At 38.7% G+C, this 144,179-nt stretch overlaps 1 protein-coding gene across 2 annotated transcripts; it reads left to right on the top strand.

Annotated features, from left to right (window-relative positions):
- Positions 1-73,695: 73,695 nt before the first annotated feature.
- Positions 73,696-140,485, top strand: LOC149210179 (uncharacterized). Of its 2 annotated transcripts, none has more exons than XM_089396655.1 (6): positions 73,696-74,206; positions 105,038-105,217; positions 139,452-139,533; positions 139,627-139,734; positions 139,825-139,983; positions 140,127-140,485. In XM_089396655.1, exons 1-6 carry the CDS (start codon positions 73,955-73,957, stop codon positions 140,321-140,323), a joined length of 978 nt encoding a protein of 325 aa, XP_089252781.1. In that variant the 5' UTR covers positions 73,696-73,954; the 3' UTR covers positions 140,324-140,485. The 2 variants fall into 2 exon arrangements, with proteins under 2 accessions (XP_089252781.1, XP_089252780.1); XM_089396654.1 differs by lacking the exon at positions 73,696-74,206 and adding an exon at positions 96,362-97,031.
- Positions 140,486-144,179: the final 3,694 nt, after the last annotated feature.

The following is a 144,179-nucleotide window of genomic DNA, read 5'->3' as shown; positions in this document are numbered from 1 at the left end:
GAAAAAAAAAAAAAAAAAAAAAGAAAACAAAACAAAAAAACAAAAACAAAAACAAGCCACTTGCATTATATGAGATGTTGGTTATGAATCCCTGTCAAATTTACTTTTACAAATTTTGGGACCAACGTTGAGAATCGAGAATGGATGCATAATGTACATAAATGCTCTTTTTGGTTTAATGATAATTTGTATATAGTCAATTTATGTAAATTACAGTGGGAAAAGGCATTAAAGATAATTTTATCTTCCAGACAATTCTGGACAGATGTAAAAGGCCAAGGAGGCCCAAAGAGTGAGTTTTTGAGCTCTAAATTCCTCACAAGTCAGAGAAAAATGGTTGGAGATAAATACCATAAGTTTGAATATGGTTGGAATTACTGTGGGAGAGAAATACGGTAATTTACAAACAACACCAGTGGGAGAGAAAGATTGATGGAACCCTCCAATAAAATACAAAACGATGTCGAGGGAATAGGCAAGACGCTACCAAGAGGAATCTTGTATTAGACCAATTGTGGTTGTTGTTATTGAATTGTCCTGGATGTGAAAATGGCTCAATCTGGCTATAGAAACCAATTCCCATTGGTTGGGAGAAGCATTATCTTTCCCATTGTGGTTTTCATAGCATAAAAAGATAACTAATTGAATAAATAATGTGCTAAAAAAATGTCAGAGGGAACCAAAAAAGGTTACTATGCCAACTACACAAGAATTTGTGTTTACATGGATGTCTCAAGTGCCCTACTAGAGGCAATCAAGTTAGTCTTCAGAGATTAGGCTTGATTCCAAAATATTGACTATGAGCATATACCATTTAGATGCAGAAAGTGTCATGAACAAAGACACTTATTTATATAATTCCCCCAGAACAAGCCTCAACAAAGCAATACTCAAGCTCAAAATAAATCAGATGAACAAGGTTTCACCGAAGTGGGACCTAAAAACAAGCACAATAGGAAGGCTCAAGGGAAACAAGGTCAATATCAAGTAGCCAGCAAAAAAAAATATGAATCCCTACAGGAAGACCAAAAAAAACCATTCTTAGATGGTAAGAATGAGGAAGAAAATAAAGGGAGAATCCAAAATTCAACAAATCAGACACAAATGGAGGATCATTCTGAGCATTTTCAAGCAGATGAAGACCACATACCAAAAGACACCAAAATGGAACTAGCAATGACAGAAACCTCCCCTGAAGACAACACAATAAAGAAATCCCTTGAAGGAGTTGATATCATCTCCATAGCAGAAGAATAGAAAAAAAATGGCTTGGCAGCTTGATTAGAATCTGGATTAGGGTCAAAAATTTGCTCAAAAATCAAAGTGCTCAGAATTGCTCAAAACTTGAAAGATCGTGTTCATCTTAGTGATACGATCCCAATGCAACTTGTTTCAATCAAAACGGAGCTTGTATGAGAAAGATAAAGATTTTTGCCTGTTTTGTCAAATGGGCAAAATTTTGGGTATAGGATGACTGGGATGCTGACTAGGCATCCGTACAACCCATTCAGTAAAAAAGGATATTCTGAGGAATATTCTAAGGAATATTCCTTGGAATATTCCCACAAGTGGATCAATCAGGTTGTAACAAATGTCGACATGTAATTGGTCAAAGGCATTTAGGTGGACGAGGCTGACACATGGCAAGCCTAGAGGCTGCCATGTGCCCTCTCAAAGGTCGGGTAAAATGTTTTGGCAGACTGGGGAATCAAACTCACAACCTCGCCCACAAAAGCCCCATGCCTTACCACTAGGCCGCAACCACAAGACTTAACCATAAACATTTTCATTTCTATTTAAATGTTAACCGCTAAAAGTTTGGAGGTAAGGGGCTAGCCAGACGGGACCAATGTAGAAATTTTGAATAATTTAACACATATTCATAGAGATTATCCTGATCATACAATTATAAGTGGAACATGTATAATACATAATCTCCTCTACGTTGATCATCAATTTACAGAAGTAGAAACATTCACAGGCACACATAGAAGCATCAATCAAACTCATTAACACAGTATGTATCCTGGGGAAAGCATATCGCTAAAAACCCCACACTATCTGTATATTATATTGATTGAATCATGTAACAATACACAGCATAATACTTTTCACAAGTATCTCCGCCTGTTACACACAATACAGCTTAGATCTGATCTCCAAATATATTCCACTGCTCAATACCTGCTCAAGAACTGATGAGAATGGCTCACCAAACTCGTATTTCACCTCAAAATAATCACTCACACTTTGTTGGACGTGAGCAAAGGCTACAATACTAGGAAAATACGTGAGCAAACTCAATGGCATACTCAATCCCTTGATTGTGCAAGATCTGGTGCACAACTATAGTCACAACTGATAGCAATCTGATTCTCTACCACTTTTCCCTGTTGAACTGAACATGCACTGACATGCAACTAAGTTAACTGATGTATTCTATAGTTACATTATGAGTTAATAACTTGCGAATTAATTAATAACTAATTCACCCAACTCATCTCTAGTCTATTGATCAGTTAGACTAAATACAACTAGTTTAACAAAGCTAAACTGAACACAACTCCATCAACTGTACCTCCAGTCCACTAAACTCAACTCACTTGAGTTTTAACTGAAGTCATGCATGCAACAACTCAATTGACTCATAAGAAAAGCGTATTTCCTTCTGACAGCTGCATGTGCCACCTCTGTAGCTCAAACTGAAGTGCTCCAAGAGAATAAGATCAAGTTTATAGTCCAAATATTATTATGAGACAATAATATTTGACTTTTCTATTTTTGACAACCAGTCTAAAAATAGACTTTGATCACTCACACTGTGATCACTCACACTTTGATCAAAAATAGAAGTCCATCTATTTTTCCCAACTTGACCAATCATCCATAAACAGCAACCTGCAATCCATAGACATGATCCATATGTCTAAAAATAGACATAGTCTAAAAATAGACTTGCACCAAAAATAGCCTGCGAGCCCACTTAATGAAGGCGACTCTTTTCACTAAGCTCCATCATCTTGTTGCAATCTCAACAAGCATTTCTTGTTGCACACTTTTCAACACTCCCTCTCAACAAGAAAGGCTTCCTCTCAAACCCGATCCTGTAACTCTGGAATGTTCTCCATGCAACACATCTGGCTGGTCCACTTTCTCTGTCATCAAAGTCTCTGACTGCTATTGCCTCTGTCAACTGAAACTCTGCATCTCTGTGCTCTTCAGTATCTGACTGCTCTAGCCTCTGTCACTTTGATCTCTGACTGCATCCGTGCTGCTGCTGGTTCTATCTCCCAGCATTGCATCCGCACTGCACCTCCCAACTGACCTCCCTGTTGGGATAGAAACACCCTCTGATGCTGAAGCTCTACCTGCTGCTGACAAGTGCTCCCTCTCTGACATCTGCGCTACTGCAACATCTCCATGCATCTCGCACCATTGCACACCTCTCTGTTCCACCTAGCACTGTGCAAAACACTTGTGCCTCTCGCATTGCTACAGCCTGCTAGCTATGCGCTGTCCTGGGATTCCCTGCACTATCGCTCTCTCTGTCGCTCCATTCGCATCTGTCTCTACCCAATCTGTCAGTTCCTGCTACTACACATCTGGGGCTCCCGTAGCAAGGTCTCATCCAAGAGGTTGGGTACCTCAAGGATCCTGCCCCTCCTCCTTGGGACAATCAATCCACATCACCCCACCTCCTACCTGGAGGTATGGCTGCATGCGATCCCTCAGCCCACCTGGCTCGAAGTTTCCCCCTACAGGAGGTCTCTGGATGAGTAGATGTCTCTACTCGATCTCCTCTCAGCTTCCCCTGTTGTGGCTCCTCCACAACCTCCTGAAGCTGCTGCACCAATCGTGGCTCCTCCACAATCGTCTGAGACTTCTTCAACTCAGCATGTTGAGAGGTAATATACGCTCCCTCTCAACCACCAATTCTCCGTCATGACAACGAAAGCATCTCACCTCCGACTTGTCAACCTTCTTCCCACCACTGGAAGAACAAGATTCGAAAAGAGAAACCTTCTCCTTCCCCTTCTTCGCCTTACTCGCTAAGGCACAGTTCTCCTCATCCTACATGGATGAAGAACCGTCTCTGGGGCTCCGTCTAATCTCCTCCTGCATCAAATCCGACCATAGTCGTTCCCAATTTGGCAGTTTCTCCCTTCCATTCACCGAGTCCTGGTAGTTATGCCAATTCTTAGGAAGGTCAAGGAGTGCTAGACTCACCATCCTCATCCGACAGTCACCCCCACACTTCCCAGCTCATCCTGGCATTGGGTGAACTTCGTGAGATACTGGGGCATACTATCTCCATTCTCACACTTAATGTTTCTAAGTTTTATCTCTTGCTTTGGAATTAAATTCGAATTCCACCAGCACAAAACTCAACCGCTTCCGATCTAGAATTCATGAGAACAAAGTATTTCTTGTACAGAGATCGACTGTATGGGCATTCACCGGATATCTCACCTTCCAAAAGAAGGATGAATCCAGAGGCTACCTAGCCCGATTATAGACTCTGCCTGAAGAAATAGAATGTAAACACTTCCTGAATAGTAGATCTGATGATCAATCCTCGCTTGATATCCTGTAAAAATCTCTTCTACAAATCAAGCAGCTCTGATACCATGTAAAAATTTTGAATAATTTAACACATATTCACAGAGATTATCCTGATCATACAATTATAAGCGGAACATGTATAATACATAATCTCCTCTACGTTGATCATCAATTTACAGAAGTAGAAACATTCACACGCACACATAGAAGCATCAATCAAACTCATTAACATAGTATGTATCCCGAGGAAAGCATATCGCTAAAAACCCCACACTATCTGTATATTATATTGATTGAATCATGTAACAATACACAGCATAATACTTCTCACAAGTATCTCCACCTGTTACACACAATACAACTCAGATCTGATCTCCAAATCTATTCCACTGCTCAATACTTGCTCAAGAACTGATGAGAATGGCTCACCAAACTCGTATTTCACCTCAAAATAATCACTCACACTTTGTTGGACGTGAGCAAAGGCTACAATACTAGGCAAATACGTGAGCAAACTCATTGGCATACTCAATCCCTTGATTGTGCAAGATCTGGTGCACAACTATAGTCACAACTGATAGCAATCTGATTCTCTACCACCTGTCCCTGTTGAACTGAACATGAACTAACATGCAACTGAGTTAACTGATGTATTCTATAGTTGCATTATGAGTTAATAACTTGCGAATTAATTAATAACTAATTCACCCAACTCATCTCTAGTCTATTGATCAGTTAGACTAAATACAACTAGTTTAACAAAGCTAAACTGAACACAACTCCATCAACTGTACCTCCAGTCCACTAAACTCAACTCACTTGAGTTCTAACTGAAGTCATGCATGCAACAACTCAACTGACTCATAAGAAAAGCGTATTTCCTTATGACAACTGCATGTGCCACCTCTGTAGCTCAAACTGAAGTGCTCCAAGAGAATAAGATCAAGTTTATAGTCCAAATATTATTATGAGACAATAATATTTGACTTTTCTATTTTTGACAGCCAGTCTAAAAATAGACTTTGATCACTCACACCGTGATCACTCACACTTTGATCAAAAATAGAAGTCCATCTATTTTTCCCAACTTGACCAATCATCCATAAACAACAACCTGCAATCCATAGACATGATCCATATGTCTAAAAATAGACATAGTCTAAAAATAGACTTGCGCCAAAAATAGCCTGCGGGCCCACTTAGTGAAGGCGACTCTTTTCACTAAGCTCCATCATCTTGTTGCAATCTCAACAAGCATTTCTTGTTGCATACTTTTCAACAACCAACCCCAGTTCCATGGTCACCATACAACCAACGTTGAACCCGGAGGGTGCTAGCAGAAGTTGGCGGCGATTTTGGCAAGTCCGAAAAATCTGACACTGCTCCAAATTTGGTGGTGTTAACTCAAGTTTCTCCAGATTTGGTGGAGTTTTCCCAGGGAAAACTGAAGAGACTATAACTTTTTCATCATTAAACCAATTTTGGCTCAGAAATAGTCATTCCTAGATGATTTGGATGCTATGAACACAATGGAGCAAGTTGCAGAGGCATAAAGTCACTTATGTATGTGATTTTGCTACGTTTAATTTTAAGGAAGCCTAGGGCCACCAAGAGAGGAGGTCAAGCCTAGATCAGTTGAAGTCCAATTGCAGAGCTTCGACAATCATTTTTGGGGTTTTTGGGTCTTATGAATCCAATGGAGCAAGTTGAAAATCCATTGGAGCATTGAAGGTGCATGTAATCATAGAATTGACCATTAATCCAAAGAGGGCCTAGCGATTGAAGCAGGTCCAAGGACATGTAGCCCAGGAGGGATGAACTCCTTTATCAACTTTGTGTTATGAGTTGTCGTGTTTTACTTCTCTATAATTTAATTGATGTATATGAGTTTTAAACAGTTAATTAACCTCATAAATTTATCTTAAAAGACACTCAAACTTGACACATAATTCCTCACATTTTGGTTAATTTGAGACGAATCTCCTAAACGCATTTTCTTAATACTAATGAGGGAGCTTGCATAAAATTAACAATTTTGCCCAACATTCAGATCAAGTTGGTATTAGAACACTTTTTAGCTCATTTTAACCCTGAGATGGTTTTCCAAGGTTAGCTATAAATTTAGCTATTGGTTTTGTATTTGTGCAAGGAGAATTTAACTGTGTGCAAGTTTATGTGTGTAAGCTGAAGAAGGGAGATGCTTCTTTGTTGAGAAACTTTTTGAAGCTTTGTGAAGCTTTTTTATGCATTACAAGTGTGATGGCAGCATCAACAAGTGATGTTTCTAATCCATGTTCCCTAGCAAGACTCTTTGATTTAGAGATGTTGCAAGAGATTATCATCATGAGAGATATGGTGCAAGAGATGAATGAAGATAGGAATGAGAACACTATACTTCGAGAGGATTTGATGACCATGAAGGAGGAGAAGCAAGAACTTCTTGAAAATATGCATGAGATGGAGATTCAACTCCATGATACCAAAGAAACCCTAGCCAAGTATGTGCATGAAAATGAGGTATGCAATTCAAGTTTATCTTCAATTTCCTCTCAAAATGCATGTTTTGGTGCTTTTGAAAGACACACTAGAGGAATAGGGTCCAAATTATTGATGAAGATGGGTTATGAAGGTAAAGGGTTAGGAAAACATGCACAAGGCATAGTTGAGCCAAATGTTATTGAGGAAAGGCCTAGGTATTTGGGTCTTGGTTGTAGACAACATGATGGATAATGCTCCAAAGCCAAGGAGGCACGTGAAGGTGTTCCAAGAAAGACTTCATTACAAGTTCATTACCTCAAGCTTGTAAAGTTTGTGTTTAATCAGAAAGAAACCATCAAGTGTTGGATTGGGTCAGTAACAAAAGGAGAACATTGGTTGAAGTGCCAAGCCATTTGCAAGGCAAGTCATGTCAGTGAACCCAAGTGGTTGTCATCGAGATTTTTCCAAGTAGAATCAATTGATAGAGCTTGGGAAGGAGAAGTGTATTCATCTCTCATCAGATAACCAGTTTTTGTGGGTCCAAAAGCCTGTCAGTGGGAAGGAGTGATCGGAATCTGAATTAGGGGCAAAATTTTGCTCAAAAATCAAAGTGCTCAGAATCACTCAAAACGTGAAAGAACGCGTCCATCTCAGTGATACGATCTAAATGCAATTCATTTCACTCAAAATGGAGCTCTTATGAGAAAGATAGAGACTTTTGTCCGTTTTGTCAAACAGGCAAAATTTTGGGTACAGGCTGATTGGGAAGCTGACTAGGCATCTGTACAGCACAGTCAACAAAAAGAATATTATACAAGGAATATTCCTAGAATATTCCCATAGGTGGCTCAATCAAGTTGTGACAAATGTCGGTGGTCAAAGGCATTTAGGTGGACCAATGAGAGGTTGACACATGGCAAGCCTAGAGGTCATCACGTGCCCTCTCAAAGGTCAGGTAATTTTTTTTGGCAAACTAAGGAATCAAACTCGCAACCATGCCGACACAAGCCCTATGCCTTATCGCTAGGCCACGACCACAAGACTTAACCATAAACATTTTCATTTCTATTTAAATGTTAACCGCTGAAAGTTTGGAGTTAAGGGGCCAGCCCCAATTCCATGGGCACCATATGACCAATGATAAACAAAGAGGTTGCTAGAGGCAATTGGTGGCGGTTTTGGCAGGTCCGACAAATCCGGCGCTACTCCAAATTTGGCGGATTTAATTGGAGTTTCTCCAGATTTGGTGGAGTTTTCCTAGGGAAAACTGAAGAAAACATAACTTCTTCATTATTCGACCAATTTTGGCTTAGAAAGAGTCATTCCTAGATGATTGGATGATATGAACACAATGGAATAGGTTGCAGAGGCAGAAATGCACTTTTGTACATTATTTTTCTACGTTGTAGTTTCAGGAAGCCTAGGACCACCAGGAGAGGAGGTCAAGCTTAGATCAACTGAGTTCAATTGCATAGCTTGGATAGTCATTTTTGGGGCTTTTGGGTTCTTGAATCTAATGGAGCAGGTTTCAAAGCCATTAGAGGGCTACATGTGCATGTAATCAGATAATTGACCATTAATCCAAAGAGGGCCTAGCCATTGAAGCAGGTCCAAGGACATGTAGCCCAGGAGGGGTGAACTCTTTTATCAACCTTGTGTTATGAGTTGATGTGTTTTACTTCTCTACAATTTACTTGTTGTATATGATTTTTAAACAGCTAATTAACCTCATAAATTTCTCATAAAAGACACTCAAAGTTGACCCATAATTCCTCACATTTTGGTTAATTTGAGACGATCCTAAACACATTCTTTTAATACTGATGAGGGAGCTTGCACAGCATTAAAAAATTTTCCCAACATTCAGATCATAGCTATACCAACAGAGCACGTACAAAGAATAGAAGGATCATACCTTTTACAAGAAGAACTAAAATAAGGCATGTTCCATAAATTCCCAGATGACCCAACACACAAAGGAACAGTGGCAAACATGACAGTCGAGAAGCAAAACCCCAAAGGACCTAGCATAAGAGGAAGAAAAACCATAGGTCAACTCCTCTAGAAACTTGGAGCAATACTTATCAATGAGAGTAAGGTAAAATATCTCACTCTAACCCCACATCTTTATCAATGAATTGTATCTCATGGAATATAAGATGCCTAAATGGTCTAGGAAAAAAAATAATCTTAAAAAATAGACTCATTACAGATAAACTTGACATTGTTCTCATTCAAGAGACTAAGATTTCAATGGATACCCAAAAGAATTTCTTCAAAAACTATAGCTTGTTATCGATAAATCTAGTGTCCATTTAGAGCTACTAGTCCCACTAAGACGGGTAGCTATCTTAGAAACAAACAAACTAAAGTTAATTTCGTTTTCCTTTATGAGAAATAGATGGGAGAGAAGCAGAGAGTACCAACCTCAGTCTTTCGCTTGGGTCCTTGCTTGTTTCCTCTCCCCTCTGATAGATATTTGCCGCTTCTTCCTTGCTTACCCCGCTTCAAAGAGTACCTGTAAAGTCAAAGTAGCATAATACCTTCAAAGCAAAGAGATCTACAATCATAAACAATATAGGACCAGATATATATTGACCACACAAATACATATATCATCAAACATACAAGAATGTGGAGGAAAACTTAAATAGCTTTATTGATAGAAAGAGTAGAAGAGAGGATTACAACCCATTGATCTAACCCATCGTCATCCTCCCAGCATGAAGGCCCTTCTTCACCTCATGAAAAGCTTAGATCACCTAACACTATGATGTTCCACCAAGAAACCAACAGCACTTCCTTACAAAATACAAGATTCCAGCCTCTGGATCTCTGGGATGAGGGATCCATATATAGATGTTTGTAGAGGGGTCATTCAGCTTCTGGGATTTTGATTAGTGTCCTCTCTCTGATAGTTCTTAGTTCCACTTGGAGATTCATGATCTCTTACTCATCCCTGGGCGAATTCAGAGAGGCAAGTGTCACAGGAGAAGTTTATGGAAGATTCCATGATCATCCACCTTGCAAACTGTCTCTGCCATTTGTCTACTCTCGCCCATCGCACCCTACAGAAGGGCTTTTCAGTATGCATCGCACTTTTTGCATGTGGCAGGTGAGATGCATCGCACCCTTAGCACTAAGCAGTCTGTATGGTCCAGTTTTGACCAGTTCTGAGCAGTTTTCCATGGAGAACTTCTGGGAGATGATGTAATCAGCTGACCTTGTTTCTTTAGGGTGTGAAACAACACTTTTAGGGACTCAGAAGCCCTTGTTTTATGGACATATATGATTGGGGTTGCAGTGCTCAAATATGTCTATAACAGTTTCCCCCTAAAGCATGAGGTCAAAAATATTTTGATGTCGGGTGAAATGCTTTATCATGAGGATCCGAGGTTTTTCGAACTGGAAGGCGACCTGTAATAAGATAAAATACAATACATTATCTTCATAATATTTTCATGATCTAGCTGAGGCAGGCATTCCCATGCTCAGCTTTATAAATTCATTTTCATGTACATAGGACAGACAACCGTCTGTGTGGCAGACTGATGATTCTGATAGAGCCATCATCCTTTGATTTGGATGATCATCTGTGCAGTAATGATGTACATTTGATGTCTTTATTTTCCTGAATATATCGCAGCCCGGATGGATGAAACTAGATCCAGGGTCTTCAAACTCATTCAATCTTCGCCCGAAGTACAAGTCGATCCATGTGAAAGGATGTTCTGGAGTCGAACATGGAAAGACATCACCTGATTACCAACCAATGATGTAAGTTGTTAACAGGCGCTATAGGAATCACCGATAATGATGATGACCCTCAAGGTACGATAATACAATTCACATGGTGTGAAAAAGGGACTTGGCGTCAAACACCACACAAAATATTTCGGTCGAAGGCCATTGATGTAAACCTGTCGCCAGAAGTGAGAAACTTGCCATTGAGGCATGCAAGCTTCAAAGTACTGAAAGGGTTATTCCTAGATCGACTTCTTGGATAATGAGCTATCATCGACAAGAAGTGACCCGTCATAGGAGGGCCTTAATAAATCCCACATCTACGACACGGAACGGAGCGAAGGATCTTGTGGAGGTGAAAACAATCTGATGATACAAGTTTCAGGGTGGTGGTCATGAAAGAATGAAGCGTGAAGGTATTGCAGCGGATGAGACACAAGCTGGGTTGGTGAATTCTCTGAGCGACTTCTCTTGAAAATATCGGCGACACTGAAGTGGATTGATAGCATTAACCCCAAGAACGGATGGTACGATGGACCAATGGTAATATGACCGACGAACGGAATAACCCAACCCGACTCAATCATGGCGATGGAGTGAAAGTGTCATGTTCAAGAGCAACTTGCTACCAATAATGTTTCTTCAAGTTTTCTTCCCAATTTTTCCCCAGTCATTGCTGACCAGTACCTCTTTATTTTTATCAAGCTTGAGGAGGATAACATATGCTTGTTCTATAATTTTCCCTTCGGGCAAACCCGTCACTATGTTTTAACGAGCCTAGCAACAACGAAACTCGTTTTTGCCTGTATGGACAAGTTTGTCGCTATTGGTTTTAACGAGTTTAATGACAACGATAACTCGGTCCTTTTTCAATTTTAGAGAGTCTAAAAAGGGACGGAAAGGAAACTCCAGTAATCCTTTTTCGTCATATAATCCCTTAAGTCTGAAAAAGTATAAAACAATACGAAAGGGATGAATTTTTGATAGTTTTAACGAGCCGAACAAGACAAGCGCTCGATATTTTTGTGTAATGATCCCTCAAGTCCAAAAAGATTAAAATCTAGAGGAGCGATAGCATTTCCGATCGTTTTAACGAGTTGGAGAGGCCAATTGCTCGCGGCAATCTTTTTATATTTTACGAGTTAGATGGAAAGAGCTTAAAGGAGACTCGTTTTTTTAGGAACGAGTGATATTTTCGGGTAGCGGCTGGTTCCATGGAACTTTCCAATCATGGGAGTGTCGAGAGGATGGCTAACAGAATCACTCATCGCAGTTGTTCCTCAAAAGGGTAAACAATCAAATGGAGGCGTATGATCAGCTAAAACAGAGTGGAGGTGATGATAAGAACACGACCAAGGCTCAAAAGTTGATGATAATGCATTCACAATGGTTATTTACCGGAGATTGGTTCATTTTTTAATGAGCTTAAACTCTGGTGGAACATATGCTCATTCTTAGGTTTAATTTTTAACGAGCTTGAACTTTGAGTAAAACTGTTCGTGATAATGGTCATTTATATTCGATTTACCATTAACGCTATGTTCCTTTGACGGTCGTACTACCTGTTCAATTGCTCCATCAAACTGATTAGAAATGAAAATACATGCTTGAAAAATGAGTTGAAACACTAATACCCTACTCGAATTATGTGAAAAGTAATTTAAAAGTGGTTTTTACTCCTCATTTTACCATTTCATTTGAATTTGGGATTGTTGGAGCTTTGGAGGTGTTTTCTCCCTTGATTTTCACCAGCTGATTCTGAGAGATTCTGTGGATGATTCGCGGCACCGTCTGGATCAGGTAGGACCTAAACCTGAGCTCTTCAATTGCATTCTTTCCTTTTTGAATTCTGAGCATGTTTCCCTGCCTTTATGAGCCCCTGGGGTTTGAACAATTCGTTCTGCCCCCATCGCACCCTTTTTACATTGAAAGGTGCTATGCATACTGGGCTGGCCATCGGCCAGTCAGTATGCATCTCACCCAGTACACAGTTGGGGTGCGATGGGCGCAAGGAGGAAAACTTTTGCACTGTTTTTCATGGAATTTTTGCCTGTTTTTTTCCAAATCAGGATCCTGACTCTTCTCTTGTTTGTTTTCCAGAGATTCATCGGAGCAAAATGGTTGTTACATGGCGAGAACACGAGCATGAAGAAGAGGACATGGTTGCCTTACATGATCCGAGTACGGTAACTGCATTGCGGAACTATGGCTTGCTCAAGTTCTTCCGCATCTCTAGCACGAGGCAACAAATCAACTTGTTGCAATATTTCCTCAATGCATGGGATCCTACCAACCAAGTGTTCCATATCAGAGGCAAATCCATCCCCTTGATTGTTGTGGACATCTACTTTTTGACCAGTTTATCGAGGTGTGGTGCCCCTCTCTCACTATCAGGTTCCGCCCGTGGGGGGGAATCCGTGAGGGATTATATTCGCCAATACTGTAGAGAAGGATCTCAACCGAGCAGGGATGGCAAGATCAATATCCGAGATGTCATTGACTGGTCTTTGAGGACTATTCTATTTACCTTTTCTAGACTGGCTAGTACTGCGACTCTTCATTTGGCCAATAGGTCCTATATGCAATATGCCTTGGAATGCCTGGAACCAAAGGTGTTCAACTGGTGTGATGCAGTACTTCCAGTTATAAAAGAAAAACTTACGAAGGTGAAAAATGGAAGATCCAAGAACTTTGGCTATGGTTCTATTTTGACTGCTTTCGCCTTGGAGAAGATCCCACTGATGCAGCCACAGTACATTTCACTTGGTTTGCCACCACCGACTAAGCCACGGATGCAAAGATGGGTTGACCTTATGGCCCGACATGCTGGTCAGTCGCAGGTTTCTTTCTTTGATGCCTTCTTCAAGTGGTTCAACCATCAGGAGATGGTTTATGCCGAGTGTCTGTATGCTAGTATGGATTTCCGGGGTGACCCGAATTTGGTGTTGCCGACTGGCGAGCAGTGGGTTGTTATAGGTAAAATCTCTAACCATATCCCTGTTTATTTCTTTTATAATGTTCTTGTGCTTTCTTTTATCAAGACTAATCAAAACTCACGTGCTCATGCAGATATCGAACCAGTGCGACTAGCAGTGCGCCTGAGAGCACTAGTTGTCGTTCTAGCAGGAGAGGTTGTAGGAAGGGTTGTCCTTCACGACCTGGATGTGGCCGAGACTCTCGCAGTTCTGCAGGATCAGATCGAGGGTCTCACCCTTGGTATCCTAGATGTGAGGACTGACAAGCTGCCTCTTAGATTACAGCAACATACTACTGGCGTGACGAGTCGATGGACAAGGCTTTTGCGCATGATTGCACAGGTGATGACTTGTTATCACCAACATCATTAGACTAGGGTGCCCCCTAGCATTTTGAGTTTTTGGGTAATTTGACCAATTTTGTCTTGGACACGGAACACTATGTATACACCATAAACATTTATATATATATTTTTTATTTTCAGAGCTTTATTTTGGTTAAGTTATATGATCCTGATGCAAATATTAATGAAATGCTTCTCTTTATAAATGTCGCAAATGTCTATGTAACACATAATTTGCCAATGAATCTGTTAATGTGTTTAATTTTCTAGAAATATGTTGATATTGGATAGAATCGAACTGTCTTTCCAAAATCTTGACCCTTAGGAACATGCGATAGATCGCTAAATTCCACACGGAATAGATGTCGGTGAGCTGTAGAATGATGAGTTGTGAGTCTAGCTTGACAATAAGTCGACGTATGCCATGCACGATGGCATCAAAGAGGAGCTATATCAACACGTTGTATTCAGCGATGTTGTTCATTAATCGACCAATACATACCCCTCTGAAACTCACTAACACGTCGCTTGGATCAAATACGGCCCAGGCTGTAGAAGATAGGTTCTGCGAACTACGACTCACTCCGTCGGCATATCCAACAAATGATTCCAATAAGTTCAACATCTGCAACAAATGAAAAGGTGGATTACCTAACCAAAACGATTACTCTTAGCAAAAACAAAAATGTAACAAAATCATATGAATAAGTTACTACACTGAGTCAAGCATAGTAACGCTTAAGGTACAACCCATTTCGGGGTTACGACAGTGGAATCCCATCATAATCCACTAACTTGTAGGCTCCTTTTGCTAATACACTCTTAGCAATATAGAGGCCCATCCATAAAGACTGGAACTTACCTACTCCCAACTTGTCGGACTGCTAGTCGTAAAGTAAGACCAGGTCACCTTCCGAGAAGACACGGGGTTTAACATTCTTGTCAAACTGCGCCTTGACTTGTTTCTTATGTGCTTCGTTAGCCAAGGTGGCATCACGACGGGTTTCATCCAGTTGGATTAATTCCAAGAAACGAGCCTCCTCTTCTGAAGTTATGGGGAGAAGGTCGACTGCGAGCTTGAGGGATGAGATTTCGCACTGAACTGGTAAGATTGCTTCCAGGCCATACACTAGCTGAAAGGGCGTAAACCCAATCGCATTTCTTACCGATGTCTGGTATGCCCACAAGGCTAAGTACAGGATTAGGTGCCAACTCCGTTTATGGACTCCAATCATCCTTTGCAGCATGCGCTTCAGGACTTTGTTGATCGCCTCAACTTGCCCATTAGCTTGAGGATAATACGGAGTAGAGCTGTCGTGGGACAGTCCTAATTTGGCAACTAACACAACCATCATGTGATTGCGGAAATGCGATCCATGATCTGTGACTATAGCTTGTGGAACGCCGAATCTGGAGACTACATGATTGAAAAAGAAAAGAGCAGTCGTTTCGCCGATGTTGTTTAATGTAAGCATTGCCTCGACCCATTTCGTAAAATAGTCCACTGCGACTATGATATACCCATGCCCCCCGGTCGAGGTGGGGTTACATGTCATGAAATCTATGCCCCATTTGGTGAATGGCCCAACAGCAACTACTGGCTGCAGAGGTGCGGAAGGTATTCTGGTTTTGCGATCGAAGATTTGACAAGCATGGCAACTTCTGACTGCAGTTATGCAATCTTTGAACATTGTTGGCCAAAAGTATCCTGCCCGTAAAATATTTTGCGCCATAGTGTAACCAGATTGATGCCCCCCACATGCACCTGAATGACAATCATTCAGGACTTTTTCGGCCTCCTCATGGGTGAGGCACCTCCGCAAAACTATATCGATACCACAACGGTAAAGCGTATCACCGATGATCATGTAGTCTTTTGCTCGGTATCGAGTACGTCGTTGCTCTGAGTGGGAGGTATTATACCTATATGTTTGGGTCTGTAGATAGATGATTATATCTCCATACCACAGATCACTTGAAGATATTAGAAACAAAGATTCATCCACAATTGTTTCTTTGGATGTTGAATCATTGGACGATGATGGGAAGTCACATAGTAACTCCGCGAAAACCAGTGCTTTCTTTGATTTGGATTTTACGAATTCCAGATCAAATGCTTGCAAAATTGCTATCCATTTGGAATATTTTCCCCCCAGTAACTGTCGCGACAAGATATAAGTCATGGGGTTACAATTTGACAAAATGGTAGTTTTTTGAAAGAGGACATTGTGTCGAAATCTCTGTATCGCTTGAACAGCTGCGAGAGCTAGCTTTTCAACATAGGAGTACTTGCTTTTTGTATCATTTAAGTTTCGGCTTAAATAATAGATAGGATTTTCAATTCCATTGTCTTCTTGAACTAAAACCATTACTATGGTCGTATCTATTGCAGCCAGATACAGGTTAAAGTCTTTTTGATAACTAGGAGCATACATTAATGATGTTTTTTTTAGGGATTCCTTTAGAGAATTAAAGGAAGCTTGCGTGACCTGATCCCAGATGAAGGGTACTTCCTTTTTCAACAGACGCTTATAACCTTTAGCAAGTTCGACGTAATTTGGAATGAACCTCCTCAGAAAGTTTGCTTTCCCTTGGAGTTTCTGAATCTGAAGCAAATTTGAAGGTGGAGGCAAATCAATGATTGCCTGAACCTTACATGGGTCGAGACGAATCCCATCCTTTGAGACTATAGAGCCAAGTAAACGACCGGAACCGACACAAAACACACATTTGTGTGGATTGAGTCGTATCTTGTAGTGTCGGCAACGTAGGAATATCGCTCTCAAGTGCTGCGGATGATCGGTCCGCTTTCGCGAATGAGCCAGAAGATCATTGAGATATGGTTGAACGATGTTCTTGATGTCATGGAAGGCATAATTCATTGCCCTCTGAAAAGTTTCCCCTGCGTTCTTTAAACCAAAAGGTAGCTTGTGGTATGCGAATGTGCCCCACGGACAAATAAATGCAGTCTTTGACTGGTCCTCTGCGTGGATATTTATTTGATTATACCCAGAAAATACATCCATAAATGAGAAGATTTCACATCCGGCGCATTCATCAATTATCTGGTCGATAAAGGGTGTAGGGTAGTTGTCTTTTGGACAAGCTTGATTTACATCCCTATAATTGACGCACACTCTAATCATTCCTTGTTTTTTCATTATAGGAACAATATTTGATACCCAATCGGTTAGAGGAACCAGGTAAATGAAACCAAGATGGAGAAGTTTTTCAACTTCTACCTTGATGGCAGCGGCTTTCTTGGGGTGCACCTGCCAAAGCCGTTGTGGTTTGACATTTGGATACATATTAATTTCGTGTTCAACTATGCTCGAGTCAATGCTTGGAATTTCATCATACGACCATGCAAAGACATCTCTGAACTCGCGAAAGAGAGCATAATATACTTCTAGTTCTGAAGAAGAACAAGATTTTCCAACATGAATATTCTCTACAACATCTGGTTTGGTCGAGATATTTATGGCGATAGTCTCTTCAATATTGGACAGGTTTCACTCAGAATCCACCGTATTTATAGTATTTGATAGGAAATCAAAAACTGAGGGATGATTAAGGTCGCTGGAATAATCTTCTTTACAATCTGGAAGATGGGAACGATGGTGGTAATCTTCCCATGGTGCCCCGTCAATCATCATTGACTGAACAATTCCTTCATCTGTAGAATGTACTTGTGACCAAGGATCTGAAGGGGTACCATATTCCTTAGACCTATCTATCCAAACGCTCGATGAGCGTTGATTTGGGTTTGCCTCCCATGCCAAAAACATTGATTGCTACAATATTTTTATTGGGCTTGGAGGCAATACCTGTTGATGATCCATGCTAATATCATGTTCAGACATCTTTTGAATAGAAGATATCATATTGCAGGTTCCCACCATGGCCACTTCCGCCAGATTGTTTGGAGGCGGTAGGGCAAAAGTACCCATCAATGTAGGGTCTTTTAGTAGGCCTACTCCGATATTTTGAAGCGACTGAGGGCTTCCGTGGATCATCAAAATGCTTCCCGTAACTTGTGAACTGTTGGGGAGAAATGTTTGTTGGTCAACGATTGTAATCCCTCCTTGGAAGGGAAATGCAATCTTTCTAAAGTATGTCGACACAACAACAGCCATAGCATATATCTAGGGCCTTCCCAGTAGGATGTTGTAATCAAGGTTTCCGTCGATAACTTCAACATCAATTTCTACTATCTTGCCCCCCAGTTCGACTTGCAAGTTACTTAAAATCCCGTATGGAGTGTATGTTCATCCATAAAATGCTTTTAACGTCATTGACGATCGCGACAAGGGTGGAGAGCCTAAAGTTTTCCAGCAACTCATTGACATAATACATGTAGATGCCCCCTCATCAATAATTGTTCGATGAACAGTTTTGTTGAGGGATTTCACTTGAATAAGGAAAGCGAGTTGAGCTGGTAACTGAGGGTCATATCCTTTATGATTAAAGGCCACAAGATTGGAATCTGTTGGGTCAATCCCACCTATTGCTGATAATAAAGCTTGCTTTTGGGGGGGAAATTTTGCAGTACCTCAAGTGTCGACATAACGGACGGTGATTGTGCCATGTCCTCTACTATATTATAATGTTGTGCTACTCTGGCACGAGGATTAAATGTTGATTTGTGTACTACTCCCTTTGGAGGTTTTATCGTTAGCTCAGGAATGATGGGTGGCGCAACTTCGGTTGAAGTTGTTGTCGAACTACTAGGTTGATCATTAGCCTTGTTGTTCGACAGTTGTGGATTCCCGTAATCTTTATTCCTTGTCGATATCAAAGCATCATTTTGCTATTTCGAAATGGACAGCATAAGCACTTGGGACGGGGAAGCATTGTCACTAGCAACCAGATTGGTTCCTGGATTTGGAAACGGATCAGTCAATACCGCCGAGGTTTTTGAATTCTTCAAGAATTTTCTAAGCTCAGCTTTATGTGGACAATATTTCGTCCAATGATCCTCATCACATATAAAGTATGGATGACTTGGTTTCCTTTCTCCAGAAGGGTTTGCAGAAGACTTTTCAGGAGACGACTCCTCCTGTTTCTTCATCTTCCCTTTCTTTTTCTTCTTGCCTCCTGGTTGCTTCGGTTCTTTGCCTTTTTCAGTCGACACAGCATTAACCTTCGAGGCGAGAAGTTCCTCATTCGCATTTTGACTAGAAACCATAAGGGCTTTCTTCGATGTAGCCTTTACGATTTTCGTGCTAGTCGTACTATCACGCTATCGCCGGCATGAGAGTCTTTGTTTGATTTAGGAGGAGGAGGAACAAAAAATTCTGGTCCAGGAGCATCTGGGATTTTTTCGTAGAGCGTGCCAAACTGAGTATAGATCAAGTCTAGATATTGCGCATGAGCAATGACTTGCTCTTCAGCGACGACCCCTCCCTTTGCCACATCTTTTGTAATAGAAGGCAACAATGACTTAATAATCCATTCAGCTAGCAGCTGATCAGGAACATATGTTTTTACCATTCTTCGACAACGTCGCCACTCATGAATATGATCAGATATGTGAGTGGCCATCGTTTGCTTGAAATTGGTAAGAAGATGTGTTCCTGTTTCATACCTTATTGATAACTGAAAATGGGTTAAAAAGGTTGTGGCAAGGGCGCTGAAGTTATCGAATGAAGCTCTAGGCAATTCGATGTACCATTTTGCTGTCGGACCAGTTAACGTTCGCTGAAAAAGGCGAAGCCTAATCGAATCATCATTGAGAGTGTTGGATAAACACCACAAATGAAAGGTCATCACATGATTCGACGGGTCTTCACACAGATTTCCATTAAATTTAGGAATATCTGATGGAATTTTATGAGGAATCGCTGGCCACCAAGGGGCATAAGCAATTGGATCGTTTGTTAGCCTATTTAGATCTGGTAACTCTAAAGTTGCCACGAAAGGCAACTGTTGATTCAGGTTCGGCGAAGTGTACCTAGGATAAGATGGGATCTCCTGAGCAGTGGGTCTTTGCATTCCAGCATAATGTATTTGATGCTGATAACTTTGGTAAGGCTAATGGGCATAACCAATATGATATGATTGATGTTGACCGTTTTGAATATACGGTTGCCCATTACCCACAAAGCTTTGCTGCTTAGGTCCTTGATAAGCCTGTTGGAATTGCGGTTGTTGATATTGTACCAGCCATGGTTGTGAAGTTGCCTAATACTGGCTATTTGACCAAGATGAGGGGTAATAGTACCCACTTGAGCCTGGGTCACTCCAGTTAAGGAGCCACTAGTCGGTGATTGTGGTTGCGTCGTAGAGACAAGAGGCTGTTGTATTACGACCTGAGAAACTTGAGGTTGGCATATAACAGGCAATGCTTGTACTTGCGACACCGTCACAATAGCTGGTGGAGTGGGGATATTTGACACAGGTAGACTTTGTTGCATTGAATATACAACTCTTGGTTGTTGAGGCAGCATCGACACCCAACCGCTTGATGTAATTCCAGCATAACCCGAATTTTTTTGTGAACTCTCGTACGGTTGTTCTCCCGGAGGAAAAAATGAAAGGGCATACTGCCCCCCATATGGCGGCAATCCAGTGCTCAAAGGAATGATTTGCCTTTGGGGACCGGACTGCCCAAATTGATACTGTTGCGAAGGATCAATTCGCTGAGACTCAACATAAGAGATTCCAAATATTAATTCGGACTAACAAACAAGAACAGACCATATTGTCGAAACAGTCCCTAGATGGACTCCATCTAGCAATTGAGAGCTAGTTGGGACATATGGTACACCAGCGAACATCGTTGGAGTAGCAACAGGAGGCTCTGCTGCTGCTGTGTCAGATGACACAGTCCTGGATGTCGACGGTTGTTCAGACATATCTAGTCTATCCAAGATATTTCGTAGCAATTCTACAGGAACTTGCGATGAAGGGAGACTAACTTATGATGAAGAAGGATATAGGGTGATCCTAGCTCCAAAATGCGATGGAGTACAAGATGGAGGATCCTCCATAGTCTCTTCTATAGCAATCAATCCAGGTGGAAGAGGTAGACCGTCAGGTCCGTAAAATATTTCTAGTACCGAAGAAGTTATATACTCTGCGGCGATAGATGTGGGAGGGATAACACCTTCCGAATCAGCTGTAGATGGAGCCAGTTTAGGAATAGAAGTGTTTACCGTTACACTAGGATCAGTTCTAATGTCCTCTTGTGGCTGCGGAACTTCTTCTGTAAAGGCAGGGATACCAGAAATGGTTGGAGTAACCGAAGTCCCTGAGGATGTTGGAACACAAGTTCCAAGCAAATCAGGGGACTTTGATCTAGTTAAATGAGTTTGCTTTGTCCGGAATAGTTTCGTTTCCGAAGTCAAAGATTGTTGACTCGTAAGTCTCCGCGGACGACGGGGTTTCGATTGACTTTCTTCCACAATTGGGGATTACTCGATCAACTCAAAATAAAGGGGAAAAACTGATTCCGAATTAAATGAATTTTAGACGCTTTGACACAACTTGCTTTTTCAATTTTTAATAGTTGAGAAAAAGCTAAAGATGACTCTAGTCGCCTTTGATTTTTAATGAGCCTGAAGTGACAAGTGCTCAGATGGACCTTTTCCTTTAAGGAGTCTGAAAAGGAACGAAAGAGAGTACTCTGGAAATCTAAACAGAGGGATTACCAAACCAATCGCAAAACTGCAGAATACTTTTTATGGTACAGCAGTCAATCTTCCCGAATGTTGTGTTCAGTGCATTGCTATCGATAGGGCATCAGACATGGCTTCCTAAGGATAAAGGATATAGCATATTGTGGTCTCCCAATATATACTCGACAGTACGTGGGAGCACAAGTCCGTACTGGCACTTGTCGTCTCAAAGAGGAGGAATCACCCAACCTACGATGAAAGCGATAGTTACCAGGCTTTACAACGTCGAAATACGTCTCTGGCCTAGACTTCTAAATGTTGTGCGTTACGTTCCAAAGCGTTTTTATGTTCATTGAATTTATTTTACAGTTGGTCTTTCTTAAGAAGTTTGCCTTTAAGGTTCACCACGTGATGTAGATATACAACTCCTAAAATTCAATCTAAGATGATAAAAAGTTGTTTAATCTTCTTTTGGCAATGAAAATCCTAGCTACTAAGGAAAGAGAAGCAAGATTCTTTCAACATAGAGCAGAGAGCACACACTAGATGCATTGTCCTAAATCAAAATCAACAAGCAGTCTAAATCCAAATGCACATGCATGTATTTGTTTTCTACTTTCTTAATGTGTGAATGACAAAAAGAATGCTAAGTAAAAATTTGAATTATCTTTTCAAAGCGACAGTACTAACAATTTTCTCTTCAAAAGACAAAAGGAAGGCAATGACGAAACTTTGCGATTTTGAATTGAAAAATGCTTTCGACACTTGAAAAACTATTAATTCAAAACAAATACAAGAGTAACATTATAATTGACCATCAAGAATAGTAGGATTCTTTTCTTTGACTAAAAATGACACTTGCGACACTTCCAAATCAAAAGACGACAGTTCGATTAAGCAACTTCTTTGTAAAAGAGAATTGTAAATAGTGAACAGTACATAAAAACATTCACAATTCTTTGTACAATGGAGGCAGAATAATGCAAAGGAAGGGAGTTTCCACAGTGGTATACTGATCACAGACAGCAAAACTCCTAAATAAAGCTTAAGAGAGTGAAGAAAAAACCAAAATCTGGAGGCAAAATTAGTCTTATCTGATCATCGCACCTGTAACACAGGGAAACAGGGATGCATCTCACCTACTGCACATGGGATGTGCGATGCATCCATATTGCCTAGAGGAGAAGGTGTGATGATCTAGGGACGAGACTTCAACTTGGTTTTTTATCACAGTTTGCAGCTTAGTTCAGGGATTTAGGCCGAGCTAATGATAGTCAGTAAATACGAATCATAGGGGCTAATCTAATGAGGTTACTTGAGCCACCACCAGGGCAATTAGGATGTTTGCAAATCAATTGTTCAGTTTATAAACAAAACCCGTAGATGGACTGAAGCAGCATTGATCTACTTTGCACTTGCATAGAAAATGCAGTTCGAAGGCTAGCTGGCTTAACTTCAGGCTTTTTCTGTAGTTTATAAAGTAAACAAATATAGACAAGCAAATAAGCTATTCACTCCCCAGTGGAGTCACCATTTTGTTATCGGTAAATCTAGTGTCCATTCGAAGCTGCTAGTCCCACTAAGACGAGTAGCTATCTTAGAACAAACTAAAGTTACTTTCATTTTCCTTTATGAGAAATAGATGGGAGAGAAGCAGAGAGTACCAACCTCAGTCTTTCGCTTGGCTCCTTGCTTGTTTCCTCTCCCCTCTGACAGATCTTTGTCGCTTCTTCCTTGCTTACCCCGCTTCAAAGAGTACCTGTAAAGTCAAAGCAACATAATACCTTCAAAGCAAAGAGATCTACAATCATAAACAATATAAGACCAGATATATATTGATCACACAAATGCATATATCATCAAACATACAAGAATGTGGAGGAAAACTTAACTAGCTTTATTGATAGAAAGAGTAGAAGAGAGGATTACAACCCATTGATCTCACCCAGTGTCATCCTCCTAGCATGAAAGCCCTTCTTCACCTCATGAAAAGCTTAGATCACCCAACACTATGATGTTCCACCAAGAAACCAACAACACTTCCTTAGAAAATACAAGATTCCAGCCTCTGGATCTCTGGGATGAGGGATCCATATATAGATGTTTGCAAGGGTGTGAGTCAGCTTCTGGGATTTTGATTAGTGTCCTCTCTCTGAGTATACTTGAAGATGGTTTCATTTTTTCACAAGCTTGAAACGAAAACATACTATGCTTCGGTTTGGTTTCATTTTTACACAAGCTTGAAACAAAGGTAAACTATGCTTGAGATAAGTTTGCATGCCCCCATCATAATGACTGAATTCGAGGTACATGCCCCCCAAGACTCATTTTATTCACCTAAGTAGACTACTAGTTACTACAGGTGGATGGAATGAAGGTTTACATACGAGATCAAGTGAAAGACTCAACTCAAATTTTACGAGATCAAGTGAAAGACTCGAATCGGATTTTTACGAGATCTAATCAAAGACTCGAATTGGAAGGGATTTGTTTCATTTTTTAACAATCTTGACACAGGAAAAGAACCATGTTCATGACACCTTGTTTCATTGTTTAACGATCCTAACACAAGTAAAGGAATTATGCTCCATAACACCTATTTCATTTTATAACGAGGTTGACATAGGACAAGAACTATCCTCATATCCCTTGATCATGGACTATAAGATACCATGGCTTCCATGAGGTTCTCATAAGATAGGAGAACAACACTCTAGAAAGGATACATGTCCGGGGATCCAAATGAAAAATCAGGCTCCAATGCCCCTAGTAACATGATGTATTACATCACCTACTAGATCATGAGTAGATGTGGGCATGGAATAGGTTGCCACATAATTAACCCATGGCGGGGATGATACCACTTTCACATAAGAACCATTTAGGGATGATGGTTGATTGGGAGTTGATTCAGGGCCAATGAATGTAAGCTAATCAATTATCATAATGATTCCTTCATATGGGAAACACATCACTCAAAAGAGGGAAGAGACAAGAGCTCCCATGACATAAACATAGTCACGACCACGGAGTAGATTAAAATCCATAGGGCCTTGGAAAACCATCACATCTATATAGACAGACTTTCCTCCAAAAGTAATAGGTAACTTAGGAAGGATCCCTAACAGTTGACTGGTTCCTCTATTAAAAGCTAACAGATTATGGGTAACGCGGACAAGGTGAGGAGAACCTAAAGCTTGCCAAGCAATTTAGGACAAGATGCTAACAAATGCGCCCTCGTCTATGACTGTGCTAGGTACAGCCATATGGTAAGATTGTACTCTAATTTGAAAAGCCACATAAGATGGAAGGTGATATCCTGCTAGTCGACTCCAATCAAAAGAAAAGACTAAACTACTCGAAGGGGGTGTCATAGGAATGGGAGAGCTTCCCCCTTGCTCTATGGGAATAGGAGAATTTATCTCATGCACCTTGAGAATGGAAGGATTTCCCTCCCATTTGAAACTGAAGAAACCAGAAGAACTTGAGCAGTATGAGGTTCACTCTCCACTGGAAAGGTATGGTTAACTGAAGGAGGAGTCAAGTCTACCATTTTCTCAACCAATGGTTGGTCAAGAATGGACTCACGAGACTCACTTTCAGAGAGATCAGGGTTGACCAAAGATGAATTTTGATCAATCACTGAATCAACTAGTGAAGGATCGTGGGAAAGCTTTCAATACCTGTCCAGAAGACGAGGTTGAGAAGCTATACGGTTTTCCAACTCTTTGGAAGCTTCATCCATAAGAGGACAAAGGTGAATGGGATGATTACCTTCACACAACGTACATGGAAATTTGGCTTTTCCCTTTTTCCCATGGGCTTTACTTTCACTAGTTGAAGGTTTATCACCACCAAGATCTCCAGAGGCTTATGAAAAAGGTTGATGTGAATCTGTGGACCACACTTCTAAGAACTTGGGAATGCCAGAACAATTTTAAAGAAGGTGGTCACCCTTACATAATATGCAAGGGAATTTTAATTTCCGAGGCTAGTTGGAAGATTTGTCTACATCATTTGGATCCATAGCAATGGTTGCTTGGTTACTGATCAAGTGCTCAAAAAATAGCTAAAAATTCAAATTTGTAAGATTGGTGTGGAACGTGGACGACCGCGTAGTGCTCGCCATCCTGAATCCAACGCAACTTGTTTCACACGAAGCAGATTCCGTATGCTCCCAAAAACGAGTTCTATTCATTTTCCGAAACAAGCAAATTTTTGCAAAAAATTGATAGCCCAGTCAGCAGTCCGTACTACTAACGTGGCGCTGACTGAGCAGGGTATGTGGAAGTTTGACTTGGTCAATGGGTTTTCTCCGACAAATGGAATTGTGCCAAGTGTCACATTCTCATTGGATCATTTTCAACGGTTTTGATTGGTTGGAGTGATGACCAACAGCAGGCTAACACGTGGCCCAGCCGAAGGCCGCCACACGCCAGCCCAAGAGGCCACCAAAATTTTGGTTCATAGTCCGGGCAGAGGCAACAGGGATCGAACCCGTGACCTCCCAACACAACACCAAATTCGTTACCAATATGTCATGTACATGTTTCTTAGCTATATAGAACTTCACGTTTTATTTAAATGTCATATGCACGTTGTTTGAGGGTAGGACAAGCCCACGGGACCAACCCTTTGTTATATTATCACATACAACCACAGTTTAAGAGGAGCAGGTGACCCGGTCGGCGAGGGTGGCAGTTGGCCTTAGCCCTGAGCATGGGACTCCCCACGTGTTTGTAATTTTCGAGAAAAAAAAGGCGTTAGAGGACATTTAAGTGTCTGAAAAATTCGTCCAATTTTCAACGAAATTGTAGGATGTTGACGGATTTTAGGGAATTTGCGGTGCGAATAGCAGAAGTTTGGGAAAGGCCATAACTTCTTTAGTTTTTTACCAAATCAGGAGCAAAAAGAGGCTACACAAGCATTTTTGGGCATTCTGGAGCCACTGGAACAAGTTTCAGAGCATTATGAGCATTGTAAATTGATGTATTCACACTTTTGAGCATAATAGAGAGGGCCAAGCCACTGGAAGCTAGACCAAGGAGACGTGGCCCAAGAGGGGTGAACTCCTTCATCATGTGTTGTTGTGATATTGTTTATGGTGATGTTTATGTCTATGATATGTTGTTGTTTAGTCATTTGTTTATGTTAATTTGCACACATAAAAACACTCAAAACTCGTGTTTTAAACTTGCAACCAATCTCATGAATCCTCAAGCAAATTGAATATAATTTGAAAACGAATTTTAGCACAGTAAAACTAATTTTCTTAATCGGATCAAGTTTTGGTATCAGAGCTCTTGGTTTTATTTGTGCAAGAAGGATTTAACTGTTTGCAAGTGAATGTCATGCTTACAAGGTTAAAACTCAAGAGAGGAGAAGGGAAGCTGGTTGAAAGTGCTAAAGTTGGTTAAAGGGGAAGGAGGGAAAGGTTGCCACAATATTCATTGCGAGTTCTTCCTCAAGTTGCAGTTGAGACTCCAGTGAGTATGTCTCGAAGGAGATCATACAATGACAGGGGATTAGAAGGTCTTCAGGAAGGATTTCTTTGATATGATAGAGATGGTGATGGTCCTCTATGAAGAGAGAATACCAAACTGCAGGGTGAAATCTCCAAACCTCCCAAAGGAGAAGGTTCTTCAGGAGGAGGAGGTAATGGAAATGGAGGTAAAACTCCACCCTCTCCACCATCTTCTTCATCTTATTTTTCACGAGCATCTTCACACTCTTCCACTAATGCAACCCTTACTCATACTCATCAACATACCTCAAAAGGAACTAGTAAATCACCCTTGTTAAAACCTGATGTTAAATTTGAACTGCCCGTGTATAATGGTGAAGTGAATGCAAAGAAGCTTGATAATTGGATTCGTCAGTTGGAGGTCTATTGCAGAATTCAAAACCTTCAAGAAGATGACATAAAGATTCAATTAGCTTCCTTGAGGATGGAGGGTGCAGCATTAGTATGGTGGGAATAAAAGACACGAGAAGAGATAATAATAAAAAACATGGTAAGATCTCAATTTCTTGGTTTGGTTTCATTACTGCAACTAAAATACATTTCTACCCTCTAGCTTATATGTAGAAATCCATCATGAATTGGCAGAACTTTAGACAACTTAAAGGTCAAAATGTGCAAGATTACACCCAAGAATTCAGAAAAAGGTTTGTAATGTTAGGTGAAGATTTGCAATCACAAGACACTTTGTTGAAGTATATAGGGGGATTACACAGTTACTTTAGGCATACTATCCTAATGTTTAATTCCAATAATTTAGATGAGGTGTGTGTGCAAGCCACTCATCTTGGGGCAAGATGGAAAAACACTCCATAAGAGGGTAGTAAAAACCCATTTAAGGGTAAAGAAAAAGAAAAGGGTTTCAAAGGAAAGAAAAATGCATCCATTAAAACGGAAGGAGAGAAAACAATATGTAAACATTGTTCCAAAGAGGGTCACAATGAAGCTAATTGTTGGAAGCTTCATCCTGAGATGAGGCCTAAGAAATTCAACAACAAAGGAAAAGAAAAGACAGTTGCCATCATTCAAGAGGATTTGGGATCCGATTCGGGTGATGAAACTAAAATTACAACCATGGGTATAAAAGGAAAATAATCCATTGCTAGCACTAGTATATCAAATTGTCACACTAGCACTCCAAATGAAGAAACAAGGATTGAATTATTTCATGTGAGGGTAATCTCAAAACATACAAAAATTGACACACTATTTGATAGTGGATCTCAAGCCAACTTGATATCTAATGACTTAGTCAAGAAACTTAATCTTGAAACCATTTTACATCCCAAACCATATCCATTGGGTTGTATATGCAAGGACACAAATTTACAGGTTACAAGAAAATGTATTCTTCAGTTTGCAATCACAACAAACTTCATTGACAGAGTTGAATTAGATGTTGTACTACTTGATATATTAGATATTTTTGAATAGTCCTTACCTCTATGATAGAAAAGAAATATTCTATTGTCATGGAAACAAGTAGTGAGAGCTCATCGCAAGAAACTAAATCTTTCATTAGTTAATGGAGGGCAAATGAAAAGGCTAGTGAATTCAAGCAAGAATTTAGTGCTTCTTATGATCAAACCCAATGTTGATGTTGATTATGAAGCGTTTGATGATTGTAATTCAAAATTGAAAACTAATTTGGTTGATGTAGATAACCATGATGATGAGGTGTTTCAGAAAGCAAAGGGATTACCTCCCAAGAGGAGAATCCAAAATGAAATACCATTGCAGCAAAAGTGTCTTCTTTATAACATTGACATGCATCGGATGTCAAGAAGGGAAAGTGCAGAAATAACAAAGCAAATCCAACGATTGTTGAACAAAAGGATCATCCAACCATCTCCTTCACCATGTGGTGCACCTATTTTTTTGGCACCCAAGAAGAATGGTAATCAATTCATTGAATGGGAGTCAAGGATTGGATATCATCAAAGTACAGTTGTTGAAGGAGACATATGGAAGATGACATTCAAAACCAAGCAAGGTTTGTTTAAATTGATTGTTATGCTTTTAGGTCTTTTCCATGCTCCTACTACTTGCATGCATGTGATGAATGATGTATTGAAGCCATTTCTAGACATGATAGTCTACCTGGATGACATTTTCATTTTCAGAAAATTTCATTATGAAAATGTCATATGTGAGAAAAAAATACTTGATGTCATATGTCAAGAACATTTGTCATTGAAGATATCAAAGTGTGAGTTGAATAAAACTTCTTTGATGTACTTGGGCCATAATATTGGAGAAGGTGAGATGAAGTTAGACCTCTCCAAGGTTGATGCCATTATGGTTTGGTCAACGCTTAAGATAGTCATTTGGATAAGAGGTTTTTTTGGAGAAGCCCAATGTTGGAGGAAAAATTTTGTTAAATTTTCTTCTATTGTAGCTCATTTTCATTCTTTGGAAGTTGTGCAAAAAGTCTTCCAGTGGGGAGGCAAATAACAAGAGGCATTTGATGCTTTGAAACAAAAGATCAGTTCATCCTTTATACTTTCTCTTCTATACTTGAAAAAGTCATTTGAGTTTTAGGTTGATGTATGCGACTATGCCATGGGCGCAATATTTATGAAATATGGTAAGCCCATTTCATTTCATTCTGAAATTTTCAATTGTGTAGTGTTTAAGTTGTAGCGACAAAGGCACTTTCATTGGATGTGTTTTCTTCTACTATTCCACTTTGTCAAAAGGAATAAGAAAGGTATAAGCCACAAGTTTGTTGATGTAATTTCTAAGCCTATTGTTTGTGTAACTACTTTTCTCAAGCATTTTTTTATTTTACGTGAAAGTTATGGTTAGCAAAATGCATACTTTCAAGATGTACATTCAAGCTTCAGTCAAAGGAATCAAGTGGAGGAATCTGTTTACCATTTGCATCATAATGTGTTGTATTATCTTGGTAATAAGGATTGTTATTGATGGTAACATGGACAAAGCCAAGAAGTTCATTAAATGACTCCAAATGGTACATCAAACAGTGCAAGATCAGCTTGAAAAGAGAAAAGGCAAGTACAAAGCAAGGCATGATAAGCATCGTGTAGATCACAAGTTCCAAGTCAGTGATGAATGGATCAAGATTGGAAAGGTGAGGGAATTTTACCCTCACCTCTTGGACAACTAAAAGTGATCTTTTGGGGTCCAAAAGGCTTCTAGTGGGGAGGAATGATAAGGTGCTCAAAAAATAGTTCAAAATTGAAAGTTGTCAGATCGGTGTGGAACCTAGATGACTGTGTAGTAATCATCATCCTAAATCCAGTGCAACTTGTTTTGTGCGAAATGGACTCCGTATGCTCCCAAAAAGAATTTTGTTTGTTTTCCCAAACAGGGGAATTTTTGCAAAAATTTGACATCCCAGTTAGCAGTCCGTACTATTGAGGTGGCGCTAACTGGGCAAGGTATGTGGCAATTTGACTTGGTCAATGGGTTTTCTCCAGCGAATAGAATTGTGCCAAGTGGCACATTCTCATTGGATCTTTTTCGGTGGTTTGGATTGGTTGGAGTGATGGCCAACCACGCCCTGACATGTGGCCCAGCCGGAGGCCACCATGTAGTAGCCTGGGAGGTCACCAGAATTTTGGTTCATATTCCAGGTGGAGGCAGCAGGGGTCAAACCCGTGACCTCACAATGCAACACCAAATTTGTTACCAATACACCATGTACATGTTTCTTAACTATATAGAACTTCATTTTTTATTTAAATGTCATGTGCACATTGTTTGGGGGTAGGGCCAGCCAATGGGACCAACCCTTGGTTATATTATCACATATGACCATAGTTTAAGAGGAGTGGGGGGCCCAGCTAGCGAGGGTGGGCCGTTGGCCTTAGCCTCGGGCACGTGGCCCCCCACATGTCCGTAATTTTTGGAAAAAAGGCGTTAGAGAACACTTAAAGTGTTCAAAAAATTTGCCGATTTTCGACAAAATTTGTCACTCTGTTAGCGCATTTTGGGGTGAAATTGTAGGATGGTGCCGAATTTTGGGAATTTGCAGTGCGATTAGCAGAAGATTGGGAAAGGCCATAACTTCTTCATTTTTTTACCAAATCAGGAGCAAAAAGAGGTTACACAGACATTTTGGGGCATTCTGGAGCCATTGGAATAGGTTTCATAGCATTATGAGCATTGTAAACTAATGTATTCACAATTTTGAGCATAATAGAGACGGTCAAGCCATTGGAAGTTGGACCATGGAGATGTAGCCCAGGAGGGGTGAACTCCTTCATCATGTGTTGTTGTGATATTGTTTATGATGTTTATGTTTGTCATATGTTGTTGTTGAATCATTTGTTTATGTTAATTTTCATGTAAAATTTACATAAAAACACTCAAAACTCATGTTTTAAACTTGCAAACAATCTCATGAATCCTCAAGCAGATTTAATATAATCTCAAAAGGAATTTTAGCACAGCAAAACTACTTTTCTTAATCATATCAGTTAATCCCTTGCTTATTTTGCTTCTTTTTCTTCATCCTCTTCTTCTTCTTCTTAGCTTCCTGGTTACTAGAATCCAGACTTTCATCAGGCGAAGAGGAAGAATGAGGTGAAAAAATAGGAGAAGAAGGTGAGGGGTCAACTTTACGATCAACATGAGGTTGATGTTGTTCAGGTGGAGGAGAGCTCGGTTGAAAAGCAGTTTGGACACTCGTAATCATCGATGTCGAAAATAACCAAACTGGCAGACCAATGGTCAATCCAAGAAGGGAAAACATTGCCATATAGGTAGCACAAACATTTCCAAACGAAGGAAAAGGACTATGATTCCCACTAGGGGGGTTTCCTTGGTTGGTAGACTCGGGAAATGTTTCCATTGGTTTCAACCTAAGATCTACTAAGGAGTATTTCCACAAGAAGGATGTTTTTACGCAGTCAATTTAATTGATTTTAGAACTTTAACAAAAATAAATCAAAAAGGGGGAATCTAGGAAAAAGGGTTAACCAAGTATCCGTGAACCACTATATACACCTTAGCCGAAACCAAGGACTTGACATACGATGGTCAATTTCCCCGAATGTTGTGTTCAGTGTATCATGTTTAAAAGGCGGTTGACTCGGTTACCTGTGACTAAAAGATAGCAACCTAGTGGGGTCTCCCAACATAACCGTTTGGTGAGAGTGTTCCCATATACTTGCCATACTGAAGTGCCTCCGATATACCCAAAGGTACTAGAGAACCTTCGATATACTTATGTACTAGAAAGGGATTTCATCCCCGAGATACAATGCAGGAAGTTAACGACAGCTACTATGTTTAAAGATGCCAAAACACATCTCTAGCCTAGACCTCTAGATATTTGTGTTAGGTTACAAATGATCCTTAGGTTAATTGAGGTAAATTTTAAGTTTATCTTGAATTAAGTTTCGATTGTATGGCTCAACCATGTCACTTGAATTCCTATGATGCAACTAAATGAGAAAAATGAAAGCTTTTCATTCGATGAAAGCTAAACTAATGAGGGAAGATACACAACCAAACAATGCGTCAATCAAGCAAAATGCATCAAAACATATCTCCCTAACTTTTCGAATGCAAGATGTAAAAAATGAAAACTACTCTTTCACTTTCACTAATGAATGTAATGCCAAAATGAAATCTTATGAGAAACAAAATCACTTTCTTTCACTAAGATGCACTAATATTGTTGTTCTTTTTCTTTCACTTTGAATAACAATGCAAAATAATCCATAAGAAAAGGAAAAATGGATTTCAAAACAACTAAAATGAATATTTCATTCACTTTGGTTTCGAATAAAACAAAAATCGTTTTAAAAATACTTTAATGAAGAGATCCTTTCACTTTTCTTTTCAAACAACAAAATCAAAACAAGCATATACTTTCAGTTTCACCAAAGCAAATAATTGTAATCTATGTTTGACAATGGAGCAAAATTAATTTTCAAAGTACAAATATGATCCAATACTAATGAAAACAACTTCGCAAATATGAACCGAAAGCAACTTGAAAATGGTGTCCTGATCGCAGTAAAACTCCTAAATGGAGACAATCGATCTCACAAAGACAAGCCAAGTGATGAGTGAAGGGTAACCTAGACCTAGAGACCCTAGGAGACAGTCTGATTTCAACCACACACCAACAGACCCAAAGAGACAGTTGCAACCTTTAAAGGACAACAATCAAGGAAAACACAATGAGATCACACTGGGAAAACACCCACAGAGGTTGAGACACATCGAAAATGAGAAGAAACCCTAATTTTTTCTAGCCTCTGGGATAAACGCACCTATGAAAGCCAAATTAGTGCTGAAAGGTAAAGCAGTGCGACTGTTAATCCAAAATTAGCATTGGCAGCGCTTCTGTAAAACTAGAAAATGCGTTGGGCGAGGAAAAGAAGGAAAAAGCAAAAAGTTTCAAAAATCAGACTAGACTCAACACTCTCAAGAAAAAATCAGTGATTGTATAAACCTACAATGATGCACACAAGCCGAGAAATCGACGGTTGGTCAAACTAATTAGAGGATCAGATCAAAGAAATGGATGGAAAGGTTATAGCTTCCCCAACGGAGTCGCCAATTTTTGGAGTAGGTAAATCCTCTCTGCAGATAGAGTGGATCCCTCGAGCCAATGAGTGGGTATAGCAACAAACGAGACAATCTACAAGACACTTTCCTATATTACAATCGAAATAAGAGAAGAGGAAGGAGACCTACCTCGCTCTGAACCTATAACACACTCCTTTGTTGAAGATCTTGATCACTTGCTCCTTAGGCTCAGTTCTTACTACTCATAGCGTTTGAGTACCTGCACAAGAGGCCAAAGACACAACAAAGAATAAAAGTGCAACAAGAATAATCAAATGTAATCCACTTAATAGATCAAGGAGAATTAAGATAAATGAAGCATTGACACAAGCATTTAGGGAAACTGACGAGCAGTTGTATATATTAGTAAACAAAAGAGAAAGCATACAACCCAAGCCTTGATGTTAGTAGCCTTCCTTGAGTGATTGTCCAAGTCCAAGATCAATTTCTCCAAGCACTCCTTCTCCAAGCCAAAGTGAATAGCATGTTGACACTATATCAGCATAAGGGTGCAAATAATCAAAGACAAACCATTTGGTAATGGAGGGGGTTGAATTTATAGGCAGGGAGAGGCAGTTAGGATCTCACCAAAGATATGGGAAGGTTCTCATCTCAAGGAGGAAGCTCATAGGGATAAGATCAAAGGGTAATATTGGGATTTTTCAACCACATCCACAATGAACATCATCCAGATCATTGTTCTGGAAGCCTCTAGATCATGAAGGTTCTCCTCCAATTTGGGAAAACTTACCTTTTAGGGTTCATCATGAGTATCCAGGCAAATTTTGTGTTGGCAACGCGAGGCTCATATGGTGCAACCTGCCATCCGCACTATAAGGCAATCTCATAGTCGGGCTAACCCAGAAATTAGGGTTTTGAGCTCATTTTTCTCAGGAAAGGCTCAAGGCAACTTTTCATTAGTTCTTTAGGGAGGATCTGGACTACATATCAGGATGGGTACACTGCATAGTTTCCAAAGTTTTGGCACTTCAGGCTATGACACAGGGAAGTGCAAGAGGTGTGATAAAATACTGTGTAATAGCAGTTGAGAGAATCCATATGCTACAAATGGTCAGAAAGATCCTTAAGACCATACCTCTACCCTATAAAATCATTTCAATTGATTTTAACATGGTTTTGAATCTTGATGAAAAAAAGGTGGATTCTCAAGTTGGACAAAGAGTTAGAAGTCTTCGAAGAAACCATTGATGAGTTAAGTATGATTGATATCCCAATGATAAATGGCACCTTCACCTGGAACAACAGAAGGGGTGGAGTGAGACAAATTGACTATAGACTTGATTGTTTTCTACTCTTATAAGCCATCTACATGAACTCCTGGGAAACAGAAGCTCGCATCCTCCCCCAAATGGGTTCATATCATTGGCCAATATCTCTGAAAGTGCACATTTCATTTGGTCCCAAAAATTTTCCCTTCCATTTTGAATTGTTCTGGCTTGAGCACCTAGACTTCATTGAAAATATCAAGGAATGGTGGAAAGGCCTAACACCCCTATCAGGTACCATAATGTATCAATTCCAGCAAAAATTAAATTTCATCAAAAATAAAATCAAATTCTGGAATAAAGAGGTCTTTGGTAACATCTTTAAAGACAAAAAAGATCTGGAACAAAGTATGGAAAATCTCCAACAAAGAATCATCAGCAATGGCATCACTGAACAAATGAAACAGGAAGAAATAAGTCTCCATAAGAGATGGAAAGAAAGAGTCTTACAGGAGGAGAAACTTTGGCAACAAAAGTCTCGAATCAGATGGCTTAAGTGTGGCGAACGCAATTCTTCCTTCTTCCATCGCTCCATGATTCAGCATAGGAGACACAACATAATCCTTGGCCTTAAATCTAAAGAAGGAAGCACAGTACATACCCATGAGGATATAATGAACGAACTAAATGAGTACTTCAGAATTCTCTTAGAGGAACTAAGGGTAGAAATATCTAAAGAAATCATGGAAATCACTCACAACATCCTTGCAATCCTCAATCAGGACCATAACAAAATGCTTCTAATGGAAGTAACAATGTGTAATTTCCATGCCCAATGGGAAAGCCCCTGGACCTGATGGTTTCACTATTGACTTCTATAAATCCTGTTAGAATTTCTTAAAAGATGAATTTCATGCTCTGATGGAAGACTCCAAAATTAACAAAATTGTTCTAAAAGCCCTCAGTGCCACCTTACTTACTCTTATTCCTAAAGAAGAAGGTATCGATTCTCCAAATTGGTTTCATCCTATTACCCTCTACAATGTAATCTAAAAAATCATCTCAAAATTCCTTTCCAATAGTATTAAGTCTATCCTTCCCCTCCTTATATCCTCAAACCAATCGAGTTATGTGGAGGGAAGGAAAATAATGGACAACATTATTCTATCTCATGAACTGATTCAGTCACTTAAAGTTCAAAAGAAACCTGGCATGATGATGCTTACATGTCGAAGGCCTTTGATAAAATAATTTGGGATTACATGGAGGAAGTCCTAAAGGATTTTGGATTCAATCAGGACTGTATTAATTGGATTTATGGCCATCGCTTCTGGAACCTTCTTCTCCATTCTTCTCAATTGCTTCCCCTCCAAGCCTTGTTGCCCCTGCATAGGCATAAGAAAGGGGAAGCACCCTTTTTTCCTTCCTTTTTGTTATCATGGTCGAAGGCCTAAGCATATCCCTAAAGGTTTCCAATCTTAACAATTCTCTCGTTGGCCTCAAGCTTCATGATAACGCCCCCTTCTCATCCCATCATCAATTTTTATAATATACCTTGTTAATGGGCATCCCCACTGTCAAGGAATCTCTCTTTTTCAAATAAATTCTCAAATGCTTTTCAGATTCCTCAAGAACTTCCATCAACCTTGAAAAATATAAATTATTCTTCTTCAATACTCCCATTGCCATTCAAATAAATATCACTAAAATGTTGGGCTTTCAAATATGTTCTCTCCCCTCTTGATATCTGGAGTCCCTCTAACCGAAAAATCTTTCAAAAAATCCAATTGGGAGGACCTTTTCAACAAACTTAGCAAAATACTTGCCAATTGGATTTTCCTCTCCCTTAATTTGGCGGGAAGACTAGTTCTGGTTAAATCAGTGTTGCAGGCCATGCCTTTGTATATGTTCTTTGCTCTAGCCACCCCCAAATCAACCACCAATTCCATCAAATTTATCCAAAGGAAAATTTTATGGAGGGGCTCAAACACTAAGAAAAAATGGGCTCTTGTAGCCTGGGAGAATGTCTGTAAACCAAAAAATGCTAGAGGGTTGGGTTTAAGGGATCCATATATTCTTGGAAAAGCCTTAGGGGCCAAGACCTATTGGAGTTGGCTAGACAACCCACGGGCCTCATCTAGAGAGAAAAATATGTGCCAACTCACTCAAATGACGATCTCATCAGGCTTACAGGTGACATCAAAGGTTCAGCGATTTGGAATCAAGCTTGGTAGAATAAGGCTATCATTCAAAAGCACAACTTTTGGGAGATTGGTAATGGAGAAAAAGCCCTTTTTTGGCATGATGCCTAACAGCAACTACCCGACCTAAACAAGGACCGATTCGCCCAACTTCACATTGCTAGGAAAGAAAAGAGCAAGCATAGGGTGGCTCATTACTGGAAGCCCAGCAACAGAATGGAAAAATGGCAAGAATGGTTGGAAGACAAATATTGGGAACCTCTTCCCATCGTATTTGATTAGAACACTTTTGCCAATACCGTTCAAGAAAGACAAATTCAATTCGACAAAGGTGAAGATAAGATCAGAAGGGGTAAAAACGCAGCAGGACATTTCAATCTCAAAGATGGCTATGGCTAAATGGAAAACCATGATCAACTACAGCCTCAACAAAAATAGAAAACTTTGTGGGGCAGACAATTATGTCCCAAAATCATGCTTTTTGTTTGGCTAAGCATGCAGGGGAAGATTCTAACATGGAATAATTTTGGGAATGTGATATTCTTTCCATGACTAGCCCCACGCGTGAAGTCAGGGAGTTAGAGGGTGGGCAGCCAACATCCCCTTCCTTGCGTCGGATGCAGCGGGGGGGTTATGGGGGGGGGGGGGGGCAGCATCCCCCCTATTGGGCGGTTTGAGGGGGGCAATAGACCCCCTCTATTAGGTGGACAGACCTATCTATGGTTTTGTGCATGAGTTTTGCACATGGTTTTGGGCATGATGGTTTTCTACCCATGGTATTTTGTAGAACCAGTCAAGGTAACTATGGTTATGTTCTAATTTCGAGCTAATGGATTGGGGTTTATGGATGCTTCGGATATATATATATATATATATATATATATATATATATATATATATATATATTGTAACATTGAAAGGAATATAATGAAAAATCAATCTGGTAGTCCCGGTTTTGGGATCCAAGGGAAAATATTTGTGTATATATGTTTTATGTTTTATGCTCTCACCATTATTTATTTTCTATTTTTTAGAATTCGTATGCAGGTAATTTTTATATGAGGTTAAAACCTACATTTGGTATCAGAGTTGTTTCAGCTTCAATGGGACCGCTTTGTATTTGAGGGATTTTGATCGAGCCTTTGGTAGACCCTGTTTAGTGGGAAATATGTGGGATCGATTATTGCGGTGAAAGAAGATGGTGAGCAGTGGAAAGATAGAGATCGAGAAATTTAATGGTGAGATTTTTGAGTTGTGGAAACTCTATATGGAGGATCTGTTGGTGGATAAAGATCAATGGATAATGGTAGACCTGGTACCAAACCAATGGAAATATTTGATGAAGTCTGGAAAAAGTTGGATCGGAAAGCAAAGAGAACAATACGATTGTGTATCTCAAATTCAATGTTATTGAATGTATCAGGGGAAGCTTCGATGAAGGCTTTGTGGGACAAGTTAGGGAATTTGTACCATACTAAGTCTCTAGTGAATAAATGGTTCCTATGGAAAAATTTGTATAACCTGATGATGAAGGGTGGAGACTCGGTGACAGAGCATCTCAACACCTTTAATACTGTGGTAAGCAAGTTGTTATCTGTTGATATTAAAATTTTAGATGAAGATAAGTGCATAAATTTGTTTTGTTCTCTACCAAATTCGTGGGATAGTCTAATTGTTGCAATAGGTGGAAATACAACTACCTTACAGTTTGATGAATAATCGCATCCTTGCTATCGGAGGAGATGAGACAGAAAAATATGGAGGGCCAGAATGGAGATGCATTGTCTGTATGAGGACGGTCCTAGAATAGAAACAAAAATAAGTCTTCATGTGGGAGATCTAAATCTCCAAGAAAACCTGTAAAGGTGTGTTGGAAACGATGAAAGGAAGGGAATTTCAAAAAGGACTGTAGATCTAAATCTCCTGAGAAAGGAAAGGGATATGACGATCCTCCTTCTATAGAGGCGAAAACCACCTCAAATGAAGGTGGGGATGTGTACTTGGGTTCTTCTTCAAGTACGCATGTAGATCATAAGGCATGATTTATTGACTTAGGTGCATCCTTTCACTTCACTCCCCACAGGGAGTGGTTTTCTGCAAATATGGTATATATATAGCACTCTTATAACAAACTAGTCCACACTTCTACTGGTAAGTCCCCATTTAAAACTTCTTTAGGATATTTTCCACCTTCACCTTCGGATATTTCATATCGGAAACAAGGAATAGTGGGGGAGGATCTTATAGGGGATGCCTTAAGGGATGAAAAATTTGTGGAAAAGATCAAGCATGTCCATATATAGATATAGGAGATCATGGAGAATTCACGGGAAAAATATAAGGCTAGGCATGTGTTAACGGTGTTGGACCTACCAACATTTAGGGGATCTCCCCGACATGAAGTCCCAATTAGAACTCACACCATTTGGTATAGAAGTCCCATCTGGAATATGGCCTAGTCGCTGTGGGTTTGAGTGGTATGATTTGCTGCAATAACGCATAGAATGATGTATTTGTGACTTTGGGGAAACATGTGTGTGACTCTGCAGAGCGTCAAGTGCAATGTATGAAAGGTTCTAACACGACAGAGGGAAAGTGAGTGAGCCCCTTAGAAGCCTGTAATGGTACACAGCTTGAAAGGAACACACGAGAATAAAAGATATCATAAGTTAGCCTACAAAATAGTTCACAAGTTAACCATGATAGAAATACACAACAACACACATTCAACAAGATTCATATTAATGCAAAATAAGTAGTTCATAATTATTAACGTAAATAAAATAACATATATTGCAAACATAACAAGAATAGTCCTACTATATTCATAACATATGCATGAAAATGTCTCACCTCTGAGGTTTTATTAAAGTGAAAGTTCCAAGCATACATATACAATTGATGAACTGTTATCCCCAATAGTGCAACGTGAAGCCAACACCTACTCCTCCAACGAAAGATACTCCCTCTATGCTACGGAGCAACCAAGGCTCTCAAGAAAACTCCCAAGCTCTTGATCCTAAGCCAAATGCCTGAGCAAGAGCCCTTTACATGACCAATGAGGGTATATTTATAACAAAAGAGGCGATTATTCATCTCCCTTTGTGACTCTTTGACTTACCTCGTGACTGTTTGAATTCCTACAACCATGACCTTTGGAATTCACTACAAATGACTCTTCAAATTCCACAATTCACACTTGGAATTTCACTACTTGATTACAAAATAATATTACAATATTGCCCATACCCATTTAAGACAAAATTGGGTAGAGTCACTACACATCCTAGTAAGACAAAACAAGTTAAGCTTGAGTTTGGGGAAATTCGAGCTTGGCCACTTCGACTTGGAGTTTCTCAGTCACATGGTGATGCCAATCTTTGTATTGTGTGACTACTTCCCAAAACATGCGATGGGATTAAGTTGGAAGCAGACTCTGGCCTCCATTGCATCCGGGTGGACTAATTTGGAACCATTCTGAATTTCCTTCTTCATTAGGAGCAACATCATGTTGACTTAAACAGGGCCACCAATGTGCTTCTACATAATTCTCTTGTTCATCTCTAGATCCTCCTTGGTGGAAATCTATCTCAGCTGGTCCAAATATTCTTCTACCTCCTGTCTGACTTGATTCTTGCGTTTGGCCTTAGTGAGTGAGCCAAATGAAGGGATCTTGTGTGATTTCACCATGAAATCCACGTTATTGTATAATCATGCATATGAGGCTTGAATGTTGGCAATGAATGAGGTGAGTTGTTTGTTACTCTAGTTAATCATCCACACTTGTTCTTTCTACATCTCTGCATGTTTCCTTGTTTTCTTTCCCAACTAAGACGGTGCCCCTTTGTATTGCATTGACCTCTCATGCATGACAATGATGGTTGTGTGAACAACCTTATGATCTTTAGCATTATATTTTCACTTTCGTTGCATGTCGTGCAAGCGGACAATTTCTTTATGCATGGTGACCATCTCCTCATAAAGTATTTGCATGGTCTCTCTTAATGTCGATAATTCTCCAAGTATGATTGCCTTAAGTTCTCCAAGACACAACTATGTGGAAGTTTCCTTCGGGACCTCTGCTCGGAGTTGTTCCACTTCTTACCTTGCAGCCTACAAGTTCTTCACCATTTGTTTATTATTGTCCATGAGATACTTCGTATTTGACTTCGAAGCACCTACAAAGGCCAATTTGGTTGCAACAATGGCTACTAGATTTCTTCTGGTGTCTACCACAATGACTCTTTATCTGACAAATGCAGGAGATGTGAGCTTGTCCGGAAAATGTTTCTTTCGTGCTTGTACAATCTTCTTCTGAAGTTCGTTGTAAGTCAGATTGTATGTATCCATGACTGAACCATCATTGAGAGGAAATATTTCCTCTTCTTTGCTCGAACCTTTCTCTACTGTCAGAGAAAGGGGAGACTGAATGGTGACTGATTGAGTGCTTGACATAAGGTCAAAATCTTGGTTTTGTAGCTCCGATTCCACCTCCATGTCTTGAATTATAATCAATTCTTCATGTATTTAATCTCTTGAGAAGGTTCCTTGTCCTACAATTATTTTCTATCTTCTTCAAACTATTGGTTTTTCTCTTGCTCTTCGGCTTGTTTCCATGTTGCTTCTTCTTCCTCCATCTTCCACCTTTATTCTTCTTCTCGTTCATGTCTTTCTTATTCTTCTTGCTTCTTCATTTCTTCTTCCAATCTTTTATATTGATGTTCCTCCTTCTTCTTCTATTATTCTTCCATCTTCCTCTATTTCCTCCTCTTTTCTGTTGTTTTGGTTGCTTTTAGGATGATTAGATTCCCTTTCATTTTTCATATCTTCTCTTCCATTGGGTTATTCGAAACCTTCCTCTTGCCTTTCTCGCACACTAGGTTGCACCTTTCTGTTGGTTCTGCCTCTGGAATGACTTCCTTCTATGGAGTAACCTGTGATGTTCCTGCAAAAATGATTGATTCACAAGACTTAGAGGGATTGTAGTAATTCTTCATCTCTTCCTCCTCAGTCTTGTGAATGTCCCACTTGGCCACTTGAAATGAATCCTCACATAGTGTTATTTGCATATATTCCTAGGATCGTACGAATTGAAGTATAAACGGTCGAATGTGAATTTATCTATCTCCTTGCCTTCAGTCTCAACCTTTAGATTCTTAATCTCGCACAATCCAATTTGCAAAGGAAGAGCAGGACTGGGTGCTTTCTTCTTCCTTTGAAAAACTGTTGACAACACTGTGGAGAGATGATAAGTGACTTCTTTCATGATCAGCTTGTCGGTGGGATACCTCAGTAACTGATGTGGAGGCTTCTATTGCCAAACACTCTGAGGTAGGTGCCATCTGATGAAGCAAACCAATCTGTTATTTCTAACGCTGCTTGCATTGCTTCACGAGACATGCAAGGTGGCTCTTCCTCAAAGATTTACTTGTACATTGGAATGAGGAAGTAATCAATTAGTTTTTTCATTACTCCCTTGAAGTTGAACTCTGAAAGCAGCTTGCAACAAATATGCATGGCAGGTTCTCATGGTGACCAGGTCCAAATCATGCCAGGGAATGAATTTTGAATGCAGATTGTATCCAACAAATAGGAAAACATGTAGAATCTAGATTGCTCACCCTTCATAGGGTTATTAGCATTGGTCACATGGATTCTCAGTTTTTGAGCCAAAAAATCAAACTAGTTAAACGATTTTCCTTCATTCACAACCTAATTAAGCAAGAATGCCCAACCTTCTCGGAAGGTCTCTATAACAACCCTGGTGAAAAATACATGTAAAAATATATAAGACGATGGTTGATGGGACACGTATTCCAAGCTCAGTTGTGGGCAAGACATCCTAGGGGGTGTTCATTTGGTTGTTTATGGCTAAGGAAATTAAGGCTTTGGAAAGGAAAAATGGCATTTTTGGCACATTTATTTATGAAAATAATGGAAATTAGGAGAAAAGGAAGGTGAAAGGTCACAGGTTTCATGTGAGGAGGAAAATGAAGGAAAATAATGGAAAATGAAGAAAATAAAGGCCTCATTGATAAAAAGGATTCTGAGGATCAGTTGGAAAGGCTTGATCAGTTTAGTTTTGGAGCTCTCTCGTTATTCTCTCTCTCTCTCTCTCTTATACACATGGAGACTTAGAGTTTTCTTGGAGCACTTTGGCATTGGAGCAAGAAAGGCAAAGAAGGCAACAGGAATCAAAGATCAAGTAGGGAAAGGCAGGATCAAGCAGCTATAGCAGGATTCGTTGCAGGTATCGATTTGCATGTGTATTTTCCTTGCTAGATTTGGCATGCATGGGATTGCGTGTGGTTCTCTTCTATCTTGGAATGTGTGACAGTATTTTCATCTTATCCTTACCATTTACATATAGATTTGATGAGATGGGTTCTCATGTTTGGTTAATGTGGTATGGCCAGATTGGAGTCGAAGTTGAGTGGGGTGGATCTCTGAATTGGCAAAAACATGGTCTACTGGTCCCTAAACCATACTATGGATCACGAAGCCAGTGGCCTAGTAACCCCTGAACTAGACTGTGGGTTGTGGTAAATCCAAATTGTGTGCCTCGATGGGCTTAGGAATCTTTGTCGTTGAATGGTGGGATATACAGTAAATCCAAGAGGTGGTTTCTCTCCGTTGGGCCTAGTGGTCCTGAGATGGGATGCAAGGTAAAGCCTGGAGATTATGTATCGGTGTAGGGCCTAGTGATCCCTGGATCAGACTATGGATTGCGGTAAAGCCTAGGAGACTAGGAGGCACTCAAATTCCTCACGGTGTAGGCGGAAAACTCCAGTGGAATCCATTCTTGTTGGTGTTTTTGGTGTGTTCTATGAATCCCATATTCATGCTTGGAATATGGCACGGGGGTGATTGGCTAAAGACAGACTTGGCTCAGCCAATTTATGGTCGAGTGGAACATGGTAGTCCCATATCCGGTTGGTTCATTGCATTCATTAATGAGAAATTCATTCCCTTGATTTTTATGTGTAAATGTATTGATGTATATGTGGATTTGGATGGCTAATATGTTTATGGTATTTTTGTTCCTAGTATTTGGTTTATATGTATGTTTTATAACAACAGCTATGTATGCCTCTCAACATGTTTTTACTTGTACATGAATGGATAATGTGTCTATGACCCAATATATGGTAATGTAGCAAATGACATGAGGGAACAATGGTTCATAGCAATTCTCATATAAGTATGAGATCCCTACACTTAATTCTGTTGTTTACACCTGTAAGTTACATGTTCATGATATGTTTGATGAAATGCCTGTCATGACTAATAAGGGTTTGGTTATGGTCTTGTTCATCTTATTGCTTTTGTATCGTTATTTCCTTGTACTTTTACTAATTCTAAGCTATCACTCCATTAAGGGCAGTGACCTGGGCTCTCGGCCTGAAAAAGTGGCTTAAATCTCGGGGTCACTAGCACAGAACTGGAAATTTTGGTCTCTAGTCACTGGCAGGGAAGACTGTGAGAGTGACTTTGGATTTATGGTCGCTCCCTTGCCCATAACATGAGAGCAATTGTGCCCTAAGAGATCTAGAACATCAGTGGGACCCAGGTACATGTTGTCTAAGTGGCTAACATGTCTCCTGAGCATTTTGAAGCTAGTGTTGGATGACTATGTGTGATGTTTGCGTCGATCCCACTTCCTTAAGGTCACATAGGAGGTTGAATCTGATCATAGTAGCCTCTCGTCTCATGTTTACCCCAGTTGGCATGGTTACTTGGGTAGATTTGGGAGGAGGTTGTTATAGAGTGGTATCAGAGCATGGTTCAACCCTCAGATTGGATGGGCAGTGTGTTGGTCATGCATGCATGTCAATTGCATGTGTGTCTCTTACACTTGCATTTCATGTGCTTGTTGCATTTGCTTGATGATTGATTATGGTTGTAGTATGGTTGCCATGGAGAATTTGGTGTTGATTTTGTGGAATGAATTTGTCATGAGTATATGACTGGTTATGTATTGTTATATGTCACTTACATGTTGATTTTGTTTCACCTACTTACATCCTTGTATGTTAATGTTATGAAGAATTTGGTATCTACGGATAAATACTAATTCCCTAGATAAGTAGCCATATCTAGAACTATAATTAACCTTTTACTATAAACAATAGATAAGACAAAGAGAATGAGAGGACCTACTTGTACTTTCGCTTTCCTCTTATCTCCTTTGTATCGGTCCCGTCGCTCCTTCCCGTACTTAACACGCTTGAGAAGTACCTGTAAACATCAACAGAAGACAAAGAACCAATCAAAGCAAAAGATCTATTGAATACAAGTAAATGGAATCAGATACATTCACACATATAAGCATTCATATGTCAAGATAAGCATATGGAAAAAGGTGCAAATACTTTATTGAATAGAAGGAAGAATTACAACCATGAAGCCTAATTCAAAGTCACTCCTCTAGCTTTGGTTCCATCCACATCACATCATAAGTATGACAATATGGCAGCATAACGACACTTACAATAATCTCAATTCTCAAACTAACATTATCTCCTTATAATCATCAAAGTCCAGCCCCTGATCACTTAGATGAGTGCTTAATTTATAGGAAGATGGAGGAGGTTTTGTCATCAATGAAGGTATTGAATGGCCTTCCATACTTAGAATTAGTTCCATGGAGGAAGGGATGAGAGGATAAGAGGTATCTTAACTCATTCCTCATCCATTTTCGAGCTCATGGGATATGATAAGTGTGGGAATCTTTTAGAAGACTCCAAGAGATAAGAATATTCTCCAACCCTTATGTGAATTTCTCTCAATCTCACCCAACGCAGGTCAAAGAGGGTCTAAGTGCTCTGTAGAGCACCCTAGCATGGACTTAACTTCTCTGCAATGCACCCTTACATGGGCCTACCTATGCTGGTCCCTTTAGAGATCATTTTAGGATGTCTTTAAGACATGAAACTATCTGGGAAGGAGGCATTCAAAAGGTTGACTTGTTTAGGGCATGTAGCAACTGAAATTAGGGTTTAATGAGCCCTAAAACACTGATCTGGATGATGGGAGTGGTATGGCCAAATGGATCTGTAACAGTTAGGTTGCATTATTGTATGTTTGATTACATGTATCAGTCTTGTAGATTGGTTACAAGAATTGAGTGCTTATGCTCGAATGCATGTGTTCATGCATATGTGTAGTTGATTAAGCATTGGTTATGCATCTTGATGGTTGCATATGGCAATGTGTACAATGGAGTAATGGTTGTTTTCATGCATGAGGTCATGGTTTGTGTAGTTGATATGGTCATGCATTGATGGTTGGACTCTAGCTAGAATGATGTGTATATGGTTTGGTACTCATGTGTTATATGTCTATATGCAATTGTTATGCATGTATGGTCTTGGTTATAGTTATGCATGAATAATAGGTCAAACATGCCTTGTGAAGTCATTGTATGCAATTTAGGTCATCGTGGTGCTATTGGTTTTATGATGCTAATGTGTTGGTTGAGATAGAGCAAGAGGTGCAAATCATCACAATGAGGTTGCAACATTAGACTTTGGGATGAGAGCAGATCATCATACAAGTATTGCATGTTTGGAATGCAGGTATGTAGGTTAAGGATTGTTATAGGCATTAGGGTTATAAAAATTAGGATTATGTATATGCCTTTTGATGTTATGGTTGCATACATGATAAATGGTAGATGATTAGCATAGTTATATGGACATGTGTCAGATAGTCATGAATGATACTTTTTATTTTTGTTTTATGTTAGATAACTTGATGATCATGTTATATGTTGTTGATGAGTATGATATAGGTTAAATTATAGTTGTTACATGATAGTTAGCTTGATGATTAGGTCATATGTTGTTGATGAGCATGTTATATGTCAATTGATTGTTGTTATATGTTAGTTAACTTGAGGATTAGGGTTATAACATTAATATCTTGATGTTATATGTATCATGCTAAATTGGATTGGACTATGCAGATGGTTATGGTTACAATATTCACGTATGAGCCGACATATTTGTGATATGGTGTTGTAATAATTTAGATTGACTTTATATGTGTGTGAATGATAATTGTGTATGAGTTATGATGTGGACATTTTAGTTTGTGACTATTATGGACATCATGATCTTATTTGGGGTTGAGTTGATATGTTGTGAAGTTATATCATGCTAACTAGAGTGATTGTGCATATAAGATTGCCTTCCCTGAGATACAGTAAGGTACGAGTTTTCTTATGTCATATATTTGGTGCTTCACTGTTTGATTATGTCGTTTAGTTAATTTATTTAACATGGTATGTTGCAACTTGGTTGAATGTTTAACGAATTCCATAATATGAGTATGTGTTCAAATGATATTGTTTTAAGATGATTGGACTAATACATATGTGTTGAGATAATTGATATGTACTTGAGTATAGTAGGTGATAGTTGTAGCATTATGTCTAATGACTATGAGTTGACTATGGATTATGACATGATTGTTAGTATTGGTAAAGGTAGATTTCAAATTGATAGACATGTTTGTCTTGATATTTGGAACGTGTGGTTGACATGTGTAAACAGTTACAGGAAACATGCTTGGTATTAGCGTGACAAGGTAATAATTTTTGTGTTTATATAACTAACAGTCGGTTGATGTGGTAGTGCATAGTAACACTCAATTGCATCAAGGAAAAAGGTTAAAGAAAGGAATTGGACAAGAATTCCTTTGGCTATGTTTGGAAACCCTAAATCCAAACAAATGAGTGCTTTGCATGCAGGAAGTCTTCTTAACCTTGACTTTGTCTGACATTATGGGGATATATGTTATATTATGAACATGTACTTGATAGGTATATTAGCTAGTCTTTAGTTACAGGTGAATCTGTCAACGAATTGGAGTCCCTTGAGAGATGGCGTGGATGTGTTCAGTTGTAAGCAACGTGCTTGACACAAGAAGATGAGGTAACTAGTGTATTGTTATGTTTATTTATGCACTAATAGTTATGTGCTAATGGCAACATGGTGTGTGAATTTGCATGGCAAGAGAGGTTACCATGAAGTCTCGAAGAAGGTTTAGGTCGGGCATTCCTTGGGAACCATGGGGATTGAGTCATGGTGTCTATTGTTAGCCTTGTGCTTTTGGTATTTTGTGATTATTGCACTTGATTTGCGATTTTTATTGTGTTTGGTGCATAGCTATGCCATTTTTTGTGGTGTCGTATTGCTCTTGGTTTTCATGGTCTTCTTGTTGTTGTTTTCGTTCTTGCATTTTATTGTTTTTGGCCTTGGGAATTGGTTAGGAAAGAGGAAATTTAATGGAGATCAAGGAGAGATGTGTGGTACCCAAAAGGTAATATAAGATTCAGATGAAGCTCTGTGCATGAGTAAGCACGACAGAAGGTAAGAGTATGACAACTAGTTGGACCAGTTGGGTCCATTGTGGTAAATGGACGGTGGCAGTAAAGTCATGAGAAAGGTAACTAAAAAGGTAAAGTAAATGGATTAGAGGCGTCAGATGCCTTGGATATGTTGGGAATGACTATTCTTAATGTTGTGTATGTGTTGCATGAATAAAGGAAGTTCTCTTAAACCTTGAGCTTAATATCTGGTAATTATGTTATGATCATGATTATGCTTATGTTTATATATGTATACATGTAGGTGTATGTATGTCATGTATATATATGTTTGTATGTATGTCGTTGTCTGGAAGGACCATGATTGTTTTATGCTAATGTTTATGTATATGTATGTATGTTTCCATGTATCTATGTCATTATCTGACAGGGTCATCAGGAATCATTCTTGTGGAGGAATGATTTCTTAAGCAGGCGAATGGCATGACAAGGTTCCTGGTCTCATGGGAATCAAGTGGGAAGAGTATTCATGACAAATATATGAGGTCAGTATCATGTGGTTATGAGTTGATATTATGTGATTATATTATGTCCATTTTATGGATAGGCTATAACGAGGGATACGTCATCGAAATGAAAGCAATGTGGTCCGTGACATGCTGGGACAAGCATGGATAAGACACTGGAAGCAAGGTTTCTTGGTAGAGACAACGTGATTTTGGATGTGAGGTACTATTATTGTGCATATGTTGTATATGTTATACATGTTGCATCTGTGATATTGTTGCATGCAATGTTGTATGTATATAGTGTGTGTGCATGTTGTTATGCAATGATTATGTACAAGGTGGTACAAATAGTGTTGTGTGCATATGGTGCTCTGCGCATGTTGGATATGCGGTGTTGTGTATAGATGATGTTATGTACATGTTGGATATGCAGTGCTATGTACATGTGGTGTTACGTGCATGTTGTACATGTGGTGCTATGTACATATGGTGTTGTTTGCATGATTGTACAAGTGGTGTTTGTGTGCATGTGGTGTAGTACAAGTGGCGCTATGTGTAGGTGGTGTTGTGTGCATGTCGTGCATGTGGCACTATGTACATGTGATGTCACGTACATGTGGTATTATGTGCACAGTGTGCAGGTGGTGTGATGTACATGTGGCGTTGTGTACATGTTGTGCAGGTGGTGTCTGTTAGCTACCTATACCAATAGGTTTCATATTTCATGATTGCTATGAAAAGGTCCAAATATGCTCTGCTTTGATGATTCAAAGATCACATATTTCCAAAAGAACCCAAGCTGTGCTTATAGCTTGGTAAGGACTTAAATTTTGATGGATGGTCCAACAGTCTAATCTGGATCATGTCATGTTTTAAATTTTTCAGTTGTAGAATAGAGAAAGGAGTCTGTCCAAACTGTTTAATCTTGGCAGACAAATAGTTCAGGTAGAGAAGAAAAGGCTCCCAACAGCTTAATCTGGGACCTTGGAAGAAATAAGGGTAGAAGTAGATAGAAAAAACAAGAGAAAAAGCCAAAGAAAAGAAAAGGCAGGTAAGGGTCTGCAAGTCCAAGTGCACCCTCCAAGAAGAAATAAAAAATGCTAGGCAAGTAGCTGGGTAAGTAGTTGGGGTTGCAGAAAGGTTATCTTTACCATTGCAGGTGTGTTAACTTTGTTTACCAAAGCAAAGTCAATCAATTGAGAAGGTGTTCTTCTTCATCAAGTTGCAGCAAGCAGGAAGCATGTCTAACCTCCCTTCTTCCCCTTTCCATTTCATTACTAACACTCCCTCATCAGCTGAGATTCATGGAAGAAGATTATGGTTTCATGGTGGTTCTTGTTCCTTCAAAAGCCACATTTCTTGTGTAAAAATCTTTTCATTTTGATCTACTCCCTAAGCTAAGTGTTTCTCAAATAAACTTAGCTTTGTCTCCCCTAATCCACTTCTTTCATCCATATTAACTCTAACTTTACTATGTAAATCCCCTATATCACCTTTCCCCTACTAGTAGTAACACCATGGTGTATAAACCCCAAATTGTGTATAAATATCCCTCCCCTTGGCATTATAGCCATATGTTCTCTGAAAAAGGAATCAAAATGACATCTGGTCACTTTGATGAACCTATACCTCCTCTCACCCCCTTGTTTCAAGTCATTCCACTCATCAAACCATCATTTGCAAAGAAAAACCCTATAAAAACCCCTTCCTACCCCTAAAACCCTTTGAAATTATGAAAAAACCCAAAAAACCCACTTTCGCCGCTTAACCAAAGTTGGCGCATATATGTGATTTTCCAAATACATCGAAAACCTTACAAAAAACCCATACCCTAAGGTTTTCCGCCGGGCGCTGCTTTCAAAAACAAATATTAAATTATACCCGCCCGCATCCGTATCCACCGATCACATCGTCCTCCCGTCCACCGTCGGATCGGACCCATGGGATCCGACGGCCCTCATTGATATCGGAGCGGCCCCCACGACAGATAATTAGCGCCCGAGAAAATGACGAAGGGATACGTCATGGCGCGGCCACGCGTCACCCTCTCGGGTCTCTCGGAGCGGCCTCTGACAAAACCAGGGCCGTATCCTAACCGCTCCGAGAAACCGTAACCGCTACGGCACTTAACCGTAACCGCTGTCTCACTCACCGCCCGGTTCGCTGGTCCCGCGTCAGACCCACGTCATCGCCACCCTGCCATCGCATCAGTACTCTTGTCCGCCCCTGTGCCAGCGTGTCTGCCACCGCATCATCCCCATGGACCAATAGTAGCTCGCCACCTCACCCGGTGACGTCATGCTGACGTCATCTGAGCTTGACCCCACCCTATGATGTCATGCTGACGTCATCCGAGAAAACGCGCCAAAATGCCAAAAGTCCATATTTAGGCCAATTTTTGCGTTTTTTCGTACTTTTGCTACCAGAACTGTTGCTTTCTCTGCATGATTGTTACGTCCAAGTTACACCACCTTTGTTGAAGCCGACTTGGAGACGTCCAGCGCACCATTCCCACAGTCATTCGTGACCACTGCTCGCTCTTTACCAGGTATTCTCCATTAAAAACCTTCATATACCTACTCTGTTTGTGATTTCCCTCGAAAGAGCTTAAGCGACGTAAAACTCTCAAAATTCACCGGTGAATCTTGATGCCTAGCCCCCATTTACCACTGCAAGCTCGAAAACCACCAGCTGAGCCTTGATTTCCCGAGTTCTTATAAAATAAAAAAACTGTGAACTGCTCGCGCAATCGTGAAACAGTTGGTCAACCCATTAAAAACCTGCCACAGAAGACAAAGTGAGACCAGACATTGGTCTTATTCATAATTCAGACAGTATTTCAATTGCTGTGTGCCCTCTTCACCCTCTGGTCCCTGAAATTCACACTTTTTGCAAGTAATTACTTCAGTGTTGTTCTGCCTACTTCAGACGGTTCACCTGCAAAACAGAAGCTTAATAGACCATGGAAACTCCAATTGCACTGAACATCAAGCCTCTCAATGCCCCTCATAGGGAGTTAGAATGGAAAGCCCTGGGAGATATGGATTATCAAATGTTGGACTGGTTTCCATTAGGCTCCAAATACAATATTCAGATGCTAAATGAGTTGAAAGCCCAGCACCTTAGTGGAGCTGATATCCTAGGGATTTGGGATTCAAACTTGCCCATCTACAACCTCCCCCAGGTAAATTCTATGCCAGAGTTGATCCACAGATGCCAGGAGTGCTATGATCCATGCCAAAGAGCTGTCCTCAGCCCTACAGGCTCAATTCTATTCCATATCACCCCAGAGAGCATAAATGAGATGCTGCATTTCCACAATGCAAAACCATTGACCCCCCTCTACATGCAGAACTTGATAAAGAAGGGGAATAAGTTGTCAAATGACCAGATCATCAAAATCAACCAGCTGTTTGTACAACCAGGCTCTGAAACCATCAGAACTCCTCCTATTGGATATGTATACTTAAATGAATTGGGCAGAATGTTAGTGGATTTGATCAGCTATGTCCTAGGGTTCAAGGGAATGGAAGATGTGGATGAAATCATAATGGCAATGCTGTCTATATTCTCTCCTGGAAAGCCTCCAGCTGTACATTATGATTATGCCACATATATTGCAGATAGGATCCATGACCAGCTGATGAATCTGCAAAGGGAAAGATTGTTCAGATATACTTCATTCATTTACCATCTATTCTTGTTTAATCAACCAGGCAGCTTCTTCATTCCCCTGAAACAAGTTAATGCCCAGGGGAATCCAAGGTCAGTTGTGTTTTGGACCTCTGTTTTTCATTGCACCTCTGTGTCACCATACACATACTGTGAGTTCATAGACTTATTCATACATCCAGCTATGACATTATTGTATGGCGTTCCTCCTCCAAGATTAACTGATGACATGAGGAGAATTCTCCATCTGAACAAAACCTACAACATTGGTAATTGGTACCTTTACCAAGACCACACAGTCATTAGAGTATATGGCTGTGAGTTGAAGCCTTTTAAGCTGCCAAGGTATGTCCCCATGAGGCTTTTTGCCCTTGAATACTTCAGGCAATTTGGGAATGCCGACTACCTCCACTTCCAAAGTAAGAACAAGAAGGCACAGTTGAAGGTAAGGAGCCAGTTGGGCCCTTTCCTATATAACAGAAAAGAGGAGGGATGGAAAGAGGCAAACAGTGTCCTAGAGGCCCTCAAACTGCAAACTAGCTTTGAGTGGATACCCTATGACCCCAATCATTTTGTTTCCCTCAGGAGGATAAGATACAAATTGGGTACCTATTCACATGTGAGGCAGCCTGAGATTGAGCAGTATGCCAATGCATTAAGCTGGGAAGAGGGCACCCTAGAAGAGGAAATCACTAGTGAAGAGCTGCTAGAAAGAGAGGCCCGAAATATTCAAAAGGAAACTGACTTAGAAACTTGTGGACAGGTCCCCCTCTCATACAAAAGACAACTTGGAGCAGCTTCAACAACACATCAACAAGCTGCCATGAATACTCCACAGACAACCAGCAAAGGCAAAGAAAAGCAGGTGGAACAACCACCTCCTATGACCGAGGAACAAATGGAAACACTAGTGCAGCAACAAGAAGAAATGGAGCAGCAGGGAGAAGGGCAGCAGCAAGAAGAACAGCAACAACGGGAAGAACAAAGGCAGGAACAGCCTGTCCAGCAAGAGCAAACAGTGGAAGCCCCTAAATCCACTGAACAAACTGTGCCTCCAAGGCAAGAAACTTCAGCTGAGGCATCAATCCTCCAAACTCCACAAAAGGAGGATACAAGCAGGAAAAGGGACAGAGAGACTCCCATTACAACATCAGCATCTCATGGGGAGAAAAGACAGAGAATTAATCCCTTCTCAGAGGAAGAAATGCCAATAGGACAGTCTTTTGGTATGATCCCACCCAGCAGGGAAGCATCAGCAAGTTCCTTTCAACAGGAGCAGGATAGAGCAATGGGAGGAGAAGTGAGTTCCTCAAATCAGCAAAGGGAAGGTGGACCCAGCATTAAGCAGCAGTTCATCGACATTAAGAGGAGAAATGAGCCCATCAAGATACAGCTATATAACCATCTGTTGAACATGGCTCCCACCAATCAACAAAGACTCATGTCTGCATATGATGTGCAGGAAGGCAAAATGATCATGAGTCATTTTATGCCAACAGCAGTGCAGCCCCAATCTGCCTCTGACTACTTGAGGACTAACCTGGAAGTCCTTGCCAAGGATATCCACCCAATGGATAAGATAGAACTGCACAAGCAAACGGGTGAGATGGTCTATGCTTCCTTGGCAGACCAAACGTTGGACAACTACAGGCTACAAAATAGCCTTAACAATACAGCCTCTCAGCTAGAGTTGGAGAGAGCATCATCCCAGGCAAAGGACAACAGAATAAGGTCCTTGGAGGACATCATCATAGAAATGGGGCATGATCCCAAAGATATCAAGGGCATACAAGAGATATTAAAATTGAGGGATGCAGACATGGCAGCCTTGAGGAGAAAGATCAAACTCCCAGCCACAATTCACCCTCAAACAGATGATGTTGCCCAGCAAAGACATGATCAACAGGCCACAACCTTGTTGATATCTCTGTATAAGCAGCTAATCCAAACTCAGGAAAAGTTGGGAGAATCAAAGGCTGCAAAAACAGCACTACAGGCAGCCTTAAAACAAAGGGAAGAAGGGCATACCTCTCAGGCTCCTCCTCGAATCATAAACCTCGAGGAAGCTGCCCCAACTACTGTTCCTCCCCCCCAACAAACTGATCAAGCTGCACCACCTACTTCAGCACCTCCACCAACAGAACAGGCCCCTAGCTTGGACATGCAAAAGCTAAAAAATGAGATTCAAGCCCTGGAAGCTCAAATGGCAGAGCTAAATGAGACCAGGGATAAATTGGCCAAGGTGAATGACAAATATGACAAATCCAAGCAAGCGGTGGCAGAGAAGGGCAGGGAGGTGAAAGCCCTCAAAGACAGGATAAAAGAGCTAGAAAATGAGCTCAGATTAGATAAAGTTATAGCTGGACTTAAGGCAATGCTATGGGCCAACATTGGCCAGTCTATTACTGACCAATGGCAGTATATAGAGACAATCCATGAGCAGCTAGAGCTCATCCCAAAAGCACAAGCTGAAATTCACAAGTCAAGGGCTGCTCTAGGCAACATGCCTGAAGTTGCCACCAGGATGATCAATGTGCTGAATAATAGAACAAGTACTCAGCTGGCAAACATGGGAATTCCCAATAGAACTGAGGCCATTCAGTTGATCAAAAGGGTTCTCACATTGAGAAATTTGGTGCAGACATTGGAGAGAAGAACCCAGGACATGCAGACCGAGGTAAAAAGATTCATGGATAAATTCCTGGTGCTGCAAAACAGAGGACTCCCTAGCTTACTGAACAGCGCAGGGAGACTGCTCATTCATGAGCAGTATGCCAAGAGAGTGAATGCATTTGCCACAAACGAAATCCACGAGAAGCCCAGCAGCTCAGAAGAAACAGGGCCAGCTACAGGACAGACTATCTACAACAAGGTAGAAAGTCTATTTTTTATAATGAATGAGATCAATCACCTGTTTGATGTGGCACCCAATTTTTACAAGTATACAGAAGCAGAGGAGACTATGGATGCAATTCTCAGGCATCAACTCCCTACACAAGACTGGTGGGAAAATACAATACAGAAAATTTTATAAACAGTGAGCCATTCACCAAATTTTGTTTTTTAAATATGAATTGTTATGCAAAGCACAATTTAACAAAATCAGCATGCATTAAAGATTAAAGCTGAGCCAACTCAGCAAAAAATTTTGGCCAACAAAGCAAGAGTAGGAAACCACAGCTGGCAGAGCCGAGAAGATACAGCGCAGCAAAAAAGTAAAGACACATTTTCCAGCATTAAAGCAAAGCGGTTCAACCGACTCAATGACCTCCAAAGGTCAAATTATCCTCTGACAGACTTAAAGAGCAGTTATGCTGCATTCAAAGCTGTAATAACTTCTTTTCTACTTTTCTGTACGAAGTAATGAAGATATTTTCTCTCTCAGATGACTCAATGCCTGAGATATTTTGTATAAACACTTCTATAAAGTCCCCTTCGCATGAGTTTGCAAGGGTTGTTGTTGATTTCTCCTGAAGAAGTTCTTATGTTGTAATCCTTTCAGAAGTTTAATAAAGAAAGTGATGGAATTTCTCGGATTTCTGAAGTGTTGAATGCGTTCTGGTGCCTGTTGAAAACTGTTGGATTCCTGTGTATTGCACCATACAATAAGTCTCTGTAACTCTCTCTGTTATGTATTTTCGATTTGTTAAAATCCATATATGTTTTCTAACTTTGAATATTTAGCAACAAGGAAAAAGAATAACTTTCAGGATTTATTCAATGAATACCCTGAGTTCAATCTGTGTTGTTAATGAATGTTTTCTTCAGCTGTAATCTTGATAAGTGTAATTCTTAATTGCTGCACTTTCAGAATACATCTTTCACAGTGACCTTTGTCTCAGGAATTCAAGTTTGCTCCTGTGCAACGTGTTTCACTTTCATCTCACCAGCTTAATAGAAAATTCTTAATTGCTTTCTGTTGGCTGACATGCCTCACCATTCAATTTAAATTTGTTTGTCTGAGATACACAATTGGCCCTGCAGTTTGAACACCACCAATCCTGCATTTCAAAACATTTCACAACTCCAGACTCCATTGCCCAATGATATATTACTCTCTAAACACTACATCTTAAGCCCTGAAAGAAATCCTTCAACCAAAAACATAAACCAAAACCTAAGCATAATAGCTAGCCTAAAACATCATCATAACAGAGACAAATCATAAAGAGAGAGCCCTCTCTGATTACAGTTTGGCTAGAAACTGTGATCCAAATATTGGTTAGTGGTTACCCCGGCCGTATTCCCTTGGGAGTCATAGGGAACAACCTGGGTGTTAACAGTGTCGTGTGCATGTGATGTTGTGCACACGTTGTACAAGTGGTGCTTTGTACATGTGGTATTGTGTATGTGTTGTACATATGGTATTGGTGTACATGTGGGATTGAGTGCATGTCATACATGTTGTGTTGCAAGCATGCAGTACTATGCAGGTGTATTGTGTAGTTGTGGTGTCATGACATGTGTACTTGTTGTGTTGTACTTTGTGTGGGTACATGTATTGTGTGGCATTGTACATTAGGTATAGACGTATGAGCTGTGTTGTATATCGGGTGTATGTGTATGCATTTGTGGTGTCACATGTTGTGTGCGGATGCATGTCTTGTGATGTACATTGTGTACGTATATGTGTTGTGTTGTGTTGTACACCGGGTGCAGGTATATGTAATATGTTGTGTTGTACAATAGGTGTAGGTGTATGTGTTGTATGTCAGGTGTAGATGCATGTATTGGATGGTGTGGTATTCCCTGTGTGGTTGTATGTGTGGGATGTACACTATGTGTGTGTGCACAAAGTTGAGGAGAAGGCACTGAGTGTTGTCGGGTATGGCAATCGATCCGGTGTGTGTACAAAACAAAAAAAGGCAGAAGTAATGATTGATGAAGGACAAGTATCGGTATTGTATTTCAGTTTTATTATGCATGTGATTTATGGTTCTAGTTTATGATGATTACATGTGATCTATGATTATGGTTTATGATGGTTACAAGTGATTTGTGATTTTGATCTATGATGGTTATGTTTTGAGCTAATGTTATGTGATATTTTTATAAATGTTGATTTGGTCAAATATGCTAGTTTGACTAGTTGTGACAGGAAGCAGACAGGATTGAAAATGTACCTTATTGACAAGCTACTAATGAGGTATAATTTGAATTTATTTTGAGTCTAATGGAAGTTATGTGCATGGTACAGGAAGCACATAAATGCTTAGTTGGATGGTTGAAATCGACTGCAAGAATTAGCAGCAACAGTGAAAGAAATTGGAACAGGCAGCAGTATGCTAGTAAAGTACTTCAGGAGCAGGATAGTTGTCGGACACTGGTACCCAATAGTTTCCATTGATTTCCATGAGCATGCTATGACTGATATGATGGTTTTGAGGCAGATGTATGCCTTGGGTTTTGTATATTCCGATGTGAGGAAGCCTTTCCAAGGGATGGACTACCCGAGATGGGGATGCCAACAGAACTTGGAAGTTGAGTGACTACACGGAAGGGGTGACCGGATTCCCGAGGGATTGTGTAGTAGAGAAGGGAAGGTAATAGATGGATTTTTTTTGGTCATTAGCATTGCCAGATGGAATCAAATGCGCATTGGGAGTGCACCCTAGAACAATGAGTCAGTAAATGTTCACTGAAAGGACAAAGTGGCACGGGATTATAACGTTGGATATTGGATGCAGATTTGACATAACAGTGGATTTTGGACTTCCTGGGAAGGAGGTGAATCTTGATACTACTTTGAGGGTGGAGGCGTGAGCCTCTAGATTCCCTTGTTGTCGATGCAGACATCGTATCCTTTTATTTGCTGGCTGAGAAAATGTGCAAATGTGTATATGTGTGTCTTATGGTAAATATTGTATCGAGGTGGATTTATAAGCCTCCATAGATAGTATGATTTTTTTTGGGTGAAGAAAATGTATATGTGTGTATATGTGGTTATTATTGTAAATACCATAATGAGCTATGTTATAAAGCTCTAGTAAACGGTATGATTGTCATGTTTCAGCAGTGATCATTGTAAATACTACAATGAGTTGTGTTATAAAGCTTTATGGGCAATATTTTTTGTGTTCCCCCAAGGGGGAAGGTTCTGTAACAACCCTGGTGAAAATTCCATGTAAAAATATATAAGACCACAGTTGATGGGACATGTATTCCAAGTTGAATGGTGGGCAAGACATCCTAGGGGGTGTTCATTTGGTTGTTTATGGCTAACGAAATTGGCAAAGGGCAATGGCTAAGGCTTTGGAAAGGTAAAATTGCATTTTTGGCACATTTATTTATGAAAAATAATGGAAATTAGGAGAAAAGGAAGGTGAAAGGTCACAGGTTGCATGTGAGGAGGAAAATGAAGGAAAATAATGGAAAATGAATAAAATAGAGGCCTCATTGATAAAAAGGCTTCTGAGGATCAGTTGGTAAGGCTTGATCAGTTTAGTTTTGGAGCTCTCTCATTATTCTCTCTCTTTCTTTCTTACTCATGGAGACTTAGAGTTTTCTTGGAGCACTTTGGCATTGGAGCAAGAAATGCAAAGAAGGCAAGAGGAAGAAAATATCAAGCAGGGAAAGGCAGGATCAAGTAGCTACAACAAGATTCATTGCAGGTATCGATTTCCGTGTGTATTTTCCTTACTAGATTTGGCATGCACGGGATTGTATGTGGTACTCTTCTATCATGGCATGGGTTTTTCCAGGTGTGATAGTATTTTCAACCTATCCTTGCCATTTATGGATAGATTTGATGAGATGGGTTGTCATGTTCAGATAATGTGGGATGGTCGGATTGGATTTGATGCTGAGTGGGGTGGATCTCCGAATTGACAAACATGTGGTCTAGTAGTCCTTGAACTAAACTATGGATCACCAATCCACTCGCCTAATAACCCTTGAACTAGATTGTGGGTTGTGGTAAAGCCAGATTGTGTGCCTTGGTGGGCCTAGGAATCCTTGTTTGTGAATGGAGGGATATACGGTAAAGCCAAGAGGTAGATTTTCTCTTCGTTGGGCCTAGTGGTCTCGGGATGGGATGCACGGTAAAGCCTGGAGATTATGTCTTAGCGTAGGGCCTAGTGATCCTTGGATCAGACTGTGGATTGCGGTAAAGCCTGAGAGGCTAGGAGGCACTCAAATTCCTTAAAGTGTAGGCAGAGAACTCTGGTGGCATCCATGCTTGTTGGTGTTTTTAGTGTGTTCTATGAGTCCCACATTCATGCTTGGAATATGGAATGGGGTGATTGGCTGAAGAGAGACTTGGCTCAGCCAATCTATGGTCGGGTGGAACGTGGTAGTCCTGTCCCGTCTCTAGTTGGTTCATTGCATTAATTAATGAGAAATTCATTCCCTTTATTTTCATGTGTAAATGTATTGATGTATATGTGGATTTTGATGGTTGATATGTTTATGGTATTTCTATTCCTAGTATTCTAGTTATATGTATGTTTTATGACAAAAATCATAAATGGCTCTCAACATGTTTTACTTGTACATGAATGGATAATGTGTTTATGACCTAATAGATGATAATGCAACAAATGACATGAGGGAACAATAGTTCATAGTGATTCTCAGATAAGTATGAGATTCCTACACTTAATTATGTTGTTTACACCTGTAGGTTACATGTTGATGATATGTTTGACGAAATGCATGTCATGGCTAGTAGGGGTTTGGTTATGGTATTATTCATCTTATTGCTTTTGTCTCATTTCTTCCCTATAATTTTACAAATTCTAAGCTATCACTCCATTCTGGGCAGTGACCTAAGCTCTGGGCTTGAAAATGTGGCTTAAATCCCAGAGTCACTGGCAATTTTTGTCTCTAGTCACTGGTAGGCTTGCTTGTGAGAGCAACTTTGGATTTCTGGTTGCTCCCTTGTCCATAAAATGAGAGCGAATGTGGCCTAAGAGATCCAGAACACTAGTGGGACCCAAGGACAGGATATATGAGTGGTTGGAATGTCTCCTGAGGATTCTGAAGCTGATGTTGGATGACTGTGTGTGATGTTTCAGTCAATTCCTTTTCCTTAAGGTCACATAGGAGGTCAAATATGGTCATAGTAGCCTCTCATATCATGTTTACCCTAGTTGGCATGGTTACTTGGGTAGATGTGGGAGGAGGGTGTTACAGTCTCAATATTTCTTTGACCGTAGATTTGGAAACATAAGGTGATCAAGTAGTAATAGGAATTCCTGAGATATTTGGTCTTGTAAGTATTGTTGGGCGTCTAGTATAATTTTAAAGGCCCTTTCACCCAACCTTTTACGACATCCTTTGTGCTCAGGTATCTGGTGTCTACGTAAAAGTGTGAATCCATGTATGTCTCTGGCATTAGTAGATGATACATGAGGTGATAATCATGTGCCAAAAACTACGCAAGCTTTTCTATGCTCACACGACTGAGATTCATAGTCTTATTATCTATACGTGACAATATCCAATTTATGATGTTTGCACATGGAAAGACGAGATACCTGCATGCAATATTGTGTAGTATTGACCTTTAGACATTTATGTACACCTGTTGGCCCTTAATATCCGCTTTGAATTTCTTTGCTAAGAAAACTTCATTCACCTTATGCCATGTTATGTCTGAATATTTCTCTATGAAAAACTAAGTGTCTGAGTAAACTGGTAGGTTCACTAGAGTACTCTCAACTTCCTCTCCGATGGTGCTTTTTATGGTGTCCTTTGAGACGGTTATCTTGCCATCCATATTGTCAGTAACTTATCAATATAAGTCCTCAAAATTGTAGTACTTGCAAGAGAGAAATGCACTCATGGAAAACATAAATTAGCTTAAGAAAACTGACTCATAAATTAAGATCAAGGAAACAACCACAAGACTCAGAGGGAAAATTGTACAAATCTTAGGCTAAGGGAAGAGGATGACTTCATGAAATATGCATGATATATTCTTAGCATTCAAGGGGGAGGCTTGAGTCTTGATCCTGTGTAATGCATAGTCTCAGCCTGGGCAGACTGAGGAAGAGACTGCACATTTCGCAGTCTTAGTGGCCAAGAGGTCAGGATTGAGCCCTGGAACTACACAATGAAAAGTTGATAAATCTATGGACTGCAGATTTTGTATTCCTAGAGGCCAAGCACGAGGCTTGAGTCTTGGACTTGCGTAATGCCCAGTTGAACATGGCAACTGCTAGCTCAGTGACGAGCGGATCTGCCCATAAAGGAGATGGAAAGGTGGCAGATCTGAGTGATAGTGCAATTAAGAGTGGATATCTGACTAAGGAAAGATATATCAGTGCAAAATCAAGTGTAGAATACAAACATGCAAAAGGAAAAACAAGAATGCATAGGGAGTCGTCGAAATGATGATCACCAGTGGGCAAAAAAGATAAAGTTGATGCAACACTTATAAAAAGAAAACGACAAACAGAACCAAAACTTCTACAACCTAATATAAAATAAAATGCTAGCAACTATGAAAATGAACAAGAAAACAACACTCACAGAAGCAAAACAACAAAAAGTGACAGAGAAAGTGACGAAAGATGACAAAAGAAAAACTTACCAGGAAAAGCATCGCAAACTCCACTGAAATCTCCTTGATATCCTTGGGAATGCTACAGCTTTAAGATCGAATGTGAAAATGAGCTCTAGGGTCATCTATTATATAGATCTAGGTTGACTAGGGTTTATGATGTGGACCCCTAAAATCAAGCAAAAAACGACACTTGGCGAACAATAAAAGATAACAAGTTATGTCAGTCTTTAGGAAACATATTATCCAATCCCTATTTTTTAGGAGTTTCTTTTTGCTTTTTGCTTTTCCAAAAAACTGGCTTCTCACACTGCGAAGGACGATTACACAATTCCCAACGTCAAGGAACTTGGAAATTCCTTGGCTCAGTGCATTGCGTAGTTTCTTAGGGCAGGGGGAGCTTCTGCACAATTTCTAAGCCCAAGGCAGGCCTACCCCTCAGGATTGCACAATTTCTAAGCTCAAGGCTGGCCTGTCTCTGAGGATTGTGCAATTCAGTTCCTCAATGTTGGCTTTCCTTCCAAGATTGCACAATTTCTTAAAGGAAGACCGACAAGGCTGCAAAGTCAAGGCATAAGATGGTTTGTGAGTGAAAAGGTTTATATTGGAATAAAAACAAGGCATCACGAGATGATTTGTCTTTATGCAACCTAAATACTTGAAGATAATGAATGATAAGCTCTTGTGGACAGAAGGGAGGCTCCAAAATTAAAGCATGGGAAAAAATTTGGAGGTTAGTTGTAGCAGCTACAACACTTGGTAGCACACAAGTATAACTTCAACTCTCTGTATGGGTCTTGTCTCATGTAAAACAAGTCTAACTCTTCATGAAGTATTATTCAGTTCATTGATTATCTAGCTTCTTGACTTAGCTTGTAGTCCCTTCCATTATCTTCATCAATGGCACATAAACAAAGACACGTCAAACTCAGTTGTTTTGATTGAGGATGGGGAGTATATAGATATACAAGTGGAAAAGGATTGTTAGAGTCTTGGTTTTTATATTTGGTGTTGCTCCACTGCCAGCGAGCTTGGACAATACCCCGGTGGAGTCACTTCAAGGACACAAACATTGCTCCGCTGCCAGCGAGCCTGGACAATACCCCGAGAAAGTTGCTTGCTTCACCTCCCTGCACAATAAGCCTTTCTCTTATTTTTTTCTTTTATTATATTTTTCCTATTTTGTTCATAGAACTGTGCATAGGAACTTATTTATTTGATGGGGCAGAAGAGGGATCCCAACTTATTGAGAGCAGAGGAGGTTGTCTCTTCAGAGAAGGATATTTACACACCTCTGAAATATAGTTCATTTGTTAAAGTTTCCTCCCCTCCTTACTCTGCTCGACTTATTTGACAAGGAAAAACCGAACAAAAAAAACCGATATAGAGTAGGTGGTACTAGTTATAGATTTAACCATTATGATTCCACTGCGATTTTCTCCGAGAAAGAATGTATTTTCCATCAGGGTATCATCGACTAAAAGATTCAAGATCCATGCAAAGTGAGGGAATATATAGAGAACCAAGCATTGATAATAACACAATTTCCTCTTGAACTTCAACATGCTTGCTTCAAAACCAAACACAATCTCATTCGAAAACTATCCTACAATGAAAAGGAAATAAAAGAGCAGGGCAGATAATAAATCAAAACAAAACAAAAGAAAGAAAACAAACAAACTACTCCTAATCCTAAACTAACCAAGAATAGGCCAGGCTCACATGAAATGAAACTTCCAGTGAAACCATTTATGTATAGGATGACCTATATGGGCAAGGGAATCAAAAACAAGAAAGATATTCAAGAATAACATACAGTAAAGATACATGACTACATGCTGCAACATTCAAAAAGTGAAAATGCATGTAGGAAAATACAATAGAAAAGAACATGCGAAACACTTTACAGATACATTTTGGTGTTTGCACACATCGCAAGAAGGTAACATGCAAGCACATCCTTTTGAACTTCTAAACTATGCAAATATAAAGAAAGTGAAAAACTTACAATTTACAATCAAGCTTGCCATGTATGATTCCTCCAGTGATTGAGCGATAGTATCATGCAAAACAAATGGAGGATATGAAGATTGTGAAACAATTGTTTTTCAATTTGCACGATCAACGAATGAGGATTCCCAAAAAAAGAGGTATTATCCTAGTCATGATTGGAACCAACATCAAGGCTGCGAGATCCTGACATAACCATCAGTGTGGCCTAAAGTGCCTCGACAACATGTGGTAGTTCCAAGACATCAGAAGGTATATCATCGAAAACTGATGGCTTAGAAAGTCCAACAGTAGAAAACGTAGAGTCGTTGTTGCATGATTCAAAGAAAAGATCATGACCGCCATGATTAGACATACCATCATCAGAAACCAGGTCATCTTCATGATCTGATGAATTGTAGAGAGGAGATTGAAGATAACTAAATTCACTTATTGTTTCTTTGAAAAGATTGGATGATAGATTAAAGAGATGAGGAAGAGAAAAATTTTCCTTTCCGTGTTCAGATGTAAAACTAACAATCCACGAGTCCCGAGAGTGATCAGAATTAACATCTTAAGAAACTAATTCTTTGAAAGGTACAACAGTTATGAGAGAATCGTGGAAGGTATCAAGATAATGCGGGAGAGGTGATGAAGGATAAATATCAACTTTTAGCACAAATTCTTGTTCAAAATAAAATCCCACACATAATCATCATAAATGAGATCGCAAGTTGGCTAGTCAACACTAACTCCATCTTGAATTTGGTCCTCATGAACATCAAAAGAAACGATTGAAAAAGGTGGATCAGACAACTCACAATCGGGAGGACCAAAAGAACAAACATATGGAGGATGAGGAGACAAAACATCATCGTAAACATCACATTCACAGTCCAAACTTGCTTAGAAATTATGAATATGTGGGGTGGGAGAAGATAGTGGTAAATCAGTGGATGAACTCTCAAGTTCTCTCACCTTAACCTTTGTAAATGGAGTTTTTTAATGAGAAGAAGATGAAGAGTCACTTGCAACAACAACTTCCTTAGTCTCAAATTTAGGAGCTCCATAACCAAGGTATGTTGGGAGACTTTCGAAAGATTCATATTCTTTTGGATTCATCAAAATATGAATAATAAAATTGAACTTCTCTTTCATAAAATTCCAATCAACATCCTCTTCAGAAAATTAATAACAGAAATGAATAAAGCAATCGTGAAAATCGTTAAGAGATTCACCAGGGGCTTTTCTCAAATGCATTATTTTTTGATAAATAGATTTATAATCATGTTTGTCAAAGGCACAATACAACTCCTTGACAATATGTTCGAAGGAGTGACTAGAAGCGTTGGAATGTGTAACACCATTCCTTAATGCGTGCTTCAAATGTGAGAATGAATAACCTACAAGCCGTATCCTCACAGTGAATATGGTGCTTAGTGCAGAATTTGAGAAAGCAAGCAGTGTGCTCGAGAATGGTTGTTCCACTCTTTCCATCAAACTTTAGATTCAACAAGTCATTGATTATTCCCACAAGCACTTTCAAATTTGTAGCTCTGGAAAAACATGTTGGGGTTAAGATATGGGAAGAATCCATCTAAAGGTATGAAAAGTTCAAACATACTTCATGAGCTCAGCTTGTCATCTTCCCTCCTTCTAGCGCCAGAAATGTTGACAGTGTTGGACCCACCAAAATTCAGGGGATCTCCCTGATATGAATTCCCAATTAGACCTCACACCGTTTGGTATAAAAGTACCATCTGGAATACGACCCGTTTGCTAAAATAATGGATTTGAGTGGTATAATTTGGTTGCAATAATGCATAAAATGATGTATTCATTAATTTGGGGAAACAAGCGTGTGACTATGTGGAGGGTCAAGTGCAATGCATGGAAGTTTCTAACACGACAAAGAGAAATTGAGTGAGCTCCTTAGAAGTCTGTAATAGTACGCAACTTGAAAGGAACGCACGAGCATAAAAGATGTCATAAGTTAGCCTGCAAAATAGTTCACAAGTTAACCATGATTGAAATACACAACAACACGCATTCAACAAGATCCATACTAATGCAAACGAAGTAGTTAATAAGAGTTAGCATAAATGAAATAACATATATTGCAAACATAAGAAGAATATTCCTACTATATTCACAACATATGCATGAAAACGTGGTCCATATGAGCTTTTATTAAAGTGAAAGTTCTAAGCATGCATATACAATTGACGAAATGCTAGCCCCAATAGTGGAACATGAAGCCAACACCTGCTCCTCCAAAGAAGGATACTCCATCTATGCTACGTAGAAGCCAAGGTTCTCAACAAAACTCCCAAGCTTCTGATCCTAAGACAAAAGCTTGGCCAAAATCCCTTTACATGACCAATTAGGGTATATTTATAAAAAAATGGGTGACTATTTCTCCCTTTGTGACTCTTTGACTTCCCTCATGATTGTTTGACTACCTACAACCATGACCTTTGGACTTCACTAAAAATGACTCTTGACATTCCACAATTTACAAAAGAATATTACAATATTATTCATACCCATATAAGACAAAATTGGGTAGAGTCACTAGACAGCCTAACAAGACAGAACAAGTTAATCTTGAGTTTGGGGAAACTCCAGATCGACCACTTTGACTTGGATTTTCTTGGTCACATGGTGATGCTAATCTTTGTACTGTGCGATGACTTCCCCAAATTGTGCAATGGGATTAGGTTGGAAATTGACTTTGGCCTCCATTGCATCAAAGTAGATTGATTTGGGCCAAGCCTAAATTTCCTTCTTCAGTAGGAGCAACATCATGTTGATCTTGACAGGGCCACCAACGTGCTTCTGCATATTGCTCTTGTTTACCTCTAGATCCTCCTTGGTGGTGCTCTTTCTCAACTGGTCCAAGTATTCTTCTACCTCCTATTTAACTTGATTCCTGCATCTGGCCTCAGTGAGTGAGCCAACTGAAGGGATCTTGTGTGATTTTGCCAGGAAATCCATATTATTATATAATCGTGCATATGAGGCCTGAATGTTGGCAATGAACGAGGCGAGTTGTTTGTTACTCTGGATGATCATCCACACTTGTGATTTCTCCAGCTCTGCCTGTTGCCTTGTTTTAGTTCCCAACTCGGACAGTGCCCCTTTGTATTGCATTGACCACTCATGCACGACAATGATGGCTGTGTGAACAACCTTAATATATTTAGCATTATATTTACACTTTTGATGCATGTTGTGCAAGCGGAAAACTGCTTTATGCACGGTGACCAATTCCTCATAAAGGCTTTGCATGGTCTATCCTAGTGCCAATACTTATTGAAGTATGGTTGCCTTAATTTCTTCAAGACATGGTTGTGCGGAAGCTACCTTTCGAACCTCTGCTCGTAGTTGTTCCACTTCTTGCCTTGTTGCCTATAAGTTCTTTGCCATTTGTTTATTCTAAGCCATGAGATACTCTGTATTTGACTTGGAAGAACCTACAAAGGCCAAATTGGCTACAACAATGGCTACGCTATTTTTTTTGGTATTTGTCACAATGACCCTTTCTTTGACGAATGCATGAGACGTGAGCTCGTCCGAAAAATGCTTCTTTCGCACTTTTACATTTTTCTTCTGAAGTTTGTCATACGTCAAATTGCACGTATCCATGAATAGACCATCATTGAGAGGAACTATTTCCTCTTCTTCGCTTGAATCTTGTTATGCTGTCAAAGGAGGGGGAGATTGAATGGTGACAAGCTAAGTACTTAGCATAAGGTCAACATCTTGGTTTTGTGGCTTCGATTCCACACCCATGTCTTGTATTATAATCAAGTCTTCAATCTCTTGAGAAAGTTCCTTCTCCTACAATTGTTTGCTCTCCTCTTCAAACTATCGATTCCACTCTTGCTCTTCAACTTGTTTCTGTGTTGCTTCTTCTTCCTCCATCTTCCAACTTTCTTCTTCTTGTTGTTCTTGTCTTTCTTATTCTTCTTGCTTCTGCATTTCTTCTTCCAATCTTTTCTGCTCATGTTCCTCCTTCTTCTTCTGTTCTTCTTCCATCTTCCTCTATTTCCTCCTCTTTTCTACTTCTATGGCCACTTTTAGGATGATTGTATCTGCTTTCATCTTGCGGATCTGCTCTTCCGTTTGGGTATGCACAAACTTCCTCTTGCATTTATTGCGCACTGGGTTGTGCCTTTATGCTGGTTTTGCCTCTGGAGTGACTTCCTTTTGTGCAGTAACTTGCAATATTGTTGTGAAACTGACTGGTTCATGGGACGTAGAGGCATTATAGAAATTCTTCATCTCTTCCTCCTCGAGCCTGTAAAATGTCTCGCTTGGCCACTGGATATGAATCCTCACATAATTTTCTTTTCATACGTTCCTAGGATCGTATAGATTGAAGTCCAAATGACCTAATGTGAATTTTTCTATCTCCTTAACTTCAGTCTCAACAACCTTCAGATTCTTAATCTCGCACAATCTGATTTGCAAAGGAAGAGAGGGCCAGCGTGCTCTCTTCTTCCTTTGCAACACTGCTAACAACCATATGGACATATGATAAGCAAATTTGTACATGACCAGCTTGTTGGTGGCATACCTTGGTAACTGATGTGGAGGATTTTGTCCATTGAAGACTCTGAGGTAGGTATCATTCGTTGAAGAAAACCAACATGCTGTTTCTTGCATTGCTTCGGGGAACATGCAATATGGCTTTTCCTCAAAGATTAACTTGTACAGTGGAATGAGGAAGTGATCAGTCAACTTTTCTATTACTCCCTTGAAGTTGAACTCTAAAAGCAACTTGCAGTGGATATGCATGACAGGTTCTCATGGTGACCAAGTCCAACTCATGCTAGGGAATGAATTTTGAGCACAGATTGCATCCAACAAATAGGCAAACGTGTGGAATTTAGTTTTCTCACCCTTGAGAGGGCTCTTAGCATTAGTCACATGGATTCTCAATTATTGAGCCAACAAGTCCAAACACTTGAACAATTTTCCTTTGTTCACAACCTAATTAAGCAAGAATGCCCAACCTTTTGGGAAGGTCTCATTATTTCTTTGACCATAGATTCAAAAGCATAAGATGATCAAGTACTGATAGGCCTTCCTAAGAGATTTGGTCTTGTAAGTGTTGTTGGTTTTCTAGTGGAATTTTGAAGGCTCTATCAACGAACCTTTAACGACATCCTTTGTGCTCAAGTAGCTAGTGACTGTGTAAAAGTGTGAATCCATGTATGACTCTGGCATCAGTAGATGATACATAAGGTGATAATCATGTCCCATAAACAAGGCAAGCCTTTGTCTGCTGGCACTAGTCAGAGTAATAGTATTGTTATCTATACGCGACAATATCTAGTTGATGATGTCTGCATATGGAAAGGTTGGGTACCTACATGTAATCTTGTGTAGACCTGACCTTTGGACATTTATGTACGCCTGCCAGTCCTCAAGATCTACTTTGAATCTCTTTGCTGACAACACTTCATTCACCTTACGCCATGTTTATTTCTAACTCTTTCTCTATAAACAATTGAGTGTCTGAGTAAAATGGTAAGTTCAATGGAGTATTCTCAACTTCCTCTTCGACTCTGCTTTCTATGGTGTCCTTTGAGACAGTTCTCTTGGGAGCCATAGTGTCAATAATTGATCAAGCAAATTGCTCAAATAATGTAATACCTACAAGAGAGAAATGCACTCATGGAAAACATAAATTAGCTTCAAAAAATTGACTCATGAAACAAGATCCAGGAAAAAACCACAAGACTAAGAGGGTAAACTACATAAACCTTTGGTTGAGGGAATATATTGGCTTCACGAACTATGCATTGTGTAGTCTCAGCAATCAAGGGGGAGGCTTCAGGCTTGAGATTGTGCAATGTGCAGTCTCAGCTTAGGTAGACCGAGGGAGAGACTACACATTACGCAGTCTCAGTGGCCAAGGGGTTAGGCTTGAGCCCTAGAACTATGCAATGTGCAGTTGGGAAAGCTAGGGACTACGCATTGCATAATCCCAGAGGCCAAGCATGAGGCTTGAACCTTTGACTTGCGTAATGCCCAGTTGAACATGACAACTACTGGCCAAGTGACAGGCCCGGGAACGGGATGGAAATGTGGCATATCTAAGTGATAGTGCAAGTAAGAGTGGAGATATGGCTAAGGAAAGATAGATCAATGCAAATAAAGTGCATAAGATCATCATGCAAAGGAAAAACAATCATGCATAGGGAGTCGTCGAAACAGCAATCACCGGTGAGAAAAAACGAGAAAGTTGATGCGACACTTGTAAAAAGTGAACGATAGACCGAACCAAAACTTCTACAAGCTAATATAATATAAAACACTAGCAACTATGAAAAGAAACAAGCAAAATGACAAAAAGTGGCAGAAAAAAGCGACAAAAGACGATAAAAGCAAAACTTCCTTGGAAAAGCGTCGCAAACTCCACCGAAAGTTCCTTGATCTCCTCAGGAATGCTAGAGCTCCAAGATAGAAAGTGAAAATGAGCTCTAGGGGTTTCTATTATATATATCTAGGTCAGCTAGGGTTTATGATGTGCATGCCTAAAATCAAGGAAAAAGCGACACTTGGAAAACAATAAAAAATAACAAATTGTGTCGATATTTGGGAAACTAATTATCAAGTCCCTATTTTCTAGGAGTTGTTTTTTTGTTTTCTGAGAAACTGTCTTCTCACACTGCCAAGGAGGATTACACAATTCCCAACCTCAAGGAACTGGGGAACTCCCTGGCTCATTGCATTATGTAGTTTATGTGGGCAGGGGAAGCTTTTGTGCAATTTCTAAGCTCAAGGCAGGCTTGCCCCTCTGGATTGCATAATTTCTGAGCTCAAGAATGGCTTGCCTTTGAGGACTATGTAATTCAGTTCCTCAAGGTTGGCCTGCCTTCCAAGATTGCGCAATTTATGAAAGGAGGACCAACAAAGCTGCAAAGTCAAGGTAGAAGATGTCTTATGAGTGAAAAGGTTTAGATCAGAGTCAAAATAAGGCATCACAAGCTCTGCATGAGATGATAAGTCTTTACACAACCTGAATACTTGACGACATTGAATGATAAGCTCTTGTGGCAGAAGGGAGGCTCCATCAAAGCATGGGCAAAATTTTGGAGGGTGGTTGTAGCAACTACAACAACATGATCAACATAGAACAAAGAATTCGTTCAAGGTGGGGGACAAAGTATGGTTACAGTTAAACAAGGAGAGGCTACAGGGTCCCTGTAAGAAAATCAAGGCTCTATGATAAGATTCCCTTGAGATACTAGAAAAGGTGGGAGATAAAGCCTATAGACTCAATATACCCCATACATGCACATTTACTCAATTGTGAATGTAGATAATTTGAAACTCTGCGAGCCTTCCATGTTGGATCAAGAAGATGAAGAGGATTTGGCACTAGATGCTCAGGCATAGTTGATAGAGGATAATATTTTGCATAAGAGGTATAGAACTACAAGACTGGGGCAAGATGATCTCTAGAAGTTTAGGTTGAAAGGACAACTTCTAGGCAAGGCTAAGTGGTACACCCAAGAGAAGGTGGAAGAAAAATTTCCTCATCTCATTTAGTAAAAACTTTTGGGGACCAAAAGCCTCCCAAAATGGGGTGTGACCCAAATTAGCTCATTATATTGTTTTCATCCATATCAATGCTTTCAAAGTGGAAAAATTGGAGGAATCATCTCACAGGACCATTTTTACTTGCGAGACCTAGTTTGGCAAATTAGGGTATGAAACCTTCTAGGAGCATTTTGAGGTATCAAAAATCATTTTTTTGGGTAAAAAATTGGTGCTTTAGTGTAACACCATTATTTTCTCTTATACACACAAAGGTCTTTCCAACGACCGCAAGAATTGCCTCAATCAGAGTTTATATGCAAAAGTCATGCCACTCAAAAGTTGACCTACCTGTTTTGGCCACCATAATTCAAGAGGATGCCACGACAACCCCCATTATTTATGGAAAAGGGGGTAGCCATGTGATCATAATGAAGAAGACTCTATGAGAGTCCATATTATAACCTTGGTTAAGAGTTGAGCGAGTCAAACATAACCATTAGTAGGCTATCAAGTTATGCTATAACCGAGTCACTAGGAGGATAAGTAGTTCCATTATTTTTTAGTGCATTTTGTTCCATATATCAATAAAGTAGTCAAGACGAATAGGGAGAGAGAACACAAAGAAGATTTGTGCACTATAGTAGCCCACAAGTCCCAACATTACTTTTTTGTACTCACAACCATTATCTCTTTAGAGAAAGAGAGCAGAGCAAGCTCACCTTCGAATTGTGGTTTTTCTCGAAAGGACTTCCCAGGCTATATCTTGTGTCAAATTGTGGTTTGTGAGTTTTTATTTCATATGTCTCTGCTTTTCGCATAATTATAATTTGCATGCAAGTGCAATAAACAATAATTTAGAGCTCTAGAAATCTAAAGAGAAATAAGCCATCATACTATAGATTTCATATTTTTAAGTATAATTTATCAGATATGTTCTGACGAACTGTCCAATGGAATACTCATAGCAACTTAAGAAACATTAAGAGTAATTGATAACTTTAGATCCTCTAACTGAGAGCCTAGTTTAACATGTTGAATTAAGGGACAAGAGTCCCCTACAATTCTAATCGTCCTGGGGTTAAACTCATAAGCTTGGTTAAACCAGCTTGGTTAAACCTTGCCAAAGACCATATGCTTCTACCTAAATGTTTGAAGCAAATCCTAACCCTTAAGCATAAAATGTTTCTAGTCATCATCTGAGGCAATAAATCACCCTATGCTCTTGGGAACCCCATGTTTTTTGAATTATAGATCTTCATTGATATAAAATTTTCTTCTTTTTAATGTGATTTTGCCTAGCTTGTTTTCCTTTTGTAGTTATTAGATTAAAAATATTAACTAAAGTTTCAATAAAATTTCCTATATTTTGTGATAGTCTTTATACTTTTTACTTTGAAATGTATAAAAGCACATTTTACAATAATGCTTATTACAAAATAATAAAAAGATATAAATAAAGTTAAAATTTTTAATATTTTTAACTTTTAGATGAATGTCAATAAATGTGTAATGAATATTATAAAATAATATAAATAAAATTAAAAAAATATATGTGAAAAAATCAAATCTTTTAGAAACAAATTTATATTTATATTTTAAAAAAATATTGACCATTCTTAAAATCTAATTCATCTCAATACTTTGATAAATCTAATCTAAAATTAAAAGGAATCCAAAACAACTAAATAAACATATTTATTTATACTCAAATAAAGTGCAACCAAACATAAGCACTTTTTAATAAACCAAAAGATGTATGCCAAACAACCGTGACTCCACTCAACCCACAAAAGGTTTTCATGTACAACCAACAAAGACCATAAACATAATTCATATAGGCACGCGTTTGGTGATATGTGAACATCCCATTTGACAATGAGCTCATGGTGGAGCTCCAGATTGATTAATCAAATGCTGAGTTCGCAATCAGATCAGGCCCAGATCAAAAAAAATATATAAAAACAAATCTTCAGCTCCATGTTGCTAAGGCTAACATGCAATCCAACCCTAATTCGTCCTACAAAATATATCTAAATTCTCCACTTACTGCCGCCCTGACATAACAGATGACTCTGTAGCACCTTGTGACCTACTAAAGTCTTCAATCCCTGGGGCTTCTAACACCATACACTGGACTTCCATAGCTCGATTTGCAAAGTAGACGAGAAAAATGAGGGCAGTGGTGATAACAACTCCAGGAGATGCAGATGTTCTGCAGATACAAGATGTAGATGAACCTCTGGTCAACGACGACGAAGTTCTGATAAAAATATCGGCAACGGCATTGAATAAGACAGATACCTTTCAGAGGCGAGGTGCGTATCCTCCGCCGAAAGGCGCATCGCCTTATCTTGGCGTTGAATGCTCGGGCATTATTGAAGCTCTCGGCAAAAATGTACAGACCTGGAAAGTTGGGGATGAGGTGAGTACCTTATTAATTTCTACCTTGGTCAGTTCTTTGTTCCCTTTATCATTATTTTAGAGTTTCTGGTGTTGTGGTTTAAGCCCGAAGTGTTGTTGTCATTTAAACCGGAAGTTTGATGGATTTACTGAATTTCATTACTTACATCATATTTCATAATATGAACATAACATGACCCATTATACTTCATAACATGCCCATACCATCGTATCCCCTATTTAACTAAGCAACAAATATATATCATGCTATAAGGCATTAAATGAGTGGGCATGCTATAAGGCATTAAATGAGTGGAGTTGTATATGTCCATGGTTTGATTTTACCCCTGTTAAAATCGAATTAGTGGGCATATACGATCCCATTCATTTAATGCCCTCTAGCACGCTACTTATTTTTAACCATTTAACTACCCTTGTGTAGTTGCATATTTTGATATTCTTATGTTAATTGAATACCTGATGAGTAATGACCAATTAGATCTTCTCCACGTGGTGTTGTTGTGGAAGCATCCGCTATAAAACCCACGAAGTTTATTTGATTGATTCATTTCCATCGTTATGAGCATTGCACAAGGTAATCTGGTCATTGTTATATTGTAACACTGGATTGCCATTCCAAATCTACGAATATAAGCCTTGCCATCCTAGATCTACGAATATGAACCTTGCACAAGGTGATTTGGTCATTTGCTACATCTGACCATCTCGCCTTCCAACCTCGTATCCACCCTCTCCACGTTCGGATCTCCGGATTTACGAATCTCTGACTCCGTCACAAGGAAATCCAACACGGATGCATCCGACCTTCACAAATGGGAGTGCCCCTTTGGCACTCCTAAATCTCAGATTCAGTTCTTACTCGAAAGTGATTCGACCCACTTACATCTAGGCCTGCGCTTGCAATGTTAACCTTGCTTAACCTTGGATGCGTATATCTTAGATGCAAAAAACAATTGATAGGAGATCTAGTCTTGGATGGGATTTGACCTCCACATAATCGTGGCAGCCCTTGCCATTGTGAAACCCTTGGATCGGTGGATGTGATCTATTATGAACAGGGAAATCTGGTCTAGATGAGATCCAGGACATGTACTAAGAAACTATGCCTTGCCTACTCTGAACCCCGAATCACTAGATTTTTGCACAAGCTTTGAAGAAAAAGGGAAATCAATGGAAAATTTTGGGATTTACAAAGATTTCTTAAGACCAAGGGAATTAGCTTAGAACACCAAATTTATGAGAATAATGGCCAATGCTTGAACCTAGGCTCTCAGCAACAATGTGCCCTACACAAAGTGAATAAACAGGGTACCATTGAGACCCAAAATACACCAGATCCATAATAAGGGAAAGGCATGGCTCCAAATGCTAATTTCCCAAATTTAGCATTATAGAAGGTGAAATATGCCAAGTCATCCAACTCTATTGCCTGTTGCAAGTTAGTTAACTCCTTTAATTAAAGAGAGTTCCTTCATTCATTTTCAAGGAATCACACAAGTTTGGGTGATTACACAAGAGGGCTACATACCATGTTTCTTTTAAACAACATGAACATCAAGATATCAAGTTGGTTTTAGTTCCTTGTCACAAGATTAACGTGAATATGCACAAACCACATATTTATTTCATGATTCCTGAATTATGCAAACATCAGCTTTAACCAAAGTTTCATTTAAATCACAACAAATAAGATAGAATCACAGCATATAAGATAAACTCACAACATATGAGATAGTCCCAATTTCATTTGTATGGCATTGAACTGCCCAATTTCAACACTTATTATCATTGAAAAACTAAGTAACAAGACATCTCCAAATAGGTCATGTGTTACGTATCCTATGTATCGGACACATGTTTGGCATGTTTCTTATCACATGACACTTGCCAATATCGGGACTTCACTGGGGGATATATATTGAGGAAATATAATATAATATATTGAGCATATAATAAGGGGTAAAGGGTTTTTGTATTGGCAGGTATATAAAATGGAGCTCATAGTTAATGAAAAAAATATAAAAGGGTATAAAAAATGTTAATAAAAAATTAGATACCTACAATCTCTAGTGAAAGTAGGAGTTTTTTAAATTGGGAAGGTGTATTGGGTTCGTATTGGTAGGGGTTAAATAATGTGGTTTTTAGAGATATTTTCCAATATGTAGTCAAATTAAGGGTATTGTTTAGTATGCCACGAACGCACGTGATATGTCAAAGGTTCATGGAGTGAAGCCCCTGTGCTTGCCAAACACGTGTTTGATACATGCCCTCATCGTGTCCCCCTAAAAAAAAACCTACAACCCATAAAAATATGTTTTCATTTTGAGCTCATTTCACTCAACAAGTTGGAGATGTTAGATGTTTTGTAATCTAGTTGAGGTTTATTGTGTAGTGTTAGGAGGGATTCCAAGTGGATTTGTCTACCAATCTTCAAATTTTTTCCTACGACAGTCCATTGGCTTCCTCATTTTACAAAAATCATGGCTCAGTCATTATGGGCAATTGAAAAAAGTTAAAGGAAAGGGAGGAATGCTCCCACTGATGTTGTCCCTCCTCTTTCATTTTCTTCAAGGTCAATGGCTCCATCTGCAAGAAGTAGGGCTGCAATAATAACTTCAAATGCTAAGAAAAACATTATTTTAGCGAGACAATAGACTCAAGAGCGAAAGTTGTATGATTTAATTTGTATCATGATATGTAAAATTGTAAATGTTTTAGTTTCTAAATTCTAAAAAAATTGAATTTGTGTATATTTCATTTTTGTATGTGTAATTTACTAATTTGTTAATATATATATATATATATATATATAAGAAAAACCCATAGTTTCTCTTTGTCCAAATTTTTAGAAGTGTTTCTCGCTCGCGCGTGCACTCTGTTGAAACCCTAAACTCTGATTTGTGTTGTAATGGCGTCCCCGGAGGGGATCACTCCCCATCCTTCCTCTACATAGGACGAGGTGTATGCCTTCGAAGCTTTGATTTCTGCATTGGTGAATCATTCCAAGCCTAAGGACACTTAGTCTAAATTTGTAAACCAGACTGAAGCAATCCCTTTTGTAGCTCTTCCTAATGTAACAATTAGGACGACCCTGGCCTTTTAGCATCGAGCCTTGGTTGGGAAATTTACGAGGATGTGGTCGTCTCCTTAGTCAATGGAATATTGGATAGAGCAATCCTGGAAGCCAAAAATGAAAGGCGATATCCAATACTATGCCTGTGGTAGTGGACTTTTTGTGTTTTTATTTGAATTCAAGGAGGATAGGGATGTAATCTTTAGAAACAGACCATATTTTTTTGGATCCAGGGGAATGTATTTGAATAAGTCGTAGCCAAATTTTAACCTAGATGAAGATATTCAGACGACGATTCCTATATGGGTTAAACTTCCATGCTTCCTCTGTCTCTTTGAAGTGATGATTGTTTAAGAGCCATTGGAAACAAGGTTGTAAAATATCTGGATCAAGCCGAGCCAAAGGGTTCACAATTTTCCTATGCAAAAAAATTGTGTGGAAGTAGATTTAGAAAAATGGTTGCCTTCAGAGATTAACCTAACTCTAGGAGGGTGGACACATTTTCAAACGTTGGACTAGGAACATACACCCTTCAAGTGCCACTTTTGCCATGAATATAGACACTTTGCCAAAGATTGCAAAATGGCTCTAGCAAGCAAAGGACCAGATTCGGCTGCAGAACAAGGAGAAAACTGACAGGTACAAAGAAGATGAAATAATAAGGAAAAGACTAATGGGAATAAACAACAACCCTCTCAGAACAAAAATGGATCCTCTACTTCAACTAATCAGTTCAATGCTCTATAGAACTTACAAGATAATGAACTAGGTAACAAGCATCAATATTAAGGTTTTCCAAATGCAGAAACAAATTTAGAAGAGCATGGGAAGGAGAAATCAACGAGGAAGAGGAAGACAATATAGCAGAAGAAGTAATTCCTCCTCAAGTTGAGACCATATCCTCACCTCAGAGACATGAGCATCTCTCTCCTAAATCTGGGCATGTAGAAGGAGGTTCCCAACCAACGAGAGTCATCACTCGAAACATAGTGCAAACCCTAGTTTGGGTTGATGAGGGCAACAACCATGAAAAAAAAAGCACCAAAAAGAAGAAGGGAAAGCCCTAGAATAAGGTGATCCGAAGAAGGCAACATAAAATAATAAGACAATGGGAAGCCAACAAGTGATTTCAAATATCCTCAAAACAAAGGGCCCTAAAGGATCAGAAATACCAGAAAAAGCAAGAGGTTTTTCACAAAATCCTCCTACTTGATGATAATTATTTCATGGAACATAAGGGGTTTGGTTCTCCTCATTAAAACCTAGGCGATACAGGATTAGCAAGGCAACATAAACCATGGATCCTCGTGTTACAGGAAACAAAGATGGCAGAAAGAGATGTGAATATAACGAGACCAACATTATGGAAAGGTAGTGTTGGAATTGCTCAAGATGCAAGAGGTTCTTCGGGCGAAATTGGTATGTATTGGTTGAACCTGCATCTTAAATTAACTAATTGTATAAAACCACATTTTTGGATAGCGACTATCCTTGAAAGACAAGATACCAAAGAAATAATTTCCATTGTTAATGTTTATGGACCTATGTTGTATGGAGACAAAGTTGATTTTTATGATTCCTTTAATTTGATTAAAGAAACAAAGGGTTTCTCCAACTGCATTTTGGGTGGTGAATTTAATACCATTCTTCAAGTTGAGGAGAAGAGAGGAGGATCACTTGTTAGAGATCCCCTTTGAGAGAGATTGGAATATCTCATCAACGATTGGGTCTTGGTGGATATTCCTCCCAAAATCGAGAATATATATGTGGACTAATAGAAGAATAGGGAACAATAACATTGTAGCTCGACTCGACAGATTCCTAGTCCATAGTAGTTGGTTGATGAGGGGCTTGGAATGTTTCTCTTCAATTTTATCTCAAGGGGAGTTAGATCATCATCTGGTCTCTCTTAATCTAGATCAAGCATAAAATCTTGGTTTGATCTCGTTTAGATACAATTTGGTTTGGTTTAATGAAGAGGGAGTCTCAAATATCATAAAAATGCCTGGTTATCTCTGGTAATTGGATTTCCCTCCTTTGTATGGGAATCCAAACTGAAAGTTGTGAAACAAGCTCTAAGACAATGGGTTAAAACCAAATATGTTCCCCCAAGTCAGAAGCGAAAGGATTTGGTTCAACAATTAGCACAACATCAAGGGATGATGGAAGAAAGTATAATAGAATCGTGGCATTTAGATAAAGATTGATAACTCACAAGGCAAATATATATGGTGAGTCAACAAGAGGAAGAGACACAATGTCTCAAATCTTGAACTCTGTGGCTCAAAGTCGATGATCAAAACACATCATTCTTTCATAAACAATCCACGGCAAGAGAACTAAGAAATAGAGTGAAAAATGTTGTGCTTGAAGGTGGATTGAGAATATCCTCCTTTGGAAAGACATAAAAGAGGAAGCCTTTCGCCATTTTTGAGATTTGTACAAGGAAAAGCAAGAGATTTTGGATCAAGCCATTAAATTTCTTCAATGTGTGCCTTCAGTAATAACGAATTCCAAGAATAGATCTTTGGTAAAAGAGATTGAAGATGGAGAAGTTTTGGAAGGAATATGGAGTGTGGATCCAAATAAGGCCCCTGAGCTAGATGGATTCTCCATTAGCTTCTTTAGGGAATTTTGGTTAGTAATCAATAAGCATTTGTTAGGGATGTTAAACAACACGCGAACTAAAGCAAGATTTGGAGGAGCTACAAATTCTTCATTTTTAGCTCTCATTCCAAAAGAATCAAACCCAATAAACTTTTCCAGGTTTTGTCCCATTTTGTTGTGCAACTCTACCTATAAAATCCTGACTAAAGTCATTGCTTCTAGGTTGAAGAAAGTGCTTCTTGATTTCATCTCAGAGAATCAGGGAGGATTTATGCAACAACATCAAACATTGGATAATATTATCTTAGTTCAGGAGGTGATACATTCTAGCAAGGAAGCGGGGGAAAGAGGAATGGTGATCAACTTAGACATGCCAAATGCTTTTGATCAAGTGAATCATTCCTTCCTCTATCTAATGCTAGAGAAATTGGGATCCTGCCAAGAATTTATCAATTGGGTGAAGGCGTGCACTGATTCCCCTTGGATTGCTCCTCTGGTAAATGACTGACCTTTATCCTTCTTCAAGGCATCCTGAGGCCTTTGTCAAGGTTGTCTGTTGTCCCCTCTTCTTTATATTATTATGGCTTAAAGTCTTTGTCGAACTTTAGATTTAGCTATACAAGAAGAAAAGTTGGTGGGGCTAAGTATAGCTCATAATGTCAAGCGAGTCAATCATTCTAAGTTTGTTGTTGATACTCTCCTTTTAGCAGGTGCATCTAAGATTATTGCCATGAGATTTAAGAAGATCATGGATTATTGCTTCTTAATATCGAGAGGCTTAGTTAATAAAAGGAAATGTCAAATATATGGATGGAATTGAGATGACTCAATTCTTCGAGAGATTGCTAGAATCTTTGAATTTCTAGTCAATTCAAATTGGAGAGCATTAAATACTTGATTATTCCCATTTCTTTGGGAGCAACGAATGTTGAGGATTGGGAGGAGGTTTTGTAGAAAATGAAAAAACGCATCCACTCATGGGGAGCGCAATGGTTATCCGCAATAGGGAAGGCGATCTTGATCAAGTCTGTCCTATCATCCCTTCCACTATACTTAGGTTCAGGGCTTTTGGTGCCCAAAAGCATCATTCAACAATTCAGTGGACAAATGAGAATTTTTTTTGTGGCAAGGTGGGAAGAACAATAAACATTGTTTTCATCTAGTCAATTGGAAAATTGTTAGGTTTCCTAAAGCAGAATTGTTAGGACTAGCAATAAAAGATAAAAAATTGATGAATTTAGCATTGGGTGCAAAAATAATATGGAGACTACTGTCATATGTAGAATTTTTCTACAAATCAGCTAGGTCTGATACCATGTAGAACTTTTTCTACAAATCAGCGAGCTCTAATACCATGTAGAAATTTCCCACCTATAGATCACCTGGTAATGCAATGTACTAAAGCAAAACACTTGATCTACTTCTACAAACAATTTAGTGGAAGCTTAGTCAACCATGAGCAACATCAATAATAACACATATAACTAATATGGAGAAATCAATCACACATAACACATAAGAATTTACTCGGGGAAAGCACCTGCCTAAAATCCCATCTCTGTATTATCATACAAGTGGAAATATAACCAGTATTACAAAAAGAATCAGCTCAAAAGCTATCCTGCTCTCTCTGCAATACCTCTGCTACTCATAGACAATCAAAGGCTTCTCATAAACCTTCTCATTTGCCCTCCAAGCCTCCTATTTCTATGCACAGTTTTTCTTGGGTCCTCCAGCTGCAACCTATGTGATTCTCACCTCACACACAACAGTGACCTCTAAAATAACTGCACAAACCTGAAGGAGATAAATCCTCATCATGGATGAGCTTCCTTTATAGGAAAAATATTCATCCAACTGATAGTACACTGTGCCTTCTCTGATCTCAATTGGGTCTCTGTCTGAACTGACATGCATGAGTTATTTAAGCTATAATATTCAGTTCTCTGAAAATACCAGTTGTTACATGCATGCAAGCATTAACAAACTGAATCTCATTAATTTAACAACTTGTTAAATTAATCTAACTGGACTTGTCTCAGTTAACTGAGCCAACTAATTACAACTCATAATTACAACTCATCCTTATCTCTTTAACTGATGGATAAATACACCAATTAATAGATAAACTGTTGCATGTCCTCACATAGACTTCAAGTTTGTTTTTCCTTAACTAATTAATTCATGGAGATTAATTAATTAATATTTTAAATCGTTGTTAAGACCAAAAATTCGTTTTTACTTCCTATTGATAGACCAGGGATTGCTATAAATAGGAAGGGACCCAGAAATGCTATTTTTAGAACTTTCTATTTTTAGCAGTTTCACCTCTCGCCCAAGGTGGCCAATGACCTCACTGGCCAAACTGATATTTTTAGACATGCCATTTTTAGGAGTCCTATTTTTAGCACATTCTAAATTTAACATTTCTTGTTGCACATTTTTCAACATCATATTCTATTGAGTAGTGGAAACTGGCTTTTCTGCCAAAGTATTTCCACAAGAATAGACTGCTAAGACCTGAACAAGAAAATTGGCAAGGACACGGGTCAAAAATTTGGAGGATGTGTAAGGAAGTTTCCCCTCTTATCCTTGAACATCTTAGGTGGCAAACAAGCAATGGAGCTTGAATTCACTTATGGAAAGATAGGTTCCCAGTCACATAATTACTCAAGGATAATGCTGACATGGAGGAGTTACCAAAATGGATGGAGGAAAGGGGATTCATAAAAATTGCAGATATTTCTACTCGAGATCACAGGGGGTGGTGGATAGGATGGAAAAGTGATAATATCCCACATAACTTGCAATAATCTTCAGATTTGATGCTGAAATCCCTTAAAGGCTATGCGTCGATAGTAACCACTCAATTGGATAAGAAAGTATGGTAGGGCAGTAAAAATGGCAATTACACAATAAAAGAAGGATTTAATCTCCTTGTTCAAAATAATTCTCATAAAATTGTGGAGCGTATATGGGGAAGCATGTGGAATACAAACGAAATTCTGAAAATCAATTTCTTTTGTTGGGGAATGGTGCATGGGAAAACCCTAACAACGAAAAATCTGAAGAAGATAAATATCCATGGCCCCTCTCGATGTGTCCTATGTAAAAAAGAGGAAGATGATATTTCCCATTTATTCTGACATTGCTCCTTCGTCTTGGAGGTGTGGAGGTATGCTTTGGCTCAAGTATTTAATTTATCAAGCATTCTAGATTCATGGGAAGATATGTTCATCAATTGGGCTCAGAAAATACCTTGGTCAAGAAAAGCTAAATCGATCGTTATGAGATGTTAGAAATCCTTGCTAATATATCTTTGTTGGATAATTTGGATAACTCACAACCATGTAATCTTCAAGGATGAAAAGCCAAGTGAAAATGCGGTGACATCTAAATCATTATCAATATTATTCGAGACAGTTTCAGCTAGAGGCTATGACAAAAAAGATTTTGCAGGCATAAACGGATTGGATGAAATTGGACCCGCCATCACATCACGCTAGCAACTTCATATTCAAAGGTTCAGATCAACACATTCATAATCAGGATGGACCTGAAGGATTTTTGAATATGGAAAATAAGATTGGGATGAAATGTTTTGTTTTTTGATGGAGCATTGAAAGGTAACCCTGGGGAGGCAAGAGCATGAGGGATTATTTCGCCTCGACGAAGAAAAAGAGATTCAATTCTCCTGGGGTTTAGGAATTGCAACAAATAATCGAGTAAAGTATCTTGCGTTGTGGTAGGGGTTGGAATTGGCCTTCTCTAAAGGACTTTGACAATTGTCAGTTTTTGGAGACTGCAAAATAGTAATTCAACAGGTTATAAATTGTTGAAGAAATGGTGGACAAATTAAATTGTTGGTGGACAAATTTGATTCAATTGATTTCTATCACATTAGAAGAAATCTTAATGAAGTAGTTGATTTCTTGGCCAACCAAGGCATTCAGTTAAATCAGGGAGAAATAATACTTGATGAAGGAAAGAAAACTATTAAACAAATCCCTTAATGATTTCGAGTCCAATCATTAAATCTCTTATGTCAAGGCATATTAATATAGAATGTGACTCCATACTAAGGCATTAAATTCTCCGATGGATAATCGAGATTTCATCATAAATGTAAGGATGAAAAGGTTCTTGGTAAACTTGGAGAATCACATCATGGAGGACATTTGGGAAGGCAACGTCACCTTGGGAAGGGCATCAGACATATGGAGCGAGGATAATTTTATATGTAGTTCAGTTCAAATGTGTGATCTATTAATTTGCGGGGTTGGATTTCAGTTTAGTGGTGCATCCCTCTACGAATTTGGTTGGATTGCTTCACATTTCATAATGGCTTTTGCATCTCAAGCTATGGTGCCACAAGCTCTCTTTAATGCGGTTTGGAGCGGAATCAAGGAAAGTGGGGAAGATGCGTCAATATTTATAGGTTGCCTGGGAGAGACTGATAATGATGTGCGAGAAATTAGAGCAGTTATTTGTCGAATTTTTCATTGTCTTTGTATCAATTTAGATGGCAGGAATGATATTGGTTTGGCTCTTGCCGGAATGGCAGACGAGCTTGACTTTATAGACTTTCATTTAAATTAATCCTTTTGTTATGTTGTGTAAATACGTAGTTATTAGTGGAGTTTTTTTTGGAGGATATATGGAATTCATATTTTCAGTATTGTCATAGGTAGTCCAGGGGAATGTAATGAAGGTTATGGGTGGAAATTTTGGACAAATGTAACAAAACTTTTGAATCATGTTGTAAAAGGCCCTGGCCTTCAAACCAGGTTTATATAATGCAATGAATACTCGTTTCCTTTATATATATATATATATATATATATATATATATATATAACACATTTGTGTGTAGCATTTCCTCCATTGTCATTTTTACGGGTTCGTCGTGTCTCATGTCAGACACTCATATTTCTGTTCGTGTCCCGTGTCATCATGTCATGTGACTTAGTTGAAAACTCATAAGATATCTGGTTAATTCTAGAGTAAATTTCAGACCACCAATCATAAACATATTATATAACCTGTAATTCATTAAAATGGCACTAACCACAAGATTCAAGCATTTGTGACCACCATGGAAAGATAGCTTTTCAACCATGAATATACAATGATTTCAGACACTCTTTCATGAATGACACAAGACCATACATCAGTGAAAAGCATACCAAACATTGTCACAATCCTTAATCAAATATGCATAAACCATTATACTTCTTTGAGCATATTAGAATAGCTGGCAATTGAAGGAGGGACTTTCACTCTGCACCCAACTGCAGGGCAACTACACTGCAATCTCTCTTGCAGTTGACCACCCCCCACCTGGATCGAGACTTTAAGGAAATGCTTGAACAAGGACATCCACACCAATAGCTTGGTCAATCACTCAAGAGATGGAGTCCACTATCTAGGTGCTCTCCCAACTATCTTTTCATAGCAAGCACCATAGGGGTCTACAGTTCATTGTCCAAGTGGTTAACGACTCTTCAACAAGCACCACAAGGGTCTATAGTCCACTATCCAGGTGGTTACCAACTCTTTAGCAAGCACCACAATGACTCAAATTGCCCTGTCAAGGTGGTTAACAACTATACAACAACACCACGGTGACCCACTTACTTTGAATCAATCACACTTTGCCCCAGGATCCAAATGAGGATGATGCTCATTCTAAGAGTTCGAATCCACTATCCAGGTTATCTCATAACTGTTTTATCATAACAAGCACCACATGGATCTATAGTCCAATGTCCAAGTGGTTAACAACTCTCTAACAAGCACCATACAGGTCTGCAGTCTAATGTTTAGGTGGTTAACAACTCTCCAACAAGCAACATAGTGACTCAGATTGCCTTGTCCAGGTGGTTAATAATTATAAAACAACACCATGTTCATTCAGTCATCCACTAAGCCTCCCACTGACCACTCAATCTTAGACAACACAATGCAGTGACCTAGAATACCAAAATCACAAGGATTAACTCCCAAGGTCATAGAATATATTTTCAAGGTCATAATGCACAAGATCAAGGTCAACTCCAACACTGCTAGGTTATCCAGGTCATACTTCATAGCTCCACACCGTCCTAAACCAACCTTGAAGCCTGTTGTCCTCCAAAAGATAATAACGTCTACACACCAGAATCAGAATGAAATGGAAAAGTTCAATTCACACACTTGTCCAGTGATCATCCCCAAGAATAAATATCAGAACAGAGAGCATGACTAGCCAATTGCAAATATATAAACACATGAGAGAACTAGCACTTGTCTTAGGGCCAAACACGAAGAGATTAACAAACAAATGATGAGCAATTGAAATCCAACCTACCAATCAACAACCAACATGAAACTCCCATAGAACTCTCATTTCTCTTCTGTGATGCGTACACAAATATTTTTCTCTATGTCCCTTCACATTCTGAGAGAGTGTCGACTTCATGCTTTGGTGTTGTCTCCTCGTGTATCTCAGAGATCATAGACTTGGCTCTTCAATGTTGTTTCCTTAAGGGTCGTTTTAGGTTGTCCCCTCGGTTTGTGAGGAGGGAAGGGGAATGAACATCCTCCTCCTTTCCACCGTTTCCAAATATGATCTTCATAAATGAATTGTAGCAAGACGCAATTCATCCCCAATCACATCATATATAAAAATCTGCCAGGTAATTGTTTCTCTTTGTTGCAAGTGGCTTTGACATTTAAGTTCGGTCCAAGTCATGGTTTTTCAAAATATGCAAGTAGGCAAGCGGTTTCCCTTAGAACAAGGATATGTAAGGGAGTCCCTTCTTCAGTTATTTTAATTAAGTTTAAATAATAATTTTTAAGTTCTTAATCATGTATCATCCGTCTATGGTTTTTCGCCATGTTGGTATTGTTGTAACAATTAATATTACAAAAACGGGGGTAAAACAGGTGGATTTTACAAACCCCACCCCCTTAAAGGAACAATGTTCTCGGTGGCTACAATAGAGAACTGAAACAATAACTAAGCTTTATGGTTACAACTCTTACGCCAATAACATTTTCCACGTTCTGAATTGTCTTGTCATGTCCAACTTGTTCTTCTTTTGCAGTTATTAGACTAAGCATAGTACTAGTTAAAGTTTTATATCTATGTGACAAATTTTATATTTTTACATACAGAGAAGTGCATTTCACAATGTAAGTTGATGTGTAATCTGTCACAATATAATAAAATAATAAAAAAATATAAATCAAGTTAAAGGTTTAAAAAGATTAAAAAATTAGCGTTAGATTTATTGTAAACTTAGATTTATCAAATATCCAAAAAAAAATTAACCCTTTAAAACCAAATTTAATTTTTTTTTATTTACATATTAAAAAAATAACTCTTTTTTATACTTGAATAAATCTAAATCTAAAATAAATCCAAAAGGTTAAATTTTACGCCTTTAAAAAATTAAAATTAATTTGTAACAATTAAATAGATATATGTATTGATAACTTTTGTATGGATATTTCCACAGCTCGTAATCATATTTAATGTCATTTTTGGAATTTCATTGTGTGAAGGTTCCAAGTGGTCTCACCAACCATCATCTAAGAACTCAAGCATACTAGATAGGAAAAGAGTGTTAGAATGATTATAAAGAAAGGAGGTAATCACATGAACGCTGAAAATGAGCGTTAAACAATTTTTGTAAAAAGAGGATATATATATATATAATTTTAATTTTATGAATATTAATAAAATCATGATATTTTGACCGATGACCAAATATTTGGAAAGGGAATTCGACCCAAAGAGAATGGTAAAACAATTGGTCTAAATTAATAATAATAAAGATAGTATTAACAATAAATTAACCTCTATATGGTAGAGCGTTAGTCTTATAAACTGAAGTTGTTACAAATATCGAGCATGGACAAGGCTCTGGAAACCCTTATGGTGGCTAGTTTTTCATTGTAGCCAACCATTCTTTGCTTACTTTGCGTGAATATTTTGTAGATCTCTTATGTAATTTTCTTAATGGTGAATCCCAATGATTCGATAAAAAGGATAGTTTCTTTTGTAGGTATGGTTGCCGATCAAACAAGCTCTTCTTTGGTGTCATACAGTTCCATGTTGAAATTTGGTTTTGGTCTTTCGGTGGTTCAAGAAATTCCTTCCCTCAATGTTCCTGCGAATGAGGATGCTTTCAATTGTGATTTTGTGTTTTTTTAAGCAAGGTTTGGTTTGCAGGTTTAATGGGTTTTAGCTATGGCTAACTGATATGCACAAATGGATCTTTGAGACATGGAAGCCCCTTTTGACGAATGAGTTGAATATTTACCTTATGGCATGAGGTTTTTTCATTATGATTTTTCACAATATAGAGGATAAGAAGGCCATTTGCAAAGCTGGGTTGTGGTTTTGGGGTAGTGCTAGTCTCTTGATGTAGACATGTACTCCCACTTTTGAGCCGGTAATGACATCAATCTCTACGACTCAAGTTTGGGTAAGGATTTTGAACCTTTCCTTGCAATTTTTGAATCTTTCATCACTATCCTCTATTGGGAATGCATTGGGAAAATCTTATTGTCATTGTCCAGAAACTGCAAAATTCTTCACGACTACATGTACCCGAATATGTGTGGAGATGGACTTCAACAAGGGTTTTACCGTGGAGATTAATTTGACGACTCCAAACTATGTTTAGGTCCAAAAGCTCGATTATGAGAATATTTCATTTTGGTGTAGAGCATGCTATGAAACAAGGCATGTAATTAAAAATTGCGCCAAGTGTTTACAAAACTGGAAAGAATGGAAAATAAATAAATCGAATGCCCAAATGGTAGGAAGGAGCTCAAGGTGATCACTATACAATATTCAAAGATGAAGAACTTCAAGACAAGGAAGAAACAGAAGACATGAAGGAGGCAGATACAACCAAAGAAATTGCATCAGCAACAATAGAAATCAAACATGAAAAAACACATGCCAATGAGGATGTTGGGTGTGGAGCCTGATTATCTTCCTGATTCAGAGATCTTGTTTCAGCCAAGTGTATACCCCAGGAACACTGTACACCCCTCCACGCAGGGGGGTGCGAGGGGACTTAAAAGTTTCCTTGTAAAATTTTGTAATTTCATAGTCAATATGGGTTATTCATTATGAAGATGATCAGATTGTAAAAATTATGTTAATTTAGGGTTTTTTTTTCTCCCTAGAAGGGAACTCTCGATTTATTTGAGGGAATTGTATTGCGACTATGTATGATGATTCTAAGCGAGAAAGAGAGAGGAGATTGTGTAGGAGCAAAGAAGAAATTACAATGGATCTGCTGTAGGTTGTATCTCTTCATTTTACTGGATAATATAAAAGGAAGGACCGGTTGTTTCTCTGTGGATGTAGCCCAAATTGGGTGAACCACGTATATCCATGTCTCTCTTGTTTTATGCATTTCTATATGTGTTTTCACAATATTTTGTGTATTCCATTGCTCCATTAATTAATTTCTAATAACTGATATCAAAGCTGAAGGTTAATTTGGCTGATAAACTCGTAGGAAAGAAGGGTTCTTGGTTCGGGAGGGAGCAATGGCGGAAGATGGTAGGTTTAGGGTTGAGAAATTCAATGACCAAAACTACCAGCTATGGAAGATGTAAATGGAGGATTATTTGTATCGAAAATATTTGTACCTACCATTGAGCAGAAAATCAAAGAAGCCAACGAGTATGACAAACACAAAATGAGAGATTCTCGATAGAAAGGCACTAGGAACAATACTTATGTGTTTGGCAATATCGATGGTATTCAACATTTCAAAGGAAACGAAAACAAGAGGTTTAATGGTGACATTGGCCAAGCTATATGAAAAACCCTCGGCATCAAATAAGATATTTCTTATGAAGTGTCTATTTAATATGAAGATGTTAGAAGGTGGATATGTTTCTGATCATTTAAATGAATTTAACATGGTTATGAGTCAGTTAAGTTCAATAGGGGTAAATTTTGATGATGAAGTTAAAGCTTTGTTATTTCTGTGCTCATTGCCATAAATTTGGAATGACTTAGTTATGGCTATTAGTAACTTTGTCTCTAGATCTAATACTTTAAAGTTTGATGATGTTGTTGGTGCCATCCTTAGCGAGGAAATGTGACAGAAAATCTTTGGTGAGACATCAGGTAATGCTTTGATTGCAGAGACTAGGGGAAGAAAAATGGAAAGAGGAAGGAGCCCAGGAAATCACAGTAAGTCAAGAAAAGAAAAATCCAAATCCAGATCAGGGATAGTGTGCTAGAAATGTGGGAAGAAAGGACACCTGAAGAAACACTGTAAATCTCGGAAAGGAAAAGAAGGAGATGGACAACAAGAGAACAATCATGAAGCGAATGTGACAGGTGATGTGTTGCAAGATGCTTTGATTATTTCATTAGAGAATATTATTGATGCATGGGTGGTAGATTCAGGGATTTCATTCCATGTCACGTCTAATAGTAAACTTTTTCATGACTATGTTTAAGGATATTTTGAACATGTTCATTTGGATGATAAACCCTGTAAAATCATTGGAATATGTAAGGTTTTAATAAAACAACAAAATAGAAACCAATGGTTATTGAAGGATGTAAGGCATGTTCCAAATCTAAAGAAAAATCTAATTTCAATAGGGTGGTTGGGAGGTGAGGGTTGTGTAACTACATTCACAGACAAAACCTAGAAGATTACAAAAGGAGGAAGATCACAAAAGGAGCACTGGCAATAGTAAAAGGAGAAAATGTTGGTACGTTGTATTTATGCAATGGTATTTCTAATTATATTTATGCTTTAACCTCCACAGGAGTAGATATGACATTGTGGCATCATAGGCTCAGGCACATGAGTGAGAAAGGGAGGTAGATCTTCACGCAAGAAATTTGTTGCCATGTTTGAAGCATGTTGATTTGGATTTCTGTGAGAATTGTGTTTATGGAAAATAAAAGAGAGTCATATTTTTCAGAGTTGGGAAGGACAAGAAGAGTGAAAAAATAGAGTTTGTGCATACAGATCTATGGGGACCTGCTCAGGCATCATTTTTTAGTGCCTCTTGCTATTATGTTACTTTTATTGATGATGCAACTAGGAAACCCTAGATTTATTGTATTCGAAATAAATCTGATGTATTTGATACTTTCAAGAAATGGAAAGCTTTGGTTGAGAATGAGATAGGAAATAAGTTGAAGTGTCTTAGATCATGAAATAGAGGTGAATATTGCAGCAAAGAGTTTTATAACTATTGTTCAGAGCATGGAATTCGTAGAAAGAAGACAGTTTCAGGAACAACACAGGAAAATGGTGCATCAGAAAGGATGAACATGACAACCATGGAGCATGTAAGGTGCATGAGATTGCATGCAGGATTGTCCTTACAATTTTGGGCAGATGTTGTAGATAATGTTGTTTATCTAATAAACAGAGGGCCTTCAAGTTCCTTGGATGGTGGTATTCATGAGGAGACATGGACAGGTAAAATGGTAAACTACTCATTTTTAAAGACTTTCAGTTGTGAAGCCTTTGTCCACATCAATAAAGAAAATAAAACAAAGCTTGAGGCAAAATCAAAGAAATGTACCTTTATTGGATATGGTGTTAATGATTTTGATTATCACTTATATGATTATGAAAACAACAAAATCATTAGGAGTAGAGATGTCATATTCAATGAAAAGGTCTTGTATAAGGATCAAATGTAGGAAAAGAAACAGGAAAAGGAAAACAAAGAATACACAGTGCTTGATGAGATAAGAAAAAAAGGTAAAGGTGCTTGAAAATCATAATGATCAACAACCACAATAGCAACAGACACCTGAAACACCTAAAAGTGGTATTAGAATATCTACTAGGATAAATAAACCCCTTGAATGATACTCTCCTTCATTATATTATGTATTGTTGACTGATTCTGGTGAACCAGAAAGATATGAAGAACGAATGCAGGTAGAAACCATGAAGAAGTGGGAGAAAGACATGGAAGAAGAGATGGACTCCTTGATGCATAACTGGACTTAGGACTTAGTTAAGTTGCTTGCAGGTTAAACGACATTATAGAATAAATGGGTTTATAGGTTGAAGGAAGAGGATGGAGGTAAATACAGGTATAAGGCTAGAATTGTGGTGAAGGGGTTTGCATAAAAGGAAGGTGTAAACTTTGATGAAAATTTTCTCTTATTGTTAAAATGACTTCAATAAGAACTATTGTAAGTTTAGTGACAACAGGGGATTTGCATTTTGAGCAGTTGGATGTAAAGACAACCTTTCTCCACGGGGATTTGGAAGAAGAAATATATATGTGACAACCACAAGGGTATGAGGTCAAAGGGGAGGATAAATTAATGTGCAAATTGAAGAAGAGCTTGTATGGCTTAAAACAGGCTCCAAGGCAGTGGTATCTAAAATTTGACAGATTTATGTATGGATAGGATTATACTTGATGTCACTCTGACTATTATGTTTATTTTAAAATGAAAAATGATGGCAGCTATATTATATTGCTATTATATGTAGATGACATGCTTGTTGCAGGGTCTAACATGCAGGAAATAATTGTGTTCAACGGAAAATTGACAAATTCATTTGCAATGAAAGATTTGGGTGCTGCAAAACAAATCTTTGGTATGAGAATAACTAGAAATAGGAAAAATTGCAAATTGACTTCGTCTTAGAGTGAGTACATAGAAAAGGTGTTGGAAAGATTTAATACGCAAAATGCAAAACCAGTTAGTACACCTTTGGCTACCCATTTCAAACTAAGTAAGGAGATGTGTCCCAAGACTCAGGGAGAGATGAATTATATGTGTAAAGTTCCATATGCATCAACAATTAGAAGCTTAATGTATGCAATGGTATGCACAAGGCCTGATATTGTACACATAGTGGGAGTTGTAAGCAGGTACATCAACGATCCAAGAAAAGACCATTGGATGGTAGCAAAGTGGATTCTTAGGTATTTGAGAGATACCACAAATAAAGGATTATGCTTTGGTGGTTCAAACATTGCTCTACAAGGATATGTTGATGCAAATATGGCAGGTGATAGAGATAACAGGAGGAGCACCACATGGTATGTGTTTACTATAGGTGGAACAACTGTTAGTTGGGTTTCAAAATTACAAAACATTGTTGCACTTTCAACAATGGAAGCAGAGTATGTTGCTTCTACAAAGGCTAGTAAAGAAATGATTTGGTTAAAAAGGTTTATGGATGAATTGGGAAAGAAGCAGGAGATGGGCAGGTTATACAATGACAATCAGAGTGCCATTCATCTTGCAAAGAACTCAACATTTCATTCCAAGGCTAAACATATACAACTCAAGTACCATTTTATACTATCAATGTTGGAAGATGGACAGTTGAAGCTGGAAAAGATACACAGTAGCCATAATCCTACAAATATGTTAACAAAAGTTGTAACGAAGGAGAAACTGAGGTTTTGCTCAATTTCAATTGGTCTTTAAGTATGATGATGAAGATGAGAAACATCTAGTTCCAAAGTGGAAGAATTATCCAGTAAGTGAAGCAACGATAGAGTTGTTATAATCAGTCTCCAAGAGGGAGATTGTTGGGTGTGGAGCCTAATTATATTCCTGATTCAGAGGTCTTATTTCAACCAGGTGTATACCCTAAGAAGACTGTACACTCCACACAGGGGGGATTTGTCCCCGGCGGGGGTTCGGGGGTAGTGCCACTGAAGCTTAAAATAGATGAAAAATTGTCTTGTAAAATATTGTAATTTTGTAGTCAATATGGGTTGTTCATTAGGTAGATGATTTGACGGTAGAAGTTATGCTAATTTAGGGTTTTTTTCCCTAGAAGGAAACCCTCGGTTTATATGAGGGAATTATATTGTGGTTGTGTATGATGATTCTGAGTGAGAAAGAGAGAGGAGACAATGTGAGAGCAAAGAGGAAATTACAACGAATTTGCTGTAGGTTGTATCTCTTCATTTTACTAGATAATATAAAAAAAAGGACTGGTTGTTTCTCCATGGAAGTAGGCCCAAATTGGGTGAACCAAATATATCTATGTCTCTCTTGTTTTATGTGTTTTTGTATTTGTGTTTTTGCAATATTTTGTGTATTTCATTGCTATGTTAATTAATTTCTAACAGAGGATCCTCCAGACTCTATGAAAGTGGAAAAGCAACAAACCCTCATGGAAAATGGATCCCCTCTTGAATCCACAAGTATTCTTGCTGGAAAAACATCTTATTGGGCAAATTAGATAAATGAGGAAGAATCTAAATTTCACTTGCTGAAGAAGGATTCGTGAGAAATAGAAGAAAACATGGGCTGAACTCAAGTTGGGAATAAAGGAAAAGGCATTTCGCCAAAGAAAATAAGAAGTTAGACTAAGTCAAAACAAAAGTAGTGAATAATGGAATGTAAATGTATCTGGATATTGGGAGTTTTTTGGAGAATTTTTAGTTGGAAAGGGTCTGAAATTTTTATGTCATGGGGAGCTCGCTTAAGGGTTTGGATTAAGCCTTCATGCTCAATTTCAATCCCCAAGGGAAGATTGGAATATGTAGAGATTTTAGCCTAGTAACCAGAGTTTTTAACACAAATTCCTACTTGTTTCTTTGAAAAAAAGGTATAGTATAAACAATCATAATAATTTATTATTTTAAAAAGCAATTAATAATGATGAAAAGAATAATAATAATATCTTTTATAGATAATACATTTTTTTTATGATATAAAATATTCTAAATATTAAGGATAAAGATTAGGGGACTAGAATGACTAACCAAGAAGGTGGGGGGGGATACGACATAATAGGAAGGAGTACAAAATATTCTAATGATATATCAATAAGAAATGATAAAGGGAATATTCTTGAAGTCAACCCTAGTGGAACAATCCTTCAAAACGAAGCACCTCATTAGCTTTGACGAAACAAAAATCTTATCCTTGACCCCTCTCCAATCAAGCTGTGTTATTTGTGAAACCTTGGAGATCAAAAAGCACCCTTACAACTTCAATAGGGAAGATGGCTAGATAAACTCAATGACTCTAGGAAACCTCTTATCCACTGTCTTGGTCATTAGTAGGTCATCCTTTAGTGATCCCCTTGAACCACCCCCTCCCCTCCCCACACCATTTTCTAACGCGCCCCCCCCTTTTCTCCTCAATCTTTCATTTTTTGACTTTCCCTTTCTTGTGGCTTATTGATTTCTCTGCCCTTGCCATCCCTCCTTGATCTTAAAAATTAATTTTTTCTTCTTTCCCTTTATCATTTTCTATTGATATTTCATTAGAACATTTTGTAGTTCCTTCCTATTATGATTTATTCCTTGTTCCCCCCACCTTTTAATTTTTGCGCACCCCCCTCTCCCTCCATCTCGGTTAGTTATTTTGGTCCCCTTCTCATTATCCATAATATTTAGAATATTTTGTATCATAAAAAAGGGGGTATTATTTATAGAAGCTTATTATTATTATTCTTTTCGTCATTATTAATTGTTTTTGAAAATATTAAATTATTAATTTTTTCCCCTTAGGAAAGAACTGAGCTGATCAACCCCGAAGGGGATCAAGCCTTGCGACCTACTAGCTGAGCCTAACCCCAAGGGCATCGAGGAGAATTGACCCTGTGACGTCCCGATTAGCGTGGTACTTTAAAAAAAAGGATTCGACCGGTTGAGCTAACCCTTGGGGCTCTAATAAGTTATTATTATTAATACTATCTTAGAAATTATAACATTAATAATTATTAATTTAATTTAATGGTTTTATCATTTTCTTTCGATAAAATTCCCTTTCCAAATGTTTTGTCATCATTCAAAATATTATGACTTTAACGATATTATTGGAGTCAAAATAATAAAAAAAAAAATTATTTATCTCTTTACAAAATTTGTTTAAATTCATTTTCAACATTCACATAATTATCTTATTTTACTTGAGTTTGTGATGATGGGTGGTAGCACCATTCGAAACCTGTAACACATTAAACCTTTGCATAACGAAATTCCATAAATAACATTGTATTCATTGAATAGGGAGGTGCTCTCCAACCCAACTTAAAAGAGATATTGTCCCTATCCTTTTATGTAAACATTTTGACTCAATAAAATACAAAATATAAAAATAAAATAGAATTTAAAAATAAAATAATATCTATAATTATTAATTAAAATATTTTAAGTAATTTATAATCCATAAAAATAAAATAAAATAAAAAAATAAAATTCATAATAAAAATAAAATAAAATAAAAAAATTAATAATTAAATTAACATAGATATCATGTTTTATCAAGGACTTATCCTTATTATTTTTTTCACTTTAAAAAAAATTTGAACTTTAATAAATAAATAAAAAAAACTCGAATCAACGAAAAGATTTCATGTACCAAGTGAGGAGAAAAAAAAGTGTATGCCCAACACCCATGACTAAACTCGAATCAACAAAAAGATCTCATGTACAACCAACAAGTGTGAAGTAGGAAGCCATAAACAAAATTCATATCAACGCGCGTTTGATGATCTGTGAAAGCCCCATTTCACAATGAGAAGCCATAAACAAAATTCATATCAACACGCGTTTGTTGATCTGTGAAAGTCCCATTTCACAATGAGGTCATGGCTGACCTCAAAATCAAATTCATGTTGAGATTACAATGGGATCATCGCTCAGATCAAAATTAATATGAAATCAGTGTAGGACGACAACTCTATAAAAACAAAAACAGAACTTCAACTCTATGTTTCCAAGGTTGACACACAATCTAACCACAATTCGTCCTACAAAATCCGTCTAAACCTCTAGCTACTGGCGCCGTGACATAACAGAAGGCTCCGCAGCACATTGTGATCTATTTAAGTGTTCAATTCTTGGGGTTTCTCACACTCTACAGTCAGTTTCCATAGGTCGATTTGCAGGGTAGACGAGAAAAATGAAAGCAGTGGTGATAACGACTCCAGGAGATGCAGATGTTCTGCAAATACAGGATGTAGATGACCCTCAAGTCAACGACGATGAAGTTCTGATAAAAATATCGGGAACGGCATTGAATAGGGCAGATACCCTCCAAAGGCGAGGTACGTACCCTCCGCCCAAAGGCGCACCGCCTTATCTTGGCCTTGAATGCTCAGGCATTATTGAAGTTGTCGGCAAAAGTGTACAGACCTGGAAAGTTGGCGATGAGGTGAGTTGATATTCTCTTTAATATCACCCTTGCTTAGTTTGTGTGCATTTTGTTCCTTTTACCTTTATTTTAGAGTTTCTGTCGTTGTGGTTTAAGCCGGAAGTTTAGTGGGTTTACTGTAGATTTGCATATTCTTATGTTAATTGAATACCCGATCAGTAATGTGCAGTGCCCAATTAGATTTTATCTAGGTAGTGTTGTGGAAGCATCCACTATAAAACCCACGGAGTTTGTTTGATTGATTCATTGCCGAGATAATTTTGTGAGAAAACATTAGGGGTGAATTAAAGTTTGATCTCCAATCTGATCGCCCACAACTTGTGTGACAGCACGCCAGAACTTAGTTGCAATTTTTGATTTTGAGGGCTTAAACAAAAATCCGTGCTTATTAGGCATCGATATTCTCATGGTGGTTTGGGAGGTCTGGGAGGTCCACACTGACATCTTTAAATTTTCATTGCCATAATCAATTCGCATACAATTTTGCTCATAGCTGTCCTGGTAACTCGGGCTACTCTCAAATCTTCGTCACCAAAATATTCGAACAAACTGTCAAATAGGCAGTAGAGAATCAAGAGGCGGGTTCGAATGCATTGCCAGTTAGCAAGAAAGGTCAATTAGCAAGAGAGATCCCAGTTAACAAGATAGGTATCGGGATAATGCAGGTCCGGGAATAATCATAGAGTCCCGGTAAGTCGCACGACAATCTCACAGTAGAATAGTGAAATAGGTCTCGGTAGGTATCATCAAAGATATCGGGATAGTCATAGGTCAGGTTTCGGCAGGTCTAGGGATAACCATAGGAAGCCTCGAGATGCTCATAGGTCTTGTCTTAGGATAACCATAGAAAGTCTCGGGATGATCTCACAATAGGATAGCAATATAGGTTTTGGGATAATTGTAGGTTTATAGCGTAGGTCTATATCTCAGAATGCTCATAGGAAGTATCGGGGTAATCATAGGAGATCTCAAGATAGCCATAAGTCTCGGCTCAGGGTTCTCATAGGTCTAGGGATGCTCATAGATATATGTATTGGGATGCTCAGAATATAAGATGTATACAACACAGATTTAGATCCTTACCTTCCTTAGTGATAGAAATCTATAACATTTATGACTTGATATTAGAAAATTGGGGTGGATTTTCTCCAAGAAACCTTGAAGTCGACCAACCATATTGAATCTTGGCGGAGTCGATCCCATGATTCATTATACACATATTTTCACCTTGAATGTTGTAGCTCGATTGATTGTGCCAGAATTGATTTGTTCGGAGATTTCTTTCTTGAATTGATTGGGTCCGATGTACCGGAACTGGTGACAATTCACTTGAGCACTATTCCATAGCATTACCATACCTTCTCTATTCATTGTAGGTTGGTTATTTGTCTACGAGTTTGGCTTATGATGTGTTCGGGAGCCCACGACCAAATGAGTATTTCACAGAAAGTCGACAAGAGGTTCCATTAGTAACTCGCTGTTTTGATCCTTAGAGCAACTCGGTGAATTTACTAGATCTTTTTAGTGGGCACTAATGATTATAGATAGAACTTATCCAATTTTTATAGTTAGATGGTTGGCCGTTCACGGGCTAGCTATCCCTATAGTTTTTTTCTTGGGATCAATATCGACAATGCAGTTCATCGTTGAATTTCTCTCATAGCTATTCAGATAACTCAGGGTACTCTCAAATCATCCTCGCAAAATAATTTAACAAACTCATTTGAACCACTGAACCCAATATGACTTCAACCACTAAACCCTCATCTGATGTGTCAGCACATGTTACCTTTTCGGCTTCAGCCTCTGTTTGTGTTTGATTGTCGACCATCAATTTCTCATCATCTGATATGTCAGTCCCTGTAACATATTCTACTTCAAGCTCCTTGGACTCTACTTGCTTATTAATGGAAATATCCTGTAATGTATTTTTCTTCTTTTTATACCAGAGTTTCAGGACTTTCTTTTGCACATTAATATTTATAGTACCCACTAATTCCATCCAAGGGTATCCCAAAACAACATCCATGTTATCCAAATCTGAAGCATAAAAATCACCATGAAACACATACTTATCCATAGAAAGCTTCAAATCCTTATAAATTTGAACACCCTCATCATCAACCTGTGTATTTTCAATTTGTTTTGCTAGAACTTGCAAATTTTTTGCCAAATTAACATTGATAAAATTATGTTTACAACTAGGATTGATAGAAACAATGATCTTCTCTTTCTGAATTAATCCATGCACCTGCAATAAAGATATACCAGTAGGAAATAACCCCACATGTTTCTCCTTATCTTGTTTTCTAGCATGAGACCATCTGTCTAAAAGTAATTTTCCAAATTCTTCATCGGGCAGGTTGGAACACTTCTTTTGGTTAAGTAATCTCCACCATGTGGTTGCCTCATCGCTAAAGTTCTGCACTGTCCACCATTTCCAATTGTTGTTCCATAACCACTTCTGTTTTTTTATGTATTCTTCAATAGTAGGACCATTATCTTTTCCTGTAAATAACATAATCTTGCTAGAAGCCATGAAGAGGGTTTTGAAAAAAATTCACTTGGCGAAAATTTGAAATTGTCACAATTCTGTCAATATTGCTCAGAATCCCTATTATGACCTGTTTTTAGAAATGGAACAATCATTCTGCATCTGCCCATGTGGTAGAAATCTTGATCCAGGCATTGGAAATTTCAGATTTGTGCTGCTACTCTCCCGCCGTCACCAAAATTTATGCAAAAAGAGCTGATTTTAAATCAGCTATATCTCCCTCATCCGGACTCCGATTCAACTGATTTTTTTTTTTGAAATTGAGTATTTTTTCCCAAAAAATCCAGATCTGCAATTAGATTTTTTGCAGATCTTGTACCAGGACATCTAGATCTGCGCCGCAAAATCGCTGCCCTGAAAATTGTCTGCAACCCCACTGATTTTTAGATCAGTGATATCTCCTTCATCCGGACTCCGATTCAACTGATTTTTTTTTTTGAATTCGACTATTTTTGCACAAAGAATCCAGATTTGTAATTATATTTTACATATCTTGCACCAAAATGTATAGATTTGACCTGCAAAGTCGTCGCCCCCGAAACCCTGCAAAAAATAAAAAAAATCTCCACACAACAACATAATGTCCCAACTTTTGACAATTCCAACATTTGACTTTGGAATAGTCCTTCTCCTTGTTTTGCTGCTTGCCTTTACCTTTTTGTCTCCACTGTTGGAAGCTTGCTTCCTTGCTCTGCCCTTCTTGCCTCTTGCTAACAATGTCACATTGTCATCCTCCACTTGTTTGGCTGCCCCAAGATGGTTCTTTCTGATCTCATTCTGAATGCAATCATCCCACAACCTCTCCCAATTGGAAAGGTTTTCCTGTGCACCAATGCCATCAAATTCTCCCAAGTCTTGGGAAGACCATTCAAAGCAATTCTCACCAACTCAGTGGGTGCAATGATCTCACCTACGGCTGCCAACTCATTTCTCACTGAAGTGATCTTTGTGAGGTATGTTGTAGCACTGTTATTCTTAGCCATTTTAATGGCTTTCAGTTTCTCCTTTAGGATCATTTCTCTGTTTTCATTTGAGCTCTGGTAAAGACTGGTTAGGGCTGTCCACACCTCATGTGCATAAGTCTTTCCTCTCACATGAGGAATGACATGATCTTTGATTCCTTCCAAAATCAATATTTTTTCCTTAGCATTCTTTTTGTTAAACTCTGCCAGCTGTACAGGGTCAGCAGGTACTGCTATTGGGTTCTGTGTGGTATTTACCATAATGCCCCAAACTTCTGCTTCCTCAAAGATGCTCTGGATTCTCTCCTTCTATGCATTGTAGTTGTTTTTCCCATCCAACCTGTTTTCAACTCTCAAACCCAAAGACATGTTTCACTGTCCTACCAAACTGAAATTTTCAAATCTATGGTAAAAGTTTTTGTTTTCTGTGTAGAAATTAGTGTGCTGTAATTTTCACTTTGCTGTCCTAAACTGCACTTTTCAGCCAACCAAACTTTGATACCATGAAAAATTTTCAACCCCCACTCCAGTTATTAGTTTTCCTTATCACTCCATGCATTTTGTTTTAAATACAAGCATGATAACAATTCTAAAATCTGGAAATGACAATAATTTTCTGAAAACACAAATTTAGAGATTTCACAACTGTTGAAATTGCAGAAATAAAACACAACAAAATTATGACAACCACACACAGAAAATAACACAGTGGTTTTTGGTCAATGTGACCCTGGAAAAGCTCCTTACAACTCTTGGGGAAAACCAGTTTGAGAGCTCTTCTTTATTTCTGAAAATGCTTTTACAGAGAAACTGAAATACATAGTAAAATTCCAGCAACCACAAATTACAACTTATCTCCATTTTCGTGCTTGAACTCCACCTCGAAAATTGTGCCAATCAACATCCAGCCAAAACGGAAATTTTCCAGCAATAAAACAACATTAAATGCTGTATGGCCAGCCATGAAAAATGTGCCCAAAACTTGCTGTACCGATTGTATGGACCGTACGGATTTCAACAGTATGATTGCCTCAAAATTCGTGCCCAAATCTGCCTTGAAATTTGTGCCATTGTTGTTGTCCCTCTTCCTTGATTTTTGTGTTGTCTCTCTTCTTTGATGTCTATGCCTTTTTGTTGCTGTACGGTTTTGCCTTGGGATGCGTGCCAATAAATGCTGTTGTCCAGATTTGCTGAAATGTATTCTTGCTGCTCTCCTTCACTTCCTCACTGCTCAGAAATTTTCTCCTTGCTCTCTCTTCTCTTTCTCTCAATTGCTCATGAAAGAATGAATTGATCTTTTTCCTCTTCTCTTCTTTTATTCTCTAAATGACCTTTTGGGTTACCCTAAAGATCTAATGGCTGAGATTCATTTAGATGTAGGGATGAGAATAAATGTGCATTTAATTCTCACTTTCTATTTTTTAACTCACCCACTTAAATAAAGACCCAGTTAGCCTTTTATTTCCATAGTCACTTTTTCACTTTCTAATTCTTCATTGAGTTTAACAAAGTCACATTTAAATTAGAATGTAACTTTACCACTTATAAAGTCACTTTTAAATTAGAATGTAACTTTACCACTTATAAAGTTACTTTTAAATTAAATTGACTTTACCACTTATAAAGTCACTTTAGGAGAAAAGTACAAATAAATTTGGACACTTTTCCCTAGGCCAAAGATCAAAGCCTTAGGGAACCACTTGTTCTCTGGTACCCAAATTTTAACATCCAATGATCCCCACTCCTGTTATTGAATTTTTTTTTGAAAAGTGACGTCTAAAACATAATTCCCTGGGTTGCCATTGTTTTCATTAAATAAAAAGGAAAATGTATTTGCCACTTTACCATCATTTAAGGGTTTGTCTTGGTGATTATCTTTCTCAAGATCATAACAAAAACAATCTTCCAATTCAAAAAATTAGAAGGCCTTCTTACCGCAAAATCTAGTGTGCAAAGCTTCACTAAGAACTCTAAATAAAGGGAAACAATTGGATCAGTTGCCCTGTCACCTTAACAACTATTCCCCTTGTTGCCCTTTATCTGGAGTGCTTAGTGAGGCTTTGTAGTAAGGTGCTAGATTTTGCAGTAACAGGCCTAAAGCTTACCAGACTCGCAATTTCAGGAGGGGAAAACAAAAAATGCATGGTTACTCTCATTGTTAATGTCTTCTACCTGATCTTCCATGGAGGATAAGGTGCTTTTTCAACAATGCTTTGTTCATGTGCTTGATCTTCAATGGAGGTGTGAGAAAAAGTCTTCCTCATCATATTCTTCAAGTGCTTGATGACTTTCTTCTTGTACTTGGACTTCAATGGAATCATTAGGTAATTCTTCATGAATATGTTCTTCAAATGGAGGTGCAAAACATCTTTAGTGGCCTCATCATTTATGTTTTCTTCAAAAAATGGCTTATGGGAAGAAGAAGAGCGATGGTCATCCTTGTGTGACTCATCTTTAAGCTTTGATATAATTATACAAGGAAATATATGCATCTTTTCGTCTTTTATTTACACAAGAAGATCACTTGAAGGATTATTATCATATTCCGTCATCAAATCATCAACCATATCCTGTATTCTATCTTGAATATCAACAAGATATATGGACAATCTTAGTCTCTACCATGTATTCCATGAAAGATGCAAGGTGCCTTGAATCCAACCAAGGATTTCCATCAAACTTTATGACATGGGTAGTCCATGCATCCAAATGAAACTTACATGTATATAGCGAAACACTTGAAAAATCTGAAGGAACAAACTAATTTTCCTACAATTTTCCTTTGATAGAAGCCATACTTTTTTTCAAATCTGTGCACACGTCCACAATATTATCCTCATTAGACTGAAAATCTTGTGGGGAATCCCTATATGCTGTTAGCACTGCCTTTTCTCGGATTCTGAAAAAAGTTAAAACCAATTTTGCCAGACTCATAACTTAGTGGGGAGACCGAATATGTAATAGGACCTTGCATGTGACCACTGCTAAAAATAGAAAGTGTTTAGAATCTCATGAAACGATAGTCATTGGTTTCATCTTTCACTAAGGAAACCAGATCTGTGATCAAAATCAACATGCAAGTCTTTGGACCAAACATGCTAAAAATAATAAGTGCCATGTATGTCACATGGAGAAGTCTCATTGAAATCCCGAGTTCACGAGGTCTCCGAATATGTAATTAATACTACCATGCAAGCCTGGGAACTGTGTTCTAAAAAGTAGAACTGCGAAAAATAACAACTCTCTCCAATCTCTGTAAGCTATGTCTGAATTATCACTTAATCCATACTGCAACCAATACCCTTGGGAACCAACCCCCAGACTCAAGCAAGACTGTATCTGCATATGTCTCTAAACCCCCAGCCTGATAAATTGTGCTGGTCATTAACCCTCCAGATTTGCAAGGGGACAAATCTAGGGGTTAACAGGTGGTCAACCAGCAAGACCCTTAATGTTGGCTAGATCATGGGACAGTTCACACTACATCAGCAGCGAGGATACTGACCATAGGGCTTGGCCACAGGGTGTTGCATCCGGATTCCGGACAGCAAGACATAGCTCATGCCATATCTTTCTGCTCCCCAAGATTCTCTGACCAGTCTTTTATTAGGAGTTTCTTCCTTCAGCCTCATATGATAGTAGAAATAACAATAGGGGATGTTGATCACCCCCCAGGTGAGACATTCCCCTCATGAGATTCATTGCGTTGGTCTTCGGTTCTCTGCAGTACTTGCACGCATCTGCATTATTGCTTTGTTTCTCCGATCTATGTTGCTAGGTTTTAGACTTTGGTTCAGTGTTGTGGACATTGCAATAAAATCGGGAAATCATGGTTTTTTCACAGGCCTGATTTTTTCTGCAATTTCTAAATTCTCAATGAAAAAATCGTGATAATATCGTAAAAATCGCGATTTTATCTCAAGTCGATTGCAAAACATCACCGGTCTGCCCCTAGACTTGTTTATAAAGTAATTTTGTGGGTTTTAAAAAAACTGAATATTTTTGTAGTTTTTTTAATTTTGCCGCTGTTTGCCGATTTTTATGATTTTTTCTTTTTCCCTACCGTTGCTGATTTTATCCCGATGCTGATGTTTCCAACATTTCTTTGGTTCTTCTCAGTATATGATAGAATTTATTTTATCATGTTTTTCTTGGGGCAGCATTTGCGTTCCCACGTTATATGTCCTTACTGGTGTACTTAGCAGTCCCACTGACCTATTTATGATCATTTGTTGGACATTAATAAAATTCTCTTGTCATAGGATTTGCTCTAGTTCTAATGCTCTAAAATATTGTGATATGCTTTGTACATAGATTGATTAACTGGTTGGACCCTTATTCCCACAATGTTTGCATATAATAATTCATGCCTGGAAAATACTTTTTTTGTTTCACTTGCTATTTTACAAGGCTGGCCAGATAATTTTTTATCACAAACTAGGCCACTACTCCCAAGTGTTGACATTGTTATAGAACGTGCAATTTCACAGGTTTGTGCACTTCTGGGAGGAGGTGGGTATGCAGAAAAGGTGGCAGTTCCATCTGGGCATGTCTTGCCTGTTCCAAAAGGAGTTTCATTACAAGAAGCTGCAGCCATTCCTGAGGTGGCATGCACTGTGTGGTCTACAGTTTTTATGACAAGTCATCTGTCCACAGGCGAGAACTTTCTGGTAGGACTTCTTATATTTAAGTGTTTTCTGGTTGCTTTTCTTCATCCTTACTAGTAGTGGGCTTACAGATAGTGTGCTCCTTGCGTTCATTTTTGGGCTTGTCTGAGCATAAACTATATCTGTTAATATGGGGTGTTCTTTCACATTTGTTATCTTTAGATGGACTGGAAGAATTAGCATTCTGTTACATATTTGAATCCATCGGGAAATGTTTCATAGATAATATCTGCCTTCAAGATAATTTTGCATTTTTGAATTTGAACAAGTTGAAATAGGATCAGCATTGGAACTGGAAATGCTGCTCAAATTTTGTGTCTTGGAATATGGTTAGGACTTAGAAGTTAATCAGTTTGCTCTAAATAGGACAATAATTTTGTACAGGTATTACAACTTTGACCTGAAATTTATTTGCACTTGGGATTAAAATTTTTCTTATCTCTGTTCTTAAGAACTGTTTTGATTAGTTTGAAATTGAGACAATATTAATAAAGATTGTTTTTTTTCACTTACAGAAGCAACTACTTGGCATAAGTAAGTGATCAGCACTTTGTGTTTGTGCTCTATCGTAATTGAGAGGACTTTTATTTATTATCTGGTCTATCCATAGAGTCATGCATCTGTTTCTTATGTTCACTTAATCTTTTAATGATCTTCTGTACATCTTTATTTGATTTTATTTCATTGATGCGTCCATGGATTTTTTATCATTGAGTATTGTAGTGGCTGACATGACTGCAGTAACTGCCTCGAGGTCTAGTGATGACAGCCAACAAGAATGGGTATATCAGTTTGACATCCATTTTTATTTTCTATTAAAAAAATAGAAATTGATAACTCGAGTCCAAAGCCTGTTCCGGTCTTTGGAGTGAATTTATTTGCTCATGTTCTAAGTGTGAATGCCTCCTCTTGTCACCGCCCTTTTTTTTTGGAAAAGGGATTTTTCATTACCATACAAGAAAAACACTGGCATGTTTGTTATCCCTGTTATCAGTTTCCAGATCATAGGTAGCTTATTTAACTGAACTTAGTAAGTTAGCATGACCTCATGCTTTGACGCCCGCCGTATTATCTCTTCATCACTCTTCATCTTCCACCACCACTATCTTCTTTCAACATCCTCTCACATTCATTGCTGCATACTCACTTGCAACAATATATCAACACACTTATCATGGAATTATGAACTTTCCATGTGCAATTTACACTATTTTGCAATCCATCTTCTATTGCCGCTATCTGTCTCTCTTTCTTCATTTCCATCTCATCATCTTTCTTAAGAACTGCCATACGTGCTTATGAACCGATTTCAAATGTGTCTCCTTAGAGATAGTACAATTACATTTCCTTGCAGCTTACACACATGCCTGCAGTGTAGCTAACCTCTCTTTTCAGAAGTACAGAACACCGAGTCTTCGCTGCTCCTAGTGTTACATCTCTCCTTCACTGAATAAACTAGGCGACTGACCTCTGCCATCAACATCACAGCTTCTCTCAGAGACATACCTTCCATAGTCTTCATGCCTATGTTTACACTTGGTCTGCAACACATTCCCCTTGCAATTTTTTTCATCTTTTCTGGGAATGTAAAGTAACCCTCATTTTCATCCTCTTGTGGCATCTTCAATCCTCTTAATCTTTATCAGTATCTTTTTCTTCATCGTCATGTTGTCATTCATCTCATCCCAGAGCTGAAGCTAGCTTTGATACCACATGATGCAGTGGGGACTCGGGAGGGACCTCCCCGGCATCTATAGTCACACAATAGAAGCTTGTGCAACATCCCTGCAACAAATATGTAGCAAACTCCAAAAAACATCCATGATATTCATTCAAACATGTGCAAAAGTATTTAACATGAAAACCTGAAGGTAAACCATCCTTTACGTGCTCAGTCTCTCGCTCTTTCATTCATTATTTCTGCAAAAGAAAATATAACAATGCCTCAATGTCCCTTTCATCAATTTACAAAATTTGATGGGTTGACATGTTATGCACAAGGTGGTGATTTTTGGGTAGCTGTGGGGGGGGGGGGGGGGGGTATTCCCCAGCTATTCAAGTCGACTCTAGAAAGAAAAATTAAATTAAATTTAATTGGTTAGGTCGGCCCCAAAAGTTTAAGACTTAAGTTGACCAGCAAGGAGACATGCCCCTTGGGCACCACTAAACCACTATAAATACAAACTTGGCCTCCATCGTTTGGACAATTCGGATCATCAACAAAAACATCTGATCTTCTGTTCACACGTGCGAGATAGAGAAGAAGTCTTGTGAAGTTTGACCAGTGTTGACCAACTTTGACTGAGATCTTTCTGAGGTCTATTTGACCTGTGTTAACTGAGATTTTTCTGGGAGGAGTTGACTGAGTTTTCTGGTCAGAGTTGACCGAATTTTCTGGGCAGAGTCGACTGAGTATTGGGCAGAGTTGGCTGGGTTTCTGGGAAGTTACAGGAGGCTGAATTTCAGCCTGTTTGACTCAGTTTGACTGAGTTTTTGGGCAGTTGCAGGAGGCCGAATTTCGGTCTGTTTGACCAGGTTTGACTTTTGCTGATTCTTTGGTCTGGGTTGACCAAGTTTGACTTGAGATGATCAGATTGTACTTTTGCTGAATTGAACAATTTCTTCTAGAAAAGATTGTTGGGTTTTTGTCCCAAGTTTGGGTTTCCCAAGGCAAATTTTTGGTGTCTATTGTGCATGGCTTTTCTACTGTGATCTTTATGGTTCTATTGCATTTACAGTTGAATTTTCTTAAGTGTAATTGCTTAATGATAGTTGGGTTGACCAAGTTTGACTTGAGATGATCAGATTGTACTTTTGCCGAATTGAACAATTTCTTCTAGAAAATATTGTGGGGTTTTCTCCCAAGTTTGGGTTTCCCAGGGCAAATTTTTGGTGTCTATTGTGCATGGCTTTTCTACTGTGACCTTTACTGTTCTATTGCATTTACAGTTGAATTTTCATAAGTGTAATTGCTTAATGATAGTCTGGAATGTGCTGAAGTAATATCATATATCATTGGAAGTAATTATCAGTGGCAGAAAATTGTGCTTGTCTATCAGCACTAGAAAACCAACATGGTATCAGAGCTTAGGTGAAGAAAGGCCACTGAGATCACCCGTTGAAGACACCTATTTTTGCTATCTGATTTTTTTTGGACCATATCTTTGATTAGATGGCTCCCTCTATCAAGCCCGAAGATAGGCTGATAGGTGCAACAAACATTGATGATAATGAGTATCCAAATCAGAAGAAATCCAGGAATGAAAGTACAGATGATACAGATTACTTTTTCTTTTCTTCCCTTACAGGGACTATTGCAGGTCACAGTGACTTTTGGTTAGTGGACAGTGGTGCCTCCAGACATATGGCAGGTAACCATGACAGTCTCACAAAATTGGCAGAAAGGAAGTCAACATTGAAAGTGGAAATTGGTGACAATACCAAGTATGCAGTCAAAGGTGTTGGGTCAACATCTTTCCAGTTGGAGTCGGGAGGAAATATTCATATAAATGATGTGTTGTACGTATCAGATTTGAAAAAGAACCTAATCTCTACTTCATCCGTGGAAGACAAAGGGTATAGAGTTGCATTAGTTGATGGACAAGTCCTTGGATGGAAAAAGGGCTCAAGCATAGATTCTCCAAAGGTGATTGGTGTTCGCAAGGGAGGCTTGTACAAACTCAGGGATGGTCAGCTCAAGCATTGCTGCATGAGAACACCAATCTATGTGAGTTGTGGCATTGAAGGTTTGCTCACATACATTACAAAGTTTTGCCAACATTGAGGAATGTGGTTATAGGTCTTCCAAAGCTCCGGCTAGAGCTTGAAGTCAGAAGGAGTTTGCAAGGGTTGTGCACATGGCAAGAATGTCAAGGGATCCTTTTCGAACTATAACAATAGGTCAAAGGGGATGTTGGATCTAATACATTCAGATGGATGTGGACTGATGACATTATCATCATTGGGTGGTTTTTGGTACTATGTAACATTCATTGCTGATTTCTCACAAAAAACATGGATCTACTTCATGAAGTCCAAGGATGAGGTTTTCAACAAGTTCCAAGATTTTAAGGCTCAGGTAGAGAACTTGATAGGGAAGAAGATCAAGGTTCTAAGGTCAGATAATGGAGGAGAGTATATTTCCAACGACCTCATTGCCTTTTGCAAGGAAAAAAGGATTGAAAGGTTGTTGATAGTCCCTTACGACTCTAAACAGAATGGGGTTGCTGAAAGAAACAACAAGTCCATTGTGGAGGCTACTAAGGGTAGGATTCATGATTAGGATTTATCCAAGTTCTTATGGGAAGTGTTGAGAAATGTAGGGCATCAATGGTTAGGTGATTCTTCTTTTATTAGTAACTGCTTGTGAGTGCTTTTTACAACTTTAGATTAGGATCTTCTTCACTTAAGTTATTAATGTTCTTCATCAAACAACTGTGAAAATTCGGAAACCCCAAATCCTACTGCAACCACTGATTTAGTTTCTTCTATTTGTTAAATGATTTGAACAAATTATTTACTGTGTTCTACGGTAAATATTGAAACTAATACACTGCAGCCTTCACAAATAAAATATTGCGGAAGAAAAATAACGCAGGAAGAACAGATGCACACATACATAAATACATAGTTATTTTTGGACTAAGCTCTCGGAAAAACCCAACTCGGGAAAACCGGTGCAGCGGCTGAGGGTTTTATATTATGCAATAGTAAATCTGAGTACAAGACTATGGATGCTCAAATCGAGCGATCCATACAGGGAAATCACTGACAATATATTTAGTGAGAAACATCTCACTCCCACAAGCGATTCGACACTGACCTTGGCTCAAGTTGAGCTGCTCTCTGTTGCCTCTGCGCAGTCACTATGTCAGCCTAAGCAAAGCTGCGTGTTGCAACTCAGAACTGCTTCCCTCTTGGAATCTGATCGACTGCTGTTAGGAAGATGGATTATCCTGGCCTCCAAACTCTCTCTCCAAATTCTAGCATTGAATCACTGCTTCTCCCCAGCAAAATACGGAATTCCCTCTGAAGCATTGTGTTGCCTTTGCGTGGCTCTGTGCTGCCTCTTTGTGGCATTCACTTCCTCTTTGCAATGAACTCACCAGAACTGGAAATTCTCCCTCTGACCTTACTATCCTTGCCCCTCTCATTGCTTCGAGCTCACTAGCTCTCTCTCCGGCAACTCAACGCTGTTGGACATCTAATCCTAAATGGGTTAGTGTGGAAGCCGAATAGACCAAAGCAGTCCAAGAGACCTTGGGATCTGAAACCCAAGAGTCACATAATGTACTATAAATGTAAATCTCTTGTTAATAAAATTGTATTGCATGTTTTATCTTTCATATTGTCTTTGCTGTCCATGTGTGTTTAACATGGTATCAGAGCAGGCGTATTCCTGCCCTGCATAATTACTGTGAGCCATTTGGTTTATGGCCTTTATGTGCAGGTTATTTCTGCCATGACTTCTGCATTTCATAAATATTTTCTCAGCTAAATTCTAGCTGCAACCTCTGTCAATTTTCCAGCCCTATTTTTAGAATTCCTAAAATTAATTGTAACTCCTTGACTGCGCCCTCTGCACTCCCTGGGCTGTGCATATTCCTTTCCTGCGTGCTGTCTGCACTGTCCATGAGCGTTTCATTAAAAAAAAAAAAGGGAGGCGCTGTGCGTTAACATACCTATCCGCTCTATGGTATTCGCTCTTGCTCCTTACAGCGCTACACTCTAGATTGATACCACGCTACCTCTGCCTGAGATTTAACGCTGTGTATTACTGTGTATTTTGACGCAGTATCGAGCTATTATTTTAGTTGAAGGTCTGTTCTCTGTTTTGGTGTGGGTTTCACCCACCGATATTTAAGTGTCGCTGCCTAGCATTATATTTTCATATTTGTAACTAAACTGATGGAGAGAGCTGTCCATACTGGCGATTGATTTGACTGAATCGTGTGATGAAATGGATTTCCAGATCCACTTTCATTTCAATAAATCGATATTACAATTCTGACTTGTATCTTTACCTTGGGTTAGCTTTATAGTTAAATGCTGGACGTAGATAGATTTAAACACAGCTTGATAAGTTATTTGCCCGAAAGCTTCCATATGCTCTGCCGCTCCTGTCTCTCTCCGGTAAGAGAATAAGGCCGCTGTCTTCTGTATGTCTCTGGGAATCAGGCTATCTTTCTCTCTCTGGTACTATGCGTGGATGTTAAGACTGTACACATCTCAGCTGGGCTGATGGCAGTCTCATGAAATCTCATTAATTCTTTGAAAAGTCGTTGTAGCAGTCTTATGTATGAAGTCGATTGTGTTGGAGCAATTCCTGCATATACGTCTCTTGGAACCTACAGTGCGTCGAACGTTGTGTTACTCCTGTGTGTTGAATTGAAAACCGTGTAATGGGCTGAAGAATTGTGCAGCGAAGACCAGAATGATACATTGTGTTGATTGGTTTGTTGAATGCTGAAGGGTAACTGTCGGTCTCTTCGGTTTTATTTTTGTGAACGACTATGAACCGAGACCTCGTTCTAAGTGGTGGCGCCACCCAGCTGAGTACTCTGGAATAGTGTTGAAATTCAAGTATGTGTGTGTGTGTGTGTATTTTGTCAGTTATTTAATCGCCGGATCTTCTCAGGGCTTCTTCGGTTCCCTGCGAGCATCTCTTATTCTTTAATCAGAGTTCCAGGAGCCAAGCAGAATCACTGGAACACCTGGTGCTCTTCCACTTTGCATTCTACTGAACTCTGATGGGATTCGACCATCAGTGTTACACATCTGCTTGACCAATCAGTGCTTTTGCCAGAGCTACTACTTCAAGTACTTTTTGTGCAGCAAATGCAAGCCAGGACTTAATTATCAAGCTTTGTCTCATTTACTAAATCCACAGCTGTATGGAGAAGAGAGCAGGAGGTGGAGACAACTATTTTGTCTTTACCAACACTCTTTTCAAGATCCTTTAAAATGCTAAACGATGCTGCCAAATCATTAGCCCAGATGTTTCTACCATCAATGACTCCAGCGAAAAGTATATATTGACGTCCCATCACCTCATTTCAACCATCAATTTTCGGTGAAGAATTCAGTGAAGGAGCTTTGAAGAAGATAAGAGGCTGAGGAGAAAAAGATTACTGTTTGGGCAACTCTTTCTGAACTCAGAGTTGCAGACTTGTTATCTTGATATATTTCTAACCACCTGTGGAATTAACGAACAGACCTGTGGAGGAGGCATAGGCGCAGACAGAAGTGTGAAGAGTTCAAAGGAGGTTGAGGAAGGAAGATTGTCAAGGATCACAAACAGCTCAGACTTAAGGACAGAAGAACAGACCTTGTGAAAAGTCACCTGAAGGAGGACGGATCTGTGGCAGCCACCTGTGGGAGCTCATTTAAGGCTCAGATCTGTGTTGGTGTGGAACTCGCATTACAGTTCATGCAGTGGACAGTCATATAGCACAAGGAAGTGTGGACAACTGCCTCAGTATTGTATGAGAATTGCAGACTCCCTATGTTTGAAGCTAAAATCGAACCAGTGAAAAAACGAAGGCTTCTGGAATTATAGTCTTGTATTCTACCTCAGATCAGTGATAGTTTTGGAGGAATAACAACTTACATAGACCTCACCTTGAACTTTGAGATCATCCACCAATTGAAGACCTCAGACTGTTAGCCAGTGAAGAAGATTACATCTCAGACTTATTGCAGTTGTGTCTCAGACCTAACCTGTGGAGAACTGAAGATATAAATTTGTGGTGGCTCAGGTAGTCTGCCTGTGGGAGCTCAGTTGTGAAGCTCAGAACCTTAGAACAGTCCTATATACCTTGGACCTGTGTTGTGAGGAGCTTGGACTATATTATAGTCACTTGGATCAGTGTGTGGAGAGGTATTTGAGGAGCTTGGATCTTGGACAAGACCTGCAAGAACAATGAAGTATTAAGGCTCGGATCAGGTACCTTGAAACTTGAATTGTGTCCTGTAGGTGAGCATCATTGAAGCATTTGTTGAAGCTATTTTGAGGTAATATAGATACATCCTTTAAGGCACTTGATGAAGCCTCGAAGTAGAATTTACAACAGTCTTGAGAAAGCCTCTCAAAGCCATTTTGAGTAGACCTTGGAGTATCATCCTAGAGCACATTGTGAAGCACTTGAAGAATTGATTGGTGCAGAACTTGAGCAACTTATTGAAGATACCTTGAACTATCAGCTGCTAAATTTCTTGAAGTAATTTGTTGGTTGGTTTTTTTTCCCTTTAAGCTACAGGGCTTTCTTGTGTAACTTGAAGATATTTAGCAGCTGACATTTTTTTGTGGGATTTTGGAGGATTTTTAAGGTGTAGAAAAATGGCTAAGCTTGAAAGAATATTAGAGTTATTGAGAACTCTAATCGTATCCACTGCTGACAGCGCAATCATAATCAATAAAGACATTATTGCTGACATTCAAAAATGTATACAAAATGCACAAGAAAAGATAGAGTTTTTGCAGCTTGAGACAAAGCTACAGCAGGAAGAATTACACAAGTGGAGTCATCATTCTGAACCTGTTTCTGTTCAGAAGATTGAAATAGACTCCCATAAACAGCAAGTCAATAATGTTACTGTTCATTCAAATAAAGCAGCAGTTGTATATGCAGATGCAGAAACTCAGTCTGCACTTCCTAAGCCCATCATCAGACCTTGGGAACAACTTGTCCACAACAAGCACAGAACAGGTCTTGGATATGACAAGGACTTGTCCTTTCATATTCCAGACTACACCAAGCCCATTCACTTTCAGAGTGCTGGATTCATTCATGACAGTTCAGCTTCAGCTGTTCCAGACTCTGACCCTCTTCCACAACAACAACAACAACAACAACAACAACAGATCGTTAAATGCCAACACTGTGACCGAGTTGGCCATCTGAAAGATCACTGTTTTGATCTTCATCCATGTAAGCACTGTCATAAAACCAGTCATTCTTCACACAGATGCTTCAGAAACAAACGTCCTGCAAGAACAAAAATTCATCTTGGATGGATCGCTTCTTGGCAATGGGCATCAACAGCCAAGAAGATATTCCAAACACATGTCAGAACTTGTTCCAGAATATTGAACAGTCTTGCAGTCGAGTTTCCTCCATCATCTCACCTTGTATCTGACAGGGGGGGGAAATGATGGTCATCTACAAGCTTCAAAGTCACATCAAGCGAGCCTGAGCCACAACCTGCCACACCAGTTTCAGAGTTGTAGCCAGAGACAAAGATGCCCGTGAACATGCCTTCAGTTGGCAATCTGGGACACTTCCTCTAGTAGAAGACTTCAACTTCTTGCCAGTTTTGGAAGAATTCCAGGAACACAATTGAGAACACTTCCTCTAGTAGAAGACACCAGCTTCTTGCCAGTTTTGGAAGAGTTCAGGAATTGCATTAAGCATTCCAGAGTTGTTGGTCATCCTTAAACCATCACAGGTTGAGACTTCCCTTTTCAGGTTGAAGTTTTACCTTTTATGCAGGGTGAGACCTCCCTTTTATGGTTGAAGGTTTCCCTCTTTAAAACAATAGGATCACTTCCTCTAGCAGAAAACTTCAGTTTCTTGCCAGTTTTGGAAGAGTTCCGGGAACTGCACTAATCGTTCCAGTGTTGGTGGTCATCCTTAAACCACTGCCCTTTATACCAACATTTCATAGAGCACATTCAGCCTAGCGCTGCCATGCATTTTTTGCACATTTTGTATTACAACTCTCTTCTTGGACTCATACATAACCCTTCGGATTAAGGGGGGGAATGTTGGACACCTAATCCTAAATGGGTTAGTGTGGAAGCCGAATAGACCAAAGCAGTCGAAGAGACCTTGGGATCTGAAACCCAAGAGTCACATAATGTACTATAAATGTAAATCTCTTGTTAATAAAATTGTATTGCATGTTTTATCTTTCATATTGTCTTTGCTGTCCATGTGTGTTTAACAAACGCTGCTACTTTGGAAATCGATTTGTCAGTGAAATCGAACTGCTGGTGTGTTCTCCAACCCCCATTGAGTTTCTTCTTATAATATCTCGTTGAGACATCAACGACCACAATTAAAATTTAATTGATGGCTAAGATTAACTAGAACTCGATCCAAGTCTTTTTCTAGAAGATTCTCACCATGACTTCATTAATGCCTTTTAATTAATCATATTTCCTAAGTTTAGACTTAGGAAACTTAAAAAAACGATTAATTATTTTAATTAAGTCATCTCTAGGTGGAATTTCTAGAAACGATTTCTAGGTTTTGGAGAATACATGTATTCTAGCCTCTCCACCAAATTTCATGGCTAGAACACATCCGATGCTACAAAAACTAACACTCCCTCTTAATGAGGAATGTGTTCTAGTGCTGCAACTCACTGAAGCAACACCCTGTCTCTGCACCACCTCATGTCACGTTGCTAATGTCTGGCTGCTCTGCCCATCACTACTAGGCAACTTTGATATGAGATGCATCTGTGTTGTTGCTGACCCTGCTGAACTGTTGTCAACTACTGCATCTGCACTGCGACTCCCTATCCATCTGCTGCTGCTGCAACTACAACTGCAACTGAAAAAGCATCAATCTACACTATTGCTGACCTTGCTGAACTGCCGTCAACTACTGTATCTGCACTGTAACTCCTCATCTACTGCTGCTGCAACTGCAACATCTGTAGCTGAGAAATATCCAACACACTGAACCAACTGTGGTCCGTGTGATGCATCGGTCACCTGAGTCATGACTGTTGTTAGACTCTGTGCTGTCACTGAAGCCTCTTGGCCGCTGCTGACTTTGCACTGCTGCTAACTTTGCTATGCGCTGCTCAGTCTCAGTTCACTACTAGCTACTACATCGATCACTATGGCACCTGACTGCACCAACTGCCATTGGTCCATCCTACTACAACATGCTATGGGCTCCCGTAGCAAGGTATTGATTCATGAGGTGGACCTCCCTAAGAATCTTTCCCATCTTGTAGCTCTCCGGGGCTACAAAACCGAATCAACACACCTCACTCTTGGAGGTATATCAGTGCTCATGACAAACTCTTCCTCCAATTTGGAGGACAATTTGGTGATCTTTGCAAATGCAACATGTTGATCTTGCTTCTCCTCTTTGTCCTTCTTTCTGAGAGGACATTGATTGCTGTAGTGACCAAGTTCACCACATCTGAAGCATTTGACCTTGGAAAGGTCCTTCTTCTTCCTTCGCTGCTCTTGCTGCCCCTTTGATGTGAGGGCCACATTCTCCTCTTCCTTTACTTGCTTCGTCCCACCGCTGCTGCCGCTCTTCACCAAATCTCGCCTCATCTCCTCATGCTGTAGATCAGCTCATATTCAGTCCCCCTCTGGCAACTTGTCTCTGCCCAGAATACTCTAGACGAAGACCTGACAGTCTTCGGAAATGCTGTTTAGAGCTAATTGCACCAATTTTGTAGGTTGGGGCACTGACCCTACTGTAGACAGCTGGTCTTGGACATCCTAAAGCCTAGTGAGGAAGGGGTCTATGCGCTCCCCTTTCTACATCTTGGTACATCTCAACTTCTCCTCAAGATACATCTTCTGCTGCTCGGAAGATCCCTGGTATAGTGTAGCGAGAGCTTCCCACATCTGCTTGGCAGTATCTTTGCCAGCTATGTGAGACACCACGTGATCTCGAACCCCATTGAGAATCAACCTCTTCGCTTTTGCCATCTCCTTTTTGTAGGTCTTCTGTTGATATGGATCCTGGGCAATAGCTACCACGTTATCGATGTAGGCCTTGAGACCGTATTCATCTAGAAGACAGGAAATTCTTGCCTTCCATATCACATAGTTGGAGGTTTTGTCCAACTGATCTTGATCTCTCGGCCCTGTTGATGCCATCTCCGCAAAAAATCGAACTCCTCTTCTCCTTTGCGCAGTTCCTGACTGGCTCTACGCACTCCCTATTGGAGTTGGGCAAATCTGCTCCCAACTACTGCTGCTTTGCACTGAGAAATTGAACTTCTGGACTAGAAGTTCCTCGAGGAAAGAATTTTCTCAGTGTGTGCTCTTCTTTCCTCTTGACACTATTCTGCACCAGCAAATTGCTGCAAAATAACTGTGTCCTAGTTGAAGATCTGCTCTGCAAGGAAAATGCTGCTTCTCCCTCTCCCTCTGGTAATCTTTGATCTGGAAAATTTATTCTCTGTCGAATCTCTCAAAGAAAAAAACTTTTCCTCAAAAACTGACCCTCTTGGTCAAGGGACTACGCTGCCTCTGAGGATTTCAAACTGCTACCTACGTAGAGCTACGAAATTCCTCTTCGCTTCTGCACCTGAGCTCTTCAGCTTCTATCTGTGCTTTGATACCATGTGAATAATCGGAAACCCCGAATGCTACTGCAACAACTGATTTAGTTTCTTCCATTTGTTAAATGAATTGAAGAAATTATTTATTGTGTTCTACTGTAAATATCAAAACTAATACACTACAACCTTCAAAAATAAAGTACCACGGAAGAAAAATAACGCGGGAAGAACAGATGCACACATACACAAATACATAGTAATTTTTGGACTGAGTCCCTAGAAAAACCCAACTCGGGAAAATCTGTGCAGCAGTTGAGGGTTTTATATTATGCAGTAGTAAATCTGAGTACAAGACTATGGATGTCAAATCTAGCAATCCATATAGAGAAATGACTGACAATAAATCTAGTAAGAAAAATCTCACTCCCACAGGCGATCCGACACTGACCTTGGCTCAAATGGAATTGCTCTTTTGCTGCCTCTACGCAGTCATTGCGTTAGCCTACGTAGTACTGCGTCCCACAATTTGGAACTGCTTCCTTCTCGCTATCTGATCAACTGTTGTTCGGAAGATGGATTCTCCTGGCCTTTAGACTCTCTCTCCAGCTTCTAGCACTGAATCACTGCTTCTCCCCAGCAAAATACGAAATCCCCTTTGAAGCATTGCGCTGCCTTGCGTGGCTCTGCCCTGCCTCTTTGTGGCACTCACTACCTCTCTGCAATGCACTGACCAAAACTAGGAAATCTCCCTCTGACCTTACTATCCTTGCCCCTCTCTCACTGCTTCGAGTTCACTATCTCTCTCTCTGGCAACTCAGCGCTGCTACTCTGGAAATCGATCTGCCAATGAAATCGAACTGCGGGTGTGTTCTCCAAGAACCATCGAGTTTCTTCTTATAATCGCTCATTGAGACATCAACCAGTGTTCCATGGGGATGCGTCCCCAGGGTGGGGTGCGCGCACCCCTCGCACCCCACCCACCCGGGACGGGGAGACTCTCGGGGTGCGTTTCCCCACGTCCCCCTTTTGGGGAGACTCGGGGAGACGCAAGGGGGTGCGTTTCCCCAATGTGGGAGACTCGACTCCCCGAAAGGGGTACTTCTGGGCGTCCCCCCTTCATTTTTGTCTAATTACCCTTTATAAACCAAAAAAAAATTAAAAAAATGAAAATTAATTTATTAAAAAAACATAAAAAATAAAAATAAACTAAATTAACAATTACAAATAAAAAATTACATGAACAAGTTAGGGTTAACTCCAGTTTTCAAGTTTTCATTCTGCCGCCATTCATTATGCTCTTACCTCAACGCATTTTTTTCTTCCATCTGCTCTCACTGCGCCCACGAGAGCTTCAGCGCATCCTCACTCTTCTCCACGCAGCGACTTGCTGTTAGCACTTAGCAATCATTCCAAACTTGCAGTGGCATCCTCCCTCTTGCTCCACGCAGGCGGTAGGCGGCAGCATATCAACGATTCTGCGTAATCTTGAATATATTGAAGCTGGGCCTCTTCATTTGACTACCGAATAAGTTAGCAGTCGTTGCAAACTTGCAGTGGCATCCTCCCTCTTGCTCCACGCAGGCGGCAGCATATCAACGATTTAGCGTAATCTTGAATATATTGAAGCTGGGCCTCTTCATTTGACTACCGAATTCAAACAAGAAAAACTCGTTTCTGAGGTGATTTTGTGAAGTAATTTCGTGGATTTTTTGCTATCTCTGAGGTGGTTTCGTTGGGCTTCTCTAGTCACAAGTCTTGCATTTTTCTGGTCATAATTTTTGGTTTGTTTTTTGGAGCAGTATTTTCACTTTGGAACTGCTGTCATACTCTTATCGGACCTCAGTCTCAGCGCTGGGAAAAGGTCTGCTACAGCCTACAAACCTCAGCTCATCCTTGAGGCAAGGAGCAGATCTCTGCAATTTCGGTCCTGAGGCAAGAAGTAGACCACTGTTATCCTCAGCCATGTGAAGACTTAGTGTTCAATTTAGAATCTAGAAGACTAGAATGATGAATGATGAATTCAGAATTTTCAATTTTCAATTTAATTTTTAAATCAATGATCCAATGTAAATTATAGAATGATGATTGATGAATGATGAATGATATGGATCAATGTACATTGTATTTGAATATTTGAGTTTCATATTGAATTTTATTATTGAATCTTATGGTATTGAATCTTGATGAATTAGCATTATTGAACAATGAATATGAACATGAAAATTTCAAAATTATATACATATATATAAATTTATAATATATATAATTAAAAATTATATTATATATACCTCGACGTCTCCCCGTCTCCCCTAAATTTCCCTAAAATTTCAGGGTTCTCCCACACGTCCCCTTTGTGCGTCTCCCCGCACCCGCGTCTCCCCGTCCCGGAGACTTTGTGGAACATTGACATCAACGACCAAGATTAAAACTTAATCGCTAAGATTAACTAGAACTCGTTCCAAGTCTTTTTCTAGAAGATTCTCACAATGACTTAATTAATACCTTTTAATTAATCATATTTCCTAAGTTTAGACTTAGGAAACTTAAAAAAACAATTAATTATTTTAATTAAGTCATTTCCAAGTGGAATTTCCACAACGATTTTTGGGTTTTGAAGATCTCATGCATTCTAGCATCTCCACAAAATTTCAAGGCTAGAACACATTCGATGCTACAAAAACTAACAATCCCTCTTAGCGAGGAATGTGTTCCATCACTGCAACCCACTAAAGCAACACCTTGTCTCTGCACCACCTCTTGTCATGTTGTTGATGTTTGGCTTCTCTGCCCATCTACTACTGCGCAACCCTGATATGCGCTACATATGTGCTGCTGCTGACCTTGCTAAAATGCTGTCAACTGCTGTATATGCACTGTAACTCCTCATCTGCTGCTGCTGCAACTGCAACATCTGTATTTGAGAAATATCCAACACACTGAGCCAACTGTGGTCAGTGTGATGCATCTATCACCTGAGTCCTGACTGTTGCTAGACTCTGCGCTGCCACTGAAGCCTCTATGCTGTTGCTGACTCTGCACTGTGCCAACTCTGCTGAGTATCACACGTGCATGGGCAGAGAAGGATAGATTATGGGTAGGGGCCGCACAACTTCAAAAATTGAGAAGGGAAAGGTTTTTCTTAGCTAATAAAGACAAGTTTTGTTGTTTCCAATTTTCCTTAGTGGGCGTTTAATTTCCTAGGAAGGGAAGCCCTTGTATGCTGTAAAATTGAAGTTAATGGACAACAGATTTGAAGGGAAATTTTTTCTTTGTGCATTTGTATGAGATTGGCTAATTTTTGCTTCCGTTGTTTTGTCTTTTATTTACTTGTTCAAATCTCAACATTGCATTTTATTTTGTAATTTGCAATTTAATTTATTTAACTGCAAGGAAATTACTAGGCAATAATTTGCTAGTAGCTAGAGTTAGGAAAATTTAACATGGTATCAGAGCCTACACTTTGAGAGGGAGGCCAATTTTTGATTTTGCACAAATCAACCAATAGTGATTTTGTGGAGTTCACTCTTTAGAGGGAAAGAGAGAGGTTGTACCAATCAAGGTTTTGGTAGAAATTAAGATTTTGTGGGTGTTTAAAAGGGGACCAAAACACAGATCCACAAAGATTTGCAACATATTTATTGGATCTGGAAAGAGAAATTAGCAGATCTATAAACCAAAAACATTTTTATTCTTGTAGGTGCTAGAAGGATGTAGAACACGATGGCTTTTTATTAGATCTAAGTATGGCAACAACCAGTCTCAGATTTGAAGACCAATTGGATGGAGCATCTAACATCCTAGCCTAGAAGGCAAGGGTAATTTGGCTTTTTACGGAACATCTCCTTTGGGAGATTACAAAAAAGGTTGTTTCTGTAGCGACAAATACAACACTCAAGCCGTCCCATGAGAAGGAAATTAAAGCCCAGAGAGTGATCATGGATGTTGTACAAGATCGTTTGATCTCGCAATTGGGAGAAAAACAATAAACTAGAGATATGTTTAAGGCTCTAATGGACCTATTCCAAAATGATAACATGAACAAGAAGATGATCACGAGGAACAAGCTCAGATCCATCCAAATATCAAGGTTTGATAATGTTACTAACTACTTCATGAAGATCACCTAGATACAGGATCAATGTGCAACCATTGGGGAGAAAGTGGATGAGATAGTGGGGAGAAAGCTTCCTAATTGGAGGAGGCTTTACGATGATTGCATCTAGAAAGAGGCTTGAGAGGAGTTTAAGGCCAATAGGAAAGGAGATGGAGAGGAGAACTTGGCTTTGGTTTGTCAGTCCAAGAAGGGCAAGGGGAAGGGTTTCAAGTGTAATAGTGAGGGGTCATAGTTCACGAGGAAGGAACACTTGAGCAAGCTCAAGTGTTTCATTTGCCACAAGAATGGGCACTATGCATTACAACGCTTGAAGAAGGGGAAGGGGAAGGGGAAGTTGCAATAGAAATCAACATTAGTAGAGGTACAACTTAAATGATTTTGCAACAAAGTTTGGGAAGGAATTCTCATTGGTCTACTATCTATATATTGGCACCCTACCAGAAATGCTTGGTACTTGGACAATTTTGCATCATGCCATATGACAGAAGCACGAGTCATTTCGCAGTCTAAGGGAGAAAGACTCATGGATTCATGTGGACTGTGGTGATGATGCCGAATATGTAGCGAAGGAAGAAGGAACCATTATGTTCCATCTTGAGTTAGGATGAACATTGGAGGCCAAGAACATGCTACATGTACCAAGGTTGAAGAACTTGATCTTAGGGAATAGTAGTCACGTTTAGGAACAGGTGCTCATTCATCCAGAGGATTCTATCCTAGACACAACACCGACCATTGGTGTTAGAGAGGGAAACTTATATAGGGTGAAGGGAAAGCTTGTTCTAACTTCGATACATGACAATGATAGCTTGTGTGGGTTGTGTTTCATGAGGATGGGATACTTACACTACAAGGCATTTCCAATATTGAGGGATATTTTTATTGATTTCCCAAAGTTCATGTTGATTAGCAGTGTTTGTAGAGGGTGTGCAACCTGGCAAGAATGCCAAGATTGCTTTTCCAAGCACTAAGAGCAGATCCAAGGGGATCCCAAATCTCATTCATTTAGATGTGCATGGGGCAATGTCAATGGCATTAGTGTAGGGAGCACTATACTATGTCACATTCATTAATGACTATTCTAAGAAAACTTGGATCTTCTTCATGAAGACCAAGGGTGAGGTCTTTAGTTGGTTCGAGGAGTTTAAGGGCCAGGTGGAAAACTAGACAGAGAGGAGGATAAGGGTATTGAGGTTAGATAATAGGGATCAATACACCTCTAATGACTTAAAGGATTTCTGCAAGGAAGTGGGGATCAAGAGGCAGATTGTTATGCATAAAAATTCATAAACATGTTAATGAAATAAATAAAATAAAATAATAATAATAATAATAATAATAAAATTAAATAATTAATGACCTAATTAACTATGAAGGGTCAAAGGTAAAAAGTTGTGACCATTCACCTTCTTGGCCAGTCAATGCTTATATAGGCACACCGCCATGCAGGATTGTATCGCCATTTTGTTATTTCAATAATACAATTACTACTACACTTCATACATAGTCTACAAACAATTACATTTTTCTTACTAGTGTTTTTGTCTCCAATAGTGGTATCAGAGCCACGTGATTCAAGCTCCGCATCTGCTGCACAAACACCCTTATTCTGCTGTTCTCAATGATCTCATCATCACTACACCGCCACTCGCTTGTCTACACTCGTCCGCTGATCCACCAAGTCCATTGTCCCTTGTTCTTCTTCCCTGCGTCGCATCTTTCTGTCATGCTTCGTTACACCACACCTGATTCATTGTCTTGTGCCCTTGCTCACCGTAGACTGCATCGTTGACCATTCCGCGTCCATTTCCACTATCTAACCACCAATCAACTTGTTAAGAAATCTAGGGCATTAGCATTAGGTGACTTCTCTTCTATTAGTGATTTCTTGTGAATGCTTTTTACTTCTTTAGATTAGGATCTTCTTCTTGTTAGATTATTAGTGTTCTTCTTCATCAAACAATAACTAATGCATGAACATAAATAGACAAGAGACATAGCATGTATGCTATGAGCCAGGGCCAAAACCTCTCACTCTTTGAGAGGAATACCCACACAAATTCTTGTTATAGAGATTCTAATTGATGAATACCAAGACCAAGACCCTTAACCTATTAGCCACTCCAATACCAAGACACAAGTCTTCTTCCATCTCTTTGATTACTCTCTCTCGGTTTCTTCTACTTTGCATTATATGAGATCACTGTAGTCATTGAGGTCACTATCATGATACAAACCTCTTCTTTAACAGTAGCACCGAATCTTGAAGCCATACCATGGTCACTAATCTCTGAGATAATACTGAGACCTCTTTAAACAATGGCACTGAATTCTCCTTTGCTATGAGACCGAATCATTGTGTCATAATACCAAACTGTAGGTCCTTTATGATGCGGAACTGTGACTATTTCAGAGCACCAAACTGTGATCTATATTTTCTTGTTTGAACTGTATCATATAGACCATTCATTCAAAAATCGAGCTTCTATTTCTATAGTTAGCCATAAAAGGATCATCGTTGTTTCTTTTACACCTCATCCGAACTTGCCACTGTAATTGACTACTCGAAATTCAGAGTGTGATTTGAACTGTAATCTCTGTCCCATCCATTCGAAACTACAAAGAGAGATACATCCGAACTACTCTTACCCAACTAAGACTATAGAGAGATATGTGCAATTCTGTCTGTCCTAATGCGAGGACCCTTCATGCCTATTTATAGTTGTTGGTGCATATAAATAAGCTGACAGATCATTTCGAATAGGTGTGTCTTCATAGGGTGAGCTAACATGAGTTCCTTCATTCATCTTGAGGTCAACATAGGAAGAGGAGGATTGTGCTTGTCTTTTGGAGGGCTTCTAGACACCTTTAAAGACTTATATACATTTGACACATGCCCAAGAAAGGCTCTTCATACATGACATTAACTCTATGACAATTCCTAAGGGCTCACAATGGGAGCCATCTAAAATAAAATCCCTTGCTCATGAGACCCATTAAGCAAGTCTTACAATAATAATTTTATTTTCTTTCTTTACATCATTTACAAAAGTCATAGTTACATGTCATTATGAAGACTGAACCTAGTTACACTCTTCAACACTCCCTCTTAATTAGGGAGGTATTCATAATGGTACTTGGTCATTCTCAATCTGAAGAATTTCTCATAAGAAGAATCGGATTGGTAACTCATCTGTTAGCATCATATCAACCAACATTGTCACATAGCAAGGCCTTGACTAACAACTTTATCCACATGATTAGAGCACAATGCTGGCGAGACCAATGATTCATAGACACCATAATCATTGTCTCTCAAGGTACATACTCCATCTGGGTGTTCACAGAGTATGACCTACTTTGGACTATTCTTATCTTGGATAGCTAGTCCACAAAGAATATTAGTCCACAACTACTCTTATCTTGGATGCCCTATCTCATCCTCAAATAGTATCGGATGCTAGATGATTATCCAATCCTCCATTATGTCTTCCCAGATGAAGACCAGAATGATGTGTTTATCTCTCCCTCTCAATTGGGGAGGACATATCAATTCCAATAATGTAATGTACTCATTCCTATGGAAGGAATGTACCTAAGCTCCTTCTTGGCTTAGGAATTTCCAAGTTTCTTGAAAGTAAGAAACTCATTTTCATGCTCCCTCTTAATTAGGGACCTACAACAGCTCTGCAACCAGTTGCTTGAAGAGCTCCTTGCTTCGATGTCATGAATTTCTTTGTCAAGGAGTCTTCATCATTTGGGGCTTCTTCATAGGGCACAAACCATCCATCATTTTCATTCATAAGTCAGTCATGTCATTATTCCTTTCATCAAAAAGTGATCTAGTAGCCTTCATCTGGCCTTGCTTCATGTCATACTGCCTTCTTCATGCCATACTTTCTAGAAGGATCTTACATCCTTCTATATGGTCCTCTTGGAAGACATCCACAGTTCTTCCCTTTGGCAGTCCTGCATAAGCCCATTCAGATATTTGTTCAAAAATAAGGAATGAACACTTAAATCAAAATTACCTTTTGTGATGGTCTTTCATCATGACATCTTCCTGTAGGTATTAGTGTCTTGCATACATGTTGACACATCTCCCAAAGATATCCATTGTCAAGGGTCTCCATCTTTTTCCCAACTTCCATCAGAGTCTTCATATCTTTCCAGAAGGCTTCCCAGTGAAATCTTCTTGGTCTTCCAGATGTTGATTGCCTTTACCATGGTTTCGTATCTCACAATCTCTTCACACTTTTCATTCCCAAGATCTTCCAATCAGAGTTCCTTAATTGTAGTCAACCACCTCACAGTTCATATGAGGAGGACATATTATGTTGATTTCATCTAGTGTGACCCATGCCTTCTGACATCCTTTCATAGGAGGAGATTCCTTTCCTTAGATCATGCTTCTCAAGATCGAGCAGTGATCCATATTACCTGCAACCATACAACATAATATTGAATACAAGCATACATACCTCATTTAACTTTAGGTCATCGAGGCTTCTTTCAACAACTTCCTTGATTGAAAAGATCTTCAACCCCTTGATTTGCTTCATCTCTTATGTCATGTTACCATCATCCCATGAATTCCACATGTTGGAGTTCCTGATGAAACACTTGCTTCCGCTCTAGATTGGTGAACCTTCCGATGAAGATTCCATCAATGAGTCTCGAGGATCTTGCATATCCTTTTCCAACAGGTGTTGCCTTTTGATGTATGATGAGCCTTGTCGTGGATGACTTCTTCCTTTCCTTTAGTTTCCAATGAGGTTCTCAAGAGCTATATCCTTCATAGTTGACTATCAGACATCCTTCATGTTTCCTATGGTAATGTCACGTGCGCTTTACTTCTAATGCTTTTCCTCTTTCTTGGACTTCCTTCTTTCAACTTTCACCACTTCTTCGGTGAAATGGGCTTCTTCTCTATCTTTCTTGTTATTGCCCTTCTTGAGTTTAGGACAATCTTTCCTGTAATGCTATGTTCTTTCCTTTCGACAAAATGTTTGAATCCTTTCATTTGATCCTTCAACACTTTTACCCTCAATCTGTCATCTGTTGATTTTTGGGTAGCATCGAATGTGCTCTAGCTCCGAAATTTTGTGGAGGGGCTAGAACACATGAGATACAAAAGAGGCAGAAACTGAGCAGGGAAGGAATTTTCTCAGCTGATAAAATCAGGTTTTGCTGTTTGTAGTTTTCCTCAGTGGGCATTTAATTTCTCAGGAAGGGAAGCCCTTGTATGCTGTACAACGGAAGTTAATGGACCGCAGATTTGAAGGAAAAATTTTCTGTGTGCATTTGTATGAGATTAGCTAGTTTTTGCTTCCACTGTTTTATCTTTTAATTACCTATTAAAATCTCAGCAGCACATTTTATTAAATCTGCAATTTAATTTATTTAATTGCAAGGAAATTACTGGGTACTAATTGCCAGTAGCTGGGGTTAGGAAAATTTAACATCTCCTGCACAGCACAAGGGAGGAATCCCTACGAAACACCAAGTTCAATATATGGTGATAATAAAGAATGGGGTTTAGGCTTAGGAAGCAAATACAATTTATGCCTTTCTGTTAAAGATTATTTCAGATTTGTAAAACCGCGAAACAAAAGGTTGATTTTATAGTATTTTTTGTGGTGGTATAAAGGAAGAGAAGGGCCTAAACCAATATCCGGGTTATGGAGTCAAAGGAGGGCTGTTTTCTTCGAGAATGAGGACAAAACAGAGCTGGGATGAACATGCTACACCTGTCCTTATACTGCTGTTATATAATGAAGAAAATTTTACTTGAGGGAGCCCTAATGAAGGTGCACCTCTTAAGATATGTTTGAAGGTGTGCCTATCAATGAACATGAAAAGATTGCAACAACTCAAATTAAGATGAATTATTCAACACTGACTTAAACTGCAAAGACATTCAAGAGGGAAATGACCCAGAGTTAAGGAATGGTATTTACTTGGATTAGCCCTTCAAATATTTCTTGTGAAGGATTTCCAGCATCACATTCAGCCTTAAATAGAATGCCTTCAAATATGTTCGTTGATTTTTTCAATTTAGCTTTCACCCTATTTGGTTGAGTCTTAATGTCTTCCAGTTCCTTTTGATGATCTTTTTGGACTTTATTTTCACATTCTTCATCAATTTTTGCTGTCCTTCAATTCGGGCTTGCTTTCTTGATTTGATATTTTCATTTGTTAGGGCTTCTTCAATTTCCTGGCAGATTCCCTCTTCAAGTCTTTTTTCCATCTCTTCATTTATGATCTTTGGTTCTTGGTTTTGACAACGCTTTTTCTTCTTTTAATTTGTTCACCTATTTAAGTAGTGTTTGACTATGGTTTCACAATATAGAAATTTATTTCCTCTCTGACAGTTTCTTCATCCTTATCTCTTTTATCCTGGAGCAGTTTGGATATTGCCAAATCTCTCTTCTGATGTACTTCGTTGTTTTCCTTCAATATCCATTATATTTTGCATCATTTCTTCTGTTCAATATCCTTCATCCATTTATTTAAGGAGCTGCTTTTCAATTCTTCCCATATTTTACAACATAATCTGGTGTATATATCCAGTCTATTCTACCAGTCATGAGCATCATATACAAGATAAAGGATGGTAGAATCAACATTTTTCCAATTTTCCTTTGCAATTTCAACCATTCTCTTGAAACAATACTCCTTTTATTTCCATTTAAAATATCGTGTTTCCATCATATGTGGACTTATACATTAGGGATTTTGTTAGAAACTTAGAATCCCTAACTTGCAACTACACTATCTTCCAAATATAGATCCTAAATTGTCCTAAAATTTTTCTCAATATGTTAGCTTCTTTTTCCTCTTTCCACCATAATTACTGCAATCAAAAGTTCCAATCAACAGTGATGACAATTTTGAGTTGACATACCTTTTGAACCCGTTCTATGGGGACTTCTCTATATGCTGACATTGTATCCTATTTTTATCTTTTAGTTTTGTTTGAATCACTTATAATAAAAAATCATTCTTGACAATTCTAATATAACTTTCCAAAAATAGTTAGTCACATCTCAATTTGGAAGTGACTTTCCAAAAATAGAAAGTCATATCTAATGGATCAAGGATGATCTCGACATATGGAATCTATTTTAAAATCAAATCAATCATGATTACACAAGTCAAGAATTAATATTTTTATCCTTACTAGTATTATTATTATTATGATACTATTATTTATAAAATATTCTAAAGTCACTCACCTTTAATGGATTAATAAAAACAATTTCTCTCATGGAATAAGTAAATTAAATTGAGAATCTCTTACTTGGCAAATCAAATCTCTCTCCTGGAATAAAATAGTAACTCCACACTTAAGTGAATGTAAATCTCCCTTAATAATTCAGTAGGTGAAAGTGTAACACCTCATTAAATGCACCCATAACTCATTCATTCAATTCGATTTGTAACTTTGACCAAATATTCTCTCATGTCGAAGTGTAACTCTTTCTCTCTCCCTAATTCGAATTGTAACTCAAGAAAAATGTACTCCTCTTTCTATTCTTGGGATGAGTTACACTTTTCCTCAATTTTCTCCTCAAGTAACTCCTCTCTCATGGAATTTGATTCTCCTATTATTGGCTCAAGGCATGAATTCATTTTGTCACTACTCTACTTTCTCATCTATTTATGCAAGAGTAATTGAGAGTTGAGAGTAGCATGTTCATTGTGAAGAAGGAAAGCCAGTGTTGGGTGTGTGCAAGAGAAGTGTGAGAACTAATGAAGAGCAAGATCAAGGGAAAAGGTGGAGCAAGTGTGAAGGACATGATCTGATGAAAAGGAGGAGGAGATCTTCAGGTAAAGAGCATGTGCACTTTAGCTACAAGTTGATCAAACATTGGTGACTTTATTCATTCTCTCTCTTTCTCCCTTTCTCTCTTTATACTTTGTTGAACAATTAAATAAATCTAGTATAAAAAGAATCATTTGGGTGTTTTGCCCTTTAAGGGGTTTTGCATTGGTCATTGGATCAAAATCTCAGTGTCTCATATTTGTGCTTGGCTGTTTTTATACGATCCTTAAGTTTATGTTCTATATAACATCATAGAACATTTAGTTTTCTGCAAAGTGCATTTAGTTTTTCTACAAAATAAATTCAATTTTCTGCATAGGACTTTCAAGTTTCTGCAATGAATTTTTAAATTTCTGCATAAAACTCTTAGATTTTAACATGGTATCAAGTCCTTGGTAAAGACAAGTCCAAGGAGACTAGAGATCACCTGAAGAGACCCCACTTGTTGCCAAAGTTTTTTAACAAGATTATTTTGTCCTACTTCAAGGTAGAAGAGAAGCTGGATGATACTTCAAACTTTGGTTAATGAAAAACAAGACTAGATATCACTCTTGAAGAACACAAAGTTCTGGAGTATGTTGAAAGCACAATAGCTTATCCACTAGAGAATTCAAGTGTTGTTGTCAAATCCAAACATAAAAAGGGTGAAATCAGAATTAGAAAAATTATCCTTGATTCTCTTAGTGATCATCTCATTACTTATGTTTTTGGTTTGAAGAAAACTAAATAAATGTATGACAAACTAATTTACATGTTTGTAATTAGTAAATTGAACCAAATTATTGCCTTGAAAAATTAACTAAAGGTTATTAAGATGAACAAATGAAAAATGGTTCAAGCATACTTCCTGATAATGACCAAAATAAAAAAATCCACTGTCAATAGTTGGTGAAGTTGTACTCGACAAAGAAATGGTGTTCATTGTGTTTGGAGGCCTTTCTCCTGTTTGGGAGACTTTTATCACCACCATCAACAATATCAAGTTTCAACACTATTCCCACTTTTTAATGAGCTTTTGGGAAAGTGTATCCAAGAGGAGGGCAAAATGATCTCCAAAGGGAGAATTTCACATTATGAAAAATGAGAACCTACTGCATTTTCAACATATGAAAAGAGAAATAAAAGGTAATGAAAATAAATTTTCTTACAAATCAAATAAAGAGAATCTAAACATGTCAAAGGTTAGATGCTTTAACTATCAGAAACATGGTCACTTTGCTTGTGACTGTAAAGAAAGAAGAACACCTAGATTAAAAAACAAATTTGATTATAGAAAAAACTTTTCTGAAAATCAAAGAAAAGACCATCCTAAGAAAACAATAAATCCAAGATATAGAAATAATGCAATGGAAACTCAATCACAATATTTTCTTGTTTTTGCCCTTTCCAGTTCTTTAACTGTTAATATTAGGTATGTTCTATGCTTAGAGCAATTTATTTCAATTTTCACATTTAGCTCAATATCTTTTCTAGGTTAGCAATCACATTAGCATAATAGTAAATTGCAGATAGAACATAAACATAAATCGCAGAAGGCAAGTCAAGATAAGAGGACACAAGATGTGGCGCTAGCTAGGGACAAACCCCAATGTGGGGAAACCCTTGATCAATTCTTCTTATATGTTCTTCAATAGTTCAGTAGAGAGAGAGATAGTACATATACAATAGAAGTCAACACATTGACTTTTCTAAATAAGAGTGTAGATCATCTCTAAGAAAATGATACATGAGTTAGCTGAACTCAGTTGAAGACATGCTGCTTCAATTGATTCTCCAAGGTGACTCCATCACCATGCTGCACCTATCATTATGCTGTACTTCATCATCATGCTGCGCCTACTGTGCTGCACCATGCTTCACCCATCATCACTACGCTGCATCTCATCATGCTTCACTAATCATGGCTGTACCTGTCACTGTACTGCTGCACTATGTTGCACCCAAATGCATGCTGCAAATACTTCATCATCCTGCTACTGTATGCATTCTCGCTGCTGCGATATGTCCATCATTACCATGTTGTCCCATTGCTGCTCCAATGTCCATCAACACTGATCTACACCATGTTGCACCATCATATGCTGCACTATACATCATGCTATGCATCGCTGCTCCTATGTGCAGTATGTTGCACTGTACAACATGTACTCATAGTTGCTCCTATGTGCACTATACATCTTGCTATGCTCCTCCAAGACTGTATAGGATTAGGGTTGACTACATCAAAACTTTGACCCAACACGCTGCTGCAATACTGTTGTACTGTTGTTCCTGGTTAGGGCATGATAACGCTGCAACAATCCTTATCAACCCACACAAACAACCTCCAAATAACTATGGCCTAGTCAAGGTAAAGTGTTGCCTCCATACACTGTTGTTTTGGGCGTATGGCAGCTTCTCAAGCCTACACGCAACCCTGTTTTGGAGTGGCTAGGCCTGTGACCTACCATAGATCTTTGCGGCACCTTAACAACCCTCCAAAACAGTCATACCTTACCTCTTTCTGCCCTCATAGACCCGCATGCTCCCTTCTTCAAACTCGGCTTTGGTTGTAGCATAGAACAACTCTCCACGCAATCACCAAGAGGCTCCGATAGCCCTAAGACACCCACGTTGTCCCTACCTTCTTTGCTGGTTAGGGCATCCTTTAGACAAAGAGTGAGGGAGCCCTTTACTATGGTTAGGGTATCTCTTTTCCAGCGTCTAAGGGCTGTCTTAAACAGTGTATAGATTAGGGCAGCTAGGGTATGATAAGACTAATTTTTGGGACAACTGTTAGGCCTCTTTTAACATGCTAGATCCCCCTTTGAATTGCGGTCAAACCTTCACAAGACCTGCGGCTAGGACATCATTCTTTTACTGCGAAAAGGGTTTCCTTCTAGACCTGCGTTTAGGGCTTCCTCTTCTTAGACTTCTCTTCCACTAAAACCCAAAACAAGTGGAGAGAAATCAAGAATGAAGTGTGTGCACAAATGACTATCAAGTCACCTCTTTTATACAAAAACGTTGAGCACACATGGGGGTTATTTGGTTGCTGGCCAACCTTGATGAATTGTCCCATAACACTAATAGATTCATATCTCCATGAATACTTATCGGAATCGGATGATCTTTAGATCAATCCTACACCTCTCGATGAGAGGGATCCAAGAAAAATATCCGCTGCCATAAATAAGATGACCCACATGGAGTTTGGCCCTAGTTGCCAATTTTAACATTTACAAATTTATTTGATAGTTGGTTAATTGAATGGTGCTTCCAAACATTTTATTGGTTACAAAGAAGCACCCTCTAATCTAGGTGAGAGGGAGACTAATTTAAATGTTATCCTTGGAGATAATTCTGCTCACCAAGTTAAATGGTTATGGTTAATTTTCATTTCAGTTAGATAATGACAAATCTATTTTTCTACAAGAATTTTTGTATGTAACTGGTTTGAAAAAGAATCTTGTTTCCATATATGCTCTAGAAGATAAATGAATGAAAGTTGCTTTTATTAATGGAAAAGTTCTAACTTGGCCTTTGAACTCAAGTATGAGAGAAACCTTTACTCTTGTATCAAGATGTGAAGGGCTTTACAAAGTCAATGGTAAACCCATTCATGCACTGGTCCATGATACCGATATTTAGAGTGAGTTATGGCACAAAAGATTCACTCACATACACTACAAAGCCTTACCTCATGTAAGGAAGATGTTTTCTGGAATTATTGAGATCATAATGAATCATGAAGGAGTTTGCCCAGGATGTGCAAGTGGAAAGCATATAAAGAGACCATTCCCTTCAAGCAAAACAAAAATTAATCAGGTACTTTAGCTCATACATTTTGATTTATGTGGACCTATGCCTGTTACTTCTCTTGGTGGCTATTTGTATTTCATGATTTTTGTTGATGATTTTTCTCACAAAACATGGATATTATTTTTGAAAAAGAAAGGGGAAGCATTTGACATGTTCAGAGATTTCAAGGCTTTGATTGAAAATCAAACTGGAAAGCCGATTAAAGCTTTCAGATTTGATAATGAGGGAGAGTTCACCTGCAATGATTTTAATGATATTTGCAAAGATGTTGGAATAAAGAAAGAAATCACTGTGTTGTACAACCACAACAAAATGGTGTGGCTGAGAGGAAGAATATAACCATTATGGAAACAATCAGAGTCATGTTGCATGATAAAAGACTACCAAAGTTTGTGTTGGGAGAAGTTGCAAACACTGTTGTTTATGTGCAAAACAAAACTCCTCATCAGGCTTCAGATAATAAGACTTTTGAAGAAGTCTTCATTGGTAAAAGGCCCGAGGTGAGTCATTTGAGAATCTTTGGCTGTCCTGTATACTTCCATGTGCCAAAAGAAAAAAGGAACAAACTAGAAGCTTCAGGTAAGAAAGATATGTTTGTTGGTTATTGTGATAATTCAAAAGCTTATAGAATTTATGTACTTGGTCAAAGAACTATAGAGTTTAGCAGAGACGTAACATTTGATGAAGATGCAACTCTTAGAAAAGCAAGAGACTCTCCTCCTTCCTTGCAAGATGCTAAGCAACATGCATGATGCTGCCCCAAGAGGAACGCTCAGAGAAAGTAAGAAGCCAAGTCAATTTATGGGTATGTTGCTATATTTAGACAGAACCATGCACCTTTGAAGAAGTTGCAAAAGAACACATCTGGAAAGATGCCATGACTAAAGAATACGAGTCCATCGTCCAAAATGATGTCTGGGGAGTAGTTCTTAGTCCTCAAGGTAAATCTATTGTCACTTTGAAATGGTTGTTTAAGATTAAACATGGTGCAGATGGTAGTATTGGAAAATATAAGCTAGATTTGGAGCTAGAGGTTTCTCTAAGAAAGCGAGAATAGATTACAATGAAATTTTTGTACTTGTAGCTCGATGTACTATTATTCAATCTGTTGTTGCTTTAGTTGCTAGCCAAGGATGGACTCTTCACCAAATGGACACGAAAACTGCTTTCTTGCATGGATTCCTCAAGAAAGAGGTATTTGTGGAACAACCACAAGGTTTTGAAGATCACGACAGTGAAACTCATGTATGCACACTGAAGAAAGCCTTATATGGGTTGGAGCAAGCTCCAAGAGCTTAGTATGCTCTCATTGATAGCTACTTGATAAAGCTTGTTTTCTCAAGAAGCAGTGCAGACCCAAACCTCTACTTCAAGACAGTCCAAGGTATACCTTTGATTTTGGTATGTATGTTGATGATTTATCCTTGACAGGAGGAGAACCTCTTATCCTCTAGTGCAAGATGGAGTTAGCTTTTGAATTTGAAATGGAAGACCTTGGTTTGATGCATTACTTTCTGGGTATAGAGATCTGACAAAGACCTGGTGAAATATATCTTTCTCAAGGAAAATATGCTGTTAAGCTTCTTGAAAGATTTGATATGGTAGAATGTAAGTCCATGCATACTTATATGGAAATGAAATTTAAGAAATTATGTGGCAAAGCTGCAGGACCTAATCTGGAAAATCCCACTGAGTGTATACAACTCATTGGTGCTTTGATGCTATTGGTAAACACTAGGCCTGACATATGCTTTGTTGTAAGCACTTTAAGCCAACATATGATTGATCCCTTTCATGCCCATTGGATTGCTGCAAAACATGTACTCAGATACGTGCATGGAACTATCAATCTAGGATTGAAATACATTACTGAATATGTAAGACTTCATGGATATACTGATGTTGATTAGGCTGGTAACTCTGCTGATAGAAAGAACACTTCTGGTTGTTGCTTTAGTTTAGGATCTGCCATAATCTCTTGGATGAGTAAAAAACAGAAGTTTGTTGCACTGAGTACAACTGAAACTGAGTACATCTCTACTAGCATGGCTAGCTGTGAGGCAATTTGGCTGAGAAATCTTTTTGGGGAACTATTTAAGCAAGTTCCATACACAATAGTTATATATTGTGATAATAAGAGTGGGATTCATCTTGCAAAAAAAACCTGTGTTTCATGATAATTCCAAGCATATTGAGATCAAGTATCACTATATGTGAGATATGGTGCAGAGAGGAGCAGTGAGGCTCCATTACATCTCCTCTAATGGTTAGATAGCTGACATTCTTATCAAGCCTTTACCGAAAGGAAAGTTCTTGGTTTTTAGAGAGCATCTTAGACTTATGGACATGACCCTTCTAGGTAAGAAAATTCTATCACTGCAGCAACTGATTTATTTTTCCTACCTATTTCATCATAAGTTATTCATGAAATTACTTCAACAAACATTTAAATAAATACTGCTGCAGATATCACACCATAATACAGAAACAAACATATGCACACATTGACACAGTTATTTTGGACTAATGTCCCCGGAAAAACCCAATGTGGGAAAACCGGTGCAACAAGGGAGGATTTTATTATTTAGCAATTTTCTTGTACAACAGGGTGCCAAACTGGCTTGCCCATAGATAGACAAACTTCCAACACTGTTCTAAACCCAACATAGGCCCTCTGCGTGGATGATGCAAACCCTTTTGGCTCTGCGCAGTCTCTTCTGCACTGATCTCTATCTCTCTATTCCATACTTGCTGCCTCCTGTCTGCTCTCCAGACCACTAGTTCAATTTCTCAGCAAACCCCGCTCCAGAAATTGAATTGACTGGTCTCCCTAGTGTGTCCTCCAAGTGTCCCTCAAGCCTCCTCTTATACTTTTTCTGTTGACATCTCAATGACCGAGATTAAGTCCCTAATCAATGGCTAAGATTAGATTTGGCTTGATCCATGTCTTTTGGACCATTCTAACACAGATTCATATTAATACACATTAATATTTTATTTTTCCTAAGTTTAGACTTAGAGACTCCATTAAAAATATTAATTATTTTAATATCTCCTGATTTGTTTAGACTCTGCCCAAACCCTTTCTTGGTATTGGAGATCTTATGTGCCCTGACCTTTCAACCAAATTTCGTGGCTAGAGCACATCTGATGCTGCCCCAAATCAACACCGAGAAGCAGTCACAACTGATCAAGAACATTGAGCTGCCTTTCTCCCCTGTCAGAGCTCACATGATTAGGGAATGATGCCAGAAAGCTTCGGAGGATGAGGGACCTCTTGTGTAGTGTGTGCCAAAAGAGTAGGCCTCAATATGCATTCGACCCACACTTTGGGACGTGGGAAGTGCCACATATCTAGCCAATAGGTGTACTGAGACTTGTCTGTGTTACTTGTCTAGGATGCAGGTGTTCCACCACTTGACGTTTAAAGAAACTTGGTTGTGTTTGATTTTTGTCTGTGTGACTTGAGTCTTGTCCATGTGATGGTCCTTTCCTTTCCCAATTTGTGTCAAGTGGATGATTCTTCTTTAGACTGTGACTTCATTGTTACATATGTTACAGAGTAGAGTTGAACTAGATGAATGAAAGAGATCAGAGGAAGCCAAAATCTTTGATGCAAAAAAATTCCTCCCTAACTAAGAGGGAGTGTTAAAATTTGGCAGCTTAGGGATGGATTTCTCCTAGAAGAAATCAAATCTTTCAGTTTTTTTTGAACCACCTATAATAAAATTTCATTCCTGACAATTTTAATATGACTTTCCAAAAATAGTAAGTCACATCTTAATTTGGAAGTGGCTTTCCAAATATAGAAAGTCATGTCTAAAGGATGATCTCAACATATGGAATCCACTTTAAAATCAAATCAATCATGATTATACAAGTCAAGAATTAATATTTTTATCCTTACTAGTATTATTACTATTATTATGATACTAAGTCATTCACCTTTAATAGATTAATAAAAATGATTTCTCTCGTGGAATAAATAAATTAAATTGAGAATCTCTTACTTGGAAAATCAAACCTCTCATGGAATAAAATAGTAACTCCACACTTAATAGAATGTAACTCTCCCTAACTAATTCAATGTATGACAAAAGTGTAACTCCTCATTAAATGCACTTGTAACTCCCTCATTCAAATTGATTTGTACCTTTCACCAAATATTCTCTCATGTCTAAGTGTATCTCTCTCTCCCTAATTTGAATTGTAACTCCTCAAGACAAATATACCTCTCTATTCTTGGGATGAGTGACACTTCTCCTCTAGTAACTCCTCCCTCATGGAATTCGATTTTCCTATTATTGGCTCAAGGCATGAATTCATTTTGTAAATCCTTTTATTTCTCATCTATTTAAGAAAGAGCAAGTGAGAGTTGAAAGTAGCATGTTCATTGTGAAGGAGAGCAAGTATTGAGTGTGTGCAAGAGAAGTGTGAGAACTAGTGAATAACAAGAGCAAGGGAAGAGCTGGAGCAAGTGTGAAAGATATGATCTGATGAAGAGGAGGAGATCTTCAAGCAAATAGCATGTACACTTTAGTTGCAAGTTGATCAAACATTGGTGACTTTTTTCATACTCATTCTCTCTCTCTACTCTGTTGAATAATTGAAGAAATCTAATAGAAGAAGAATCATGTGGGTTCTCCCCCTTGAGGGGTTTTTCCTTGGTCATTGGACCAAAATCCTAGTGTCTCATATTTGTGCTTGGCTTTATTCATATGATCTTTAAGTTTATGTTCTATCTACAATTGCTGGTCTGAAAATTTTTGAAGAAGAAATCTGCATGCTAAGCAATTGTAACAACATACAACATTCAGTTTTCTCTAAAGTACATTTATTTTTTTTGCAAAAGACATTCAACTTTTTGCAAAATACATTAAGTTTCATTCAATTTTCTACAAAGTACATTTAGTTTTCCGGATAGAACTTTTAAGTTTCTGCAAAAAAAAATTAAATTCCTGCATAGAACTTTCAGATTTTAACACCTATTGTATCTCTGAAATATATGATCCAACTTCTCTTATAATTTATTTGTAACAATGTGAAATATTTGCTCGTGATCTTGATTAGTCATTCACTTTGGATTCTCCAATAGAAAGTTATGGCCAATTTCGAAAACCTCGCAGTACTATATCCCTTATCAAGAGAACAGGGTTGTATAGGTGATAACGCTGCTAATTTGGCCCTAATGAATATAAGGTTTGGATCTGTAACACCTTGTCATGTCTTCTTTCATATATCACTCATATCATTGAAATTGGTCTTTGCTATCTTTAGATATATCCGGTTTTGTGTACGTTGGTAGTTTTGTTAAGGTTTTAGGTTTGGATAAAATCCATATCTTATAGGGACTACAACTCTGCAATTTTGGCACCTTGGATTCTGAAGTTTTGCCCAGATATATTGTGGTCTGTTTCTTTCCAACCCTTAAAGTTGCACTGAATTTGGATATCCTTAGCCAAAGCTATACTTGAACACAATTCCCAAAATACTATTATCATGAGTTAAACAATAGATCATACAGCAGGAGAAAAACTCCCAAATAATATAACTACATCCATAATCCCAAATAATCCAAGTACATCCATATACCATATCATTATCACCAGTCAAATGTGTACAATAATGGCTTTGTATGTATACACACACAGATTCTCACCTTTTGCTCATATAGGCCTACAACAACCAGGCCATCCTACTATTTACATATGCATTTGATCACATATTAACCCTGTTAACAACTCTACATTATAATTCACGTGGATTGAACAGAAAAATATTATAAACCAAAACTGGGACAGATACTTATCACCAGAGGTACTTGGCAATATCGTTAACTGTCATTATGTTTTGTCCAGCAGATAGGTGTCTTTGTTGCAAATCAAATATTTGCTTGAGATGTCTACAGGTATGTCTTTCCACTTAAATATGTAGTGGAGGTTACCACAATTACTCCTGGTGCATTTTCTCAGTCTATGTAGGGATTGATTCACGTTCCCTATAGTCAGCGGATGTAAATGGTTTTTGTTCCTTTCATTTCCTTGTGCTCAAGGTGCAGCGAAAGCTAGTTAAAGAATTTGGCTTTTATTACAATGGCTCTCACTTAGTCATTTTCCGTGAATTTTAGGAAAATGTTTCAAAAACTCTGCCTGCACTGATTTAAATGAACAGGAGACAATCAGAATTTGCTTTAATGAAGTCGGAGATAAAATCTGTTATTTATGTCACAGGTGCACGGGGGCTCTAGTGGGATTGGAACATTTGCTATTCAAATAGCAAAGTATTATGGAGCAAGAGTGTTTGTTACAGCTGGTAATTGAACTTTGTTTGGTTATTTTAACGGTGTATCAGTATTTAGCACCAGTTCAATTATGAGTAATGCACAAGTGAGTATTTGGCGTTCAGGAAGCGAGGAAAAATTAGCACGTTGTAAGGAGCTTGGTGCTGATGTGATAATAAATTACAAAACAGAAGATTTTGTTGCACGAGTACAAGAAGAAACAGGAGGAAAAGGTTAATATTTATGTGAATACACGGACCCTTTTCTTTTGACCTGCACAGAAAACAAATACCTTTACCATATTCTATCAATATTTGTTGTAGGTGTTGATGTAATACTAGATAATATGGGCGGCTCTTATTTGAAGAGGAATTTAGATGCTTTGTGCCTCGATGGGAGATTATTTCTTATTGGTTTTCAAGGGGGTAATGTTACAGAGATCAACTTGTCAACTATATTTGCAAAGCGCCTTACTATCCAAGGTAGTCTTATTTTCCAGTTGAATCTTGTAGGAAATAGGAGGGATGACTTAGTTGCAGTTTGATGTCTTTCTGGTTTACTTTTGTTTCAGTTCATGTATTATTGGGAATGGATTTATAACAATTCAATGTGCTTTTGAAATCAGCCGCGGGGTTGAGGGCTCGCTCTAAAGAGAACAAAGAAAAAATCATCTCTGATGTTCTCAAGCATGTTTGGCCTGCATTTGAAGAAGGAAAAGTGAAGCCCATCATACATACGTCACTTCCCTTGTCACAAGCTGCACAGGCCCACAGGCTTATGGAATCCAGCACACATATTGGCAAAATCCTGCTTACAGTATAGCAGTTGTAAGTGAAGAGGGACGGAATAAGATATTCTTCCCATCTTTTTATTTTTTATTTTTATACAGAGAGGATATCTAAAATGAAACATCTTACACACTCTATCTAATGTCTTTATATATCTATTGTTTTAAGTTATTGAAACTCCATTTGTTAGTATAAATATTTCTTGCTGGGAACCCGGTTATTGAAATTCCGCTTAAATGATTTTAGATAGGTTCAAAGCTCGTGGACTATTTGAATTAATAGTATGTGCATGTGTGTCTTTGCATGAGAGAGAGAGATTTTAGTAACATCTGTGTCACAAAACAATGTATGGTACTCATAACAAAGGGTTACATTAAATAAAAATGCATCAATGAGTGTTTAGAAATAAACAGGAAACACAGCCTAAGGCGTTAGCCCAATTAGTTAATGCTAGTGTTGGCTATTTGGCTAGTTCTGTGTCAGCAGCTGCTTGGTTTGGATCACCTTGGGTCAGGTGCACTAGTCTATGCTGATGGATGTACAAGAGATTCCATCCATGAATGTGGAGAAGCATCCCGAATTTCTTTGTGAGAATTTCTTTGAAAAATAATAAACATGAAACACAAAAAGAAAATGAGAAAAGAAAGTAAAAAACGTTGCAGAATGACCATTGATAAAAAATAAGAAAATCATGGATGTCCACACTTTTTCTTGCACAGGGAATTCTTCGTTTTTAGAAATACTTGGCCCATGCAACAAAAGTCTCCATAACAACTTTTCCATACATGGATGACCCTAGATAGCACATCTAAAATGGATAATCTTTTAGACTCTATTGGTTTGACTTACGAAATTGCCACTGTCATCCAATCCTCTGTTCAGTCTTTTCCTCCTAATTTTATAGCAGAGTTCGTGATCTTACTATCTTTTGTTAGTTCTCTTTAGGGAGTATTTACTCCCAGGCATGCTTTAACTGCATCATTCTAATCTTGGTTGAAGATTCCTACACAGATTTGTTTGCTTTTTCTGCAGTAGTCTTTCCTACAAATGCTATTTGAATACCTAATACAAACATGCCTTTGTCCCTGTCATGGGGGCAAAACGTGTCACGCACTTTTCATTTGTCCCACAACTACTCCCATTTGTCCAACCAATTACTAAGTTTGCCTATATTCTAGTGCCCCTTAGGAGATTTTCTATGAAATTTCATACCTGGCAATATAATTTTGTTTATTCTCTCACCTTATTAGTATTCTACTTCCAACACTAAGGATGTGTTTTTATACATTTTGAGGGCAACTATGGTAACTTCTTAAGATATATTTTTGTGGTTATTATGGTGTTATGAACTCCACGTCCATAAATAAAAGTAGGTCGGACTATCCACTTTGGTGTTATGACGTTTGAATGCTACACACGTTTCTTTAAGGCCAAATAGAGCTTTTAATCTGGTTTAAGTCTATTTTCCTCGTGAACTTTCCATCTTCATCTAGCTATCAATTTTAGTGCCAAATAATTGTAAATGATTACGAAGTGTTCATTACTAGAACTGAAGTTTCAAATGGCAAATTTGACAAGGCTTTGAACAACGCAAAGACGAGAGGGGGAAATAGAACGAGAGAGGCTATGAAAGGGCTTGTACCTTCATCAATTTCCAAGATAGAGGAGTATGCAAGAGATGCTTATGTGCGGGAGTGATTGCAAAATACTTGTGTTGATCTCAATCAATTAAACAAGATTTACTATTACATTATGTCAAAGCATTTGTTTTTTAATCCACTGGACTGTATGATTTTGTGATAGGGGTAGGTTTGTTGCAATTGCAATTTCTCTAAGCCAAATAAGCTTTGGTAGATAATGAAGAATTCAGATTTATTGAGAAGGTTTTAGAATCACCATTTTAAAGATGCAGTTATGGAACTCAACAATAAGATATCTTTGATGGAGCAAGTGCTAATGATTTCAATTGAAATGGGCAAGTGACCCAAGTGAAGAGAGTGAGCATGAGAATAGATGGGAGGCCAGTTAATCTCTTATTGTGGGTGTACTTGAGAGTGTTTTGCAAGTGATATGTTAGAATAATGTTGGGGGTAGATGGATATAATTAAATTTTGAGGCGCTTTATTCACAAATTCAAAAATGCGATGTCTTTGAGTTGCTTAAATGATTTCAAATGCAAATTTGTTTGTGGTATGACAAATTAGAAATTAATTGTTTCACAATTAGTGGATTCAAATTGAATTGCAATTGGAAGGTACTCTCCCATGCAATCATTGGGAATGTATACTTGCACTAGGATTAGAGGCATGTGATATATTGCAAGATCATTGAATCTGAGAAATATAGCTTTTGCATGGTCCAATGAAGGGAGCGAACACAAGAAAGGGGAAGAGGCTAGGGGACCCACTTATTGGGAATGTATACTTGCACTAGGATTAGAGGCATGTGATATGTTGCAAGATCATTGAATCTAAGAAATATAGCTTTTGCATGGTCCAATTAAGGGAGTGAACACAAGAAAGGGGAAGAGGCTAGGGGACCCACTTATTGTGGATGCATGGGATAGAGTGTTATACAAGTGATACATTAGAATAAATGTTAAATGTTGGGGATACGTAGAAGCAAATAGACTTTGAGGTGCTCTATCCACAAATTGGAAAGGGGAAGAGGCTAGGGGACCCACGTATTGTGGATGCGTGGGATAGAGTGTTATACAAGTGATACCTTAGAATAAATGTTGGGGATACATATAAGCAAATAGACTTTGAGGTGCCCTATCCACAAATTGGAAAATGAAAAATCTCTAGTTTTCTTTAATGATTTCAGATCTAAAGTGATTTGTGGTATTTCAAGACCAACCAAAGAAGAATTCTTGCACTAGGTGGTTGGAATTGATAACTCCTTGAGTTGTGATATGAAGAGACTCTTCCATGCTATTCTTGGACATTTATACTTGGACTAGCGATAGAGTCATGCAAGATATTGCAAGCTCATTTAAGTGAGAGGCTCTCAAGCTTATTGAGGAGAATAATGGTAGTCCTAAGGGAATGGCTACTAAGTTTGTTGTTGTTGTGTGCATTTGTAGCATTTCTATAGTTAATAGTGGTTTCATAATTTGCATTTTTGTCGTCTTCTAACATTTACACTTTATACTTTATGGCTAATTTTTTACCAAGGTTCTTGTAGTACCTTTATTGAAAGGGTGGGGTAACAACTAATCTTGTAACAAATCCTTTTCACAAAGTAATATGATGTTAACTTCAAAGGAAAATATCATCTTGGAGATAGAGTATTTAAAAATCCCCATCATGTTGATAGAGTATTTGAAAATCCCCAACTTGTTGCCATTAGTGAATATCTAAGATCTTTACTATGTTGTTTATATTGGTTCTTGTTTCTTTATAATTTGATTCATGATGGTGTTGACTTCTCATTCTATTATAATAGATTACTAGGATAGTCGTTAAACCACTATCTTTCTAGTGGATGCCTTCTGGAAATTTTTTTTTCTAGATATGGGCACCTTTTGAAGAAGCTTTATATTGTGAATCTGGGCACCTTTTGAAGAAGCTTTATATTGTGAATCTGGGCACCTTTTGAAGAAGCTTTATATTGTATTCACATTGAGTATGTTCAAGTATTAAACATTTGTTTCTCCATATTGGTTTTAACTTTTCTTCCAAGTCTTGGCTTTAATGTTTTTATATACTTTCCATTATGGTAGCATATTAACCTTTGTTGTTTATATTGGTGCATGTTTCTTTATAATTTGATTCATGATGGTGTTGACTTCTCATTCTATTATAATAGATTACTAGGATAGTCGTTAAACCACTATCTTTCTAGTGGATGCCTTTTGAAAAATTATTTTTCCTAGATATGGGCACCTT

This window comes from Pinus tabuliformis, chromosome 1_2 (genome assembly GCF_031772625.1).
Source record: "Pinus tabuliformis cultivar Carrire ecotype Pingquan chromosome 1_2, CPIR1, whole genome shotgun sequence".
NCBI lineage: Eukaryota > Viridiplantae > Streptophyta > Pinopsida > Pinales > Pinaceae > Pinus > Pinus tabuliformis.
Note: the sequence above shows the minus strand (reverse complement) of the source record. Positions and strands in the feature narration are given on the sequence as shown.

Bases quoted from the DNA above. Each gene is read 5' to 3' on its own strand.
- LOC149210179 (XM_089396655.1), top strand. From the start codon at position 73,955: ATGAGGGCAGTGGTGATAACAACTCCAGGAGATGCAGATGTTCTGCAG. The intron at 74,207-105,037 runs GTGAGTACCTTA...GCAATTTCACAG, and splicing joins CCTGGAAAGTTGGGGATGAG to GTTTGTGCACTTCTGGGAGG. The intron at 139,735-139,824 runs GTTAATATTTAT...TATTTGTTGTAG, and splicing joins AGAAGAAACAGGAGGAAAAG to GTGTTGATGTAATACTAGAT.